We start from the raw sequence: 121,896 nt of genomic DNA on the forward strand, positions 1-121,896 counted from the left end.
GCCCAGCCCAGCCCAGCCCAGTCCACTCCACCCCACCCCATCCTATCCCAGCCCAGCCCAGCCCATCCTATCCTATTCCTCATAGAAGTTTATGAGAGACCAATCACGATCTCAATCTCTCACTACCTAATATTCCACCTAATTCTTTAGCCTGTTTTAAGTCAACTGTTCATAAAAGGCAGGGTGGGGATAAGCAATTAAAGAGAATAATTCAGGAAAAGCAACTTATCCTGCAGATGTCTGATATCAAGGAGAGATTCAACCTGGAAATAAGGAGAAATTTTCTAACAATGAGAGTTTGCATTTGGAAGTTGTGGGAGCTTCATTTATTGGAAGCTTTCAAGAAGAGACTGGACTGCCATCTGTTAGAAATGGTGTAGGGTCTGCTTGGGTGGGGGGTTGGACTGGGTGACCTAAAAAAGGTCCCTTCCAACTCTGTTAATCTGTATCTCGTCCCCATTTTCTTCTTCCTTAGTAAATTTTTCAGAATAGGTTTGCCCTTTTTTGGCTATTTTTTTTTTTTTGCTGATTTTCGGCATTGAGCATGTGTGTGTGCAGTGACAGCAGGCAGCAGGCAGCAGGCAATTCAGCAAAGCATCTTTGACTCGTTTTGAGAAGCCTCTCGTAAATCTTTACTGTTTTCTTTCAAGAACGCCTCTAAAATCTATGCCATTCTTTTTCACCGCAGTTGTGAGACTATATTTCCGAGTAAATCCTGGAAATGATATCTTCAACTCATAGAGCTACTAAATTTGGATTAATCCCTCTTACCTTAAATCTCTTCTCTTCTTATTTTTCTTCTATATCTTGGATCTAACCATTCACTGTCTAATACCTCTCAATCACTATCTGACAGGGACCAACTTTTTATTGTAACATCGGGTCCCTGAGGCACTCCTAAATCACTGTCAGCTTTACTTCCATCTGATAACCTCCTTATCCCAGGATAAACTAAGGAACCCGGCTCATTGTTCTCAGAATCAGACATGTCCTGAGGCTGACAAGGATCACTCACAACACTGTCCCTGTCCTATTGTTCTCTCCTATCAGTACCCATCTTATGTATATGCCATACCTCCCTGTGGCCAATAAGGATCCACAGGGTTGGCCTTCTCTGGGTCCCATCTACTAAACAATGTTGGGGCCACGGGGAAAGGCTTTCTCTGTGGCAGCCCCAATGCTCTGGAACCAACTTCTGCCAGAGACTCTTACTATCCCCACCCTACCGGCCTTCCAGAAAGCCATTAAAACCTGGCTTTTCCAGCAGGCCTGGGGCCTTTAAGCTGTCACCTTGATGCAGCCATGAATGACTGAGAGTATGCATGGTTTGTAGGGATATTCATGTATTTTTATAATGGCTTTATCCTTGTTTATGATTGTAACAATATTTTATATTGTCTTATTATTTTAAGCTGCCTAGAGTCCATTTGGAATTGGGTGGCATATAAATGCTACTAATAAAGTAAAGTAAAGTAAAGTAAAGTAAAGTAAAGTAAAGTAAAGTAAAGTAAAGTAAAGTAAAGTAAAGTAAAGTAAAGTAAAGTAAAAAGTAAAGTAAAGTAAAAAGTAAAGTAAAATAAAATAAAAAGTTATATTTATGTATATTACAAATACAGTGGTACCTCTATTTAAGAACTTAATTCAATCCGTGACCAGGTCCTTAAGTAGAAATGTTCGTAAGTAGAAGCAATTTTTCCCATAGGAATCAATGTAAAAACGAATAATGCGTGCAAACCCTCATTGCCCACCGCTTCTCCTCACTGCTCCTGTCTCCACTCCATTCGCCTCAGCCTGTAGGGAGGTTCCCCTTTGCCTCCCCCTTTACCTCCCCCCACCGCTGGGATTCTCTTCATGCTTGCGGGCACCACTAGGATGCCCCGCCTCAGACTTCCGGCAATCACGAAATGAAGAGAATCACAGCGGGGGAAAGCAAAGGGGTATCCCAGCAGCCGGCCCAAGCACGAAATGAAGAGAATCCCAGCAGGGGGAAGCAAAGGGGTATCCCAGCGAGGCAATGACAGGCGCTTCAGACAGCAATGGAAATCTGGAGGCGGGGCATCCCAACGGCGCTGGCTCAGGTTCGTAGTAGAAAATGGTTCGTGAGCAGAGGCAAAAAAATCTTAAACATCCGGTTTGTATCTCGGAAAGTTCGTAAGTATAGGCGTTCATAAGTAGAGGTACCACTGTATGAACTTGACCAAATAAATAAACAAATAAACAGAACACTGAGCAAGTACAAATTAGCTGCATACCTACACCATAGATAAGGTGATGCTTATACCAAAGCAAGTCCCTTTCAGTGATTGGCTTCAGCTTCCTTTCCTAGCCTCCATGCCCAATTCTAGGCATCCTGCAGCCTGGCAGGATGACGGTCTTCCCTACTATAAACTTTAAATACTCAGAATGCTTATCTGAGGCTCAGCTTTTGCCAAGGGAGTCAGCAATTCCATTACATAAATTCCGTAAATGACTTTCATTCATTTCAGCCGCCCGGGCAGGGTGGAATGGCTACTACGTCTTTGTTCATGCCACCTGTCTCAGCGGGAAGGAATAGCCAGACTGTCTGGCTAGAAAGAAAAGAGGACCGAAGGGCTTGAAGGGAAGTGAAAGGAGGAGATGGAATGCTTTAGCCTGTGCCAGCTTCTTGCTGGACTTATTGTACTGAGCTAGTTAGCTTTTGCTTTCCTGGCTTAGAATCTTTCCATGACTTCTAGCATCTAGCTGTTCCCAGCAGGAGCCTCTTGCAAAACAAAAAACAAAAGAAAAAAAGGATTCAGAAGCTGATCAGATTTTATGCTTCAGGGAAGGTGAAGAATAATTTAAAAAAAGAAGGAACGATGACAAAAAGTTATAATGCAGAAATAGGGTCAGAATGTCCCATTAAGGTGCCTTGTAGGTATTTAGAACTCAGTGAATAGAAGGCCTGTCCTTTAATACTCTTGACCAAGATGATCTATCTTGCCTTATAGTAAGTGACAGATTGCTGCCATTCAATGGACCTCTTCTGAAAATAATGCCTTTCTACTGTTGGGAGCATAGCAAACATCAGAATCTCTCTCTGTGAGCAACAGAGCACTCCATCCTGCCATTAATTCTCCTGAGGTTCCTATTCCTGTGCTTCGTAAAGCTCCCTGCTTGCTCCCCACATCAGGTTTGGTCTTACACTCTCATCTTGAAGCTTACAAGGGAATTTCTCTGTCCATTTTTTAAACGACAATGTGTCGTTTCATTTGCTTATTCCAGGTAGGAACTTATTTACCTATTTATCTATCAAACGTACATATCTCATGAAAAATGACTCAAGAATCGAAAAGAACATGACATCTCCTATATCTCCTATACATTTCTTCTATTCCTATATCTCTTCTTCTATTCTTTCATTGATATGTTGTATTTATATATCGTCTTTTCTATTATTTCTTAGATATATTTTACTATGAGTATCTCCTCTATAACCTTCATCATGTATTTTACTATGTGTATATAGATATATACCCACTAAAACTCTCATTGTGTATTGGACAAAATAAATAAATAAGAAATAAAACTAATAATAAATAAAAAAAATGTACAATATAAAATTTAACTGTTAATAGCAATAACACTTAGACTTATATACCAGTTCAAAATGCTCTAGTGTGCTCTCTAAACTACAAAAAAGACATTGAAACTCTGGAAAAAGTGCAGAAGAGAGCAACCAGAATGATAAAGGGACTAGAAACCAAAACATACAAAGAAAGATTGCAGGAACTGGGCATAGATAGTCTAGAGAAGAGGAGGTCCTGCGGGAGGGGGGACATGATAGCAGTCTACAAACACTTGAGGGGCTGCCACAGTGAGGAGGGGGTCACACTGTTTTCCAAAGCACCAGAGGGCCAGACAAGGAGCAATAGATGGAAGCTGACCAAGGAGAGATTCAACCTAGAAATAAGGAAGAACTTTTTGATGGTGAAAGCGATCAACTGGTGGAATGGCCTGCTTGCGGAAGTTGTGAACACTGGAGACCTTCAAGAAGAGACTGGACTGTCATATGTCTGGGATTTATTTATTTATTTATTAGATTTGTATGCCGCCCCTCTCCGTAGACTTGGGGCGGAATAGGGTCTCCTGCACCAGCAGGAAGTTGGATTAGAAGACCTACAGGGTCCCTTGCAACACAAACTATAAATAAAATAAAATCTTACTATATACTGTATAAGAAGTAATACTTTACATCAGGAGTAGAATTAAATCATGACACTTTCACATTGCGAATGTCTTGGGCAACCTTGCTGACATTTGTGGCTGGAAAGCAATATTTGTAAAATTAAAAACAAATTCCGTGGAAAGCTGACTTTTTCCAAGCCTATTCTTTCATAGCAAGGCTATCTGTCTCACATGTTTCATTCTTGCACACAAAATTGGTATCTCCTTGCTTCTCTCTCTCAAAGGACAGTATTGAATTTTTTTTCAATTTTATTTTTAATACCTTTTATTATTTGCTGTAGATGAAGAGCAAAATAAAAATGTACAAGAATTATAAAGAAAAAGAAAGCTCATTCTCCTCTTTTATAATATAGCAATGGAACATTATAAAGCAGCTCATTTTTTGTGCGTGAAATGTACAGTGCTTTGACAATATGTATGTTATGTGTCATGGGTAGATTAGTAAAATCAAGAAAGAAAGGGTGTCTCTGCATTACAGGATTTCCCCCCAAATATGAGACATCCAGTTATGACATAACAATGTTGTGTTCATTTAACATGCTGGTGATATATACCAGTGATGACAAACCTATTTTAGCTTGTGTGCCAAAAGGGTGTGTGCACATGCACTAGTGTGCACGCGCATGCCCACACCCATGCATTCCTCCCATGCATGCGCACAACCCCGTCAGTGTTCTGCTGGCGTGTCTCAACCGCCTATAATTAGAGGGTAATTAGTCCAGGAAGAAACACACCACATGATAAAAGGAAAACCCAAACGTTTTTATAAACAGAAAAACAGAAATAGTTCCCTTTTTAAATGTCAAAGGGATTTTCTGGTACACACAAGGCAAAGGATAAATGCAGTCCAATTGCTCACCCAATAATTGGGAAATTGAGTCCAATTCTAAAGTCCAGAGAGTCCACACACACAATCCCGAACAGCAAAAACCACGATCTTGACGAAACAATGAATCAGATAAACTGCCATGAGGCTAAAACACCAGGCTGCACTTTTATCTGTAGCACTAATTACAGCAGCCCCACCCAACCACAGGTGGCCTCATTTTCTCTTGTAATAATCCTTCAGTTGTTGTCTCCTATGCATCACTCTACGCATGCGTGGATGTGTCATTAATTCTTGTTCAGAATCCAGGGATGATATAGATGACTGATCTCCTCCTGGGCTGTCTGCCAAACTCCCCTCTTCCCTGTCACTCGCACTTCCTTGGTCAGAGGAGGCTTCGTCGGCAGATTCTACTGAGAGCAAAACAGGCCTGCAGCATGTGGATGTCTCCCCCACATCCACCTCCACATTCCTTGGGGCAGGAGCTGGGCCAGAGCTAACCACAACAGTCAGGAATTAAAAATCCCTAGGTAATATCATAATGCAGAAAGTAGGCCTCAGTTAAGAATGCTGAGTCATTCAGAGGCAGTTGAGCGTGCACTATGCTTATTCTAGTTGCGATAGGTCTATTAAATCTATTAAAGCCCTAAATGGCTCAGAGCCAGACTATTTATAGGACCGCCATCCTCATACCTCGCTGCAGCCAGTAAGGGCCCACAGAGTCAGCCTTCTCTAGGTCCCGTCCTCCAAACAATGTCGTTTGATGGGACCTTGGAAAAGAGCCTTCTCTGGGGTACCTCCGACCCTATGGAACCCTCCTTGTCTTTCGTAAACTTCTTAAAACCCACCTCTGCCATCAGGTATGGGGGAACTGAGACATCTCTCCCAGGCCTATACAGTTGTATGTGTGGTATGTTTGTGTGTATGTTTTCGTTTTAATAAGGGGTTTTTAGTGTGGTATGTTTGTGTGTATGTTTTCTTTTTAATAAGGGTTTTTTAGTGACTTTTAACTATTAGATTTGTTATATATTGTGTTATTGTTGTTGTGAGCCACCCCGAGTCTACGGAGAGGGGCAGCATACAAATCTAATAAATAATAATAATAATAATAATAATAATAATAACTGTCCAGTGGTGGGCAGCGGGCAGGATGGGGTGGAACACAGTTCCACCGGTGGAAATGAAGATGTGTGTGTAACTCCAGCTGATCGGTGGGTGTCACTTCCTGGATTACTGGTCTCGGCTTGGCTTTCTTTTCCCCCCACTGCTGCTGCTGCATCTGCACTCCTTGCTTTCTTCCTCTTTTCTCTTTCCTGGCCTCAGACGAGCTTCCCTCTCTCCTGTCTAGCTCCCCTCCAACCTCACGCGGCCACCTCCCACTTGAGGTGCAAGCAGACGGCGTGGCTGGAAGCGGCATTGGCAGCATTTATGCTTCTGGCAGAACCCATTCGCCTGCCTACCCAGCCTGAGGCGGGGGACAATCCAGGAAGGAGAGCGCGTGAAACGCGAAGCCAATTGTCACCCCAGTGAGTGACACTGATAAGGTTGTAAGTCAAGGACTTAACAATTCATTTGAATGATGATGATCGTTCAAGCCACTCTAACCTGGTCACATGGCTGGTAAGCCACTCCTACCCAGTCACATGACCATTAAGCCACACCCACAAAATAAAGCACACCCACATTGTAACAGTAAAAAATTTGGCTGCCCATTACTGCAACTGCCCCGAGAGACCCTACAGGTGTTCTGGAAAGCCGTTAAAGGACCTGGCTTTTCTGGCAGGCCTGGAATTAGGATTGACTGCAAGTATGTATGTTTTTTTATGATATTATTATTTTTTATTGCATTGTTGATTTTATTGTTATATTTTATTGTTTTTAACTGCTGTTGTATTTATTATTGCTGTTAGCTGCTCTGAGTCCATTTTGGAGTGAGCGGCATATAAATACAATAAATAAATAAAAATAAAATATTGTATCTAAAAAGTGCTATACATTTCATAATTGTTTCACAGGAGGGATGCTAACACTGAGATGTCCTCCTTTGTTGTGCAAAATGGCTTGTGCCTAATTTGTTCACAGTGTTCTCCATTATTATCATTTCTCAAATCTTCTTTAAATGATTGATTTTTAAACATGCATGCCCATATTTAACCTCTTGCTTTCTGTCCAATTCACTTTCCCTAGTAAAATGAGCTCTAAGAACCATAGCAAATTCTGATTAACTCCTCCATAGTATGTGGTATATATAGAATCCAAAACTTTGAATATGCATTGGGGGAAAGCGTGCATCTCCTGCATGAATCCAAAATAAGCATCCCCAATAGATGGAGACTCTACTTGTATCCATTCAATGATATGGAGTCAATCATTTCTCTGTGTAATTGATGTCATTGACAAACAGCTCTTAACATTTATTGAGATGCTATCTTCCCATGTCTTAATGCCATCCTCTTGTGGTTTATTTCTTCCACAACCATTGCCAGAGGCCAAAAATATGGAATAAGGAAATGGAACATTACAACATCAGAATGAGGTGTCAAGAGAGTTTATGTCTTAGTCATTTAATTTGCTCTAAGTGCTCCCAATTTCCCATCTATCTCTTAATAGGAAAAAAATAAAAGAATTCAAGCAGTGAGTCCCTGAGTATACAGATAATTTACTTTGTATGATTTTATGACACTGAGAATATGCTGCTTTGTAGCTTACAAACTGGTCTGAAGATTGACAACAAAGTAATAAAATTCACTCTGCAAGTTATTAAAACATCATTTTTCTTTAACTTGCCAGGGCAATTAAATAATTTAATTATATGTGAATGGAATGGCAATGCATAATAAACTGATACTGATCTGTATAGTTAGCAATGCAGGATATGTTGAAGCATTTTGAACATTCAGCTCTTTATTCTCACCTTTTCTATCTCAGCAAAAATTCATCCCTCTGTCCCTAAGGTCCCAGGCTGAACCTTTTATTACCCTTAGATCATTCAATAACTTGACAGTCAATAAGTGGCTTAACCTCCTGCAGCTGGCCTCCATGACACCAGAAAAATGCTGAATGCGGAGGGAGATTTTAGCAAAGCTAATGATGACCATAAAACAACAATTTGTCAGCACAGAGAGAATTTAATGAGATTTCTCTAGCATAGATTTAGGTTTGATGTTTTTTAAACAGAATAATGCAATTTAAGACTAAGTTAAAAGATAGATGATATGTGTTCAATTGCCTCTTATTATAACATCTACATTTATACAGACCGACCAGCCTTTAACTTCCAGTGTTGCTAAAGGTTACTCATGGAATCTTTCACCATACACCTTGGTGATATGGGCTGCTAAGAACTATAATTCAATCTTGCCACCAACAGTGCTGACTGGGAAGTATGGAAGTTGTAATCTAATATACTGAAAGTGCTGAAAAAGAGGTTAGTTTACAAAAAAGGTAGAGTGGAGTAAAGAGATATGTGAGGTTATTATGGTTGATGGCTGACTTGTGCCTTTTATTATAAGGCTTGTCTCTTTGCCTGTGAAATTGATACTCTGCTTGCTGGCATCCCAAGTTGGAACTTTCACATACTGAATGGTCAGATTGTTGCTGTTTTATTAAAGTTTTTTTCCTAACAAACGCCAGAGTAAGTGTTTTAGATACACAAACAAGATTCCTTTTGTTAAAAAGAACAAAAGTGGTGGGTTTTTTGGTCTCTCCTTCCAAGACACCACAGGAATGTTTCCATATTATTCAGGTATTTTAATTATAAAAATGGGATAGAAGATTTGCATGAATAGGCAGCTAGTCAGTTGAGCTATTACAAAGCTATGGGAAAAGCAAACAAAGAAGTTACTGAAACTTCTCTTGAGTACTGAAAATAAAGAACAAGGGCTAGACAATTTCTTTAATTTCATGCCGTTGATAGCTATTATTTTTCACACTGAAAATGCCTGCAGGATATTACTAAACATTTTATACCACTTTCAAAGTAACATGGGGAAGATCAGCCAGCCAACATATCTTACTTATAGCCTTCCACAGTTATGTTAAAGTCTTGGCTGGTATAAGATTGTTAAGGGTTCAATTGGTTGGCTTGCTCCATGAGCTTTTAAGATAAAGATATATATCTTTATCACACACACACATACACAATTACATACATACATACATACATACATACATACATACATACATACATACATACACACACACACACACACATACACTCAAATGTCTATACACCAATGCAAGAGTATGAGGAATAAACAGGATGATTTAAAAATTCATATGAATGAGGGATGATATGATATTGCTGCCATCACGGAAACTTTGTTGGGATGAAGAGGAGATATGATGGCAGTGTTCAAGTATTTCAGGGGCTGCCACAAAAAAGAGGGAGTCGGATTATTCTCCAAAGACCCAAAGGAAGAAGCAGTGGGTAGAAACTAAACAAGGAGAGAAGCAACTTAGAACTAAGGAGAACTTTTCTGATAGTTAGAACAATTAATCAGTGGACAGCTTGCCTCCAGAAGTTGTGAATGTGCCAACACTGGAAGTTTTAAAGAAGATGTTGGATAACCATTTGTCTGAAGTGGTGTAGGGTTTGCTGCCTAAGCAGGAGGTTGGACTAGAAGACCTCCAAGATCCCTTTCAACTCTGTTATTCTATTCTATTCTATTCTATTCTATTCTATTCTGATAAAAGATAGATAGATAGATAGATAGATAGATAGATAGATAGATAGATAGATAGATAGATAGATAGATAGACAGACAGACAGACAGACAGACAGACAGACAGACAGACAGATAGACAGATTATTGTCAATTATTTATTGATGGCTGAGGGCACCCCTTCCTCCTTATTAATCTTTTACTCTTGTACATTTTTTAACTTTGATTTCTCACTTTTAATTTATAAATTTTAACCTTATTTAAATTAAAAACTCTGTTTTAAAACCATGTTTTATATTGTTTTACTATGTTATTTGCAAACCACCAGAGTCTCTTAGACGAGAGGAGCAGTGTAGAAATTTGATACATAAATAAACAAACTCAATGGAAGCTCAGAACTCTTAGAATAGCATTGGGTACTTTGCGGAGACATTTTTCATTTCTTGACACTTCCTGGAAAAGAAGAAAGAAATCTGATAACTTGTCTTTCACAGATTTTTTTTTTAAAGGAAGAACTCTACTTCTAGCTAGTTTTTCTTCTCATGGAAGAACACACGTGAAGGATAATAATTAAAATGTATTCAAACGTATCATCTCTATGTTGGAAATGCAAAAAGAACCAGGGAACGTACTATCATTTGTGGTGGACTTGTACATACGCCCAAAACTTTTGGAGAGAAATTTAAAAAATAATGGACCAAGTCATATCGATAAAGATCACAATCAAATCAGAACTGTTCCTTTTAGGCATTTTCAGACAGAAAATACACAAAGAAGACAGATACCTTATTATTCAAATACTGACGGCCGCCAGACTAACATACGCACAACAATGGAAAAAAGAAAATACTCCGATAAACTTAACCATTATTAGTAAAATCATGGAATTATCAAAAATAACAATGGAAATACAAAATAAAAACGATTCTGAATTCTACAAGGCTTGGGAGAAGTGGTACAGATGGCTATCTAATCTTAAAAACAACAAAATAGAAACCAATTAAAACTACTTATCTTTAACCAAGAGAAAAATATACACAACAGAAATTCTGACCAAAACTAAAACACAATATCTGTCTGAGTTTAATCCAACTGATAACTATTGACAATATGTTAACAATATAACTTACAAATATCTTTTATTCACAAAACTAATAAACATAACCAAAACTAAGTTGTCACAATGTATACTCCTGCTATCTATCAGGTACTACCCCCCCTTTTCCCACCTCATCTAAAATCTTTATTATTTTACCTCTCTACTAATACATACATCAAAGCACCACCTTATTTTTAAACTACTATATTTTATAGATATAAGGCTATGTAAATACGAATACCGAATATAATACAAATATCTATAGATAAATGGTTGAAATGAATATACAACAATATATTTTATTTATTTTATTTATTTATTTATTATTTGGATTTGTATGCCGCCCCTCTCCGAAGACTATATATACAACAATATATATATGTTATTATATAAAAGGATTTCTTACCTCATACCCCTACTATTTTTCTTTTTGTATTCCCATTCCCCTTTCCCATTCTTAATAAATTAATAAAAGATATTTTTAAAAAAAATAAAAAATAAAAGAGAATTAAGGTAGATGACAATAGAATTCCTAGAAAGCTCTGTAAATAGCCAAGCCACAACAGTGGCTTGCTTCCCTTTATAATTATTTTTATAATTATTTATTTATTCAATTTTTTTATGCCACCCTTCCCCTTAGACTCAGGATGGCTTGCAACATGTTAGCAATAGCACCTTTTTAACAGAGCCAGCATATTGCCCCCACAATCCGGGTCCTAATTTTACCCACCTCGGAAGGATGGAAGGCTGAGTCAACCTTATGCCAAAGTAAATTTCTAATTCCAATTTAATCTGGCATATTTTCTGATCCAGACTGTAAGGCTGAGTGAGAATCTAAATATGCAGGCCTTCCCAAATCTGTAAAAAAAACCAAAAAACAAGTTATCAAGTTTCTTTCTTCTTTTCTAGGAAGTGTCAAGAAAGGAGAAATATCTCTGCAAAGTATTTATCAGCACAAAGCAGTATTGTAACTGCTGTAAGCTCTGTGAAATCCCCATTGAGATGTTAAGTGAATGCTCCAATCACCTTCATTCATAATCAAGTGATGAACATATGACCACAGAGGAATAGGTACTAATCACATACTGAATAGAGGAAGGAGCCTCTTCAAGATGAAATTATGCAGATGAACATATTAGCTAATGAGCTTTTACATTATTCAACAAGATTCCATTGGGAATGACAGGCAGCAAAGCATTGGAGAATTCCCCAAGTCACTTCATGTTGAGCATTCAAGAATCTGAGATCCAAATTTTTGCAATTACAAAGAGCAGACTCAGTGATCACTTCCCACCTTACAGAACAGCACATGAGGTCAGTTTAGATATCAGCAATGGGACATGCCCAAATATGCCCAGGGCAGAGGCATCCACCGGGAGCAGGGGTTAAATGATGTAAGCAATATCACACCACCATAACATAAGATCGTTCCCTTTCGTGTGTGTGTTTTGATGGTGCATGCATCTTTCAAATTGTCAGCTCTTCAAAGTAAACCCAATCTGATAACAGACACCATAAGAAACATAATATTTTATTAACAGCATAATTTTGAAGGCCCGACATTTCTCTTTACCTCTCTCCTAAACTAAAGAATCAAGATGGGCTGTCTTGTATTTCTTTTTCATACCTGCCTGGTTTTATGGGATGAATTCATATTTTCTTAATGCCTGTTGTATCTTTTCTTCAAGGTTATCTTCATACTCCTCTACAGAAAGGGGCAGAGCTTGTGTATACAAAAATAAAATTTGAATTATAATTAATTAATTAATTAAGAGTGATCAGACAGTAGAATAGCTTGGTTGTGAGAGCCACAAAACTTGAGACTTTCAAAGGGAGATTGGACTGCCATTTGTCCGAAATGGTGTAGGGACTCCTGCTTGAATGAGGGGTTGGTCTAGATGACCTATAAAGTCCCTTCCAACTCTAACAATTATCTAATCTAATCTAATAATCTAATGTTTCAATATTTTGTATGGGGCGCAACAGACTTTGACTCAACCCAAGCAAGAGTGATTGAGTGTCTTTGGGTGTTTGGGCCTTCTGGCATCAGGGATTTTCTGTCCTTGGTTCTAGCTAGGTGCCAATGCCTTAGACAGATCCAGTGAGCAATGTACTACTTCTCCTAGAGCAGAGGTAGGCAAACTTGGCTCTTCTACGACTTATGGACTTCAACTCCCAGAATTCCTGAGCCAATCATGCTAGCTCAGTAATTCTGGGAGTTGAAGTCCACATGTCATAGAAGAGCCAACTTTGACTAATCCTGTCCTAGAGTAATAGTTTCCTTTAAAAAAAAAAACAGATGGCAATGGCTAAGAGCAGACCTGGGCACCCTCCTGCCTTCACCTCTCTCACACACACCCCTGCTTTTTGAGGCAGGAAATGACTCGGCCCAATGGGTAACTGCTTCCTCCCTTCAAGTAGCCTGTCTTTTCTGGGGATTTTTTAAACATTTTTTTAAATTTTTGGTCACTTCCCATTTTCCTCCCCAAAACTAAGGTGCATCTTACACTTTGGTGCATCTTATACTCTGATGTGTCTTTTACAGTACTTGAATCTGAGCCCAGGCCAGGAACCCCAGGTGTGTGAAGAGATTGGTCTCCTGGCTATGTTAGCCACTGTCGATTCTAATGCCTTCCTCAGTTGCTATGTATTTTAATTTTTGCATTTCTGGTTGTAATTGTTTTTAATCTTATTTCAATATTGTCAGCTGCCCAGAGTCACTTACTGAAATGGATAACTATACAAATTGATTAAACAAATAAATACATTTTCAACAGTTGTATTCAACTCCTGGAAATGTTCCTAACTGAGTGAAAATTTATGAGCCAGTCACTCTACTGTTCCACACAGCAGTTTCATAGTTGTAAAATGCTCGATCAATTTATGTGTATAGGGCATAATTTGCTCTATTTTTGGAATGTCATGAAAAAGACCAAATAATTTAAGCTTTCAAAATGATAGCTTTCAGCTAAGGTTGGCATATAGAAATAGGTGATACATTAAAACTTGAATACATACTTAAAGGTCCAAGTAACACATCATTGTTCATTCTGATGGAAAGCAAGCATCTATGGGCATAGCTCTATTCTGAATTGGTTTTTTAAAAAATTCTAAACTCTTCATTTTCTTTCAAACTATTTGACTCATTGAATCAAAACAGGTATAAACATTCTCTCAGGTTGGAGGTATGGCAAGGGACCAGGAATCTACTAAAGTTTTTCAAACCGATGTTTTGCCCAATCCCTTCAATGGAATATGATACAACAGGATTCTGAAACTGAAACACCCCAGGTGACATAAATGTAGAGAAATCTAATGAAATATCCCTTGGGATGCCATCCCCAAAGTCAGAGGATTGCAGACTAAGTTACTGTACACACAGAGCAACTGAAGGTCATTCTTCTTTATGAATCTGCCAGTTGACAAGAGGGTGAAGTGCAATCAATAGTTATCTTGATAGAAACTTGTCAAGAGTTTCATAAATGAGATAAGCTAAGGTTTCCTTTATCATTTTATGATGGCAAACGTTTTATCTTAGGTACCAAGCAGGGTGGGCTACTGCCCGGATAGGGGAGAGGGACACAGTGGGGTAGCAAAAATGGAGCTCCACCCTACAGCACCCAAGTTGCACTGAAAGCATTCTTATTATTATTATTATTATTATTATTATTATTATTATTATTATTATTATTTATTAAATTTGTATGCCACCCCTCTCCGTAGACTCGGGGTGGCTCACAACAATAGTGGCAAAACAATGTAATACAAATCTAATAATTTAAACTAAAAACCCATAATAAAAACCCATGCACACAACACACCATACATAAAAAATATAGGCCTGGGGAAGTTATTTCAGTTTCCCCATGCCTGATGGCAGAGGTGGGTTTTAAGGAGTTTACGAAAGGCAAGGAGGGTGGGGGCAATTCTAATCTCAGGGGGGAGCAGGTTCCAGAGGGTTGGGACCACCACAGAGAAGGCTCTTCCCCTGGGACCCGCCAGACGACATTGTTTAGTCGATGGGACCCGGAGAAGGCCAACTCTGTGGGACCTAATCGGTTGCTGGGATTCATGCGGCAGAAGGCGGTCCCGGAGATATTCTGGTCCGATGCCATGAAGGGCTTTATAGGTCAAAACCAACACTTTGAATTGGGACCGGAAATTGATCGGCAACCAATGCAGACTGCGGAGTGTTGGTGTAACATGGGCATACTTTGGAAAGCCCATTGCAGCTGCATTCTGCACGATCTGAAGCATCCTGCATAAGCCACATCCACAGTGTGGTAGTAAACATTTTGATAGCCCTTCACCGGTACCAAGCCAAAATGGCTCCTTTTCTGAGGTATCCTTAATGGTCTCTTAATGGGTGTTTTCTTGCAGACATTTCACTATCTTAACTACATACCTTATCAGTGCTGGTAAGCAATGGGATTTATTCTCAGTTTATAAACTCCTTTTCTCTTCATGCTCTGCCAGTTTTGAAAGGCCCCGTTGATTTTACTTCTATATTATATGTTTTGTTGTAATATTACTGGGATGTTAGCCTTACTTAACCTGGTACACCTTCCAGATGTCTTTGACAAAAACTGACATAATCCCCAGATGGTATATACATACTGGCTGGGAATTATGGAGCTGTGATATCATAGATGTTGGAGTTTGGCCAGAGGCTGATTAAAGCCACCCAATACATTTTGGAGAGCTGCACAAATTCCGTTACGCCTTCAGCAGAGAAGATTCTGTGAAGGGAGTGGGTCAGCTGTAGGCAATGAGAGGACAGATGGCAATTCCCTGGGGAATAACAAATTTAATCCAGTAGATATCACACACATGAACAGCTGCATAAACCTTATGTTCTGGGGCAATGTTCTCTATTAATATGATCTTCTCTGCCTTAAGCATGGATTTTTATTTTTATTTAGAAAAAATACCCCATCATGAATGACTTAAGGTATAAATCAGAGCAACCTTTTGAACCTCTGCATTAAAAAAGAATAATAAAAAATAAAAGATAAATAAAATCTGGTCAGGTTCATTTTGATTTCCTGAATAGTAGATCCTACTAGAGGTAGGTTTCATTTATCTTTGCTACTGGTGCTGGAATAAGCACACATGTGACCCTTCTGGGCATGCGCAGAAGCTCTATGATGATGTTCTGCCAGGTGGGCGGAGCCTCCCACTGCTGCTGCTACCAGTTCAGCTGAACCAGGTTGAACCGGTAGGAATCCACCACTGGACCACTGAAGCAGTGACCTCCCAGAAGTTGTTGAAGTCCTATTCCTATTAGACCGGGGAATCATGGCTACTAGAAATTGCCCCAAATATCTGGAAGCCATTTAGCATTTCCAACCTGGCAACATACCCCTTAATTCTTGATCAATTTATGGTGTCAATCACAGCATCAAAGGGCCCTCCTTAGGGTTGGTATCATTAACTGCAAAGTGCTGTGTGCAAGCATAAAGGGGGTTACCCACCTCTAGTGTACCTCACTTCTCCCTTCCTTCCTTTCCTTGCCTTTTTGCCAGTTCTCTACATTAAAGCAGTAACAAGCAAAATTCCATGGAATAACATTCTGTCATCTGTTATCTATCTCCCTGTCTATATACCTACCTATCTACCTATCCATCCATCATCTATCTAGCATCTATCTATCTATCTATCTATCTATCTACCTACCTACCTACCTACCTACCTACCTACCCACCCATCCATCCATCCATCCATCCATCATCTATCTAGCATCTATCTATCAATCAATCTATCTATCAATCTATCTATCTATCTAGCATCTATCTGTCTGTCTGTCTGTCTGTCTGTCTATCTATTTATCATGTATCTATCGCGTCCTCGGATAGGGGTGGTACACAAATCAAACAAACAAACAAACAAACAAACAAACATCCATCCATCCATCCATCCATCCATCCATCCATCCATCCATCCATCCATATATTTCCAATGATGGGAACTAGCTAGTATTCAATATAACTAGGAATTGTGTTCTAAGGAAACAAACAATGAGTGAGAGGTCTCATCTACAGCAAAATAAAAAGTCTAGCATTTGAAAACTGAAACTCGGCCAAAAGGGTTGAGGAAATACCTAATTGTTTGATATTCAAGATACAGTATTTCAATTTGTTGATAGCTGCATTATATTATTGCTAACTTGGCACGACCTTGACAATATCTTTACCACCTCCATCTCTCTTATAATTAAAAGCAACCTATTGTTACTACTATAAATACTATAAATATAGGACAAGTTCCAGAAGTCAGGTTGCTATGTAGCTACCAAAACATAAAGCAACTTTTCTCATACAAAGGCCAGACATTGACTTAAAAATGCATCACTGGGTAAAATCAAGAATTAAATATGACATTATTGATAAGCAAATATATTTTACATCCACAAACTAATTCTAAAAGTTAACATTACTACTGCCATCTATTAAACAGGTTTCCCCTTTCATCCTATTAAAATGATAATTTGCAGGCTGCTGCTGGAAGATTTTTAAGGGCCATGAATTGTTCAAAGGCCTGAGATTGACCACCTCTAACCGAAAGCCGAAAACAACCTCTCTTATAACTGCCATGAAAAGTAATGGAGCCAGATTTTGCATGTGGCCCTTTGCCTCTTGTGAGTAAATATAATCTCCCACGTAAACCTTGTTAAAGGAAATATTTTAACAGCTCTTAACGCTAAAGAACATTCCTCTTTAACCAAGACCTAAACTTTAAAAATGCAGCCTTGTGGAAAATCTGCTTAGTATTAACAGTGGTCAAGGTTGGTGCCAACATTTCCCATGACTGAAGTCAATGAAAAAAAGTGAATTTGCTGTAGAAAAAAAGGGCATGTAAGCATTGAGACATTACACAACGCAATTAGAGCAGGAGAATAACATCGGCTGGTATCCAACTACTATATGCCCAGCCTAGGATGGATACACTCCAAATGTCTCCCCCTCCCCATTGTTTGCATCATTAACATGTTTAGAGAGGCAGAGTGAGTACTTTAAGCCTTCTGAATAAGAAGCCTATTCAGCTCTAAAAAAACTCCCTCTAAGTTAAAACTCCATTCAGTTTGCAGTGGGTTTCTGACATGTTATTTAAAGCCTGAGGCAGCTGTCTAAATGACAGGAGTTGCTAATTGACAGGAGTCTCTTTGGGGTCTATGACAATTTGCCATGGTGCATGGCCATCTCTCATCACAAGACAACCTGCTGCAGGACAAGAATTACACTAATGTCAAAGAAATGGTGGAACAGAATCGTTGAAGAAAGGGTGCAAAAGGAAGAACAGAATGAAAAGTGAATGGCATAAATTAAAAACATTTTTATTTATTTAAAATAATAAAATGGAGTTGTTAAATTGTTCCACAGTGAGTTGCTCCACAGTGAGATGGCTGAGATGAGTTTGCCAGGGCAAGTTGATCATGGCAAGTTGGCCAATGCAAGATGGCTGTGGCAAGTTGTTCCCATTCCCTCCTCTTTGTTATGATTAAGTTTTACCACTTGCTAAGTGGCTTAAAGAAAAAAACTTTGCCAAAAATAGTTTGGGCATTTCTTTTCCCAATCAGTCTCATTCAGTTTGATAAACAAGAGTTCCTTTCTGTATTTTTTTTTTTAAGGCGGAGAACATTCTAATACAGTGATACCTCGTCTTACAAACACCTTGTCATACAAACTTTTCGAGATACAAACCCAGGATTTAAGATTTTTTTGCCTCTTCTTACAAACTATTTTCACCTTACAAACCCACCGCCGCCACTGGGATACCCCACCTTCGGACTTCCGTTGCCAGCAAAGCACCCGTTTTTATGCTGCTGGGATTTCCCTGAGGCTCCCTCCATGAGAAACCCCACCTCCAGACTTCCATGTTTTTGTGATGCTGCAGGGAAATCCCAGCAGTGCAAAAACGGGTGCTTCTCTGGCAACGGAAGTCCGGAGGTGGGGTTTCCCAATGAGGGGAGCCTCAGTGAAATCGCAGCATCTCAAAAACACAGAGGTCTGGAGGTGGGGTTTCGAGGACTTCAGTGTTTTTGCAATGCTGCGATTTCACTGATGCTCCCTTCGCTGGGAAACCCCACCTCTGGACTTCCGTTGCCAGCAAAGCGCTCATTTTTGCGATGCTGGGATTCCCCTGCTGGGATTCCCCTGCAGCATCACAAAAACACAGAAGTCCGGAGGTGGGGTTTCCCATGGAGAGGAGCCTCAGGGGAATCCCAGCAGTGCAAAAATGGGCGCTTCGGCTGGCAAAAGGGGTGAATTTTGGGCTTGCACGCATTAATCGCTTTTCCATTGATTCCTATGGGAAACATTGTTTCATCTTACAAACTTTTCACCTTAAGAACCTCGTCCTGGAACCAATTAAGTTTGTAAGACAAGGTACCACTGTACAATTTTCCTGAGTAGAATGATGAGAAATACTTATACTCCTGGCTCTGTGAAGTGATTAAGGAACCTAAACATCCTGACTTTCTCATCTTCTCATCTCATTAACACTCTGCACCTCCTGGAACCCACTGTGTCCCATTAAACCCTTTAAAAAGTACCCAAAGGTGTCTTGTGAAGCTTTTTCTGGAGGGACAGCCTTAGAGGCTGCAGGATGATAGAACTTTCTCCGCCATTTTGAGCTCATAAGCTCAAAGGTACCATCAAAAGAAAATCTGTGATGCCATGGTGGAGCTGTGGTTAAAATGCAGTATTGCAAGCTAATGCTGCCAACTGCCACAGATTTTATTCTCACCAGCTCAAGGTTGACTCAGCCTTCCATCCGTCTGAGGTAGGTAAAATGAGGAGCCAGGTTGCTGGGGACAATATGCCGACTCTGTAAACCACTGAGGGTGGATTGTACAGCATTGTGAAGTGGTATACAAGTCTAAGTTCTATTACTATCTAAAGACATTTTTCAAAATCTAAAAATTAGGGGGTTTTTTTAAAAAAAGAAAAATCTAAAACATTAATCAAAGTCTTATTTACAGGGAAAGAAAAATTCTAGGAAACTGCAGGGTGGATTTTGATGTAATCTCTATTGAAACTGCTCCTGGAAAGGAAAAAAAAGCTGATTTTCCCAAGGTCCATTCTAGTCTTCTAATCACAGTTCAAAGAAAGTTAGTTACCTATTTGCAGCAGCCCTAATTTTAAAGTTTAGTCCAGTTGTAATGTAAGCTTTAGTCAACAAAGAAAAAAAATCCACATTGGACTGGGGTGGATAAATCATCCATTATGTGGACTGTAATTAAAGGAGGAACAAAAAAAGGAAGAAAAGTTAAGCCGTGTCAGTGAAACGTTAAAGATCTCAAAAAATGAAACAGATACTGTGAGAAAAGGGTGGGGAGAGGAGAAGAAATCAAAAGTTCAATTGTGGAGCTCACGCAGCTTTTTCCTACAGACAAAAATTTCATATTATCTTTGTTTAGGCTCAGCCTCTTACATGATTTATTATTGTTATTATTATTACAGATAAGGAAGGATTATGCTGGGTTAGATCAGCCCGATGGCTTTGACCTGAAAATACATTTCCATATAAACAAGACCGGAGAAAACCCCTGTGTACACAACACCAGTGTCAGTAACCGTAAGTGACAACTCATTGAGGGCATCAGGGGAAGGCTATAAACCTTTGGCCTGACAAATACAGCCTGGCTATAATATCTCTATTCTTTCCAAGTATAGAGGGGGAATCACAAAGTAAACATGTCACTGTCTGCTTAAGCAATGTCTGGAGGTCAGAATTCTGTAAGTCAAATGGTTCTTGAACTTGAATCGAGAAGAGGACATTCATGACTGTTGTGTCCAGAGGACAGTTAGGCCTTGTACCCGCCCCACATTCCTTGGGCGGGAAAACACTGCAAGGTGATTGGTTGGCTCAGCCTGGCAGCCCGGCATATATATAGCTGCCAGGCATGGCCATGTTTGTCTTGTTTTCTGTTCTGTAACCCATTACCTCTTGTTCAATAAAGAATCGTTCTTACCCATTGATTGAAGTCCTTCGTCCAGTAAGGATCTAACAATGACTCTTGGGTGCTGTTATGTATGGAAGGACCAACGACAGGAGATGCCTAGAGAGGCTCCATACAGGAAGTGTTATGAGAACAGGAAAGGGCACCGGGAGAGGGGCGGTAACCTAGCAACCGGGGAAAATAAGGGATTACCATTGGTTCGTTCCTCAGCCAGCTGGCAGTTAAATAGGGGAAACCCGAGGAGGTTTGACAGTTGATTACTGACTGTTGTATTAACGTTATGTTTATGCTGGAATAAAGCAGTTCAAGCAAAGCCGCAATTACGTGTCCGAATCTGTACCAAGCCACTTCATTTTCAACTTCATAAGAACGAGGACCCGACACTTTCACTATGGTGGCCGGAACCCAGGTTGGACCTTCCCCATAAGCTCGGGCAAAAACCCGAGATCCTACTTCCAAGTTTCTAGTAGGAGCCTCCGGCCACAGAGAATTGTTTCCGTACCATGGGTGTAACCTGTCTAAAATTATTCTTAATTTTCGACCCATTAGAAGCTCCGCTGAGGTTTTTTGAGTGGCCACACATGGAGTGGAATGCTGGGCCAATTACATCTCTGATAATTTCTTTGACCAAGACCCTTGTGGAAGTTTCTTAAGTGAATCTTTCGTTGACCGTACCATTTGCTCCGCCTTTCCATTACTAGCCGGGTGCCACGGTGACATAAGGGCATGACGGATTCCCGCAGCCGCTAAGTAATTTTCAAATAGGACCGATGTGAACTGTGGTCCGTTATCTGACACCACAATATCTGGGTATCCGTGGGTTGCAAACAATGCATTCAACGCATTGATAACTGCAAATGATTGGGTAGAATGTAAATGCACCACTTCCAACCATTTTGAATGGGCGTCCACAACTATTAAAAAATTTTGACCCAGGAAAGGCCCAGCTAGATTAATATGGAGGCGAGCCCATGGGCCTGCAGGGGGTTCCCATGCTAGTGGTGGTGCTCTAGGAGGTGAGGGCCTGTTTTCTTGACACCTTAGACATGCCTCTACACACTCTTCTATCTCGTGATCTATTCCCAGCCACCACACGTAGTCTCGGGCCAGGCCTTTCATCCTTACAATTCCGGGGTGCCCCTTGTGGAGAAGACTTAGCACTTGATGCCTAAGAGAGGGTGGAATAATTACTCTGGACCCCCTTAATAAAGAGCCCTTTTCCACTGATAATTCCGAACGGCACCTCCAATAACAGGAATATTCAGGTGCTTGCTCCTTTTTAGGCCACTCCCGGAGCACCCACTGTCTTACTATAGCCAACGTTGGGTCACGGCTTGTCTGTTTCGCTACCTCCGATGCGACTAAAACTAATGGACTCTCCTCAATGGCTAACACACAGGACACTGGCGCTGGGTCTTCCAAGATATCTGGAAGAGGACATCTACTTAACGCATCGGCATGGGCAATGTGCTTTCCCGGCCGGCACACCAACCTGTAAGTATAGTTTGCTAAGAATATAATCCATCTCGCCATGCGGGGTGACAGAACTACAGGACTTTGGCGATTTCCTGCTAAAATTCCTAGTAAAGGTTGATGATCAGTTACAAGTTCAAATTTTCTTCTGTACAAATAATCGTGAAATCTTCGCACCCCTGCCACTAAGGCCAATGCTTCTTTGTCTATTTGCCCGAAGTTTCGCTCAGCCTTAGCAAGAGTTCTAGAAAAATACGCTAATGGGGACTCCAACCCATTTGGAAGTCTATGACTTAACACAGCTCCTACTCCAAACTGGGAGGCATCACAAGTCAAAACCAATGGTAATGTTGGGGAATATTGAATCAATATAGTATTGGAGGTCAGAACATCTTTTACGGCCACAAAAGCGGCCTCTTCTCTGGGTCCCCAGTGCCAATGTGTCTTACTATCTAATAAACGATGTAACGGTTCCGCTATTGATGCTTTGTGTGGAATGAACACAGCGTAGAAATTTAGCAATCCTAAAAAAGCTTGTACAGTAATTCCACTTTAGACTGAGGAGTAGGGGCTTCCCTGATGGCTCTGGTTTTCTCAGGGGTAGGATGGATACCTTGTCCATCCACTATAAACCCTAAGAATTCTACTTTAGTAACTCCCAACACGCACTTACTCTCTTGAAATTTTGTTAAGACCGATTTAACTCTTGCTAATAATTCCGTCTCCGAGCAGGCAGATACTAGGACATCGTCGAAGTATGGCACGACCCCTTCCAATCCATAAAGAAGCCTCTCCATGAGTCCCTGGAAAATTCCCGGGGCTATTGATACCCCAAACTGTAACCTTCGGCAACGAAACACCCCTCTATGTGTGACTATAGCTTGTGCTTCTGCAGTTTCATGGTCCACTGTAAGCTGTTGGTAGGCCTGCGATAGGTCTAACTTCGCATACAAATTACCCTTCCCCAGTGAGTGCAGAAGATGCTGTACTACTGGAAGGGGATAAGAATGGTGAGCTAATGCCTTGTTTATGGTACATTTATAATCCCCACATATACGAATTCCTCCGTCCACCTTTACTACAGTTACGACAGGAGTTTCCCATACAGCTTGATCTGTTGGCTCTAAAACTCCCTGGGCTATTAGCTTATCTAATTCCTCATCTACCTTTGGTCTAAGTGCCAAAGGTACTCGGCGGGGCTTTAAGCGTAGTGCCGGCACTTTCGGATCCAAGCTGAAAGAAATAGGTGAACCGTTATAACAGCCTAGTTTCCCATAAAACACATCTGGAAATTCTTGGGCCAAGGTCATGAACGAAGAAGCCCCCCTTACCATATTTATTCCCGTTACTTCTAGGCCCAATGCTTGGAACCAATCCAACCCCAATAGATTAGAAAATGGCCCATCCACCACTATTAATGGTAATTGTCCCTTAAATTTTTTGAACTGAACAGCAAAACGTCCTTCTCCTATCCCTGGAATAGCGCGGCCTTGATAATCTCGTAGATTCAATCGGCATGGTAACAACCCGTTTTTTGACAATTTCGGAAAACACCACCACGACACCAGTGAGCAAGCCGAACCCGTGTCAACCTGCATGTTGCACGGCATGTGGCCCAGGCGAACAACCACTGTAATCTTTTCGGATGATGAGGAAGTTTCACTGACAACCGTAAACCTCTGCGATGGACACGTGTATATTACGTTGCAATCTTGACGTCGGTAATTCGAGTCCTTGTAGTTCCCTCGTCCTCCACTAAAGCTATTATACTTCTGGCTTGAGGCTGTTGAAGGTTGCTGTCGGCGGAATTGACAGGCTCTGGCTATATGGCCCCGTCCTCCGCATCTCCAACAATTAAAGTCTTTAAAGGGGCAATTTGATCTAAAGTGATCTCCTCTGCACCCTCTGCATGGAGATGGTGGTCATCTAGCTCGGTCAACTGGCTGGACTTTGTTTCTTGCAACAGCTAATTTGCAGACCTTTTCTTCTTCTAACCCCAAAGACCTTTCAATGTCTTGTGGAATTTGTTTTGTATTAACATCAAGAAGTAATGTGGTGGCATTTACAGTGCTTTCCATCTCTGCTAATGACTGCATTGAGAGCTCGAAAGCCCTAGCCTCCGCTAAAGCTGTCTTGAACGTTAAGTCTCTGATTGACAATAAACGGCGTTTTAAACGGCCATCTCTTACACCAAATACAAGTCGGTCTAGTAAATAATCTTCTAAGTTGTCAAACTCGCAGTATAATGCTGCGCATCGGAGAGCCGCTACAAAATCATTTATTGATTCTCCTTCTGTTTGATTACGATGGTAGAATTTATATCTCCTGGCACACCGGGAAGGTGCTGGGGCATAATGTTCCTGGAGGGTATTTAAGAACTGCTGCCATGGAATGTCATGTAATGGGGTGGGGGCAAATAGGGCTCTTGCTGTTTCGAACATTTCGGCTCCACAGAACCCTAGAAAATATGCACGTTTCCTGTCATCTGAGATTTCTGTGAACCCATTAGCAATAAGGAAACAGTCAAATCGGGCCACGTATGAATCCCATGTTTCACTCTTAGGGTTGAAAGGCGGAAAATTAAGTTGTGTAGACATCATTTCCTTTTATTTAACTTAATTTCTTGGATTGTATACTTGCGTGGAAATCCTCGTCGCCAATGAAGTGGCTTGGTACAGATTCGGACACGTAATTGCGGCTTTGCTTGAACTGCTTTATTCCAGCATAAACATAACGTTAATACAACAGTCAGTATTCAACTGTCAAACCTCCTCGGGTTTCCCCTATTTAACTGCCAGCTGGCTGAGGAACGAACCAATGGTAATCCCTTATTTTCCCCGGTTGCTAGGTTACCGCCCCTCTCCCGGTGCCCTTTCCTGTTCTCATAACACTTCCTGTATGGAGCCTCTCTAGGCATCTCCTGTCGTTTGTCCTTCCATACATAACAGGTGCCAACTGAGTAGAATGGAGAAAGTGGTGCTCCAATTCATTCAGATTTTTCTCAAGCATGAAATTCAAAAATTTTCCCTACTGGTGAGCGTGGCTTGGTGGGCATCACTTGGGTGTGTTAGGGAAAGGATACTGTAAAATCTCCATTCCTCTCCCACTCCTAGGGGGAAGGATATTACAAAATCTCCATCCCCATCCCATTCTGAAGTCAGCCAGAGGTGGTATTTGCCGGTTCTCTAAACTTTCTCTCAAAATTCCCACTACTGGTTCTCCAGAACCTGTCAGAACCTGCTGGATTTCACCCCTGATTTTTATACTACAATGTGATTAATTTATTTTAATATGCGTATTTCACCAATAGGAAGTTAAGATCTGATTCTAATTTTATTCTATTTTAATATGCATATTTCACCAAAAGGCTGTGATCTGATTCTAATTTCACTACTACTACTTAGGGGAATGTATTATGGTTTAAGAACAGATGCCCCCACTATTGCTAGAAAAGGTCAAAATGTAAGTTCTATAATTAAAAATCACTGTCATTATATTTCAAATTGTCACATATTCTGCATACTACTAAGTCATATCACATCTTTGATAAATCAGGTCAAGAAGCTAGTCTTCAGTTCCTACCAATAATGTGAATTTAGCAAAAGAGAGGCTATGGAATGTTTCAATAGTCTAGAAGTTAAATATGAAAGCAGAATTATCTATCTGACCACCTCTATGAAGTTTGAATAACTTTCTTTTTAATCTCTGTCATATTGCAACTATTGCTGTTCTTCCATTCTTGCCTCTTCCCTTTTGTATCATTGCTCTGTAAAACTTCCCAAATACCATAAAGGAATGAACACTAATTAAGGAATGTAAGCAAAATACTTTCTATCATGAGTTCTACTTGATAATGTTGGCATTTCCCCTCATAAGATACTGCCTTTGTTTTTGGAAGCACACCTGCAAAGTCTTACAACTGTCTCCTATCATGCTGAGATAAAGAAACTGGCCAAATGCCCTACATTTTCTGAAATGAGGCCTCAAACCTCGAGTCATTTTCGTTTTCTTTGATGATATTCTACACCATTTCCAGTGGAAACATAGAAAAATGACACCTTCAAAGTACACTGAAAGATCAAGCTCCTTTTGAAGAGTTTTTAAATGGGATTTAAGGAGAACATTCTTTTCTAATTGATTAAAATGTACAGTGGAGGCTGAATTTAAAAACAAAGATACTAAGACTGCAAGATTTGGCAGAACAAAAGAGTTCCTTTTTTGGAAACCAAGATCATTTAACATAATATTAAACAATTGTGTTTATCATTCCATGAATATCTAGAATGACAACAATTACAGACCAAGACAGAATTTCTGCTCCCCCACTTCCAGACTTATAAGTTTAAAGATTCAGGAACATTGTCCAATTTATTGTGGAAACATAAAACTCTAAACAATCACAAGTCTGCAGAAAAATGTTTTATATGTGGCTTGTTTTTTGTTTTTGTTTTTGAGATCTCATTATAGCAGCCGCGGACAACCCACCTCTTTAAATATTTTTTCTTACTTAAATCTAGATTATAATTCTGTTGCATAGGGAAATGGCATGTTTCCATTTTTTTCCAGGAAAAAAACATCAAAAACTAGTTAGTTCTAAAATGTACTCATTACTTAAAAAAAAAAAAATATTAAACCCATTCCACATGCCCAGTTTCCATTCATTAGAGTCACATATTATAGATTTTGACTCCCCAAAGCTAATACTGAAGCAGTAAACCTAAGATTATTATAGGGCACTGCATACCAGAATAACTAGACACAAGGACAGCTTTTTCCTGTATGCCATCACTCTGCTAAACAACTAATTCCCACAATGCTGTCAAATTATTTACTAAGACTGTATTACTATTATTCTTCTCATTCTTTCTAGTACCTATCTTTTCCCACTTATGAGCATAAGTTGCTTGTATCTTTAGAATTTATATTGTTTTATTTGTTTCCTAGTACAATTTTATTGCTTATGATTAACCTATGACTATCATTAAGTGTTGTATCTTATGATTCTTGATGAATGTATTTTTTATGCACACTGAGAACATATGCATCATCGACAAATTCCTTATGTGTCCAATTACACTTGGCCAATAAAGAGTTCTATTTCTATTACCCATCTCTATGTCATAAAATCATACAGCACTCCAGTAACAGTTTTGCATATGATCTTATAGTTAACTTTTTTTAAAAAAAAATGCTACCTCTGAACATTGATCTCTTTTACACTCTGCAAGGGATCATTTAAGCCTCACCATTACGATAAGCTGCTCCCAGTCAAGCTAAAACCTCCTAATCTACCTAGCCAGAGAGTTCTTAACACTTCTCCCTTTAATTCAGGTCTAGGGAAAATGGAAAAGAAAGTGCTTTGTGTTTTCTTTTTCAAAGCACAGAAACACAGAATTTAACAAAGACTGTGTCTGCTCGTAAATGCACAACAGTTCTGTTTTGCACACAAGGAAGGTTTAATGGTGAGTTTCTTGTTGAAGCAATGACGCCAGATCTTTAAATGTAGACTTCATTAGGAAAAAGAAATTCAGGAAAACCAAAGGAAGGCAACAGAGGGAATAGAATAGAATAGAATAGAATAGAATAGAATAGAATTCTTTATTGGTCAAGTGTGATTGGACACACAAGGAATTTGTTTTTCGTGCATATGTTATCAGTGTATATAAAAGAAAAATGCATTTGTCAATAATCATGAGGTACAACGTTTAATGGCTGTCATAGGTTACAAATAAGCAATCAGGAAACTATAATATTAATATACATCATAAGGATACAAGCAACAAGGTACAGTCATACAGTCATGTGAAGTATGTGCTGTCAATTTAGTTAAGCAGTTATTCATTGCCAGCTTGGATAAAATATTGGGGTTCGGCATATGCTCAATTTCCTTGCAGTGAGAATTGTTAGAAGGAATATCTGAGTCTTTTGATAATTAGGAAGGCCCTTTTTCTTCCTCAATTACTGGTATATAAAATGTACTTGAAAATTAGAAACCAGCCTCTGTGGAGAGGATGATTCTTGCTTTAGCTGGTCAAATAAAATGTTTCACCAAGAAGGTAAACAAGAAAATCATCCAGCAGCTGAACCCTGTGATTGATAAAACAAAATATTAATTCTGTCAGTTTTGGCCTTTCAGCATGATTTATTTTGTTGTTGGAATAAGTCTCACAGCTTTTTTCCCCAGTAATCTGGTGAAATCAAATCCCGTCAACCAGAACTGAGTGTTTCTGCATTTAGTTCTGGTCACCATGATATAAAAAAGGTGTGGAGGGAGACATGATAGCAGTTTCCCAGTATCTAAAGGACTGGCATAGAAGAGGAGGCCAACCTATGCTCCAAAGCACCTGAAAGAAGAACAAGAATCAATGGATGAAAATTAATGAAGGAGAGAAGCAAACTGGAACTAAGGAGAGATTTCCTGACAGTGAGAACAACTAGTGCAATGGCATGCCTTTAAAAGTTGTGGTGCTCTATCACTCCATTACTATAAAAAAGAGGTTGAGACTCTAAAAAGAATACAGAGAAGAGCAGCCAAAAGGATTAGAGGATTGGGGGCTAAACTATACAATGAATGGTTGCAGGAACTGGGCATGACTAGTCAAGTGAAGAGAAGGACCAGGGAAGACATAATAGCAGTGTTCCAATACTTGAGGGTCTGCCACAGAGAGGAGGGGGTCACACTGTTTTCCAAAGCCAGAAGGCCAGACAAGGAATAATGGATGGAAACTGAAAAAGGAGAGGTTCAACCTGGAAATAAGGAGGAGCTTTCTGACAGTGAGAACTATCAACCAATAGAATAGCTTGCCTTTGGAAGTTATGGGAACTTCATCACTGGAAGCTTTCAACAAGAGACTGGACTGCCATCTGTCAAAAATGGTGTAGACACTACTTGCGGCAGGGGATTGAACTAGATGACCTACAAGGTCCCGTCCAACTATGTTAATCTCTAAAGGAGGTTTTTAAAAGAGATTGGATAACCATTTCTCTGAAATGGTATAGGGCCACGATGGTGAACTTATGGCACGCAGAGCCATATTGAAGGGCATGTGAGACATTGCCCGATGTCAGCTCCAGCGTGCGTGCATATGCTGGCCAGCTGGTTTTTGGCCTTTGGAAAGGCCATTTTGCTTTCCGGATGCTTCAGGGAAGCTCTCCTGAAGCTCCGGAGTGCAAAAAACATCACAAGGAGCAAATTGAATGTACATTTTCTGAACTTCTAGTTTGCCCATTTGGCTGTTTTTTTCACGTCCCAAGCTTCAGTGAGGCCTGTGTGCATGCATAGTGATGGGAGGATTGAGCGCATGTGCGGGAGCAGCACGTGGTGGGGGTGCGCATGAATGGGAGGAGATGGAAGGCTAGCACACCCACACGCACCCTTTTTGGCATGCAAACCAAAAAAAGGTTTGCTATCACTGGAATAGGGCTTCCTGATTAAGCAGGCGGTTGAGCTAGATAACCTCCAACTCTGTTATTCTGTCTATGTGTGATCAGGAGTGAAATTCAAAATTTTTCCCTACCGGTTCTTTGAGTGTGGCTTGGCTTGGGGAAAGATACTGCAAAATCCCCATTCCCTCCCCACTCCTGGCGAAAAGATATTGTAAAATATTGTAAAATAAGTGCACCAGTGTGCCTTCCGTTCCCTGTCCAATTGCCTTTCCTTGTCTCATTTATCTTTTCTTCCTTTCAAATTTGTTCACCTATACTTTTATATCTTTTCTTCTATTCTTTTCTTTATTTATATTACTACATATCTATTTTCTTCAATGTGCATTATGTATTGAACTAACTAACTAACTAACTAACTAACTAACTAACTAACTAAATAAATAAATAAATAAATAAATAAATATCCATTCCCACCCCACTCTGGGACCAGCAACGGGTAGTATTTGCCAGTTTTCTGAACTATACAAAATTTCCGCTACTAGTTCTCCAGAACCTGTCAGAACCTGCTGAATTTCACGCCTGTGTGTGAGCCAATGGCCATTAGTAGGCTATTCTTGTTCAGGTCTTTCAGAACAGCTTACAGATCATTCCAGAGGCATCTACACTCTTAAATGGGACAATAGAAAAAAATACGAAGTAATAAAGAGCTGAGTTGTTTAAAACATCCAAAAGGGGCCTTTCTTTCATCTATAAGACTCACTAAGAAATAATTTAAATCTTGCCCAGATTTCAGTTTATTAATTTCAAATGTAAGAAGTATTGATGAGCCACTGTGTAACAAGAAGGACAATTGGTGAGCCACTGTGTGACACAGAATGCTGGACTTGTTGGGCTTTGGCCTGATTCAGCATGGCTCTTCTTATGTTCTTATAAGCAATTGCAGCAAATAACTATTTCTGGAGTTGATGCAAAATGTATTATACTGCAAAAAAAAAATTTAAAGACTGGATAGCACTGGAATAATATTGCACAAGGATAAGCCTATTAACTTGCTAACTTGTTACATTAAAGAGATAAATGTACACATATTTAACTTGGAAACAGTTGAAACAGAGCTTTCTAAATTCTGTACTATGGATCCAGATTAGCAGATTGAAAGAGTAAATATAGTTAGCTATTAAATGAAGTAAACATGCAAACAAAATTTTATTATATGTGGCATAACATCACAGGCAACGCAGCAAAGCCTCAAAACAGTATGTTATTTTATTGCTAACAGGTTTGCAGCAAGTATGCTTAACTATTCAGTCTGTCTTTGGGTAACAATTAGCTTGGGAACTTAATTTCAAGGTATGGTTTGGCCAACATTCCCCAACTGATAACTGTTCAAGTTTATTCCACCAGGCAGCTTTTTAAAACTGCAAACCAGGGGTGACAAACTCAAAGTCTGGCCTGCAGGGTGCTTAGATCTGGCCTGTGGGGCCACCCTGGAAACAGCAAAGGACTGACCCATGGTGCAGCCCTCCCAAGCTCCATTTTCACTGGCAGAGGGTTGCAGGATGCTGTCCCAGCCAAAAATAGAAATTGAAAGGGCCGCACATGGGCCTCCCTGATCTCTGTTTTCGCTGGCAGAGGATTGCAGAAGACCACCACAGCCAAAAACTGAACTTGGGAGGCCATTTTTAATGGCAGAACACTCGAGACATCACAGGTACACACCGTCATGACATGAGTGATGTCATGCTGGCCACACCCACCCTGGCCCTTTGAGGTCAAACACAACCATGATGAAGCCCTCAATGAAATCAAATTTGACACTCCCGCTGAACACTCTGAGTATAATATCCAGAAGAGGCAGAAGTAGCCAGAAGAATGCCTTCAAGATGGGAGCCCTTCATCAATTTCCCTTCCAAATTAAGGATGTTTCCCCACCCCCACCCCAAATTCCCAGATCACTTTCTGCACAGCTCGCCCAGCAGCTTTGCTAGCCTCTCATCCACTATTGGGTTGCTATCGGTATGGATAAGGATGCCGCACCAGTAGTAAAAGTTGAGCTGGGCATGCAGCTTTGGGTCTTTGGTGCGTGCACACATTCCAGCATGTTTTTGCTTCTCTGCATGCTCAGGAAACAAAATTTCATGAGGCATGCATGAGATTTTGGTGGGGGGTTTTTTTGCTTCGGCGCATGTGCTGAAGCAAAAATATTGCCAAAATCTCACATGCATGTGCGTCCCTTCACAAGATTTCATTTCTGTGCATGCACAGAAGCAAAACCACACTGGGATATGCATGCACGCACGCCCAAGACCCAAAGCTGTGTGCTTAGTGCACCAGTAGCAACATTAAGTGCAATCCACACCTGCTCTCATCTAATGGTTTCTGGAGTGCAACGGGATGATGGTGACAGTAATTCCTACCCTTTTTACTTTGTTTACTCCGTTTATTTCTCTGTTTACTAATTTTCTTCTCCATTCTCTTTCTCTTTTTTCTCACTCCTTCCCATAGCCTTCTCTTTTCTCTCTTCCAGAGCTGATTTTCAGTCTTTAGTCCTTCCCCCAAATTTTCTGTCCTTCACCCTCCTAAATGTAAAACTCTGGGAACATACACTTGTTTGTTACATTAAGGAAACTGTATGTAGAACTTCTTTTTCCGTTTTTTTCCTCAAAAGAAAGGGGAGGGCAGCAGGCAGGACGAGGTGGAACGCAGTTCCACTGGCGAAAATGAAGTTGCCTACATAGCTCCAGCTGACCGGTGGCAGTCACTTCCTGGATTTTTTCCCCTCCTCTTTTTCCCCTTGTGAAGCCCTCACTCCGCCCGCAACTGAGATGAAAAGGCATTGTGTGGCAACAATAACCTTGTTTTCGATATTTTTAAATCCCCCCCTCCTGTCTTCCTCCCCCTCCTCGGAAAGCGGCAGGGAGACCAGCACCGGCAGGAGTTGAGGGAGGATCCTTTTCCTCCCCCAACTTTTCTCAACAGCTGATTGGCACCTGTTTGCCTAGCTACCCAGCCTGAGGCAGGGGGCGACCCAGGAAATAGAGGGTGGGAAACATGAAGCAAATTGTCACCCCAGCGAGCGACACTGGTGAGGTTGTAAGTCGAGGACTTAACAGTTCACTTGAACGACTATGATAATTCAAGCCACTCCCACCTGGTCACATGGCTGGCAAGCCACTCCTACCAAGTCACATGACCACCAAGCCACACCCACAAAATAAACTACACACACAATATGGCAGTAAAAATTTGGCTGCCCATTACTGGGTAAGATCATGGGTTGGGAGAAAGGAGATTGGCACAAAATAATCGTTCAGGGCCGAGAGAACATGGGTTACCCTGGGGGAAAGATCAAAAGCAACATGAGAAAATATTATTTTACTGAAAGAGTAGTAGATCCTTGGAACAAACTTCCAGCAGACGTGGTAGATAAATCCACAGTAACTGAATTTAAACATGCCTGGGATAAACACATATCCATCCTACGATAAAATACACAAAATAGTATAAGGGCAGACTAGATGGACCAGGAGGTCTTTTTCTGCTGTCAGACTTCTATGTTTCTATGTTTCTAATATGCTAACTAATAAACTACTCAGCCATATAAGTAATTTCCCTGAAGTCCAAACACTAATTTCTTGTCCTAAATATTCAAGGGAAATCTAGCAACATTAGGCCAATCCTAGGACACTTGCGCAGGTGGGCAATCCAGGCCAGCAACTCTCAGGAGATTGGGAAATGATTCATCTGAAGGGCCAAACATCATGGGATTCAATGAATAATTTGAATTCCTCACTGAAGGCCTTTTATTTTAGATGTGAGAAGTGATACATTTGGAAAACACACACAAACAAAGCCCAATTGTAACCAGAATACATTTGTTATGACTTTTCCTTCTACCTTCCTGAAACTATGTTTACTTCTCTCTCTTGAAAGAATCTGTCATAAAGTCTAGCAGTGGTGGCAGCAATAGCCACATTCAGTGGGACTGACATGGGAGTAGCCTGGAACATTAGCCATGTCACCAAGGATTTTAGAATTTAGAATTTTAGAATCCTTGGTAACATGGCAACCATGGGGTTGTCACCAAGGATTTCAGAAGGCAGCTGAAACTGAATTCCATTCATGTTTTTCATAATGGAGCTTTCATTCACCTCCTACACAACCTGCGGTGAATTCCAAAGCTATATTTGAAATATATTGGATAGAAGCTGTAACCCGCATATCTTGCCTGAGTTTTGCCTCACATTTCAATGCAACCAAGCCCACTCAATCTTAAAGAAGCCCTCATTGTTATTTTTGCCAACTTTATTCAATATTGCCATCTTGTGGATTAAGCTAGGCACTACCAAATAACTCAGAGCAAACATTCAAGCTTCTATATTTAACAAACAGTAGGAAGCTTCCATTGGAGGTTTTCTCAAAAGAACATAATTATTCATATTTGCACAGAGGGTTCATCATGAAATAGGCAAGGATTAAAACAAAATGACTAATTCTAGATTATTTCCTGATAATTCTAAATGTAAAATAAACTCAATAGTAATTGCTTAAAATTTCACAAGCGTTTACTTTTATATTATTATAAAAGTAACTTCCTCATTTGTTAAAAACCTACTCTCAAAGTCTTCACATGTTGTAATATAATAACCAGAGATGAAATGTTCAGGTTGGTGGTGATTTTTAACCAGACTTGCTGCTTGCAAGAATATTCTCTTTTCCATGCTAAATCTTTTGATCATTGTGTCATAAAACCCCATCTCAAAACAGGAGGAAGTTGTACTAGTTTTGCAATATCTTTGATGAATCATATTACATTATTATCATGGGTAAATTGCTCCCAGTTCACTCGTGACTGTCGGTCGTCTGAGAACCATGAGGCTCCGCCCATCCACCTGGACACCGCCATTTGGGTTCTTTTACCCTCTGTGCATGCACAGAATGCTTTGAACATGCAAGGGTTTTAAACTGTAGATCAGAGGTGTTGTGACTTTCATTTACCTCTGTGATCCTTCTCATAGTCAATGTTAGTGGGAAAAAGTTGATTACTGTCTGTACTGTTAATTAATCTAAACCAGGAATGTCAAACTCAAGGCCCAGGGCCGAGATCTGGCCCATGGGGTGCTTAAATCTGGCACACAGGGCCATCCTGGAAAACAGCAAAGGACCAGCCCAGGGTGTCTCTGTCAGCAAAAATAGAGCTCAGTAGGGCTGTCCTTGGCCCTCTTGAGCTCTGTTTTCACTGGCAGAGGATTGCAGGAGGCTATCACAGATGAAAATGGAGTTTGGTAGCCTGTTTTCACTGGCAGAGCACTGGGGCTGCCACAGGCGCCCCTGACACAAGTGACACAGAGTTGGTGACACCAGGCTGGTGTTGCCCATCCTGGCCACTTTCACCCCAGCCCCCTGAGGTCAAATACAACCCTGATGCGGCCCTCAATGAAATCGGGTTTGATATCCCTGATCTAAACTGTGTTGTGTTAGTACTATGTACATAACAGTTGGGTTTCGCAATATATAAACAAGCTAACAATGAATGCTTATATGTATTGAAATGCTATGGCTTTAGGAGTTAGTGTTGGGAATTGCCATTAGAGGGAGCCAAAAGCATGATTCTTTCTCTCTGGGTTTTTCTACTTATTTTGTGCTGATTCATTGAGACTGCTGTAGTAAGAACTGTGTGTTCAATGAAGGTTTATTTATTTGTAAGCTGTACAAGTAAGGCTTGTAGTATTGTCAATGTATTGAGAGATATTGACTGATTTGACTATGTATGACTGTTTAGTTAACTAGACTATGATATTTGCTAAAGTAAATTCCATTGTCATACAATGCCTGGTTTGTATGACTGAATCATTATTCATACTGATTATCTGCTGGATGTCTGCTAGAATTCCACATTTCCTTTGCATATGTGTATCTTTGGGGTCACTCTTCACATTCCTTAACAGCCAGGACCAGAAGCACATTGAAACAAATGGAAAAATTAGCCGAGGTTGGGGGGGGGGAGGAGATGGCTTTAAAGGAAGACAAAGCTAAGTAGGCATCTTCACACGTTCTGGACTTCTTGAACTGCTGAGAGGGGTGGGGGTGGACAGAGATAGCTCCTGTCACTCATCTCGCCTCTCAGCAGCCTGAGAAGCCCAAAATATAAGAAAGGATTCCAGGCATCTTCACACATTCCAGACTTCTGGAACTGCTGAGCTTCTGGGAAGCTTCTCTGAAGTATTTGGAGGGTGAAAAAGTTTTTCCCAAGGCCTAAAATTAGCTGTCCAGTGCGCACATATGTGCTGGAGCCGACATAGACTCGCATGCTCTGCGATATGGCTCCGCATGCCACCTGTGGCACATGTGCCATAGGTTCACCATCATGACCCTAGTCCCATGTGAGTTTGTTTCCTTTGCTACATTGTTTCTTTTGAGCTTTATGTGTTATATTTTTTTTTAACATTCAGTAAACCACACAGAGTGGCTGTGAGTCAGGTGCATATAAATTTGATTATTTATTTATTTAACAAATATGTATGGCTGCCCAAATCATACCCCATGACTTCTGGTACCTTCAGCATTAAAATTTAGCAATAAAACCCTCCACCACACCCACTCACTTCCAGCAGATGCAAACACACAATCACACCAGCCAGTTCATCAGTTCCATATCATACCAATCTCCATATAAAATGATCCAGGTTCGTTGATAGAACCACAACTTCTGGTCCTTCCATAAAAATAGGAGGTGGGCCCATTCTTATCTCTGATAGAATATTACAGTATTAAGAAGAGAGGGAGCCATTACAAAAAGGCCCTTTTCCTTGTCCCACTACATGTACTTCCCAAAAGACCGTCCCTATAGCACGCTTGTCTTTCTGCTCTGTTGGGTTGAGTAGATGTAAAAGGGGAGAGGTGATCCTTTAAATAATCTGTTTCCCAAAACTATGTAGGGCTTTAAAGCTGATAACCAGCACCTTGAATTGTACCTGGAAGCAAATCAATAACCAATGTAGCTCTATGCAAGCTGCTGCATTTTGAACCAAATGAAGCTTTATTATTATATTACAAACAATTATTACCATCACATTATAATCAACTGATTGTTATTATTACTAGAAGTAGATGACAAGCATATGACCAACTAGTCACCAGAAATTAAACCTGACTTAATTGCACATACTTATTGCGTAGAATTAGCAGAATAAGATAAGGGCCTGCGGAGAGGGGTAGCATACAAATCTAAATAATAAATAAATAAAAATAAAAATAAATAATAAATATTTGTACAGAAGGTGTTCAGAAGCAAATTCATGGAAGATCAAATAAAGTCTGGTTATGGACACAAACTTATAATAGCATTAAATTTCCCCATGAGTCTACTCTAAACTACTTGAGTATTGTTCCAGTTTTCACCAGCATTCTGAACTCAGGAGTATTTTGGCACACCTATGGGATTAATAGCACTTGCTTTCTATCTGAATGAAGTCAAGGGTTAATTGATTTTTGTAAACATGACTCCCAAGCGTTTTTACTAACCACTGTTTTGGAATATGCAAAGATTGTTTCCAAGAATCTAAATGAGGCTTTGTGCTGAGAGTGGCACCTGCAATATCATAGGTCTGAAGAAAACTAGCCTGTGTTCCTTTTACAGGATTTTATTTTTTTCCTGCAGACAATAACCCTGAGCTGTATAACATGGGTGAATAAATACATACATTTTTTCAAAAGACAAGGGCCATGCCAAGGATAATTATAAATTATAATCTCAGCACACCCACAAATGCTGTATTTGCTACTAGTTGAACGGTGTGTTTTTCATTTTTAACAAATTCTAGGTAGTTTCAAGACCGATTCTGGTTTGCAAAGAGGAACATAATCATCCTGCCCTTCATACTATATCTCCTTGGTCTCATCCCCAGAATGAAACCTTATCCCAGATAAAATCACCTTATCTTTTGTATAATCTCCATAGGTCCCACTGAATATGAGTGAATTTGAAAGGATTTATTATTAGTGAAATATTGCCCTCAAATCTCCTAACGGTCTGTGGGAAGATCTTACTGACTCTAGCTAACCAACAGGAAGAATCATCTTACACAATCTCTTTTGTCATTTTATTTGCTCAATTATCCCCCTAGAATTGGCAAATGGCATTTGAGGACAATCTCATCAAGCACTTTAGTGTCTAGAAATATCATGGTCCTCAATTTTATCAGGCCCACAATGGGACTACCCCCCAGAGCTTGGAAATTCACATAGAATAGATCCATAAGGTTTAATGAGTCTTCTTACTCTACAGGGCTTTGAAAACAGGCACTAGCCTCAGGTGAATTGGGGAGTGATCTGACCATGGCAAAGAATTTCTTCATTTTGAGATTGCAAACCAATTGCAGATGAGATAAACTATAAACCTGTTGTGAAATGAATTGCAGATTACCTGCAATAAGCTCATGATTGCAAAGAAGGCCATGAATACTAAGATTTCCTGAAGCAGCACTTCAAGGCATGGAAATTTAAGTCTGCTAGCATTATAAATTGCCAAATGTAGCCTTGTCATGAATTCCAAGAGCTCAAGATTCTGTCCCACAGCAAAGGAGGCAATATACAAAGTGTATCCCTAACTCAGTATTATATATACCGTATTTTTCGGTGTATAAGATGCACCTTTTTCCTCCCTAAAAGAGGCTGATAATTTGAGTGCGTCTTATATTCTGAATGTAGCTTTCCGCGCGCGCCCCCCCCCAGCCCTAACTAGTTGCTAACAATCTTCCCAGCTCTTACTTTGAAAGCTCTTTCATTGTTAATCTCTGTGAAGAATGTTTTCCAAGCCTTAAGTCTTTGCAGAGTTTGTTTCATTACTCTAACTTACTCTGAGTTTCTTTCCAGCCCTAAACAGATGCTAACAATGTTCCCAGCTCTTACAGGCTTGCAAGCTCTTTCATTGTTACTCTCTGCAAAGAAGAATGTTTTCCAAGCTCTAAGTCTTTGCAGGGTTTTTTCCATTGCTCTACTTGCTCAGACTGTTTCTTTCCAGGTGCTAATGGTGTTCCCAGCTTTTACTGGCTTGCAAGTTTGTTGCTTAGAAACATAGAAACATAGAAGTCTGACGGCAGAAAAAGACCTCATGGTCCATCTAGTCTTCCCTTATACTATTTTCTGTATTTTATCTTAGGATGGATATATGTTTATTCCAGGCATGTTTAAATTCAGTTACTATGGATTTATCTACCACGTCTGCTGGAAGTTTGTTCCAAGGATCTACTACTCTTTCAGTAAAATAATATTTTCTCATGTTGCTTTTGATCTTTCCCCCAACTAACTTCAGATTGTGTCCCCTTGTTCTTGTGTTCACTTTCCGATTAATAACACTTCCCTCCTGGACCTTATTTAACCCTTTAACATATTTAAATGTTTCGATCATGTCCCCCCCATTTCCATCTGTCCACCAGACTATACAGATTGAGTTCATTAAGTCTTTCCTGATAAGTTTTATGCTTAAGACCTTCCACCATTCTTGTAGCCCGTCTTTGGACCCGTTCAATTTTGTCAATATCTTTTTGTAGGTGAGGTCTCCAGAACTGAACACAGTATTCCAAATGTGGTTGGAATTGTTACTTGTTATTTTCTCAGAATAAAAAACAATAAGCCCTTAATCAGGGGATAAAATAATGAGTTGAAGCTGACCAGACTAAGGACGCTAACCAGATGAATACCTGGTATGTAGATTCTTTTCCCTGTTTTCCTCCCCAAAACCTAAGGTGCGTCTTATATTCCGGTGCATCTTATACTCCAAAAAAAATACAGTAACCATTAAGAAACCCATGATACCATAATAGGACTCCAAATCACCACTGATCTGTCTGGGGACTATAGTTCCAATTTCTGAATAGTTAATACTTATGTGCTATAACTAATTTTAAGTGCATGGTAATAATCTTACCAATCCTTCTTGCTTATGTTGCCAGAAATTTATGCCAAACCTTTTGATATTTATTCTCTCTGCCTGCAAAATTATCACTATCTATATTTATATACAACCCCATGTGTCTCTCATATGTTCTATCTGGAACTTCCTTAAAGATAGGAGTTACTACCCCAGGGTCACTCAATTTGAGTTTTATAGCCAAAGAGTAATTGAAACTCGTTTCCCGTTTGACATTAACACAGTTATTATTCTACAATTGACTCTAGTGACTATTCTAAACTAATATTAAGATGTATTGTTTTCAACTAAAAGTAACTGACAGCTTATATATCAACACATTTTCAATATGATGTATTGATATCTATGATAGCTTATGATATCTAGGCCTAACAGAATCTGTGGCATCAAAATTCAGAATAGGATTTTATTACGGTAGTCAATTCTCTAATTCAATCAACACACGGACTGAAATTTTTTTAAAAAACTTGAGAATAGCCTTTTTTTTCCTCTGTGGGTATGAGAAAATTTAGCTTTACCTTATTTACTGGAAATTTTGGATGATTCCTCATCCTACAGATACAATGAACACAAAGTCATTTGCTTTGATTGCTGCATTCTCAGGCAATTTATAAATATAAATTCTCCCATTTTAAAAAAAAAGGTTTGTGGGTGTGGATTAGGGGGTAATAATGTAACTTTCAGATAAATTCTCTTTCAAAATCATTTTAATGTGAATGTAGTTAATTTCTCTAGATCAGTACAATGCCCATAAATGATACCGGAGAGATAACCGATAAACATTCATTGTGGATGCATTTTCTAGATGCATTTTTGCCTCTTGATGAGAACTGAGATACCGTCAGACATGTTGTTGCATCAACTGCCTTACATAATATATATATATAGCCAACAAGCACAGCACTAGCCCTTGGCTAAAATGTTGAGAAAAATTCAGGAAGATGTGCATCAAATTTTTGCTGATTTTTCAAAGGTTCATTGAATCCTAATCAAATAAGACAGCTCTGGTCTCTGAGATGGGAATCCATGATCTGTTCTGCTACATTGTACAAATAGCAACAGCTTAATTTATCCCCACAGGGCAATTCAGTAGGGAACTACTGCACTAGGATTGCCTTCTACCAGTTACCATTTTACTCTAGGAAGCAGCAAGTCCAAATCCTGGGTTTTAACAGCATGGAGAGGAGTTTCTTGTAGCCGCAGCAGGCAAAACAGGGCTAAATGAAAAGCATGAAGAGGTAATGCTGGGATTTGCTTTGAGAAATCTATTATGATAAATCATTGGCAGGTGACACAAATTCCCAGGACTTGAGGTGCAGCAAAAGTTGCAACCTTAAAACAATAAGAAAACTTTTCCTGACATACAGGAACCACAGTTGGGACTGTTAGGTGGAGTGGTTACTAAATGAAACCACAGCTGTGCTTAGGATCTGACTTCAACTTTCCTCTGCTTTACAGACCTGTGAACATGTAAATTTTATTTTTCTTTGCCATAACTAACAGTTTTGTGCTGACTGGGGAATTCTGGGTCTTAAAGTCACCAAGGTTGGGCAAGTACATGGAACACAAAGGAACTAATTTATTTTCTGTGAAGAGGATGGGAAGAAGGCCACTTAAAAATACCAGGAATGATGGAGCAAATTTTTGAATAGGTGCTTATGTCACGATTTAGACTAAAGAGACCTTTCTTATGTCAGAATTAATGCTGTCATTGACTCCACTCAAGTCCCAGGCTGGGGAATAGTGCCAAAATACTCCTTCCCCATTTCTCTACTCGAAGAGTGATATTAGATAGAACAGTTGAAAGAAAGTCCACAGAAAACACATACATTGTAAGACACCATTCTTCCCTGCAAAGTTGAAAGCCTATCCTTCCTACATATTATTTGGTATTCCTGATGCATTTCAGTAATATCCTCCAAAAAGTATGAACCATCCCATTTGCTGGCAAAAATCTTCACCCGCCCTAGCAATCCCTTGTGTTTCTTTCATTTACTTCTCCAGCTACTTCTCCACCTCTGTGAAGATTTACGGTAATACTATTCCAGGCAGTGTTGCATTAAAAAAAATATCAGGTTTTAAGGTTACTCACTACAGTATATCTTTCTTGGGAAAGCCACTAGTATTTAGTGACCAAAAGGTAGTGTGTTTGTTAAGTATTATTGCACCAGAATGCTACAGCTTTCCACTTCAGGCTGTATATTATGGCAGATAAACAAGCATTTATAATTTTTATAAATAACTCAAGGGGGCAAAATTCTAATACTCCTTCCTCCTCCTGTTTTCCTCATCACAACCAACCTTGTGAGGTAAGTTGGAGTGAGAGAAAGCAACTGACAACTGAGAGAAAGTCACCCTGCTGACTTTTATGCCTGAGGGGACTAGAAGACTAGACTCACAATCTCCTAGCTTTTAGCTTGGTGCCTTAATCAGCAGCCCAAACTGGTTCTTCATTATTAGACAAAAATACTTAGCCAGTGACAATCATCAAGCTGTGCACATTTGTTGTGAGCAAAGCAAGCAGTGCCATCTAGGGTTCAGGCAAGGGATCTATAAAGGGGAAGTGAAAAGGGGAAATTCCTAAAGTACAGTACTAGTTACAAAGCAAATAGGAAGGTTTGGAGAATAAGCTCTCATGGAAAGTTTAACCTGATCATCCCAAAAGCCTGATTGCATGCTCATGCTAAAACTCTAAACCATTCTGTCATTATCCTCGTATCATTGCATCCCAATATACTAATATAAAATAATTATTAACTACTACCAGGGGTGGGCTGCTGCCCGGATTGGGGGGGGGGGGGCGAACGCAGTGGGGTAGCGAAAATGGAGCTCCACCCCAGAGCACCCAATTTGCACTGAAAGATGTTGAAAGAAAATACAGGGCATCCTGCATAAGCCACGCCCACAGTGTGGTAGTAAAAAGTTTGGTAGCCCTTCACTAACTACTACCCAGTTTTGACTCCCTATTAATGTGAGGATTGTAAGAAGTCTGATGAAGGCTACTCACACTGGCCCCCTTCACTACTTGATCCCCTTATATACTTGCCTTTCAGTACAAAATCCATGTACAAGTAGCAGGGCTGTAGATGCATCAGTAGTAGTTTCTGCAAAAAAGGAGGTGCTGTATTCAATTCTAGGCACCATGTTTTAAGGCAAGTTGAAGGAAAGTGGAACATTGATGTACTAAGAAGGCAACGAGAATGACCAGGAGACAACAAACTAAAATTTACAATGATAAACTAAGAAAGTTAAGTAAATTTGATGCTGTATTGTGAAAGTGCCCAGGGTTTAAAATGTTCTGAACTCAAGGAAGCTTGTTTTCAGTATAGTATCAGTTGTATTGTATCAGTTACATATCCAGCTATCTATCCCATTAGAGCATATACGATGGACATGTTCTAATGTTCCTTCCCTTAAACATTGACATCTTGTAGGTCCTTGGCAGTGTGCCTTTTCCATTGCAGCCTCTACCCTATGGGACACCCTCCCTCCTGCTAACTGGCAGGCCCTGACCCATCTATCCTTTCAGAGATAAATTAAAGACTCACTCTTTCCCTAGGAGTTGAGATAGAGAGAGTCCAGGGTGGCATAGGACTGTGGAGTAAGAAAAACTGTGGGAATGGCGCCAGGTTTTTCTGGTTTTAGTTTTATTGTTATTGGTTTTATACTATTTTATTGGTTGCAAGCTGCCCAGAGTTGTTGTAAAACAGGTAATTATGTGTTTTTTTAAAAAAAATAAAATTATAAAACCTCATTTACTTTCAATACACAAGCAGAAAAATACTTAGTCTACTACATCATATAGCTTTTTTCCTTTAATATTCCTCTTATAACTGGCTTTATTATTTTGCTTTCTTTTAGCAGGTAGATTTTAATTTGAGGTGGGAATACGTTAGATATTGCTTACATTTATCAGTTGCACAGTAGTATACATGTGTATATGTGAGATACACATACACCCACGAGAATATATCTGTATTTTAAATATATTCTGTTAGAAAAAGCAGTAAGAAAATGGAACCCATTGGGGAGGGTAGAAGGTAGTTGTCCTTTGCTGGGTGGATATAAGTATATAGCCAAAAATAACACATACCTCTTTAAAATAGTGACCAATCACTTACACCAACAGTTCCACATTATTGATCTGAGCCCAACCCTGAGTTAATATTCCAACTCTTGTGTTGTACTGTATCTTCAAAATCAAGGCAAAAGTAACCAGCACTGATTAAACATTGTCTGAAGTATCCAGAATTTGTGAAACACCTTTATTTATTATTGATTATAGTACCTACCTTGTTTTAGGAATCAAATGTTATTTAACACAACCAACCAGTGAGGCAGTAGGATTCAGATTCAAGCTTTTTTATTTTATAGACCTTATAAATAACTAGTATCAATTTAATTTGCTTCCCATAGAAATAGTTACTGGTTTGAGAGCCACAATTGCTCTGATCCATGAGTTACCAAACGTTAATGGAAAAAAATTATGCTGATCAAGGTGAGGTTTGTTTTTGAGAGGACTTTGAGTCCCATCAGGCCATGTTCAATAAGCCATCTGTTCCATTGGCTTGCCTATAATAATACATCTTATTATAGCAACAGCTGTTGTCTGGCCAAGGCCTCCCGTTGAAACTCACCACAGCTCATTCTAGTCACCTAAATCCAGTGTAGACAAAATGGTTAATTTCACTAATTAACCATTTTCTGGCATACCTAGAAAAACATACAGTCAGAACAGATTTTTATGCCTTTTCAGCAATTCTCCTTTGGTTAGCCGGTGTCACCTATTAATGTATATGCAGTTAGCAATTGCACAAATGTATTTCACTGTACACTTAAGTACATTATTGAAGTAATACTTTGAATATGTTCTTGCGGAAGTCTTTACTAATCACTTATCTTCAACCATAAGCAAGTTGAATTCATTAGCAGATGCTGACATCTGTCTTGAGGCCAAATATAGCTTTGAACAATTTAAAGGAACCAATCCCCACATAAATTGTTATAGATGTGCAAAGCTCACCAATCCGGAATCATTCCATTCCCATCTGGATTATGTTATCTTCCTCCATTGCCCAACCATCCATGCCATTCTAGGAATAGTTGGGCCGTTTTTGATAGTAAATTCTAATTCCTCTGAATTAGAAGTGATTTGACATTTCTAACTGAAAACCAGGCTTATTTCATTCAGGATTCCCTGAACTGTTTCTGAGGATTTCTGGAACAGTTTGATTCAAAAAGGGAACCAAACATCTCCAGAACATTCTGTGGCTATTTTCTATTTAAATATAAATCAACTTTGATGACATTTATGGTTTTTTTCCAGATGTTTTTAAATTATGAATTTCAACTAACAGCAGAGTAGCATTTACCCAAGCAATCAAAAATATTGATGACTATGCACTACATTGAACTGTAATAAGTACGAAGACTATTAATAGATACACATATACAAAATAAATGAACTGATTTATTTAAAAAAATGTACATAGGGAACACAGGTATTAACTAAACAAGAAAATCCACTGATTTGATGATACTGAATTGCCTCAAGAGGGAGAAAAGGAGTCTTATTTGCCAAATAAACATAAACTTTTGGAATACATAATCAGGATTGGAAATTCTCCTGTAAAATATTGGATAGTCCTAATATTTAAAGTGAGTGAGAGTTAATGTCTTGGAAGTCCAAAACCCACAGTGAAGGAGCGACCTGCAGTATCAGCCAACCCGCAGTGGAGGAGCAACCAATACAACTCCATCTCCTCTGACAAACAGCATAGGAATATTCCTCTTGGTAGACTGTGGAAAGAAAAATCAACAAGGCTTAGACTACATTCAAGAATACCAAACAACCATTATCATCCTCCTTCTCTTCTCTCCTCACCACTCCATTCCATTCCTATTAAATAGAACTATTTCTTTTTAAGATGGTCTAGTGATTAAGACACCAAGCAAGTAGCCTGATAGTAACAGACTGAGTTCTAGTCCACCTTGGGCCTGAGAGCTGAATAGTTCAGTCACTATCAGCCCGACTCACCTCAAAGGATTGTTGTTGTGAGAAAAATAGGAGGAAGGAATATTGTGTGCCTTTCTCACCTTATTTTTGGGATGGGTGGGTGGGAAATAAAGGTGGGACATAACTAAATACAATTCATAATCTTGGAAACAAAATTATTCAATTAAAATTTATTTGCACAATGAATACGAGATATATTTAATTTTTCATCCAACATTGTTTTGAATTGAATTATACAATGATCTGATTAGTAATGTGTAAGATAGTACTTAATTTTATGCACCTTGTCCTTCTAATATTTAATCATTATTATCAGTGATATTAGAAATTCTCACCTTATAAATCTCTTCATAAGTTTCTTCATCAATTTCTATTGTGGTCACAGTCTCTTCAACATCACCCAAAATCATATTTAAATGCTGGTCATATGCCTTTGAAAGTGAAATAAATTCATAAATATTGTTCCGGTGGCATCATTTATGTAGCACAAATAGAAAAAGTTAAAAATTTCAACTTTAACATGTAGTAATTCATTTTAATTATCCAGTCCATTGAACTTAATTCCTTTATCGGGTAAATTGATTTCTATAGTTACATTACATGCATAATTGTTGGAAGTGCTATAATCAGGCTAGACGATTCTTATATATATTGATAGCAATAGTGTAAAACTCAGCAATCTGGAAAATTATTCATTATAGAATGAAATAAATATTAAAAGCTGTTTTTTCTTTCTGACCAGCTGTTTTTCTGTTCAATATATTTTATCAAAACTTTGATTTCTAAATTTATTCTAAGGTAGCTCTTGCATGATAATAGCTGTCAGAACTCTTTGTCCTTTTATTGAAAATTGTCCATAATTCCCATTACCAAGTCAAACTTAATTTCATATTTAAAAACATGTTTAGCACATAATTTTAATTTCAACTTGGAAACCTATTTTGGATTATAATTCTGCATATGGACCCGTAATGCATCCAAAATTTGAGTAGCTCTTAGCATGAGGATTTAATATACCGGTAATAGCTTCTGATTGAATTGTTAAATAAGCACTTGAATTCTTACTTTTGACAGATCCTTTTACTAATAGATTATTTTGAATCTAATCATTTATAACTAATTATACTTGGCACTTTAGTTAATTATGGAATATGGAACTAATGGTTTTCAGATTTTAAATTCAAAAGAGTCTTTAATAGGCAGTGCTGATATAATGATATCTCAAAATTTTAATGTTCACTTTGTAACAGTCTTTGTTATTTTTTGTTTTTCTTATTTTTATACTATATTTCTCCTTGGTGTCATTAAATATATATTGAAATAAATGTTCTGTGCGAACAACACACATAGCTAAACTTTAATGAAAAGTTCACAAGCAGGAAACAAGTGAACAGCATCCTTCTGTTTAACCACTAGACAGTTCCGAACAATATTCACTGACCAGTTGCTAATACTATAGCAATGAATAGAAAACTTAATTCTATAAATTATATATAATCTATAATTTTATGCATTCATAAAGATTGATCTTGACATTGTCTGGTTGACGGGACCTGAAGAAGGCCAACTCTGTGGGACCTAACTGGTCGCTGAGATTCATATGTTCATTCATTCATATTCATTCTATGTCATATATAATAAAAGAAACTTTAAACTTGAGCATCAAGTATTATATTTTGCTTTTACAACCATTTAAGTTTTAAAAACATTTTTAAAACTCCTGATGCAATTTATTTATTTATTTATTTAATTATGTTTTTATGTCACCCAACTCCCTAGGGACTCAAGGCGGCTCACAACATAACCATTTGTAAATGGGCTCAGGAATACCTATAATCGGGGTGTGATTTTCAAAAGCCTTTTGCAGTCCAAATACATAAATGAATGAATGAATGTATAACTCTATTTTAAAATTTCAGTCCCCCTCCCCACTTCTATGTAATCTTACTTACATGTAACCTGCCTCGAAGTTCTCGGTCATTCCTCATTTTTACATAAATCCGTTCATCAAGACTAAGCCTGATGAGATCCAAAGGCTCTTCTACAGTATTGGTGGTTTGTTGCTATAAAATATTAAAAAAATAGAGATATACTTTAGCAAAGAAACATGATATGATTTGGCCTAGTAGTTAAGGCATCAAGCTAAAAATGAGAAGAGAACCAGAAGTCTCACTTTAGGCACCAAAGCCAGCTGCATGACTTAGGGCTGTGCACTCTCTCTCAACCCAATCCACCTCATATGATTATTGTTATGGGGAAAATAGGAGGGAGTATTAGATTTGTTTGTTACCTTGAATTATTTATAATTATTTATAAAAATAATAAAAGCAGGTTGTATACAAATAAATAGTAAATGTTGGCTATTGATATTCCTATTGATACTCTTTTCTTCCCAGAGTCCGGAAGGAGTTGGGCAGCATATAAATCTTATAAATAAATAAAAAATCCTAATCTGGTAACAACTAATATTTACTGAAATCAAGTGGGAAGCAATTAAGTTATAGTTTGTAATATAATGTGGTGAATTTTTATCAGCTGTCAGAGGGACAAGAATTCACTTATGATACAATACTTATATCTGGGATCGACAAACCCAGGCGCCTGGTCGCCAGTGGCACCTAGAAAATGTTGTCTGGCGCCTAGAAAATGTTGCCTGCTGTACTGTATGTATACAGTATATTTTTCCCGCCTTGTGTTTACGCCCAGAAATGGTACATCTTGGCTTCTGTAGCTCCGCCCATCAACCTCGGAGCGAGCTGCTTTCCCAGCGTCCCCTGCGCTTGCGTGCGTCTCTCCCTCCCCCCCTTGCCTCCATTCCGCCTCCTACTCGAACCCCTTCACTCCCCCCCACCGCACACAGACGCTCCGATCTTGGCCGCTCACCCGCCTTCGGAGAGAAGCGGAAGCCCCTCCCCTCCCGGCGTGAGGTTTTGTTCATTCCTCCTCCGGCCGCGTGCGCGGTGAGTTCCGACCAGTAACCCCTCCTCCCCCCTCCCCCCCTCACCCGCGTCCCCAGCCCGGTCTCCCTTTCCTTCTTCTCTGTTTCGGTTTCTGACTAACGGTCTCCCCTCGGATCCCGACGGGAGTACAGCAGAGCCGGCTCGGCGGAGCCAGGCCTGCGCCGGGGGGGAGGGGGTGAAAGCGATGTCAGGTGGAGACTCGGCAGCTGCCGCGGCCTCCCCTCAGCCGTTGCCCTTCTCGCTGCCCAAGCCTCCCCCCCTGATGCAACTGAACCCCGGCGAAGGCGTGCGTCCTGTGGGACCTCCCGGGCCGGAACAGTCGCCGAAAAGCGCTCGCATGGGTGGCCGGCCGGACTGGCCTGCCGGGAAACCCGTCAGTCTTCTGGCGCCTCTCCTTCCGCCGCGCGGGGAACCCGAACCGCTCCTTCCCTTCGGGCCAGTAATCTCAACCACACCGGACTACGGTGTGGTTGAGATTACTGCATTGGCTCATCATTTTCGTAAACAGCTATCTCCACCTGAAAGTGATGACCAATGCATTCACTCACTCCTCAATGAGTGGTATGAGTTTAAGGTCCTTGGAAAAGGAAAGAAACTGTGTGAGCTTCTGGATTTGGCACTCTCCAACACCGAGAGATTTCCAGTTCTGGGAAACCTGTTGTCGATTGTAGCGGTGCTCCCTGTCTCAACCTCATGTTGTGAAAGAGGATTTAGTTTGATGAACATGGTCAAAAATAAATTCAGATCAAGGATGCAAGAAGAAAGTTTAAGTGACTTGTTTATGATCACCATGAATGGGCCATCTGTGAAGGCGTTTGATCCTGCCAAGGCTGTGGACCACTGGTACTTCAGCTCTAAAATCACAAGGCATGTTCATGGCCACAAAACGCAAAGTGAAAAACACTAGAATGTTGCCTAAAATCTAAAATATCAAAATATAATATTTATTATCTTTAAAAGTAAAATGTTGTTTATAACGTTTGTAATGTTTTTTTTGTTAAATTAAAAACCAAGTTTGCTTAAAAAAAATTCTGGCTCCTAAATTTTTTGGCTGGCTCCTAGATTCTGAACAACTTTGTCGACCCCTGACTTATATCAACAGGAAAATGTAAGTAAAATTAGAGAAAATGTATACTGCTTCCCTCAACCTAGACCACATTAGTAATTGTTTTGATGCATTCATATTTGCTTTTGAAAAATCTTTTAAAAGACCACCTCTTTTTCAAATAAAAGACTGGATGTACAGTTCACTAGAAAGGACTTAGTCTATCTTGTCAAAGATTATAATAATGTATGTATTTTGCTGACACTTTGAATCAATGTTATTCAAATAAAAGTATTACATATGGTTTTTCCTTATAATTTTTCCTTATCAATCCCAAACAAAAAGACTATATGCCATATATTATTTTTCTGTTTTATATTCCAAGTTCATAATCTTATTTTCCAATATTGAAAAAGGTTGCTAATCGCAAATAAAGGTATAAAATAATTAAAAGTTTCATATAAAGAAATGGACGTACTATTAAGATTTTATAGCCTAAGCCAGTGATGGCAAACCTATGGCACGGTTGCCACAGGTGGCACACAGAGCCATATCTGCTGGCACACGGGCCATTGCCGTAGCTCAACTCCAATGTGCATGTGTGCAGGTCAGCTGATTTTTGGCTCATACAGAGGCTCTGGGAGGGCATTTTGGCTTCCAGAGAGCCTCCAAGAGGATGGGGAGGGTGTTTTTACCTTCTCCTAGCTCCAGGAAGGTTTTGGAGCATGGGGAGGGCCAAATACAAGCCTACTGGGCCCACCAGAACTCAGGAAGCAGGCCATTTCCGGTCTCCAGAGGATCTCCAGGGGGGGGGGAAAGCTGTTTTCACTCTCCCTAGGCATTGAATTATGGGTGTTGGCACTCATGCATGCGCGATAGTGTACTCCCATGAACTTTCGGCACCCAAGGAAAAAAAAAGGTTCGTCATCACTGGCCTAAGCTTTCCTACTTATAGACAGCATATCTGTATCAACTTGCTACCTCTTTCAACAAGTATAAATAAATTAGAACCTATTATTTTCCCATACAAATGGCATTAACAGCCACACAAATATGTACTCTACACCCAGATCATAGCAACACACCAGAATTGGGCGGCATATAAATTAAATTAAATAAATAGTAGCACACCTACTTTGAAAAAAAAAGGTGCTTTTGGGCTTAATCCAGGGTTCGCTCAAGGTTTAAGGATCAATATAGCAATGGAGAAGTATTTAAGGCAGCATTTCCTTAAACGTTTTCCCCTCAGGATCTCTTGCCACTATAGTGGACCCTAAAAATAGTTTGCTTGTAGGATATAGTTATCAATACAGTATTCGCATCAAAAAGTAAAACTGACACCAGGGATAAGGAGCAAAACGTTTCGAACCAAAAAGAAAATTAGTCCAGTTGCCCTGACTCAACTTCCAGACTGGATGGACTGAGAATCCTTTATCGGCTTCTCGCTATAGTCTGGTAAGATTTTAATACAGTACTGCATTATTTTTCAACACCAGACAGGCGAATCCGTCCATTCGATTTTGCGGGACCTCCGGGACGCCGCATTTTGAGGCCGATTTAAGGCATTTGGATCAGAAACCACGAAACATTTAATCCACAGCAAAACCTTCATATTTTCTTATGTTTGCATCAGTTACGGCTTTGCCAAAGGAAACCAAAAGCAACGTATAGAGGAGGAGTCGGGTCTGTATATTTGAGACGAGCGCCCATATAAATAGATTATATAGGCAGGTCGCTGAATGAGACGAACGCCCACCAGAAGTCGTTTACTGGGATTTTGCGAAATTCAAAGCGAGTGCTAGAAACTGAAGCTAGTTAATGCCGAATCTGCTACACTTTCCGCCGCAACAGAGTCAAATCCCTAGAACAGGGGTCTCCAACCTTGGCAACTTTAAGCCTGGCAGACTTCAACTCCCAGAATTCCCCAGCCAGCAAAGCTTCTTAGTTCTTACCAGCAGAGCTGGCTGGGGAATTCTGGGAGTTGAAGTCCGCCAGGCTTAAAGTTGCCAAGGATGGAGACTCCTGCCCTAGAAGATTCAGCGGCTGCCAAACCGGCCGTTTCACCTACCTGATCCACCTCGTCCGCCATTTTTTCAAAGGCAGGCCGCTTTCTTCTCGCGAGATTTTAAATCCAAGCCTGATACGGCGCCACCGAACGTTTAGCGGAGTTACATAAAGCTGTGAAAATAGATGCTTCATGTCAACGTCCAACTTCCGGGTTAATTCATCGAGATCGCCGTTCTTTTTGTCTTTCCACTATACAGTACTGCCATTTCGTTTGAACTCTGGACTGGAGCAATTTTTCAACGGGGCGATTTTAAGATGTATGGATTTCAATTCCTAGTAGTCCATTTCAATGTTGTCCAGGTTGAGAAACGCTAGGTTAGATTATCCCAAAGGTGCTTTTTCAAGAGGCGACTGAACAAAAATCTTTGGGGAAAGCGTCTAAGGGGCGTGCGTAAGTGCACCAGCGTGCTTTCCGTCCCCTGTCCTAATGTTTCTCTTATAGTATCATGTATATAAACATTGTTATATCTTTGTATACCTCCAATATGTAGTTCGACAAAACAAATAAATAAAATAAGTTGGACAACCACCTTCCTTTGGTATAATATTGATGATGATAATGATAATGATAACAACAAAAACAACAACAACAATGATGAATTGGATGACTGAGAAGCTTCATAGACGTTGGGTTAGATGAACAGGCTGAATTTACACATAAACAAGATTAGTTTTCTGCGGGTTTTTCTCAGCTCGTTCTTTAAAGCAGGGGTTTCCAACCTTGGCAACTTTAAGACTTGTGGACTTCAACTCCCAGAATTTCTTAGCTAGTTTTTGCTGCTAAGAAGAAACTTTTGCTGGCTGAGGAATTCTGGGAGTTGAAGTCCACAAAGTCTTAAAGTTGCCAAGGTTGGAGACTCCTGCTTTAAAGCGTCTCCCCTTGAGCCGTGTGACTGAATATCCGTAGATCGGGCGTGAAGCTTGAGCGCTTTTATGCTGCTCGAGAGAGCCGAAAAATGAGTGACGGGCGCTTGTTCCGATGCAAAGGAGAGAGATACACCAACGCTGGAGACTTTAAAGAGATTGGGCGACCATTTTGTTTGAAATGATATTGTAGGGACTCCTGCTTGGGGGGGCGGCCCTGGGGGTTTGACTCGATCGGGGGTAGGCATAGTTGGCTCTTCTATGGCATATGGACTTCAACTCCCAGAATTCCTGAGCTAGCAGGATTGGCTCAGGAATTCTGGGAGTTGAAGTCCACAAATCATAGAAGAGCCAACTTTGCCTGCCCCTGGATTAGATTACTTCCAAGGTCCCTTCCAACTCTAGTAGTAATGCGAAGCGCAATCAGTCAGCTCGATCCAGAGCAATCCAGCGATTCACAACGACAAGGCCAGAACCCCTCCGCTCTTCTGCGGCGCAACTTCTCCGGAGCCGCCGCACGGAAGGGACGTCAAAGGGAGGAGGCGCCACGGAAAGCCGGGAGCTCACGGCGTGTCTCCTGCGAGAAGCGGAGAATAATAACTGAGGGCGGCTTGTAAGGCGCGGCCACCCACCCTTAACGCCCCTGACCTAAGCCCCGAAAGAAACGCTTGGCTCTTCTTTGGCGCTGCCAGGCTTCTGCCTCCCTGGTTGCAGTTCTCTTCTTCAGGGCTGTTTTCTTAAGCGGGATAACGGCCGGGATGGTCGGGAAGCGTAAAGGGGGCTCGCAGGTGCAGCGATCCTGCAAGAAAGTCAAGGGAGAAAATCCAGCCGCTGCCGCTTCTTCCTCCTCCTGTTTCGCGGGTCTGAAAACTTGTGAGCAGCGATACGGTAAAAAAAAAAAAAGACAGCCAGATCTGGAGCCAGGAGCATCGGGGTGATGGTTGGGGAGCTGGGGAACCGCTTGAGAGCCGGAAAGGACTAATTGCAATCAAAGCAGGGTTTTCTCGGTCCTGGTAAATTTTTCTTAGGGTATAATTTATTTCTTTAAATAATTTTTATTTATAAACTTTAAAAAATACCTAAAAGAAGAAAAAAACCAAATAAGACATTTTACAATACGAACCAAAACATATATATACATACATTGATACCCTTAAGGTTATATATATATATATTTACTAGTATTATGTATATGAATATTATTATATCTTTGCATACCACCAATATGACAAAACAAATAAATAAAATATATCGACTAGTTGCCTTTCCTGAGCGACGGGAAAGTTAGCAACTTGGATCGCTTCGGGCGGAATTCTCTTATGCAACGCTTATGTAAAAATGGTTAGAGAAAGTTCCTCACTGCTCTTGCTCAGCCCTTTTAATATTTCCCCCTTTGAAAGAAGGGCCACATTTAAAAGACACTTTTCTGTGGGGTACGCGCAATAAACGCCGAGACTAAACTTTATAACTTTAGCGTGCTGAATGAAGTTGTGAATGAACCTCGCGTTGTTGTGCCACGTGATTAAAGCACACTTTGAATGGCGCTCTCCTTTTTTTTTGTAGGAGTTACATTTGTGGTTACGTAAGTACGCAGTTGTTTGTCCACAGTTTATGCTTAGAAATTACTAAATGTTTCATGGAAAGGACCTTGTGTAATTCCCTTTTTTTCTTTGCCTCAGGCATAATAATAATAATGATAATGATAATAATAATAACAATAACAATTTATTAGATTTGTATGCCGCCCCTCTCCGAGGACTTGGAGTGGCTCACAACAATAATACAACATGTACAAATCTAATGATACAAAACAATTTAAAACCCATTATTATTAAAAAAAAAATCACACAACCTAACAAACCATACATAAAACCGTGGTAGCTGGAGGTATATTAATTTCCCCATGCCTGGCGACATAGGTGGGTCTTCAGGAGCTTTCGAAAAGCAAGGAGGGTGGGGGCAATCCTGATCTCCGGGGGGGGGAGTTGAAAAGCAAGGAGGGCTGGGGCTGCCACAGAGAAGGCTCTTCCTCTGGGTCCCGCCAGACAGCATTGTTTAGTCGACGGGACCCGGAGAAGGCCAACTCTGTGGGACCTTATCGGTCGCTGGGATTCGTGCGGCAGAAGGCAGTCCCCTGACCTGCAACCAAAGTCATTGGGTAAAGAAAGCAAAGATTAAGTACACTTTGAGGAAAGTAACAAACCATAAATGGTTGCATAAAAGAATCTGATTAAAAAAAGCAATTCATTAATATTATAATAGCAACATTTAACATTTTAAATCCAAATTTTTATATTGAGGGTGGGGGTGGAAAGAAGAGGAGGAAAATAAGGTTTACAGTAGACATAAATTTCACGTGTACAGTTCAAAAAACACTTGGACACACAAGGATTTTGTCTTGGTGCATATGCTCTCAGTGTATATAAAAGAAAAGATACATTTGTCAAGAATCATGATGTACAACACTTAATGATTATAGGGGCCAAATAAGCAATGAGGAAACAATCAATATTAATAAAAATCTTAAGGATACAAGCAACAATTTACAGTCATACAGTCATTAGTGGGAGGAAATGGGTGATAGGAATGCTAAGAAAAAACTAGTAGTACAGTAATAGGAGTGCAGATTTAGTAAAAGGTATGACAGTATTGGGGGAATTATTGGTTTAGTAGAGTGATGGTGTTCAGGGGAAAACGGTTCTTGTGTCCAGTTGTCTTGGTGTGCAGTGCTCTGTAGCGACGTTTTGAGGGTAGGAGTTGAAACAATTTATGTCCAGGATGTGAGGGATCAGTAAATATTTTCCCCGCCCTCTATTTGACTCATGCAGTATACAGGTCCTCAATGGAAGGCAGGTTGACAGCAATTGTTTTTTCTGCAGTTCTGATTCTCCTCTGAAGTCTGTGTCGGTCTTGTTGGGTTGCAGAACTGAACCAAACAGTTATAGAGGTGCAGATGACAGACTCAATGATTCCTCTGTAGAACTGTATCAGCAGCTCCTTGGGCAGTTTGAGGTTCCTGAGCTGGTGCACAAAGAACATTCTTCATTGTGCTTTTTGATAACGTTATTTGTTATTTATTTATTAATTGGACTTGTATGCCACCCCTCTCTGTGGACTTGGGGCGGCTCACAACGAGTCTTCGGAGAGGGGCGGCATACAAATCTAAATAATAAATAAATAAATAAATAAATATCAAAGAACAATATACAATAAAACATCTGAAATCCAATTAATATAAATAACTAATCTAAAGCCATTCTAAGAAAGCTGGACATTAAAAATCATTCATTCAGATTCAGATTCACCACATACTCATTGGCAGAGGCTAGGGTCTAGTGCAGTGTTTCCCAACCTCGGCAACTTGAAGATATTTGGACTTCAACTCCCAGAATTCCCCAGCCAGCATTCGCTGGCTAGGGAATTCTGGGAGTTGAAGTCCAAATATCTTCAAGTTGCCAAGGTTGGGAAACACTGGTCTAGTGACCCCAAGCCTGGTGGCATAAATAGGTTTTCAGATTGTTGCGGAAGGTGGGGAGGGTGGGGGCAGGATGGATCTCTGGGGGGAGCTGATTCCAGAGGGACGGGGTCCCCACAAAGAAGGTTCTTCCCCTAGGCCACGCCAAGCAACTTTGTCTAGTTGACGGGACCTGGAGAAGGCTGACTCTGTGGGACCTAACCGGACGCTGGGATTCATGCGGCAGGAGGCAGTCTCACAAGCAATGTGGTCCGATGCCATGTAGGGCTATTGATGTTAGGTGACCATTTTAGAAATTTGAAGGTCTTTGTTGAAACTGTTGATACTGTGTTTTCTATTATTGTGAGAGGTGGTAGGATGGGAGGGTTTTTTTTCTGAAGAATGAAAACAAAGTCTGACTTAAGTACAGTGGAACCCCGACATACGAGCAGCTCTACTTACGAGCTACTCGAGATACGAGCTGGGAGAGTAGAGAAATTTTTGTTCGACTCACGAGCTTCCATTCGGGATACGAGCCGAGAAGAGCCGGCCTGGCTTGCTTTGCTTCCGAGCTGATGCAGAGCCGAATAAAGCGTCACGCCCCTCTGACGCTTTCGGCGGCTTCTGAAGCGATGCTGGGCTCTTTTGCCGCCAAAAGCGTCAGGGGGGCGTGACGCTTTATTCGGCTCTGCATCAGCTCGGAAGCAAAGCAAGCCAGGCCGGCTCTTCTCAGTATCCAGCTCTTGGTGAGTCCTTGGCTTCTGCTGGGGGTGCAGAAGCGGGCGGGGGGGGGGGGCGGCAAAAAAAAACGCCCGGACAAGCACTTGCTGCGAGGCGGGCGGGGGGGGGGGCAAAAAAAACGCCCGGACAAGCATTTGCTGCGAGGCGGGCGGGGGGGGGGGTGGCAAAAAAAACGCCCGGACAAGCACTTGCTGCGAGGCGGGCGGGGGGGAGGGGGCAAAAAAAACGCCCGGACAAGCACTTGCTGCGAGGCGGGCGGGGGGGAGGGGGCAAAAAAAACGCCCGGACAAGCACTTGCTGCGAGGCGGGGGGAGGGGGCAAAAAAAACGCCCGGACAAGCACTTGCTGCGAGGCGGGCGGGGGGGGGGGCAAAAAAAACGCCCGGACAAGCACTTGCTGCGAGGCGGGCGGGGGGGGGGGGGCGGCAAAAAAACCGGGGCACTTTCGCTGCGAGTGGCGGGAAAAAATAAGCAAGAAAAAATAAGCGGCTTTTCCGCTGCCTCCTAAAGCGGGGAAGTTCGCCAGGAGGCAGCAGAAAAGCCGCGCGTGTCTTTTAAAACATCGGAGCCGGCATGGGGAGGCTCTCAATCAACCCCCGAGTCCGGGTTCGGGGCTCGGGGGCTGATTAAAAGCCTCCCCATGCCGGCTCCGATGTTTTAAAACACACGCGCGGCTTTTCCGCTGCCTCCTAAAGCGGGGAAGTTCGCCAGGAGGCAGCAGAAAAGCCGCGCGTGTGTTTTAAAACATCGGAGCCGGCATGGGGAGGCTCTCAATCAACCCCCGAGTCCGGGTTCGGGGATCGGGGGCTGATTAAAAGCCTCCCCATGCCGGCTCCGATGTTTTAAAACACACGCGCGGCTTTTCCGCTGCCTCCTAAAGCGGGGAAGTTCACCAGGAGGCAGCAGAAAAGCCGCGCGTGTCTTTTAAAACATCGGAGCCGGCATGGGGAGGCTCTCAATCAACCCCCGAGTCCGGGTTTGGGGCTCGGAGGCTGATTAAAAGCCTCCCCATGCCGGCTCCGATGTTTTAAAACACACACGCGGCTTTTCCGCTGCCTCCTAAAGCGGGGAAGTTCGCCAGGAGGCAGCAGAAAAGCCGCGCGTGTCTTTTAAAACATCGGAGCCGGCATGGGGAGGCTCTCAATCAACCCCCGAGTCCGGGTTTGGGGCTCAGAGGCTGATTAAAAGCCTCCCCATGCCGGCTCCGATGTTTTAAAACACATGCGCGGCTTTTCCGCTGCCTCCTAAAGCGGGGAAGTTCGCCAGGAGGCAGCAGAAAAGCCGCGCGTGTCTTTTAAAACATCGGAGCCGGCATGGGGAGGCTCTCAATCAACCCCCGAGTCCGGGTTCGGGGCTCGGAGGCTGATTAAAAGCCTCCCCATGCCGGCTCCGATGTTTTAAAACACACGCGCGGCTTTTCTGCTGCCTCCTGGCGAACTTCCCCGCTTCAGCCGACGTCTTTTCCCCTCAGCCCTCGGGCTTGCACGCATTAATCGCTTTTACATTGTTTCCTATGGGAAACAATGTTTCGACATACGAGCTGTTCGACGTGCGAGCCTCCTTCCGGAACCAATTAAACTCGTAAGTCGGGGTTCCACTGTACTTCATCTCTATCCGATTTTCTGCTGATTAGATGAATGCACTATGGATATACACTAAACTTTAAGGAAAATCAAAAACAGGATTAATATAAGGTTTTAGAGTTCATTTATAATGCTGATTGTATTGAATTGAATTAAAAAATGCATCTGCTTGCCTACACATTTAAGCAGAAGCATCTTAATTACTTTACCAATCCTTGCATCTTATAATTAAGTGAGCTTTTGTGGAAGTGGAAATTTTGCTTAAAAACTGTAATCTACTTTTCTCTCGTGATTTTTTTTAATTTTTTGCAATTTTCTCCATGTTTGATACAGCTGATGTTGAAGATGAAAAGCCTGAAAAGAAAACTAAAAAAAAAAACCCAAAAAGAAAATTGTCACCTGGAAAAAAGCAAGGAGAAGAACATGTCCCACAGTCATTTTGTAAAAATTCCAATGAAAAAAGACCAAAATCCAAAGCAAAGGAGGAAATGAATAGAAGTGCAGAAAGTCAAGGATTCCTTCCAAAAGCGAGAAAATGCAGGTGAGCAGCTTTAAAGTCTTTTGTAGACATTTTCAAAATATAAATACCAATTGTTAGAATTGAAGGCTACCTAATGCAGAAATGGGCCAACTTGCTAAGGCCAACTTCCTGCAGAACAGTGTAACTATTCTATTTAATTATTTAAAATACTTTTAAAAATACTTTAATTTTTACCATACACATTTCATTCTATCCCTCTTTTTGCATCCTTTCTTTAATGATTCTACCTCTACTTAGTGTGGGAATTAACAACAACAATAATAATAATAATAATAATAATAATAATAATAATAATAATAATAATTTATTAGATTTGTATGCCGCCCCTCTGGTTTAGCTTCTGCTAGAATACAGAAAACAGGAGCCTAGCAAGTGGGTTTTTACTGTTGTTAAACTGCTCGTGTGTGTGTGTGTGTAAAAGTTGCCTAAAAAGTAAGCAGAATCTCATTTTTTCCAGAATTACAGACCACTGTAAAGATAGATAATAGTACAGAGAGGTGTGGCATCTCTTCGCATACTTGGAAAGTGCCGTTACATCCAGTCTCAGTTGACATTTTTCAGGACCAGGCATCCTCAAACTATTTATTTATTTATTCATTTATTTATTCGATTTTTATGCTGCCCTTCTCCTTAGACTCGGGGCAGCTTACAACACGTTAGCAATAGCACTTTTTAACAGAGCCAGCCTATTGCCCCCACAATCCGGGCCCTCATTTTACCCACCTCGGAAGGATGGAAGTCTGAGTCAACCTTGAGCCGGTGATGAGGTTTGAACCACTGACCTACACATCTACAGTAAGCTTCAGTGGCCTGCAGTACAGCATTCTACCTGCTGCGCCACTCTGGCTCTATGGCCTGCAGAACAGATAATATTAACTGATTAATATTGCTGCCAATGTGAATCATATCAGGGAAAGCAAAACAGAGTACATGAGACAAGGGAAAAAATCATGGTATTTCTTTTTGAATTCAATAGTGGTTTGCAGAGAACTCCTTTAAAGAAAAAAACGGATGCAAAAAAAGAATTAATTGTTACAAAGAGAGAAGAAGATGAGGATGAGGAAAGTGAGGAAGAATGGGAAGAAGTAGAAGGTAACACATTCTTCATTTTCTTCTATATGAACCATTTGTCTCATTTTCTGATGGCTATTTTGGCTTCTCGTGGTTTATGCTTATTTTCATATAGAAGTCGCTCAAGATTATCACTGATTTATTGAATATTCTGCTTCTTTTATGCCTATCTGAGCCTGACTGACTTTTTTAAAAAAATAAAAGCTTACTCCCAGGTATTGCAGAGTAACTAATTCAATAAGTAAATTATAGAGAACTATATTGTTTCTTCAGTTGCAAATAAGATGAAGGAATTATCTGGGACTTGATGTGGTTGAAACTTTCATTTAGCATGTCAACCTTCTCACAAAGAACATCCTTAGATATAAATAATGAAAACATAGCACTGTTTTAAATAATAATTTTAAATCAAGTTTATTTAGAATTCTGAGGGAGATGGGCAGTTAAAAATGTAAAAACTAAATAAAAATAAATTAGATCCCACTTTTTATTTAGGAGCTCAAGACAATCTACATAGTGATCCCACTACCCATTTCCTCCCCTTACAACAACCACTTTGTCATTTGTTTCCACTAGTTGTAGTTTATCTGAGCTAAGGTGGTATAATAAATTGATTAATTCAGAATGAAAAAAAGATGGTCAAAGGTGAAGGAAGCATAAAAAATGCATCCAAGTAGTCCTTGATTTATGATCACAATTGGAAACAAGATTTCCATTGGTAGGCAAGGTGATTGTTAAGTGAGACATATCTGATTTTATGACCTTTTTGCCATGGTTAAGTGACTCGTGTTAAGCAAATTTGGCTTCCCCTGTTGACTTATCAGAAACCAGCTATTGGTTGTCGCAAGAGTCACATGACCTGGGGAGAATGCAACTATTGCAAATACAGTGATCTCTCGATTATCGCGAGGGTTCCGTTCCAAGACCACTCGCGATAATCGATTTTTCGCGATATAGCGGTGCGGAAGTAAAAACACCATCTGCGCATGCGCGCCCTTTTTTTTCCATGGCCGCGCATGCGCAGATGGTGGAGCCGGGGAGCGACAAAAGTTCGGAAGCCGACAGGTTGCTTTCAATGTCGGCTGCCCCCGTCCCCCCAGCACCCGCTCGCCCGCCTGCCCGGCTGGCTGCTTACTCACTCGCCGCTCTCCCGTTCGCTCGGCCGGCCGCTGCCCGGCTGGGGAGGTGGATTCGCCGCCCCCACCAGCCCGATCTCTCTCCGGTGGCTGGGGAGGTGGATTCGCCGCCCCCACCAGCCCGATCTCTCTCCGGTGGCTGGGGAGGTGGATTCGCCGCCCCCACCAGCCCGATCTCCCTCCGGTGGCTGCCGCCCCCACCAGCCCGATCTGGGGAGGTGGATTCGCCGCTCCTTGCCGCCTTCGCCTCGCTTCGCCTCAGCTGCTGCCCGCTGCCTTCATCTTCTCCCCAAACTCCTCCTTCCCTGCCAAAGCAGCCACCGCAGTCGAGCGCGTGAGTGATGCAGGGCAGCCCAATGCCGCCGGGAGGGGAATCCAAGCCGGTGGCTGGGGACGCGGATCCACTGCCCTCGCAGCCCGATCTCCCTCTGTGTGGTGGGGGGCGACGAACCGACGATCGGGGGCTGTCCGTCCTTGTTGGGTGGTGCAGGGCAGGCACAGGGAGGGAGGGAGAGAAAGGAAAGAGAGAGAAAGGGAGGGAGAGAAAATTGAATGAAGAAGGGAGAGAAAGAAAGAGTAAGAGGTACCGTAGAAAGGATAGAGAAAAAGGAAGAGAAAGGGAGAGAGAAGTGACTCTTGGTGATGACGTATGACGTCATCAGATGGGGAAAACCGTGGAGTATTTTTTAATTATTATTTTTTGAAAAATCGCGATATAGCGTTTCACGAAGATCGAGATCGCAAAAACCGAGGGATCACTGTAAATGCAATTTGCCAAGCAAACCAATTTTGATCACATGACCAAAGGGATGCTGCAACAGTCATATGTGCCTGTAGGAACTGTTCGTAAGTCACTATTTTCATACTGTTGTAACTTTGAATAGACACCAAACAAATGGTTGTGAATCAAGGATTACATAGTAAGTTCATTCTGATCTGTCCTTTAGTTTCTCCTCATAAAAATCCTTAGAAAACTAGAAATAAGTGAAAAATGAACCCATATTTTACGTTCAACATTTCTGTAATCATTATTTTCTACGCTGAACAAGGTTGCTTAATAAAAGAATTGCCTCATTTAATAATGTACACTGGAAGCATATGCACCAAGATAAATTCCTTGTGTGTCCAATCATGCTTGGCCAATATTCTATTCTATTCTGTTCTGTTCTAATGATTCTTTATGGGCTGGACATACTGTTGGGTTGATGTGAGAACAGAAGGAAATAGCAATAGCACTTAGACTTATATATCGTTCCACGGTGTTTTATAGTCTTCTCTAAGCGGTTTACAGGGTCAGCTTATTGCCCCAAACAACCTGGGTCCTCATTTTACTGACTTCGGAAGGATGGAAGGCTAAGTCAACCTTGAGCTGGTGAGAATCGAACTGCTGGCAGTCAACAGTCAGCAGAATCAGTCTGCAATATTGCATTTTAAACATTGCACCACCTTGGCTCATATATTGCATTAAATACTAGATTTCCAATGTAACGTGGATTATGTGCTATAACAGACATTTATAAATGTCCAATCTAATGTCTTACAGGTCTGTTGGAAATATAGCTTCCTAAAACACAAACCAGCAAAGCCAGTAGTGTCCATTAGAGCACCCAGTTGGGGAAGATTGACTCATAAAATAATGTGATATTTGCCTGATTGATAGGCGAAATATTTGTTAGATTGATAGGCACATGCTAATTAGCTTGCTGCCAAAACATGTGATTCAGAAATACTCATAAATTGTTGTATCTTATGCCTTCATGTATCTTAATTTTCTGACATTGAAACCATAAGGGAAGGAGCCCTGGAACTGTTCAATTCTGCTTGAAACACGTTGCTTAGATTTAAACCTTTGTTTCCAGAACTTTGTGAACCTGACATCGAGATGCTGAAAGAAGCAAAGTCACCGAAGCTGCCCAACACAACTGTTGAGATAGAAATTGAAACACCTGAACTAGCAAAGAAAAGAGAGAGAAGGTAGGCAGACATCCATGTAGGGTGGAATCCCAATGGAGTTGGGTGGCCAATAAATTTAAATAATAATCAATAACATAATATTTGTTGCTTTGACAATTGATTTGGCTTTTAGAGAGAAAAAGTCTATATAAAAAATATTCTGAGATTTTGCTATGGTCTCTTTTTCCAATTTGGTCCCCAGGTTTTATAAATATCTTTGCTATTTCTAATTATGAATCTTATATGTTACATAGTTTTAAGATTAAGAAAAATTAAAAAATTAATTAATTAAAAATTATTTCTAATTATTAATCTTATATGTTACATAGTTTTAATATTAAGAAAAATTGGTTCTTCTTGCTTAGGATTTTGGTAACCTTTTGTTTGTGCTGTCCTTATTTTTGGCTATTACAACCATGCCTTGTTTTATTTTGCTTTGTATTGTCTTGACATTTAACTAGAATTAGGATCAGAATTTTGGCTGCTTAGCGATGCGTTTGTTAAGCAAGTCATCATTTGGTAAGACCAAATTTTACAACCATTTCTACTTCGACTATTAAGCAAATTTGGCTTCCCCAATTAGTTTTTATTGTCAGAAGCCAGCTGGGAAGGTCACAAATTGTGATCATATGGATGCAAGATGACACAGCTATTATAAATGCGAGATGGTTGCCGGGCACCCAAATGGTGATTACGTGATAATGAGAGTGATGTGATTGTTGTAATTTCGAGGAGAGGTCATAAGTCGCTTTTTCCAAAGCTGTTGTAACATACACTTGTAAAACTAGGACTACCTGTAATTGACCCCATGTCATTAGGAAGCAATTTAAATATTACCAAATAAAAGAAAGGAATTCATTACAACCAGTAGTCACATATACTGTAGAGCTTCTGACAAATTGTAATATGTTAAGTGATCCTTGCTGGTTTCTTGCTATAAGTGACTGCTCAAAATCTAGTTTAGGGTTGGAGACTGTACACTTTTAAGAGGGTGATATGAAATGGAGAACTGCTTTATGCTCTTAATCAGAACTGTGATTCCCCCTACCCTTGGGGTTTTGCTGTTCTTTTCATGTACAGTAATACCTCGTCTTACGAACTTAATTGGTTCCAGGACGAGGTTCGTAAGGTGAAAAGTTCGTAAGATGAAACAATGTTTCCCATAGGAATCAATGGAAAAGCCAATAATGCGTGCAAGCCCATTAGGAAAATCTAAAACATTAAGGCTTAAAAAAAAAAAAAGCTGCCGGCATACTAAGCTGAGGCGAAGGAGTGGTGGGAGTGACAGCAAGAGGTGGCAGTCCCAACGAAGCAAGCCGAAAAGAGCCTCTCTTGAGCTCAATTGGGTCTTTCCATCCTGTTTTGCCCACCCCGTTCTGCTCATTTTCCCCACACCTTTGTCCCCCCTACTCTGCCCGTTTTTTCGATCCTGGGATTCCCCTCCTGGGATTTCCCTACAGCATCGCGTTTTTGCGGAAGTCAGGAAGTGGGGTTTCCCATGGAGAGGAGCCTCAGGGGATCCCAGGATCACAAAAACTGGGGCTTGGCTTGCAACAAGAGTCTGGAGGCGGGGCATCTCAGCGGAGGCGGCAGGTTCGTAAGGTGAAAAAAGTTCGTAAGAAGAGGCAAAAAAATTCCGAACCCTGGGTTCGTATCTCAAAAAGTTCGTATCACGAGGGGTTCGTATCACGAGGTACCACTGTATTTCTGGTGGATAAGATTCCCAGTAGCCATTTTTGGAAAGAGCCTTCAGGGATAACAAAAATGGGACTTATTTAGAAAGAGAGATCCTAAAGTCATTATAGCATAGAGTCAGTTTGATCTCGTGGTCAAGTCACTAAGCTAGAAACTCACAGGATTGTCGTTATGGGAAAAATAGGAGGAGGAAGGAGTTTTAGGTATGTTTGACATCTTGAGTTATTTCTAAAGATAATAAAGGCATGATATAAATAAAATAATTATATAGAACTCATTGATTTGGTTTACATAAAATCTTGCAGAGAGAAACGACAAGCTGAGTTTGAGATATATCTCCGTCGAATGCTGAAGCGCTTCAGCAAAGAAGTCCGCGAAGATACCCATAAGGTTTGTCAGAACGTTGGGAGATTTCTAGGGGAAAAGTTCATTATTTGCATTATTACGTTTATCAATTTACTCTGGCAATTAAACTAATTAAATTTGAAGGTACTTGGAGAGTTAGGACCATCTAATGTTGGCGCCATGGTGGGACAGTGGTTAGAGTACAGTACTGCAGGCTATTTCTGCTGATTACCGGCTGCCTGAAATTTGGCAGTTTGAATCTCACTAGGTTCAAGATTGACTCAGCCTTCCATCCATCTGAGGGGGATAAAATGAGGACCCCAATTGTTGGGGGCAATATGGTGACTCTTATCAACCCCTTAGAGAGGGTTGTAAAAGCACTATGAAGACTAAATGCTATTGATATTGCTATCTAATCAAGCCCCTGCTCTGCAACACTTACAATGCAGTATGCTATTAAAATATTCCTGATCAGTAATCTTCCAAGCTCAGCATAATAAAATTTCTGAGCTTATTGCTGTATGAATGTTTTACAACTGTTGAGCAGTTTTTAATGAGGAACATATGGAGGGACATAGTTTGGTCTACTGGTTAAGGCACTAGGCTAGAATGCCAGGACTGTGTGATTACAAGTCTCACTTAATCATGAAAGGCAGCTGCGTGACTTTGAGACTGTCATTCTTTCTCAGCCCATCCCAACCCCATAGGGTTTTCGTGGGGAAAATAGAAGGAGGAAGGTGCATTGGATATGTTTGCCTCGGTCAGTTATTTCTAAAAATAATAAAGAGGATATACAAACAAACAAACAAATAAATAAATACACACGTACTGTAGATACATTAGTAATTTCCAAAAAAGTAATTCAATATATTCTTATTAGGAAAACAACATCTTGAATTTTGGAAGGAGTTTAAAAATGTATATAACAGTATTTTAAGTTAGCACTCAATAAACATAACTTAAGGGATGGATTATTTTTGTACATTTTGTAATAAAATAGAACTTTATTTGAAAAACCTGTTCAGTGCAGCTGCTTTGCTCAGAGTGGCATATGATCTGTAAATGCAAATTTCAAACCACATTTTAAATTCAATTGCCACATGCATCTTAAAAATAAACTGAGCAGTTAAAACACTAGCTAGATGTAAATACAGCCTCAAAAAGAAACCAACTGTCAAACTGATACTCAGTTAAAATTCAACTCTGTGACACTGGAAACATCATAAGATTTGAGGCAGAAAATATTAACTTCCTGTAGTCTCTCACAATACATCATGATATAATTAGAACAATGCAGGAAACCCCCTTTTGGTCTCAGCACATATTTTAACACCACAAACTTAACAGGTGGGTTCGGCCTAGAATATGTATTAGCTAAGGGCTGAAGATTAAATTACCATCTACCATGCATACTAGAAGTTTATAAAATGCATATAAAAATATGAATTTATATAATCCAAGGAAAACAGGACATTCACCCCAGTTGGTCATGAAAGAACTGTAACTCTACAAATGGATTTTTAAGTATTTTTATTTCCTTTTTTCCCTTCCCTCTTCTTGTTCTCGCTCCTTCAGATGCTGCCATCCAATTCTAATATTTAATATAACGGAGATGAGAAGAAATTGTTAAATTTATGAGGAGTAATGATTCTACTTAGGATAATTAATTCATTATATATAAAATTGAGATGCACATCTATAGTTTGCCTTGCCCCTGCCTATTTTGGGAGAGGTAGGCCCCAGCATACCACTGAAAGCCCAAATGGGGGTTTTGTTCCACAAAATAATGGTGGAAGCCTAGAGTAAAGAATGGAACAAGATGCTTTTTAAACAGGAATTAACAATGACATGGATGATTGGAATGCATAAAATCTATGATTCTTGTGGCTTCTCTGTCTTCTGTCAACCAGTGAGGTGTTGTGGGAGGAACAGAGCTGGGTCCATCTGAATGGATCTGGCCCATATTGGGCCTGTCCCCTGAATTGTAAAAAGCACACCAGTATCTCTGATGTATCCTAAGGCTGCTTGTTTCCTTAGAATCCATGTCCTTTTCCTCACAGGTTCACGTATTGTGCCTATTGGCCAACGGTTTCCACAGGAACAAAATCTGTCTTCATCCCGATCTTCAAGCGATTGGCCTTTCTATCATTCCAATTCGCTTCACCAAAGACTCCGTAGATCGCATCAACCGTCTGTTTCTGTCAAATCTTGTGAACTGGTAAGGGTTTTTTTCCCCCTGTTTCTTATTTAATTAAACTCGGGGTCCAACAGTAGAAAATCTGGCTTTGGGGGACTATGATTAATCCACGAATAAGGAAGCAAATGTGAGGTAATCATCTTTTTAGTTTAACTGTAAGACTGAGATAGCTTCCCTATCGTCTATTCCAGCTCCCATGGGAGAGTTAAATGACTGGGCAAATAAATAAATTGTGGTTCTCTTGTTTTTAAAATAAAGGTTTTCTGCAACTTTCACTATTAACGATCAGCTTTCCGACAATGAAGATTGGCTGGTTACTCTAGAGAGGCGCTTTGCTGTCTATGCTGCACGAGATGAGGCAGAACTGGTGCAGGTAAGCGATAGAAGGCTTTGCAAGGCCTGCTGGATCCCTACTATGTTGTAAACATAGTAAGGATAATGTGAGGTAGATAGAGGCAAGAAGCTTATATTTTTCACATACAAAAAGAAAGACGAACCTTCAGATAATTCTAAACACGTCTTGTTCCTTTATCTATTGATGTTATTGTTGAAAATTCTGTTTTTATGTTGAGCATAGCATACAAGGAATTTATTGGATATACATATGTGAATGTCAGTACATAGCAATAGCATTTAGACTTCTATACCATTCCATAGTGCTTTACAGTCCTCTCTAAGCAGATTACAGAATCAGCATGTTGCCCCCAACAATCTGGGTCCTCATTTTACCCACCTCGGAAAGATGGAAGGCTGAGTCAACCTTGAGCCGGTGGTGAGATTTGAACTGCTGAACTACAGCTAGCAGTTAGCTGAAGTAGCCTGCGGTGCTGCAATCTAACCACTGAGCCACCCCGGCTTTGTACATGTCTGCTTACACACATACATACAAAGATGTAGGGCAGTTTTAGCATTTATGGTACTAAGGAAAAAGATAAAGGCTTCAATTGTCATAATTGTAGAGGAGGGGAACCTGCTTTACATATTATATATAAATTAAATATTTGTTTGATTTCAAAATATTTGCAGCAATTGTCCTGGGGGTAAACAGTGTTAACACTGAATGGGGGAAGGAGAGGTGCAAAAATCAGATTCCAACCCTTTTTTTTCCCTAATAGATGTTTTTGCTTATTCTTCGAGCATTGCATCTAATGTGCCGGCTTGTATTGTCTTTACAACCCATTCCTCTCAAAGAGCCATCGGTGAAGGTAAGTTTGGCAAAATTGTTGCTATCTGTTTTTTTCCAGGAGTAGATCCTTCTCAAACAACCTGAGACTTACTTTGTGGTAAATCTGTTTGGTGTCTATTTTGAATATTTTTGCTCATGTTTATGAGTGGCCTTTGGTTTGTTTTCGTTAATTTCTTCATGTCTTTATTAATTCCTTATTCTTCCAGAAAGAAAAGAAAGGAAAAGAGTGTGTGCAGAGTTACTAGGCAAGATGTATTTTTAAGGATTAATTTTATTATTGAACAACTACAGTGCTCTTGGTCAGTCCAAAACGTTAGTAAACCTCAAACCTGAATATTGTATTTATTTGTTTGTTTATTTGTTCGATTTCTAGGCCGCCCTTCTCCTGAGACTCAGGGCAGCTTACAACATATTAATACATAACAATGGAAGAAATCGAAATTAAATAAAACAACACTATAAATATCACTATAAAACCCCCTTAACTTAAAACATCTCACAGACAGCCCACCTCATACAACTCTGTCATATCTCCAACATAGCTAGCTGACTGAGGCATCGCATTCCTGAGCTCCCCCCTCCCTCCTGAATGGCAATCAAGAAATGAAGCAGAAATAAGCATAGTTGCAACTGAAGTCATTTTGCAGGTTAACATAAAAACCATGCATGTTTTTAAAGGGAAGCAGTCTGTAACGATAAATGTGTTTCTAGTCCTTATGATAAACAGAAAAAGAAATAAAAGGTGTCCACATTTGTAGTCCTTCATCGTTATAAAGGCCACAAAAGATGAAAAATGGTGGGGGTGGAATTTTGTTACACAGACTCCCTGTGCCAGTGAAAAAAACAGCACAATCCACAGATCCAGCATCTCTACCAATGCACAGTAATTCAAGGTGGGGTGTAAGAAGTGAGCAGCCAATGTAATCTAAGAGCAGGTCATTTTCTAAACTCAGCAATGTGAAATTTAATTCAGTGGAACTATCCATTTCTTTTTGCTTGTTTGTTCTACTTTTGCCTCTCAAAACCTTCATCTCTCCTTCATATTTGTTTCAGGGAAAAGCCTCCAAGAAAAGCTCTGCTTCTGGGACATTGCCTAATTCTGCCAAAAACTCAAGACAATGCACAAGAGCAGATACTGCTAAGAAGCCAAGGGCCAAAAGTCTAAGAAAGAAATCTCCAACACGGGAAGATACTCAGAAAGATACAAAATCTGAGAATGATGAGAAGAGCTTGAGGGCGGAACAAGGGTTGGGAAGGCCTAAAAATGATCGACGACGGCAAGTGGCATCCAAAGTGTCCTATAAAGAAGAGAGTGGAGACAGCGAGGGTAATGATTCGGAATTCTGTCCTACAGAGGAAAATGATGATGGCAGCATATCTGATGAGGACTTTGAAATTCCCAGAAAAAAATTGAAGTCACCACTAGGAACCTCTAAAACAATGCCAGGAGCTATCAAAAAAAAAGCAACTGTTAACAGGCAACAATCCATGCCTTCTGTATCGAAAAGACCCAAGGACTCAGGAATAATTGGAAGTTCGGTAGACAAAACAGACAGTCCGTGTTCTTCAAATTCATCCAAGAAGAAAAACAAAATAATTTCTAGCGATGAAGAAGAAGAGCAGAGGTCAGTTGTACCGAGGGGCACTGATCATTGGGTAGAGGTTTTTCTTGAACGAGAAGACCGGTGGATATGTGTGGACTGTATTCATGGCGATGTTGGACACCCTTTGGAATGTTTCAAGTACGCCTCAAAGCCAGTGTGCTACATCATTGGAATTGACAACAATGGGTTTGTAAAAGATGTAACACAGAGATACGACCCAGCATGGATGACTTCAACAAGGAAGTGTCGTGTGGATCCCCAGTGGTGGGAAGATACCTTGGAGCCCTACAAAAGTTCTTTTATGGAACGAGTTGCAAAAGAAGAAAGAGAGGTAAATAAAATGGAATGGGAGGATATTTTTCCAATAATCAAAATTACATCCAAAAGGACTTGAATATTCTTTTATCATTTTCTAATAGGTTTAGATCCTTAGGTTGCAAAAACATGGCTCTCTCTCCTTTTATCTTGGTCTTCTTTTCATTCAAGATCTCAACTAATCTGTTCCTCTTGGTTTACCCACTGACTCAGATGTGTGCTTTTATTCTGTTTCTGTTCAAGTCAGTTCTTGGCTGAATGACACCAGAGCTTGTGAAGGGTCCTCTTTAAATGTCCCCCAGTATGGCTGGCTATTTAGCTTATACAGTATAACCATTAAGAGGCAAGAGACAGTGTCAAGTTTATTGGTTTTTCAGTTTGGATGTCACCCAACATGTATGTTCTATCTTCAGCAATACTCTAGTGGACTGATACTTTAATTCAATTAAACTACCTCTGATTGAATGAAATTTATTTTCCACCTTTCAGTTTGCATAAGCACTGTGGAAGCTGAAATTAACTGGAATAAACCTAAAACGTGTACAAAATATGATATTAGAATAAGTCCAATTAAATTAATTAACTAGCTTGGGAGAAGAGATGAATTTTTACATTCTCCTAAATTCTGGAAAGTGGTAGTCAAATGCACATCTTTAAGGAGACCAATTCATGGTCTGGAACCACGTAGAAGAAGGCCTCTAGTATATCCATGCTTGGACAAGTTCATACCAGGAATAGTTTTAGCTGACTTGGTCTCTCATATTTCTTTAAATCAAAACTCCTTACTATACTTTCCAGCATAATCAACACAGTGAAAATCACTTCTGGGAAAAGTAATGCTGCCAATGATGCTTAGATAATGTCTATAACATTAGTAGTTATTTAAATACGAAGCTTTGCACAAAGGGAGGGTTAATATAGCAGGACAATATTGTCTTTTATCTCATATTCAAAAAGTTGAATGATATATTTGTAATCGGTTTCCTCTATGTTTTACTGATAACAAACATGATTCCCAGTTTGTAGCTAAACTTCATGATCAGCCTTTGCCAAAATCTGTCGGTGAATACAAGAATCATCCACTTTATGCCTTGAAGAGGCATCTCCTTAAGTATGAGGCCATATATCCTGAGACAGCTTCAATTCTAGGGTATTGTCGAGGGGAGGCTGTCTACTCCAGGTGAGATATTTCTCAGGTGTGTATGCCATCAAACACAACTCCATTTGGTACAGTGATCTCAGATCATCACATTGTCAAATTAGCAATACCTTAGTACTACTTATTTTGAACATTTTAAGGAGGATCCATGTTTGCATCCCCACAATGAATGTTACTCATTTATCAGGGTACAGAGAGTTGCCTTCTCTAACTTTGCAAGGAATGGTTATTCCCAAACTTGACTTAACTTCAAGTCTGCAGTTCAGCACAAGAGAAATCTACTCAACTTAATTGAAAAAAATGAATCTTGAGTTGGCTGTTTGAGACCCAAGAGACCCTTGGCAATCAATCTCTAGAAGCCATAGCTTGTTTATACAAGTAACAATATATAATACAAATTCAATAATTAGAAAGCTAAAAACCCATAATGTTTTAAAAAACATTCACACAACATACCATACATAAACAGTATAGGCCTGGGGAAGATATTTCAGTTCCCGCATGCCTGACGACAGAGGTGGGTTTTAAGGAGTTTGCGGAAGGCAAGGAGGGTGGGGGCAGTTCTAATCTCAGGGGGGAGCTGGTTCCAGAGGGTCGGGGCCGCCACAGAGAAGGCTCTTCCCCTGGGACCCGCCAAACGAAAATGAAATGAATCTGGTTTTTCTTCCCCCCCCCCTGTAACAAGATTTCAGTTGAATGCTGGGGGTAGATGAGGCTACTCAGAGTGCATCCATAAAAACTATTTTTCTGCTTGAAAAGTCCACCTATGCTTATTTTTCTCCAGTCTTTCCCAACCCTACATTAAACAGTTTGGGGATTTCTTGCATTCAGAGGAAAGTGACCTTGAATTCGCTTTCTTCCAAAATGTTTCCAGTTGGTATGAATTTAGAATATTAAATGTCAAAAAGATACTTGTAAATATATTCACTATAAATGAATTCCTTAACCTACCTGCAGTTTTACATAATACGATATGGCCGTGATGGCAAACCTATGGCATGTGTGTCACAGGTGACACGTGGAGCCATATCTGAGGGCACGTGAGGTGTTGCCCTATGTCAGCTTCAGCCGGCTGATTTTTGGCTTTCTGGAGGGGGGGGGTTGTTTCCGCTCTCCTCAAATTTCAGGAAAGCGTCTGGAGCCTGTGGAGGGTGAAAAATGGAACCTACAGGCCTACTGGAAGTTCACTTCTGAACTTCCTGTTGGGCTGTTTTTTGCCTTCCCCAGGCTTCAGACTTTCCTTAAGCCTACAAATGGCAAAAAATGGCCCAACTGACCTACCAGAAATCCGGAGGCTTCAGTGAAGCCTGCACACAGGCATGGGGGGAGGGTCAGCGTGAGGAGGGGTGCGCACATTTTTAATGAGTAGGGCATTGCATTATGGGTATGGGCACACGCACCCTTTTGACACCTGAGCAAAAAAAGATTTGTCATCACTATGATATGGTATAGTATTCAGATTTTTTTTTACTAAGTCTATATCAGAAGAATAATGTTTGCTTGTAAAAACCCTAAAATATTCAAAATATATCCACATTATCATGGGAAGAGGATGTAAGGGGGTTAAAGGACAAGAATGAAATTTCCCCCATAGCACAAATATTATACATCACAAAGTAAATATTGAGTTTGTTCTAGTAGCATACCTCTTTACTGTGTATTGTGCATAATTCAATATAGAATATTACTTATATGAAGCTATATTATTTACTAAGAATGTTATTTGGATAATTTCAGAGACTGTATCCATACCTTGCACTCCAAGGACACTTGGTTGAAACAAGCTCGTGTGGTGAGGATTGGGGAAGTGCCTTATAAGGTAGAGTGATATCAACAATATTTTCAGGCTAATATTGAAATTTGTGGCAGGAAATATATATAAAACCTTTGAAGTGGAATAACTTTATATATATATATATATATACATACATACATACATACATACATACATACATACATACATATAGATGGCGGGCACTTAAACACTGAGCACATTGTTATATGTTGTGTGTATGTTCTGATATTATAAAAATTAATAAAAAATATTTTTTAAAAATTATTTTTTAAAAATTATTTTTTGGAGCCAGATTAAAGGATTTTTTTTTTGCCAGTCATCTGTGTTTTGCTTTTTTTGTGGCTAACTACAGTAGATACTGCTCAATTCCAAAAGGTGGGGTGGAAGAGTGATAGCTTTATCTTGCTGTTGTTGCCATTAGAGGCATGATTGTCAAAGCAAAAGGTAATAAGAAGGGTTTTACAGATTTGTACTAGTATTGACAGACTCAACACTATCTAATCTGGTTTAATGGACTTTAATGGCCAAATACTGTGAGGGGGATATTGGAAGTTTAAGTACTTCTTATTCTTAAGGAGATGGACAAACTCCTAATGGACCCAGCCAAGTAATTACATGTTTCTCCATGAGAATCAGGGAGAATCCCTGGGATCATTGCTTTGAGAATTATGAGCAAGAAAGAATGATGACAGCCACTCTAAACTCTTGGTCTTTGCACAGATGGTGAAAGGTTATTCCAACCAAGCAAGAAAAGCACGAATGGCCGAACCTGCAAATCGGGACAAAATGGATTTGCCATTGTTTGGTCTCTGGCAGACCGAGAAATACCAGCCACCTCTGGCTGTTGATGGAAGGGTAAGCTGGCAGTTAGGTAGACTGGGTAGGTTTTAATACTCTATTCTCCCACAGAGTTTATTTCAGTGTAAATTGTTTCATGCCCCCCTCCCCATTGTACTTCTCTTTTAGGTTCCTCGGAATGAGTTTGGAAACGTCTACCTCTTCCAACCCTGCATGTTACCAATAGGTTGTGTGCAGCTAAACCTTCCTAGCCTTAATAGAGTGGCTCGTAAACTGGATATTGACTGTGTTCCAGCTGTTACGGGATTTGATTTCCATGGTGGTTATTCTCATCCTGTGTAAGTCATAAACTTATGATCTGTTTTTGCTACAGTGGTCTTATGTGCTACTTAGTAATATTGTTGGGTTGGATTTTCTTAGCAGACATGGTTAGTGATAGTATCACAGAAAAGCTGAATTAACAGCTAAAGTTGCTTAGTCCGAAATAGTAAGAGCTCAGCACTTGCTCACTTCCTTACCATCCACTTTCACAAAAGTGGATTAAGCTGGTATGTATGTATGCATGTTTTTCTTTGTTTACGGAATTTATACTGCTGCCCATGTCAACTTAAGGCGGCTTACAGAATGTAAAACCACATTTAAAACAATAAAACTAATAAGAGGAATCAAATAATGAAATCATTCCCTGCCCCGGTGACAGCAGATCACACATCCCATTTAATGGACTCAATCTGTATAGTCTGGAGGACAGAAGGAAAAGGGGGGGACATGATCGAAACATTTAAATATGTCAAAGGGTTAAATAAGGTCCAGGAGGGAAGTGTTTTTAATAGGAAAGTGAACACAAGAACAAGGGGACACAATCTGAAGTTAGTTGGGGGAAAGATCAAAAGCAACATGAGAAAATATTATTTTACTGAAAGAGTAGTAGATCCTTGGAACAAACTTCCAGCAGATGTGGTTGGTAAATCCACAATAACTGAATTTAAACATGCCTGGGAGAAACATATATCCATTGTAAGATAAAATACAGGAAATAGTATAAGGACAGACTAGATGGACCATGAGGTCTTTTTCTGCCGTCAGTATTCTATGTTTCTATGGGCTCCATCCCACTCTGGGTTCTCCAGGCTCTCTGGAAGTACCAGGCCTTCAGCGCTTTCCAGAAGAGTAGAGTGGGGGCCATTCTAATCTCTGGAGAAAGGATGTCCCAGAGAGGGAGCCACCATGGAGAAGACCCTTCTTCTGGGTCCCACCAGGTGTGTCCCCTTCGGGGATGGGACCCACAACATTCCCTGCCTTGCTGCTCTAATGGGTTGGGTAGATGTGACTGGCAAGTGATGGTCCCTTAGGTAACCTGGTCCCAAGCCATGAAGGACTTTAGAGATGACAGCCAGCACCTTGAATTGCACCCGGAAGCATGGTTTTTATTAGCTGTGATTTTGCTAATTGTATATATTACCTACGAAATGTTACTGTCTGTCTATATCAATTGATTATGGCCTGTTGTTATGCCCTTTGCTAAAAGGGCATTATAAATATTAAATCTGCAGCCAATGCAGTTGCCATAGGAGAGGTGATACATGTGCACACCAGGGTCAGCACAAAAACCATGTGGGCCACTGCATTTTGCATCAACTAGAGCTTCCGGATCCTTTTCAAGGGCAGCCCCATGTAGAAACATAGAAACATAGAAGTCTGACGGCGGAAAAAGACCTCATGGTCCATCTAGTCTGCCCTTATACTATTTTCTGTATTTTATCTTAGGATGGATATATGTTTATCCCAGGCATGTTTAAATTCAGTTACTGTGGATTTATCTACCACGTCTGCTGGAAGTTTGTTCCAAGGATCTACTACTCTTTCAGTAAAATAATATTTTCTCATGTTGCTTTTGATCTTTCCCCCAACTAACTTCAGATTGTGTCCCCTTGTTCTTGTGTTCACTTTCCTATTAAAAACACTTCCCTCCTGGACCTTATTTAACCCTTTAATATATTTAAATGTTTCGATCATGTCCCCCCTTTTCCTTCTGTCCTCCAGACTATACAGATTGAGTTCATTAAGTCTTTCCTGATACGTTTTATGCTTAAGACCTTCCACCATTCTTGTAGCCCGTCTTTGGACCCGTTCAATTTTGTCAATATCTTTTTGTAGGTGAGGTCTCCAGAACTGAACACAGTATTCCAAATGTGGTCTCACCAGCATTCTATATAGCGGGATCATAATCTCCCTCTTCCTGCTTGTTATTTATTTATTTTATTTTATTTATTTTAATTATTTATTACTTAGATTTGTATGCCGCCAAGCATCCTACTTGCTTTCCCTACCACCTGCCTGCACTGTTCACCCATTTTGAGACTGTCAGAAATCACTACCCCTAAATCCTTTTCTTCTGAAGTATTTGCTAACACAGAACTGCCAATACAATACTCAGATTGAGGATTCCTTTTCCCCAAGTGCATTATTTTACATTTGGAAACATTAAACTGCAGTTTCCATTGCTTTGACCATTTATCTAGTAAAGCTAAATCATTTACCATATTACAGACGCCTCCAGGAATATCAGCCCTATTGCACACTTTAGAGTCATCGGCAAATAGGCAAACCTTCCCTACCAAACCTTCCCCTATGTCACTCACAAACATATTAAAAAGAATGTAAAAGAGGAACATGTAGAACATGTTCCTCTTTTACCTCTCCTTATTTAATATTTGTATAGCCATATCATTCAGGTGGAGGATGCTAAAGCAATTAACATTCCTTCCTAGCTTTGTTAGCTACTCATGAATAGAGTTATATCCCTTCACAAGTACCTGGATACTTTCTATCTAGTTTTCCAAATGTTGAATGGACTAACATTTAATCTATTGGACAGATGGGAAATTTGGAGCTATCAGCTGTTGAAATGTAAGTCTCAGCATCTTTCACTGTCCAATGATAAATTGGAATCCAGCAACATCTGGAAGGTCAAAAGTTGTTTCCCAGCCCATATAAACACAAGTCCCTGAATTGTGTTTTGTTCCAAATGGAATCCTCGATCCTTTTCACAGCACAGAAGGCTACGTAGTATGTGAAGAATATAAAGAAGTGCTTGTTGCAGCCTGGGAGAACGAAGAGTCAGAAAGGGAAAAGAAGGAAAAGGAGGTGAGAATCATTTTGAAGTCTTTATTAGGGGGAGGAGAGGGGGTGAACTGCCATCGGTCAGCAGTATCACCAGACTAAATGAATGGTGAATTTCATTACAGATCTAGTAGACAGTCAATACATTTGCAGCTTTTGATAGCATTTTCTAGTCTGGTGTCCTCCAAATGTATAAGGAGTACAATGATTTAGAACTAAGGGAGTTGTTTCAGCTCAACTGGAGAGCATAATAAACTTATATTTCAACTTTGAAGGCTACCCATTCTTACAAGACTCTTACAAGGCTGTCCTCAAAGACTGAGTCCTTGCAACATTTCTCTGTTTGCCACATCCTACTCTATGCATCAGTAGTGGGTTCTAAAACCCATTGCCACCAGTTCGCATATGTGCGACACTTGTGCAGAATTGTCCTGGGCAGGTAAGCATTGCCTCCTGCCGTTACCGTTACCAGTTCGCAGAACCGGACCGAATTGGGAGCAATCCACCACTGCTATGCATGTAGAATTCTTCCCTCATTTAGGCTCAGATTATTTTTTGAACTTTTGATCTAATTTTTGACTCCCATAGATGCTATAGAGCACTGTACACCAGAACAACTAGACACAAGAAGTTTTTTCCTGAACGCCATCACTCTGCTAAACAAACTATTTACTAAGTCTGCACTACTATTAATCTTATCATCGTTCCCATCACCCACAAATGACTATATGACTGTAACTTTGTTGTTTATATCCTTACAATTTATATTGACTGGTTCCTAATATGATTTGATTACTTATTTGTAATTGGACTATAATTAAGTGTTGCACCTTATGATTCTTGATGAACTTTTCTTTTATGTCATCGACTAAACAATGTCGTCTGGCGGGCCCCAGGGTAAGAGCCTTCTCTGTGGCGGCCCCAGCCCTCTGGAATCCCCCCAGAGATTAGAACTGCCCCTACCCTCCTTGTCTTTCGTAAATTGCTTAAGACCCACTTATATCGTCAGGCATGGGGGAATTGAGACATCTCCCCCAGGCTTATATAGTTTTATGTATGGTATGCTTCTGTTGCATGGTTTTTAAATGTTGGGTTTTTAATGTGTTTTCTTTTAAACATTAGATTTGTCACACTGTACATTGTTTTATTATTGTTGTGAGCCGCCCCCCGAGTCTGCAGAGAGGGGCGGCATACAAATCTAATAAATCGTTAATTATTATTATGTACACTGAGAGCATATGCACCAAGATAAATTCCTTGTGTGTCCAATCACACTTGGCCAATAAAAAATTCTATTCTATTCTATTGTTTCAGGCTGCCACAGATACTGTAAGGTTACGTTGTTGGTTTGAGTTCTGAGCTTGGCGATTTGGTTGCAAACGTTTCATCCCCATTCGAGAGACATCTTAAGTGTGCTTTGTATTGTGCTTGCTTGAGCCCTGGCCTTTAAATACCTTTCTGTGTCCTGATCGGATTTCAGGTTGTGATTGTCTGGCTGTAGTTGCTAAGTCATAGACTTTGGTTTTAAGCACCGTCTGTGTGATGTAAATTAGTGCTGGTGTTGTTCGGATATCTTCTGATTCATTCAGATGTCTTCTGATGATGGCATGACAGATGGTACTTAAAACCAAGGACTATGAAGATGTCTCCTTGAATAGAGACAAAACGTTTGCAACCGACAAGTTCGGAACTCAAACCAACAACGTAACTACCAATCCGAGCTACTACATTTCAATACTGTAATATGTAGAGATGTAACTTTGCCAATTGCACTGTTAATGAATATGTGCCCTTTGGTTTTGATTCTGGGTAAACTTTAAAAACAGAAGCGGGAGAAGAGAGTGCTGGGAAATTGGAAACTGCTGGTGAAGGGACTTCTGATCAAAGAGAGATTAAAGCAGCGCTATTCTACCAAGGTAACAAAACATTGGTGTAATATATGGATCACAAACCCGTAGGTATTCAAGGCCATCTGGACAGTGGAGTTTGTGTCCAGATTGGAGAAAGAACAAAATGTTAATACAGATTTCCTAATACTGAAGATATAATCTGAAGTAAAATACTTTTTTAGAAATATATGTAAACATACTTTGCATTTGAACAAGTACTTCCTGCATAGAAATAATATATTTGTATTACTTTTGAAATGACAAGTGATGGCATTATTTCTTGATGCAAAAATATTAAATTGAATATTTTGGTTGTCGATATGAAGTTATCTGAAAGGAAGGGATAATTGGGCTTTTAGAGTACACTTGAATAGGACTGCAGGTATGCTTATCAGTGGGTTCAATAATAAATTCTGTCAACAGTATGAATATTAACAGCACAGTAGTACCTCTAGATACGAGTGTAATTCGTTCCAGAATGGAGCTCGTATGTCGATCAGCTTGTATCTGGAACAAATGGCTTTAGACTTTGTTTTTCCCCATGGAGATAACCAGAAACAAGGATTCTTGCGCCACCTAGTGGAAGCTCGGCTTGTATCCCGAATTTGAGCTCGGGTCTGGAACAGAAATTTCGCTCCCATCGTGGCTCGTATCTTGGAATACTCGCATGTGGAGCAGCTTGTATCTAGAGGTACTATTGTAAAGTACTATCTTATGACATTGTTTAGTAGCTTTTCACAGTCAAGCATAGTTATTTATTGAAAAAGTATAGCCATCCATTTCAGTGAGTTCTTTGGGGCCAAAATAATGCAAAGTATTTTGATAATGTTTGCATTCTGCTGGGTTCTTGTTTTTCCTCCGATGCAGTAGAATTGTTGAAATCTGAAAACATAAATTCTGTACATTTGGACTTTTGTAGTGTCAATTACTAGTTTTTGTTGCAATGCCCTCAGTTGAAAGAATTGCTCAACTCTCTCTTCCAGAATGAGACAAAAATCTTGATGGAAGGGGAGTCCGGTTTCTCATCCGATGATGAAGAAAGACCAAATTCAGAAACACCTGCTGAAGATGTAACTGTTTCTTGGCCCCAAAATCGACAAGCTGAGGAGCAGAGTGGGAAAGGAAAATCAACCAAAAAGAACAAGAGAGAAAAGAAAGGAGAAGCAAAACATTTGTTCCCTTTTGAGAAATTGTGACAAGGAGTTTTGGGGCTGGCTTCAATTCTTTAGATTCCTGTCTTAGCATAAACAAGCACTTTTATGTTACTGAACCTTTACTGACACTAAAACAACTCAGGAAACTTCCAACCAGTTTTTCTAAAATTGCATTCCTAGATGTATGCAGGACCTGAAGCAGGAAAATTGGTCTGGATTCATTGCTGGATGCCTACTATACCTTTATATTGGCCAGTGGCACTTACTTTTCCTAGATTGTTGATAGATTTCCTAGATTTCTTTAAGGTGCTGCCGATAAAGCAAGAACACTGATGTTGGAGCAAAATATCTTCCAATGCCAGATCTTAATGCTTGCAAATATATTCCTTTTCTTGGAAATTTTGCATTATTTTGTTGCAAAGTTGTTAACAAGTTTCCAGGAAGAGTTATAAAAGGAGCAAGTATGCGTACTCACAACATATATGTTGCAATAGTAAAGATGGGCTTAAGTTGTATTATATATGTTTTAAAAAAAGTATGATGGGAATGTGAGGGAATTGATAGGAAATGTCTATACCTTTTAACAGCTTCTATTCAGCTTTACAAAGGAAACCAGTATGAATGGTTGGCTGGTATAATTAATGGGTATAAGTAATAAATTTGAGCAGAAGATACCTAGTTTTTAGCCGAGCTAGATTTATTCTTTTCCTCTTGTATATCGTCAAGAAAACTCTTGAGTCTTATCGCTTAGTGTATTGATCATGTGACAGATTCCAAGTTTAGACATTGTGAACTGTAGTTTGAGTGGGGCTTATTATAAAAATGGCTTGCAGTCTGCCACATGTTCAGTCATAGTGCAATTACTTAATTGCCTAATGTGCTATTTTGAATGTTTTACTAATGCACATTTTTTTGTGCAAAAGAAATAGCAATAGCAGTTGTCTTACTCAAAAGATTTTTTTACAAGTACATTGTTTGGTTTGTATTCTGTCATGATAACCAAGTCTATTTGACTTGACCAGAATTAATTTGGGCACTTTAAATCTATTCAGATAAAATAATACTGAATCTTGGGTAAAAAAAATAAAAACTTAAATCCTGAGCACCAGTCCTTTTCTTAAGATTGTCATTTGCAAACTCAACGTTATTAGATTCTCATCTCATAGGAACAACGCAGATCTTCTCTTGGAAAAGGAATATACAGTGGTACCTCTAGTTACGAACTTAATTCATTCCATGACCAGGTTCTTGAGTAGAAAAGTTTGTAAACAGAAGCAATTTTCCCCATAGGAATCAACGTAAAAGCAAATAATATGTACGAGGAGATTCCTAGAGAGGCCCCATGGAGGCTTCTCCCCACCTTTTCCAGCCTTGTTTCCTCCCAGATTCCTAGAGAGGCCCCACGGAAGCTTCTCCCTGCCTTTTCCGGTTACAGTTTTGGAGGCTCGGGTTTGTAAGTGGAAAATGGTTCTTAAGAGGCAAAAAATTCTTGAACACTTAGTTCTTATCTAGAAAAGTTCGTAAGAGGTGTTCTTAGGTAGAGGCACCACTATACTAGCCTTCCAACCTCCCTATAAGCCAGTGTCTCCCTGAAAAAAACCTGATTTAAAGCTCTTTCAGAATATAAGGGTGGTCAGGCCAGGTACATGCACCCGTTGTTCATGTGAATGGAGCTACAAGTGCCAGTGTAAGCGGCCACTGTTTGTGCAAGTAAAGCTATGTGTGTCAGTGCAAACATCCACCGCTTGTGTGACCCAGTTCCGACCCCAGTGCGGCCTAGTAGTGGGCTAGGGACCCCTGACCTAAATGGCACCTTCCAATTCTTAATTCTCTTATTTATTTATTTATTTATTTTATTTATTTAGATTTGTATGCCGCCCCTCTCCGCAGACTCGGGGCAGCTCACAACAAAGTGAAAAAAAACAATTTACAACAAATCTAAATTTCTACTAAAAACATTTAAAAAACCCATTTTCTAAACACACGTACATACACACATACCATTCATAAATTGTATATGCCCGGGGGAGATGTCTCAGTTCCCCCATGCCTGACGACACAGGTGGGTCTTAAGGAGCTTACGAAAGGCAAGGAGAGTAGGGGCAGTTCTAATCTCCGGGGGGAGTTGGTTCCAGAGGGTCGGGGCCGCCACAGAGAAGGCTCTTCCCCTGGGGCCCGCCAACCGACATTGTTTAATTGACGGGACCCAGAGAAGGCCTACTCTGTGGGACCTAATCGGTCGCTGGGATTCGTGCGGCAGCAGGTGGTCTCGGAGATATTCTGGTCCAGTGCCATGAAGGGCTTTAAAGGTCATAACCAACACTTTGAATTGTGACCGGAAATTGATCGGCAACCAATGCAGACTGCGGAGTGTTGGTGAAACATGAGCATACCTAGGTAGGCCCATGACTGCTCTCGCAGCTGCATTTTGCACGATCTGAAATTTCCGAACACTTTTCAAAGGTAGCCCCATGTAGAGAACATTACAGTAGTCGAACCTCGAGGTGATGAGGGCATGAGTGACTGTGAGCAGTGAGTCCCGGTCCAGGTAGGGTCGCAACTGGTGCACCAGGTGAACCTGGGCAAACGCCCCCCTCGCCACAGCTGAAAGATGGTTCTCTAATGTGAGCTGTGGATCGAGGACGCCGCCCAAGTTGCGGACCCTCTCCGAGGGGGTCAATAATTCCCCCCCCCCAGGGTAATGGAATTGTCCTTGGGAGGCAAAACCCACAGCCACTCCGTCTTATCCGGGTTGAGTTTGAGTCTGTTGACACCCATCCAGGCCCCAACAGCCTCCAGACACCGGCACATCACTTCCACTGCTTCGTTGACTGGACATGGGGTGGAGATGTAAAGCTGGGTATCATCAGCGTACTGATGATACCTCACCCCATGCCCTTGGATGATCTCACCCAGCGGTTTCATGTAGATATTAAATAGCAGGGGGGAGAGGACCGACCCCGAGGCACCCCACAAGGGAGAGACCTCGGAGTCGACCTCTGACCCCCCACTAACACCGACTGCGACCGACCGGAGAGGTAGGAGGAGAACCACTGGAGAACAGTGCCCCCCCACCCCCAACCCCTCCAGCCGGTGCAGAAGGATACCATGGTCGATGGTATCGAAAGCCGCTGAGAGGTCAAGAAGCACCAGGACAGAGGATAAACCCCTGTCCCGGGCCCGCCAGAGATCATCCATCAACGCGACCAAAGCAGTTTCCATGCTGTAACCGGGCCTGAAACCCGACTGCTGGGGACCTAGATAATCGGCTTCTTCCAAGGATCGCTGGAGCTGGAGTGCCACCACCTTCTCGACAACCTTCCCCATAAAGGGAAGGTTGGAGACTGGCCGGTAGTTATTAAGTACGGCTGGGTCTAGGGAAGGCTTCTTGAGGAGGGGGCGCACGAGCGCCTCTTTATAGGATGATGGGAAGGATCCCCTCCCCAAGGAAGCGTTGATAATCTCCTGGACCCAGCTCCGTGTCACCTCTGCTGGCCGAAACCAGCCAGGAGGGACACGGATCCAGTAAACAGGTGGCGGAACTCACAGCTCCAATGGCCTTGTCCACTTCATCAGGTGTCACCAGGTCAAACTCTTCCCAGACAGATGGACAAGTACGTGCCCCAGTCACCTCAACTGACTCGTTGTCAGCCAACTCTGTTTTCCAATTGGAGTCGAGGTCCGCCCGGATCTGAGTGATTTTATCAGCGAAAAACGTGTTAAAATCCTCGGCACTACTCTGTAAGGGCTCCCCAACTCCCCTCTGATTAAGAAGGGAGCGGGTCACCCTAAACAGAGCGGCCGGGCGGGATTCCGCTGATGCAATCAAGGCGGCATGATACGCGCATCTTGCCGCCTTGAGCGCTACTTTGTAAGTCTTAATAAAAGCTCTTACAAGTGTTCGATCAGATTCAGACTTACTCTTCCTCCATCTTTAATAGTGAACTGTGATTTCAAAATACACATAACAAATCATATATTTTTGTTGAAATTTTATTCATAAAATAGAAAACAGGCATTTCCATCCATAGAAACGTTTACAAATGATATTCTGAAAGTAAATGTTATTTGGCAGCAGCTGCCATTCTGCACCAGCGATACAACTGACATCTGAACAAAATGATATATAACTCCATCGCAAATTGTAGTCGGGCTTTAGTGAAATGACATTAGAAAGCACCAGACCAATTAATCCAAATTTAAGTTTAGAATCCTAAATTCAAGAAAAGGGAAGATCCAGAATGATGCTTTTATTTACTTCTAGAGCTTGTTTCTCTTAGACTAATTTGATGTACCTCTAATAATGAGCTGAGAATAATGCTGACTGACAATTATTTTAGGTAAAGAGTACCAGAGCCTATCTCCATTACCTTGGTAGATGGCATCCATATAAAAGATTTTATTTCAATCAATGTTTTTGGATCATCTCAGGCTGAAATTCAGCAGGTTCTGACCGGTTCTGGAGAACCAGAAATTTTGAGTAATCCGGAAAACTGGCAAATACCACCTCTGGCTAGCCCCAGAGTGGGTGGGAATGGAGATTTTGCAACATCTTTCCCCCAGGGGTGGGGAGGGAATGGGGATTTTGCAGTATCCTTCCTCTGTCACACCCACTAAGCCACGCCCACAGAACCTGTAGGGAAAAATTTTGAATTTCACCCCTAGATCATCTCATTGCTGGCAATAATGCAATGATGTATACACTGGCTTTTTGACTGCTTTAGAGTTTTTATAAAGTAGTCCAATTGAAGGTTGTATGGACAATTTTCAGTTCTGAACCCAGAAAAAGCAGTGATTGAAGCTATAAGGGGGGGGGGGATCTCTTCTGGGTATGAATAGTTAGCATATTCTTTCAGTGCTAAATTTAAGGGAATTCATTTGCTTTTATAATTTGTAAATTAACCATTTTAGCTTAACATTATATACAAAGCAGGTAATGTCTGGAACAAATCAACAAAGTTACAAACTCTTGTACAGATTTAAAGAACCCAATTCTAAAGTGATGCACCCTTTCATTTTTTCCTGAAATTGGGCAGGTTTCAAGTAAAAAAGTTATCAGACTACCATTAGTACATTGAGTACCCAATCTTAGTCTACATAATTTTTCAATAAAAACAAATACATTAATTTGCCCATGGAACAAGTTATCTTATCCTGCTGGATATATCTTTGGTTTTGTCTTTAAAAGACCATAATTCTTCATGAAACCATCAGTAAATTACTGAGTTGGTTCAGAAAACAATTATCAAGTCACATAAAAAAATTCAACCCGAGATAATAAATTATTTTACTTATTGAAAAAAAAATGAAGCATGGGATAAGATACAATAATGCCTAATATAGTAATGTGAAAATAAACAGCATCACAGCAATACCAGAGTGGTGTAGGATACTTTGATCCACATATAACTCAAGGTGTTACAGATAAAGTAAGTTACCTACGTGAGAACTGAGATAGGATAGTAAGAATAACAAAAATGAAGATAAGTGAAATATGACACTTCAATTACATGCAGTAAAGCTATAATACATGAAGTTATAAAGAATAGATTGACAATGATTTACCCACTCTCTTCAAAGTCATACCTTTCCTGTTCAGTCCATTTTACATAAGTTGCGTAGAAAGACTAATTTGCTTAGCCTTTTTACATTTCATTCAACTTTCTATTTCCAAAAATTTGGGCAGTTTAGCACATTTTAATTTGTTTTCACTTGGTGTGAAACCAGTCAATATTTAGATCAAGCCTGCACAGCATCTGACCAATCACGCAGCCTCTGGCCGCATTCCAGCATTTTTTAAAAAGTCAATGAAGTCACTGCTATTCCGAGCACCTGCAGGTCACACTGCCACTTCCAATATTGTCACCGAAAAACTAACTGGCACATCAAAGATTCCTTTGAGTCGTTGTGGCACAGTGGCTAGAATACAGTATTGTGGGACAGGGGTCCCCAATCCCTGGTCTAGCATGCCACTAATCAGGTTGTGCCAATAAGCCAAGCCCATCTGCAGGCTTAGTCTATGGAAAATGTTTCTCCATGGAACTGGTCCCTGGTGCCCAAAAGGGAGTCACTGTTGCGGGCTAACTGCCCACAGTCAAAGAGTTCGATTCTGACGCGCTCAAGATTTACTCATCCATCTTTCCTAGATCAGTAAAATGAGGATCTAGACTTTTGAACATAAGAACATAAGAGCCATGCTGAATCAGGCCAAAGCCCATTGAGTCCAGCATTTTGTGTCACACAGTGGCCCACCAATTGTCCTTGGGGATCTTGAGCAGAAAAAGAAGAAAAAAACCCTCCCTTTCCCTTGACCCCCAACAAATGGTACCCAAGGGAATCCTGCCTGCCTCAATCAACATACAGGTAGCACTTGGACATCTGTTTCAATTACCACTGATACACTTGGCATCCATGAATCTGTCTAATCCTGCCTTGAAACTATCCAGGCTGACAGCTGTCATGACCTCTTCTGGAAGTGAATTTCATAAACCAGCGACTCTCTGGGTGAAGAAATATTTCCCTTTATTTGTCCTCACTTTCTTACCTATGAGCTTTAGGAAGTGCCCCCTCGTCCTAGTATAGTGTGATAGAGAAAATAATTTTTCTCTATCCACCTTTTCTATCCCATTCATGATTTTATACATTTTGACCAAGCCACCACTTAAACGCCGTCTTTCAAGGCTGAAGGGACCAAGGCGTTGCAACCTGGTTTCATAAGGGAGGTGTTCCATTTCCTTGATCATTCTTCTTGCCCTTTTTTGCACCTTTTCCAGTTCCATTATATCCTTGAGGTGCGGTGACCAGAACTGTACACAGTACTCCAGATGTGGTCTCATCATTTTGGCAATATGTCAACTCTGTAAACCACCCAGAGATGCTGTAAAACACTATGGAGCGGTATATAAGTCTAAGTGCTATTGCTAGTTGTGCAGTTATTTTAAATTTATCCATGTGATCTTTTCTACCAGCTAGGCAGGCCTGGTCTAAATATAATATGGATCATAATACCCCTGACCATGGTATCGTGCTCCAGGGAGCTATAATTCAGAAATGCTTGATTTCTTGCCCCTGGATTGCACAATGAAAGTACCGTATCTAAAACAACTATAGGACATGCTGATGTTGCATTTTCTGTATTGCAATATGAAGAAGTGTTCATTTTGAGCAAAAATATCCATGGTGGTATTCTCTTCAAATATGATAAAAGCATTGAATGTATGAAGTTTCTAAAGAAGTGTGGGTACAAAGAAAGCGCTTCCTCCATGATGTCACTGCTGTTTCTTTGGTGGAACCTGAGATCTTGCAATCAGAATGGGAACTGCAGCCAACAAAGCAGTCAACAGTGCCCAGAAGGGGCGATAGAAGAGCCAGCCCACTGAAATGGTCAGCAATGAGAGAGAAGTGGCTAAACAAAAGGCAAATGCTTTCAAACCAATGTTAACCAGGTCCCGGACAACTGGAAACCAATCCACTGGAATAAGGAAAAATAAAAATTAATTTAATGCATAAATAAAACTTATTGGCCAAGTTTATAAAAACAAACTACCGTATATACTCGAGTATAAGTCGCTCCGACTATAAGTCGAGGCGCCTACTTTTGCCACAAAAACTGGGAAAATTTATAAACCCCTGTATAAGTCGAGGGTGGAAATTGCAGCGGCTACTGGTAACTTATAAAAATGGAAACCAATAAAATTACATCAATTGAGGCATCAGTAGATTAAATATTTTAGAATATTTATTTCAAAGAAAGCCAGTAAACTAGCTCTGTAAGTTTAAAAGAGGGTAAACAGGTATATATCCCCCAAGGCAGGTATAGGCAAAAAAATTGCAAGTACCTAGGTACTTACCATACCTTAATCCCCTGCTCCTGCTGGTTTGGGTTAGGGTTAGGATACTTGACCTCTCCTTGCCTCAAAGAGATACAATTTCCCTCTATATTTACAATTACTGAACATCCAAAATATACTTAATTCTATGTATATATGCCATATGTGTAAATAAATATTACACACAGGCACACAAAAATATACTGTACATTATCTACTATATAAACTGTATGTGTATATACAGAGAGAGAAAGAGAGAGAGCTCTTGTAAAATTATATATGGTACATTCAACCTCACTGTAATAGGAAAACAAACCCAGAGTCCACTTTCTGCCACACAGTTAACCATAACTAGAACATTACACATGTCTTCAGATGTACCGGTACTTCCCTAGCTTGCACATCACTGTTAGAGCTAGGAAATGTCATGGATTGAGTAAAATGTGGTGATTTTCACTTAACAATGCTTTTGCTTAACAACAAATTTTGAGCTCAATTGTGGTCATAGGTCTCTGTCTGTCTGTCTGTCTGTCTGTCTGTCTTCCTTTCCTGTCTGTCTGCGCCCCCCTCCTGTCCCCTCCCCGGGTAAATTACAGAGTCAATACTGTATTGTTTTTTTATTTAAGGTTACAAAGCAAATGAAGAATCATTTTGAGTATTCTTTAAAATTTCTTCAGTGAGATCCATAGCTAATCTGGCAAAAAAAAATTCACCTGGCAAAAAATTTTATTGTTGACACTAGGCACAGCCAGAGAGATGTCTTAAAAGGCAAACAAACTGTCAAAAAAGTATGTTTTTTAAAAATATAATATTTTGGTTGTTGAATTTAATTCTGCCTTGGCGCGGGGCAGCCCCCGCAGATGGGTGGCTGGCAAGGACCACGCATTCCCATCTTTGTGTCCGCTGGGGTTAAAGGAAAGTTTAGGGACCCCCGCCCCTTGGAGAAATGCCTCGTTGGTGACATTCTGAGCGTTTTTGCCTCCCCACTCCGAAAACCCCACTTCTCGGCAGCTTGCCGAGGCTGAGAGGAGAGTGATTTTAAAAGGCACTCTCAGCTTGGGGTTTTCTCCCCGCTGAAATGTTGCTCGGCCGCCGCCCTCAACACCCGCTTTGTCCTCGACCCGGCAGAAGAAAACCGCGTCCTTTCCTGTTGCTCTCTTCCCGAGAGGTGGGGTGAGGGGGTGTTGAGAAGACAAGCAAGAATCCACCCCCCCACACACACCTCATCGGCTTTTCCCCCCTCTAGCGCGGCATTGGAGTGTTTGGCTGGCTCCTTTTCTTGCGGGGAGAGGGGGGAAAAGCTGGGGGGGGGGATTCTTGCTTCTATCTTCTCGCCACCCCCCCCCCACACCTCACCGGCTTAGGAATGTCGTTGCCTCCCACAGCCACTTCCCCACGCGCTTCGGATGTGCCTGCCTTTCCTACAGCGAAGACAGGCGGCACCTTCCCGAAGGGCTCAGCTAAGCGGGTGGGGGAAGGGCTGGCCATTTGCCGCCTCTCTCCGCTGTAGGAGAGGCAGGCGCAAGCAAAGCAACGTTCCAAAGCGGTCTCCGGGAAGCGACCGAGGGAAAGGCAATCGTCTGCCTTTCCTTCAGCTCAAAAGAGAAGGCAAATGCCCTGCCTTCCCCCAGCCGGTTAACCGAGCGCTTCAAGTTAACCGGCTGGGGGAAGGCGGGGCATTTGCCTCCTCTTTCGGGCTGAAGGAAAGGCAGACGATTGCCTTTCCCTCGGTCGCTTCCCGGAGACCGCTTTGGGACATCGCTTTGGGAGAGGCGGCAACTGCTCCCGGTTTAAGAAGCAAGAATCCCCCCCCCCCAGCGAAACGGCTTTTTTCTTGTTTAGCGTGGCGTTCGAGTGGTTGGCAGGTTCCTTTGCTTGCACGCAAGAGCCAACCACTCGAACGCAGCGCTAAACAAGAAAAAAAGCCGTTTGGCTGGGGGGGGGGGAAATTCTTGCTTCTTAACTGGGAGGAGTTGCCGCCTCTCCCAAAGCGATGTCCCAAAGCGGTCTCCGGGAAGCGACCGAGGGAAAGGCAATCGTCTGCCTTTCCTTCAGCCCGAAAGAGGAGGCAAATGCCCCGCCTTCCCCCAGCCGGTTAACTTGAAGCGCTCGGTTAACCGGCTGGGGGAAGGCAGGGCATTTGCCTTCTCTTTTGAGCTGAAGGAAAGGCAGACGATTGCCTTTCCCTCGGTCGCTTCCCGGAGACCGCTTTGGGACATCGCTTTGGGAGAGGGGGCAACTGCTCCCGGTTTAAGAAACAAGAATTCCCCCCCCCCCAGCGAAACGGCTTTTTTCTTGTTTAGCGTGGCGTTCGAGTGGTTGGCAGGTTCCTTTGCTTGCACGCAAGAGCCAACCACTCGAACGCCGCGCTAAACAAGAAAAAAGCCGTTTGGCTGGGGGGGGGAAATTCTTGCTTCTTAACCGGGCAGTTGCCCCCTCTCCCAGAGCGATATCTTTAGCGGTCTCCAGGAAGCGGCTTAGGGAAAGACAGCCGTCTGCCTTTGCTTCAGCTCCAAAGAAGTTCTGGGAGAGGGGGCAACTGCCCGGTTAAGAAGCAAGAATCTACCCCCTAGCCAAACGGCTTTTTTCTTGTTTAGCGTGGCGTTCGAGTGGTTGGCTCTTGCGTGCAAGCAAAGGAACCTGCCAACCACTTGAACGCCGCGCTAAACAAGAAAAAAGCCGTTTGGCTAGGTGGATTCTTGCTTCTTGACCGGGCAGTTGCCGCTTCTTTCTAGCTGAAGCAAAGGCAGACGGCTGTCTTTCCCTCAGCCGCTTGCGCCCTCTTGTGGTGACATGTCAGTCACCCGATTATAAGTCGAGGTCGGGTTTTTCAGCCCATTTTTGGGCTAAAAAAACCCGACTTATACTCGAGTATATACGGTAAATCTGCTTTAAATCTAATCCAATGCCTACTGATTTCATTGAAATTTTGTCTCTACAGACTATGGGCCATTACAGGAAGAAATAAAAATGAGTTTTACCTAAATATGCTTTGAGCACTCAACAATAAAGAATAGGATTATTATTCAATTATCACCTTAACCACAAGCTTTAATTAGTATTTGGCTTTCATAGCTTATAGAAACACTTTTTTTTACTGTAACACGGTGCTGAAATAACTATAATTGCTTTCCCTCGCATTCCTATGAGTTATCTCATCTAGAGAATTGAGACTATTGAAATACCCTCTTTGATTCTATCCCTTGAACTATTCATTTAACACAAGCATGAGAAAGGAAAATCTTTATTTCCAGTCAACATCTGAGCCTAGAAACAATATTCACAGCAAATATTAATATCGTTTATCATGTTAGATGATTATGTTTCTTAGACCTGAAAAGTCTAATTTTTAATTAATGCTTTCTTTATAAATTAAACTAGGGGGATAGTGGCAACACTTACCTAGGGTATAAATAATTCTGGTCATAAGGCTGATGCCTAAAAACATAGACAACCATCCAGCTGCACGTAGACCCCAGGTTTTCATGTTGTTACTCTCATGTTCTTTCTCAAATACTTCCTAAAAATATTTGATATTTAGTTAGCACTTCCAGTCATATACTTGGTATTTTATCATCATCCAATTATGCTATCTTGATCAGCAGTATACACAATACAACGGACACAATGACAAGGTTTCATCTAATATTATTATCCCCTCTGTAATCTCCTGTCATGTTCTAAGAGGAATGCTGGTTTCAAGTTCATTTGCACAACCTAGGCTACAATTTGAAATTGTTTTGATAAACCATGTTTAAAACTAACTAATTTGATTAGTTGAAAACAAAAGAAATATTGTCAATTTTGTTCTCATAGCATCATCAGAGCACTTATGATGATTCTTCAACTGCAGCTGAATTTCAGATCAATATTTTTAAGACAGGATAAAATGGATGGAAGAATGAGGTACAGGAAAAATTTATGAGTGGGTAGAATTTTAAGAAAAACAGATTTTACTTTTGCCCAGGTTCGCCTGGTGCGCCAGTTGCGGCCCTACTTGGACCGGGAGTCATTGCTCACAGTTACTCATGCCCTCATCACCTCGAGGCTCGACTACTGTAACGCTCTCTACATGTGGCTACCTTTGAAAAGTGTTTGGAAACTTTAGATCGTGCAGAATGCAGCTGCGAGAGCAATTATGGGCTTCTCTAAGTATGCCCATATCACTCCAACACTCCGCAGTCTGCATTGGTTGCCGATCAGTTTCCGGTCACAATTCAAAGTGTTGGTTATGACCTATAAAGCCCTTCATGGCACTGGACCAGAATATCTCCGGGACCGCCTTCTGCCGCACGAATCCCAGCGACCGGTTCGGTCCCACAGAGTTGGCCTTCTCCGTCTAAACAATGTCGTCTGGCGGGACCCAGGGGAAGAGCCTTCTCTGTGGCGGCTCCGACCCTCTGGAACCAGCTCCCCCCTGAGATTAGGATTGCCCCCACCCTCCTTGCCTTTCGCAAACTCCTTAAAACCCACCTCTGCCGTCAGGCATGGGGGAACTGAAACATCTCCCCCTTGCCCATGTTGTTTTGGTGTTAGATTGATTGTGTGCTTGTTTTTTAATATTCTGGGGTTGTCTTTTATGAATTTTTTAGCTTAAAATTGTAATTGGATTGGTGGGTATTGGATTTGTTATTATGTATTGTTTTTACCTTGTTGTGAGCCGCCCCGAGTTTGCGGAGAGGGGCGGCATATAAATTCAATAAATCTAATCTAATCTAACATACTAATTGTCTTCTTGTTCCGCCCTGCAAGCCATCCCTGATAAGCTCTGCAAGGTCCATTTGCCATTCTTGACATGCACAATATTATACACTCATGTATTTTTATTGTCTATACACATTACATTTTTCCGGGAGAAACTGAAAACACTTGTTAATCCATCAAAATTATCTACGTTGCCTAAATGAGAAAGCAAGGCTATGCATTCATTTTTGTGAACTGGAGAAATGTCTACTAATGAAACACAGATCAGAACCAAATTCCAACAGTAGAACTGGAGAAACATTAGCTTTATAGGAAGTTAACCCACACTGATCCACTTACTTAAACTCTCTTTTGTCACTAGAGTTGGCAATTTAAGTTAACCAATTAGGTTTTCAGATTAGAGTCTCACCATCAAGAGCTACATCAGCCAGAAACGGAAAGAGTTGCCTTATTTTTGCAGTTTTACCTCTGAGCTATAGCCCTTCCATGAAGCAATAATTCAAGAGAATGTGTATTGGGGGGGGGTGTTCTCCTTTATTTAAGCAAACAGAACATGTATAACTCTTCCTTACTTTTCTCCATCTACTGATTTGTAACCCTTACCTCAGCTGTGAGCTCTCCAAAATAGAGAAAACTTAAGACATCCCCTGATTTGGTTTGGTATGGAACTAAGTGATCCTCTTGCTGACGAGCAACTATGGTCACCTGAAAAGAATTCGAAGTGAAAAATTAAAGAAATTTGGACATCGACATTGGAGAACTTTATCTAATTACATGAGAAGGTCTTGAAGAGATATGGAACATTTACCACATCTGGTAGGGCAGTGCGTGAGAAGTCATCACTCAAACCTGCATAGAAGAATGAAACACGAAGATCCCCAACCTGAAAAAAAGAGGAAAAAACACAAAACAGTTGGACGACTAAAGATTCCCAATGAAGATTTTAGATGTACCGTGTTTCCCCGAAAATAAGACCCTGTCTTATATTTTTTGAACCCTGAAATAAGCACTTGGCCTTATTGCCATGCACTCAAAAGCCTGATTGGGCTTATTATCAGGGGATGTCTTATTTGGGGAGGAAACAGGGTAAGATTATGATATTCATTGGGCTGAGCAGAGCCCAATCAGAGGAATTGGGGCAGGGGGGAACAATTGTTTATTGTTTATTTTCCCCTTCCATTTCTTACTTCTGGACGTCGTGGATTCTCACTGTGAAAGAAGTAATCTCCTGAGCGGATCACATCTGCGTGAGGGTCTTCCAATTTTGACAGGCTCATCTGCTTGAAATTATCAATCTTCTCAATGAGGCCTAAAAGTAGAAGTGGGAATAAGGAATCATTTTTGCCTGAGACTTATGGAGTGATTTGGGAAATTTCAATGAAGCCATGCTCTTTCAGGAGGTAGGATCATGGCATAAAATGAGCAGGGCCAGAGCTCGGAATGAATGGGGCCATCCTTCATGGTGTCATATAAGAAATCTTATTTTATTCCACCTAACAAACTTTCAAAGTTCTTCCTATGAAGAAAATGGGCAGCAAGGAAGAATATCATAGCACTCCAAGCACCCAAATGAATGTCATGTAGAAGAAGGTTAAGAACTATTTTGTGTAGTCCCACAGCTTCAAATATGAAATAACTATCTTAAAATTACAAAACAACAGATTCTTGGTTAATGTTAGAAAAATGTTCCTCATAGTAAACGTAATTCAACTGCAGAAACAACCACCCAGAAATATAGTGAAATATATCCCTTCATGGAATATGTTCTTGCACAGCCCCAAAAGTCCACTTGTCAGAGATGCTTGATGCTGGATTCTTGCACTACACAGAAGTTCAACTCAACGGTTTTTAATTCTACGATTCCTTAACTCTCCTGTCTCACCATGCAAAACTAAAAAGAAAAAAGAAAGCATGGTGGTGGGGAACAGCAAACCTCACCATAAGAACTTACACGCAGACTTAGCTAGCATCCAGATAGGAAGGCAAACTATCCCATGCATAGAAGAACTACTATAATTTAGAACATGGTACTTATTCTGAAAGCTCATGAGACATTTTGATACTGTCCTGTGATCTGCTCCATAACATTTAAACCATGTGACTTAGAAACTGTGATTTAAATTAAAATTTATTTAACTACTCTTCTAAATGTTACAAAGTTGAAAGGATTTTCCCCTTATCCGCCTTGTTAATTATATCTTAATATGCATATATTTAGACATTACTCCGATCCAAATTTCATACCCCTGGAAAGGAAGAACTTGCCAACTTGAACATCAGAAGCAATTGCAGTGAAAGATTCAACAGCCATGGCACTGCAACAAACAAAAAGAATTACCAGATGAATTTTAGCATGGTGGACACCAAGTCACAAAAGAATTAGCAAATCTTCTAGCTATTAACCCCCACAAAGATGTACTTCAGTGTTTCCAAACATAACAACTAGCATAAAAGTATACACACCCACCCACAAAACCGTATCTATAGCATTTATTATCCTGCTAGTTTGTTTAACTTTCAGAATACAGTCTTGTGAATCAGTTAGAAAACTTTCTCAGATTCTTAGTTAGAAATCCTAAGGACAGTATTGGAAAAGCCACAGTATAGAATACTATGAAGTTTACCTAGGGTTCTTATGTCCAATTTCTCGATCAAAATTTCTGCTATTCACAACTTCTGATTTCCATTCCGTATCTAAAAGAGGAATACAGAAATAAGAATATAAAGAATACTATCCTGATTCCTTGAAAACATTCCAGGAGTCACAGATAATGGATATTTCCCACTGTCCCTATAATTTTTCATTCTCTTATATGGGAATGGGTACAAGTGAACATCACAGGCAGAATTATTCTGTAAGCACATACTAATTATGTTTTCCCCCTCCTCAGATTCTACTATTCAGAAACAGACACAAATACAGGATGATATTTTGAGATTTATTAACAGAAGCATAGACCCGATAATGAAAAATAATATTCCCATACTATATTTCCCAATATTGACTCTGGTTCTGGACACCTCTGTCTAAAAAGAACAATAACAAAGTAGAGTGAAGATGGGGAAAGGATTGGAAATGGAATCCAGTGAGGAACAGTTAAAGGGACTAAGTAAATGTAGCCTTAGGTGAGAAGACAGAGAAAAAGTAAAATAGTATATAACTTCTACAGCAAGTTTTCAAACTTGGCAACTTTAGGACTTGAACTTTAGGACTTGAAGTCCACAAGTCTTAAAGTTCCCAAGTTTGGGGATCCCTGTGCTACATGAAGGCAGCATCTCTTCTCTAGACCATCATCTTCTAAAGTTATTCTCACATTCCTTTATAGTTGGAGATTTTCAAATAGAGATAATCACTGTTTGAACCAGGTCCTTCCCAAAGGAGAAGCTTGGGCTAGACGACTATCAAGCTATTTTTCAGCTCTATTACGAATAAAATCCAATGAAATCTTGCTTTGTGAAGTCTACAAGCACTGAAGTTCTTATAACCTCATCATAAGATAAACATCAGTAATGCGTGGATGCAACATCCTAGCTAAAAGAAAAATATACATTTGTTTCCTTTAGCATTTTGTAATCAACTAAAAAGATTAACCTCATTTAATTTTGAGAATGCAAATGCAATAAAACAATAATGTTCCAAATTCATGCCATACTGCAGTGTCCTGAACCAGAATCAATATTAGGAAATATAGAGTGGGAATATTATTTTACATGATCTGAAGTCTACTGTTATAGATACAATGGGTAACTTTTTCTCTTTCAGTGGTTCTCCCTTATAACAACTATGACAGTAGAAATTCAACAGATGACTTTCACCAAGACTTGGGGACTTCAACTCCTGGCTGGAGAATTCTAGGAGTTAAAGTTCAAGCCTTAAAGTTGCCAAATTTGAGGAACCCTGCCATACCCAGTGATTGTTTTATGAGACAACATTTTCTACTAGCAAACGTACTGTAAGTATATCTTGTTTCTTTCTTTATTTCACCATCTTCTTCATATTCTCTACAAGAAGGAGGGAAAACATCATCAGATGGACATGAAGTATTGAAAAGTCCATGTTTACACAATTTTACTTTAAATAATAACTTTTAGCTAATATTAACCAAACTTTTAACTAATTCATGTGAATGTGAATGCCCTCATATAGTGCCCCCCATTACTATCATTTTAAAATATTTTGTAGAACTTTAGTAAAACATTTCAAAGATGTATCAAATGGATCAATGTTTTGAACTTTATATTTCACCGTTCACGTAAAAACCCAAGCCTTCTTTGCAGAGAAGAAACTTTATAATTAGTTCATTGTTTGATGGTTTTTTATGTACCTCTCTCTGTTTTTGTATCTTGCTACGGAACAATCTCTCTTGTCTAAAGCTTAAATAACAACATTTTCCAAATAAGAGAACTAATCTGAATGCATGGGGAAATACTGGGTTTTGAAATGAATGAAACTAGACAAAGGAGATGTATTTATCTATAAGGCAAGTTAAATTTCTTTTGCCTCTTTTCTTTCTGGGATTTGCTAGTTCAAACCTTCACTGCAATTTTCCCTCCTCCAGATAGGCTATCTACTAAATACATCTATCCTTGCTAAGCCTAAGAAATTTGAAGGAGAGCTAAAAGTCCATGTTTCGTAATATATGTTGTTTCGCTGTAGCACAGTTTGGCATCACACGCCCAAATTGAGATGTGGAGGCTGCTGTGGGCATGACAACTGCTGGTTATTTTCCTATCACATCTCAGCTGTTCATTTTTTCCAGCCCAGAAGCCAGCTAGAAACAAATGACTCATGGTTCTTGGCAATGCCCCATAGATTCTCTATGGGGTTCAGGTCAGGTGAGTTTGCTGGCCAATCAAGCACAGTAATTCCACAGTCATAGAACCAGGTTTTGGTGCTTTTGGCAGTGTGGGCAGGTGCCAAGCCCTGCTTGAAAATTGAAGTCAGCATCCCCATAAAGCTTGTCTGTGGACGGAAGCATGATGTGGTCCAAAATCTCCTGATAAGACAGCTGCATTGACCCTGGAGTCAATGAAGCATAGTGGACCAACACCAGCAGATGACATAGCTCCCTAAATCAACAAAGACTGTGGAAACTTCACACTGGACTTCAAGCATCTTGCAGTGTGTGCCTCTCCATTCTTCCTCCATATTCTGGGTCCTTGGTTTCCAAATGAGATTCAAAGGTTTCCACAGTCTGTGTTGATTTGGGGAGCCAGTGGTTTCAGTCCACTGTGTTTATTGGCATTGCCAAGAGAAAGATGAGAGATATGAGACCAAACAATATAGAAGAGCTGAAGGCCACTATTGAAACATCCTGGTCTTACATAACAGCAGTGCCACAGGCTGATAGCTTCCATGCCATGCCGCATTGAGGCAGTAATTGCTGCAGAACTAAGTTCTGAGTACATATGCATTCTTATAATTTTCAGAGGCCCTATATCTTTCTATGTACAATCCTTGTTTTATCGATCGCATGTAATTTCTAATTTTCGGAGATGGTGGATTTGGGGTTTTCATGAGCTGTACCCCATAATCATCACAATTATAACAAATCATGGCTTGAACTATCTTGCCTTGCATGTAACGAGTCTCTCTCGTATATTATGTTTCACCTTTTAAGTTGCATTAATGAAATAAATGAACCTTTGCACAATATTCCAATTTTTTGAGTTTCACCTATATTCACTCTTTATAGCTATGAATCACTACCATAGTTGTTATAGGTGGGGAAGAAATATATACCAGGGGGCTGGATCAAACCATTATTGTATTTCCCACAGATAGAAAGGAAAGGTCACTTAGTAAAAATAAGAATAAATGTGCCAATATTTTTCTTAATCCTAAACTGAATTATATAAAACTCAAAAATGAATACAAACCTCTTCCACTGTCACCATCACTAGAAACATGCAAACAGTTTAAGGCAGAGAAAACATGAATACTGTAAGCATCTTACTTGGAATCTTCAGACTCAACCCACTGGTACATCTCCACCTGACGTTTGAGCTTGACTGCCCGGATAGAAAGCCCATAGCCGGGATCATATAGAGGCTAGCAAATGCAAATAAACACCAGTTGTTAAGAGAACTATTATCTACCAGAACCTCCTTAAATATTAAGCATGCACAGTAAGGGTGGTGATGGGGAACCATTTAATTTTCCCCACTAGTCATTTAACCTAATAAGGCAGAGGATTGCTCGATTATGTGTCAAGTTGTTTTTGATTCCAAGCAACTATATAGATAGATGGCAGTGCAATGCATTTTTTAAAAGAATTTTAATGTGGAAAGGTGAAGCCCATTTTGGACTAAGGACATTTACCTTTGATGTTCTAAGGATACCAGATAAGTGCACAAGTTTCTTGTCATTCTCATGGGATATAATCTGGATGCTGTCAAGCGGGACAACGAGAGAAAGTCCCTCAGCCAAAGAGGAGGCTGTTTTCAAAGCTCGCCCCTAGGAATGATGAAATGAAAAATGAAGTGGGTCAAGTAGAGCAGTGTTTCCCAACCTTGGCAACCTGAAGATATCTGGACTCCAACTCCCAGAATTCCCCAGCCAGCATTCGCTGGCTGGGGAATTCTGGGAGTTGAAGTCCAAATATCTTCAAATGGCCAAGGTTGGGAAACACTGAAGTAGAGTCTTGAAGCAAGGGCTCCTCATGCTGAAATCACCATGCAGAAGAGATTTTCTTGTAATGAAAATTCATTTATGCAAGAAAAAAAAACATAAAGTACTTTGGTTTCAGGAACATAACGATCAATCTTTTCTTCTTTAAATAATCTAACCCTTTAGTAATTTCTATGAAGACGGGAAGATAGTATACAGGCTTTACATACTGTTTGTGCAAAACAGATTACAAAACCTGCTTTGTAACTATGGGCAAAAGGAATCATTGAATGAAAATTCTGAGTTTGATGTCAAATATCAAAATGCAAAGCATCCTGTATGTTCAGGATTGTACAGATTTCCTTGAAACTGCAATTTTTTTAAAAAGTCAGAACTATTCATCCTAAAGGTGTTTTTCAAAAGGCAGCTGGATTTTCTATCATTTTTTCCTTGAAGATATTTACTTCTCATTCAAGAAGCTTCTTCAGTTCTGAGAACTGAAAAAGTTCAGGGGAGAAACCCAGCAGGTTCTAACAGGTTCTAGAGAACCAATAGTAGAAATTTAGTAAAAGAAAATAGGATTTCACTACTGAAAAAAGCTCCTTGAATGAAGAGCATCTTCAAGGGAAAACAAAGAAAGCCCAACTGGCTTTTGAAAAAAGCACCTTGAAAATAACCATGATCTGGATGACTGAGTTTCCATACGCAGAACTATTCACTGGTTCTTCCATAAAACAGTTCATTCATAAAAAGCATTTTGAAGGAGAAGTGTTTTTAAACTTGAAACAGCTGAAATCTGACATTTTGACCCATTCTCTCTCACCTCGTTGGTAAAAAGAATGTAGAAAGAAAAGGCAAAGGTGGCAAGGCCAATAAGCATCCCTCCGGAAGTCTCACTCAGGCGCTCCAGAAACCCGGGCTTGTGCTCAGTTGTGACTTTCACGTGCTCATTCTTTCCACCCATTTCAGAGAATGACTGAAGAGAGAAAAAAAGGAAAAGAGCCATTGAACTGCACATCTGTTACCACCTATTGTTACAACTGATGGACATGTAGTGCTCAGCTTACGACCATTTGTTTAGCAACTGTTTGAACTGTTTGGAGTTACAACAGCAGTGAAAAAAGTGACTTATGACTAGTATTCAAGACCATTGCAACATCTGTACAACCACACAATCAAAATCTGGGCACTTGGCAACAGGTGTGTATTTATGACAGTTGGACTGATCTAGGGTCATGTGATCCGCCTCGAGTCTACAGAGAGGGGCGGCATACAAATTTAATTAATAATAATAATAATAATAATAATAATAATAATAATAATTTGTAAACTTGCCAGCGGGTTGTTGACAAGCAAAGATATTGGGGAAGCCGGATTTGCTTAATGATTACATTATTCCAGGAGTGGGACCTTCCTGGTTCACTTGAACCGGTCGTGACGTGCTGGTGATTTCAGGATGACGTCACTCAACCGGATCGGTCGGTGCCGGTCCATGGACACTGCCATTTTTTTCCCCAAAAACCTTTTTATTATTTTTTTTAAAAAAATTGTTCCTTCTGAGCATTTTTACCCTCCCCCAGCTCTAGGGAAGCCTTTGGACTCTGGGGAGGGCGAAATATGAGCCTACTGGGTCCACCAGAAATTGGGAAGCAGGCTGTTTCTGGCCTCCAGAGGGGTGTGGGCACTCACGCATGCACAATAGCATACGTGCACAATTTTTCAGCACCCAAGGAAAAAAGATTCACCATCACTGGTTTAGTGCATGCGCAAAGATATCATCAATAAACCAGGAAAAAAACACAAATTTAGCTAATCCCAGATACCATATGCTTTCACATACCATTCCAAGCCAAAACCCAATAAATTGCATAATGCTTATTGTAATGCATAACTTTTTAATATAAAGCCATCATATTTATAGAAGCTTCTTCTCTAAAATTAGTAGTTTATAGGTTTACGCAGTACAATTTTAAATTTGCATTAAGGAACCAGTAAGAAGGCTATATTAATATAATAATAATAATAATAATTATTATTATTATTATTATTATTATTATAATTATTATTTATTTATTTATTAGATTTGTATGCCGCCCCTCTCTGGAGACTCAGAGCGGAATAAATATACATTACTGCTACCTATAAATAATTTCCGGTAAATAAGGCATGCTGTGATCATGAAGAATCAGACACAACTTAGCAACTGAAGCACAACAAAAGCAATAACAAATTTCCTATCATCCAATTTAAAAATACTTGTAGGTGTGTCTATACCATAATATTTTGTAATAGTTGCTTAGAGCAGTGTTTCCCAACCGGTGTGCCGGAGACATGGTCAGGTGTGCCGCGAAGAAATAAGCTCAGCTTCTGGTCTCGCAACTTTTTGCGAAGAGAAAAAAGTTGTGAGACCGGAAGCTGAGCTTGCTTCTTTGCGCCTTCCAAGTTTTCCAGCAGCTGCGGCGCCCCGCCCGGCTGGAGCTTCCCTGTCAGCAGGTGAGCTTTGGGGCTTGGTGGGAGGGCAGCGGCAGCGGGAGGGCGGCGCACAGCGGGAGGGTGATGGCGGCGGCAGCGGGCAGGAGCCATGCCGTGGGGCGGTGGCAGGGTGGTCCCTCTCTCTCTCCCCCTCTCTTGCTTTCTCTTTCTCTCCCCCCCTCTCCCTCTCTCTTTCTCCCAGTAGCCGTGGGGCGACGTCAGGGTGATCAGCTGTGAGGCGGAGCTACGGAACAGAGGAACAGAGGCACCGACGGCGGCGGCTGGAAATGCTGGAATTGCGTGGCTGGCACTTGCCTGCTGGCTGGACCAGGACGGAGGCTCAAGCCCCACGTCCATGCCCAGCGCAACGCCAGAAATGTACGGCGTCTAGCCACCGCCGTCTGTGCCTCCGTTTTGGAGCTCCGCTTCACAGCTGATCACCCTGCCGTCGCCCCACGGCTACTGGGAGAAAGATAGAGGGAGAGAGGGGGGAGAGAAAGAGAAAGCAAGAGAGGGAGAGAGAGAAAGAGAGAGGAAGAGAGGGGGGGAGAGAAAGAGAGAGAAAGATATAGCAAGAGAGAGAGAAAGAGAAAGAGAGGGAGAGAGGGGGGAGAGAAAGAGAGAGAAAGAGATAGCAAGAGAGGTAGAGAGAGGAGGGATAGAAAGAGAGAGAAAGAGATAGCAAGAGAGGGAGAGAGAGAGAGGGAGAGAGAGAAAGAGAGAGGGAGAGAGGGGGGAGAGAAAGGAGAGAGAGGGGGTAGAGAAAGAGAGAAAGCAAAAGAGAGAGAGAGAAAGAGAGATAGCAAGAGAGAGGGAGAGAGAGGGGGGAGAGAAAGAGAGAAAGCAAGAGAGAGAGAGAGAGAGAGAGATAGCAAGAGAGAGAGAGAGGGGAAGAGAGAAAGAGAGAAAGACAGCAAGAGAGAGAAAGCAAGAGAGAGAGAGAAAGAGGGGGGAAGGAGGGTGAGGGAAAGACAGAGAGAGGGAAGGAGGGCAAAAAAGAGAGGAAGGAAGGGAGAAAGAAAGAGAGATGGAGAGAGAGGGGAAAGAAAGAGGAGGGAAGGGAGAGAGAGAAAGAGGGAGAGAGAGAGAAAAATAGAGCAAAAGGGAGGAAGAGAGATATTTTTTGTCCAAACTTTTTTTTACACACACACACACACATAAAAGTAATCGGTGCACAGAAAGTCTGTACAAACTCTGGATTCAGTTTAAAAGTTTCAGAATTTTCAAAAGTGAAATTCAACTACAACTCCGAAAAAAATACATATTTCTTCCTAAGAATATCTTGGTTGCCATGAAAGTCTCTTTACCGCAATCACAGAATGCTTGAAAAAGGCATGAGTGTTTTAATGAGTTGTAGAACTCAGGTGTTGCTCCCATGGTTTCTGAAGCCCTTCTTTCAAGATTAATCAGAAGTAATGGTGTTATTCTAGCAATCAATGTATATACATCCGAAGCCATGGCTAATAAAACAGTATCAAGGCTAAATATCAGAACACAAGCAGATGAAATAAGTGCAGTTTTCTGCAGGAAGCATCTTTTTCTTCTTTCTTTCTTTTATTCTCAGATTACTGTAAATAAGCTAGCTGCTTGTTCTTTATTAGCTAGTTCCTTACCAAGGTTGCACAGTGGTTAGAGTGCAGTACTTCAGGTTCATATCTCACCAGGCTCAAGGTTGATTCAGCCTTCCATCCTTCCCGGGTCCGTAAAATGAGTACCCAGGTTAGGGACAATATGCTAATTCTGTAAACCGCTTAGAGAGGGCTCTAAACCACTATGAAGCAGCATACAAATCTAAAGTGCTAGTGCTACTAGCACAAAAACTTTTTAATAGCTTAATGAGAAAACTACTGCAGATTTTTGATAAATTATTATACTAATCTTCACTTTTAATATTCTCAAGCATGACTTTTTAAAGAAAAAATAATTGTATGCATGCCTTCTTAGAAATAAGTCTCATTCAGTTCAAGAAGTTACTTTCCGTTAAATGCAGTAATACAACGCTGTAATACAGCTGCTGTCCACACAGTGTCAATCATGTCCTTTGTTTATACAGGGGTGGACTCTATTATGGTGAGCAGAAAGAGAAAAGTGAGACATGTCAAAACTGAAGGTACTAGAAACTACTAAACACAATTGGAAAAGTTTGTGCCAGAATGCAAACATCGGAATGCATTAGGCCCGTTTTAAACATTGCAAGTGACAACACTCCAGAACAATTTACAAGACAACGCCCTTTTCCATGGGAATGTATGTGCAGATTGAAAGCAGCATGAAATCAAGCAGAAACTCTTACACGCCAGTTCATTCTGTCAAATCGTTCAGTGGCAACCACCTTATTTTTTAATGCAGAATTTGGATCCAAAGGTAGCTATTGACTTCACATGTTTGCCAACCCCCAAAATAGCGAGATCCTAGCACCACTCCTTGGATAAAGCAAATGTGTTTCTCCTAAACATAAAAAAGCCTTGCCTGACAAATCAGTCAACTCTTTCCTCTAAAATCAGGTGTGATGGATCGCAGTCTTGGTTGTCAAAACTCATGAAGGGCTTACCTGTTTCTTACTGGTTGTATGCATTTATTTATTAGTATTTCTATGCTGCAAGAATAACAGAATATAACAATGGGAAGGAACCTTAGAGGTCTTTTAGTCCAATCCCCCCTGTTCAGGCAGGGAACCCTATATACTATTCCAATTTTAAAAACTTCCAATGTTGGAGCATTCACAACTTCTGGTGGCAAGTCGTTCCACTTGATCACTTGTTCTCACTGTCGGGAAATATCTCCTTAGGTTTAGTGTTGATTCTCTCCTTGGTTAGTTTCCATTCCATTGCTTCTTGTCCTGCTTTCAGGGGCTTTGCAGAAGAGGCTGACCTCCTCTTCTTCCCATTGCAAAGTACAGTACTTTTTTTCCCCTTAATTAAAAAAAAAAGGTTGGAAAAAGTCCATACTTACATATATCCGCGTACTTTGAGCTTTTATTTTTTAATAAATACACCAATCCCCGAGCTATTCTTAAAAAGTGGAAGGAAGAGATCTGATGCCTGAAGCAGATGTAACGCCCAAAACACTCCTACAGATCAGACGCAGATCTCGCTCCTCTTTCTAGCACTCGCGGCAAACTCCGCCCTCCTTCAGACCAGGGTGGCCAGTGTGCGCGTATGCGCATGCGCGCATATAAAGGTATGGGGGGGGGGTACAACTTCGAGCCTAGAGGGAAATCAGGTCCCTGACCCCGCCTATCCTTCGCAAAGCATTGCTGGGAATATCATTGAACTTTCCAGGCGGGAAGGAGAGGCGAAACTGAGAATGGGTCGCAAAGCCTTTCGGGAAAAGGGCGGAGAAGCCGGCTCTTTTCGCACAGCCTCTTGGAACATGTAGTCCGTTATGAATAACGGCTATTGTATACAGTTTTTCCCCTCGTTCGTTTCTCCCCCCCACACCCCTTTTCTACTTCGGGAGGGGGGGGGGAAGCGCGCTCTAAACTAATGACGGAGGCCTCCCGAATCGCGGACGTGAACAGCCGGGTGGCGGTGAGGGAAGAGAAGCGATCAGGCGGCTTCCAAGGCTTCTACTTTGGGGTCCTTCTCCTCAGGGTTGAGAGGTTGCCGCGAGGGGGTCCTGCGAGCGCGTGTGGGGAGAAGTGCGCGCTTCGCTAGGTTGCAGCCGGGCACCCGCAAGGGATTAAGCCGGCCGTTGAGTGGGTCACTCGGAGTCGCTCCTTGCTCGGCCCAGACATGTCCTACTGCAGGCAAGAAGGTACCGGGGACGCGGGTGGCTAACGGTCGGGATGGCCGAAGGGAAGAGAGAGGAGAACCGGCAAACGAGTCTGTGTCCCAACTGGGTCTTTTGGGAGTCCAATAGAAACACTGGACCGGCGAAAGGAGCATTGGAGGCTGGCAATGATAGCCGCCTGAGGGACTTTGGGCCGGTCATTCTTTCTCAGTCCAAATCCACCTCAGAGGGTCGTTAACGGGGGGGGGGGGATAACGAGGAGGTAGTCCTCGATTTATCATTATTCGTTTAGTGACAAAGCTAAAACAAAGCTTTTTAGATAATTTTAAAATTAATTATTTCTATTAATTGGATTAGAAGTGTTCTATATATTGTATTTTTATTGAAATGTTGTAAGCCGCCCCGAGCTCACGAGAGGGGCAGCTCATAAGTCCAATAAATAAATAAGTAGGTAGGTAGGTAGGTAGATAAATAGTTAAATAAATAAATAAATCAGTCCTGCAAAAAAAGGTGACCGTTTTTTCGTAGTGAACGACCCTTTCCAGTGTCCTCATGCTCCTGCAATCAGAATTCAGAGGCTTGGCAACTGGTTCATATTTTAATTATCTATCTATCTATCTATCTATCTATCTATCTATCTATCTATCTATCTATCTATCTATCTATATCTATCTATCTATCTATCTAATCTATCTGATTTCTATGCCGCCTTTCTCCAAGCAACTCAGTCAATTGGTAATTAATTATATTTAAATTGTTCTTTTAAATATTGTTTTTATTGCTTGTAAGCCACCCAGAGTCCTTGAGGAGTTGAGGGAGGTATATAAATTAGATTAATTAATAAATCAATAAATTCATGACAGGGCAGCTGATTCATATTTATGACCATTGCCGTCTCCCGATTCTCTTTTGCGACATTCTGACCAGCAAAGTCGGTGGAGAAAGCCAGATTCACTTAACAGCTGGGTTACTAATTTAACAACTGTAGTGATTCATTTAACACAGTGATCGAAAGAAAGATGGTAAAATGGGGCAAAACTCACTTAACAAATGTCTCACTTAATAATGTTGGCCTCAATTGTGGTCATAAGTAGTCTTTTACTGATTTCTGTTATTAAGTGAAAGGGAGCCTCAGTGGTGCAGTGGTTAGAGTGCAGTACTGCAAGCAACTTATGCTGATCACTGGCTGCCAGCAGTTTGGCATATTGAGTCTCAGTAGTCTCAAGGTTGACTCAGCCTTCCATCCTTCCAAGGTCGGTAAAATGAGGACCCAGATTGTTGGGGGCAATATGCTTACTCTCTGTAAACCGCTTAGAGAGGGCTGTAAAGCACTGTGAAGCGGTATATACAGGATGTCCAGCAAACCTGGAAAACGGAATTATCAGGGAAATTGGCGGTTCGGGAAATATTTATTTATTTATTTATTTTATTTGACTTCTATGCCGCCCAATCCCGAAGGACTCAAGGAATTATCAGGGAATTTGTAAAAAAAACCCGGAATAAATCGGGGAGGGGGAAACAAACTTATTAAAATGTTTAAAAGTCAGGGGAAATTGTGTAAAAAAAACCCCAACAGATCATGCTGCCTGGCAGAGTCAAGCAAAAATGAGCATAACTGTGGCAACAACTTGCTTCCTCAGCTACCTATATTATTCCACGGCTTAGCCGTTTGGTATGACATCATCTACGACCGCACCTTAGCTAGATCACAAGTGTCAGGGAAATATCAGGGAATTTCAAAATGCTTTCCCCCTGGGCACCCTGTATAAGTCTAAATGCTATTGCTATTACTAAATATTTGTTAAGTGAATTTTGCCCCATTTTATGACCTTTCTTGACAGAGTTGTTAAATGAATCACTGCAGTTAAATTAGTAACACTATTGTTAACTGAATCTGGGTTCCTCTTTGACTTTGCTTATCAGGTCATAAAAGCTGGTCACATGAACCTTGCAATCATCATAAATATGAACCAGTTGCCATGTGTCTAAATTTTGATCACATGACCATAGGGAGGCTGCAATCCTCGTGAGGAAAGCAGTCATAAGTCCCTTTTTTCAGTGCCGTTGTAACTTTGAACAGTCACTAAGTGAACTGTTGTAAGTCTATTATTACCGCCTAGAATTGCCCCAGATAGATAAGATGTAGGTAGTCCTCGACTTACAACAGTTCATTTAGTGACCATTCAAAGTTAAAAACAACACTGAAAATTTTGATTTATGACCGTTTTTCAGTTACGATTTTGGCAACATCCCCATGATCACATGATCAAAAATTCGTATACTTGGCAACTGACATATTTATGATGGTTGCAATGTCCCAAGGTCATGGGATCACCTTTTGCGACCTTCTGACGAGCAAAGTCAATGGGGAAGCCAGATTCATTTAACAGTCATGTTACTAACTTAGCAACTGCAACGATTCACTTAACTGTGGTAAGAAAGGTCATAAAATGGGGCAAAACTCACTTCACAAATGTCTCACTTAGCAATAGAAATTTTGAGCTCAGTTGTGGTTGTACATCGAGGACTACCTGTAATATTAATAAGCAGTCTACACCCTGCAACAATACCCTTTTACACTATCAGAGAAAGAACATCCACCTATCCCAGGTCTTTGAGAATAATTCTATAGGTGGATAAAAGTAACCATTCCGCTGTGGAGCTGTGTTGGTGCAGTGGTTAGAATGCAGTCCTGCGGGGTGTTTCTGCCGACTACCAGTTGCCTACAGTTTGGCAGTTCAAATCACACCAGGCTCAAGGTTGACTCAGCCTTCCATCCTTCTGAGGTGGGTAAAATGAGGACTGAGATTGTTGGAGGCAATATCCTGACTCTATAAACCGCTTAGAGAGAACTATAACACACTGAAGCGGTATATTAAGTTTTAAGTGCTATTGCTATTCCAATTGGAGTGACTGTGATTAGCATAATATCAACTTTCTGGTCAGAAGAAATAAATGAATATAGGTGTTTCATTAGGATCTTCCTGCAGCAGCAAGACTGAGAAGTTGGATCTGAATCATCATCTAGAAATCTTCTGGCTCTACAGGTTCTGGCATTCTCTTTCTGCCTACTTTTGGTGGTGGCACCATCTATTTTCCAGGGCGATGCTTCTTTCTTCCACCAACCCTAGTGTGTGTGAAAAAGATGGAATCTGTGCACCTTACCTGTAAACAACAAAAAAATCTAAATGACAATTGGGAAATAAATTCTATAGTGCAATTTCCTGCCTCAAGATGTACTACTAGGGAAATTGGCAACAACACATCCTCTTTGAGGTGGATCTTTCTCACAAACTATAAAGATAATTCTTGAGCACAACCTCTCAGTTAGCAACTGTTCAAAGTTACAGTGGTGTTTTGAGCAAGTGGTAGTATGACCAGTCCCAGAAGTTTAAACTGCCACAGCACCTTTGCAGTCTGGGTTCTTGGCAATTACTGGTAGGTCTCACGTATACTATTTGCAGCTATATGACTGACATTTGTGGCCTTCCCTGCCAGTTTACACAAAATCAATGGGGAGGCTGACAGTCACAAATCATTCTCATAATTGCACCTGCAACTGCTGTGAGCCGCCCCGAGTCTACAGAGAGGGGCGGCATACAAATTAAATAAATAGTAAACTTATGTTCCCCTTGTAGAGCTCTACCATGGAGTATGACAACCCCACTTGCCTGCACCAGCCTGTCTGTGCTTCCTAGCATCACTCTGCCATCTCCTGCAGCCCTTACCAGCCCATCTATGTTCCTAGACCAGCGTTTCCCAACCGGTGTGCCGCGGCACACTAGTGTGCCACGAGACACAGGCAGGTGTGCCGCCAAGCTCCCCGCCCAATCTGCCCCCTCTCCTCCGCCGCCGCCCCCTGCCTTGGGGCGCGACTTCTCTCGCGGCGGCTGCGGCTGCAGCTTCAGCTCCTCGGGACGAAAGCGCTCCCAGCCCTCTCTCGCAGCCCCCTGGCTGGGAGCACTTTCGCTGCGAGAGAGGGCTTTCTCCATCCGTTTTGGGAATGCACGCCCCGCCCCTCTCTCGCGCGCGCTGCTCCCCTTTCTCTCATCCCTCCCTGGCTTCGCTTCTCAATCCCTCCCTCCTTCCATCTTTCCTTCCTCTCAGCCATTCTGTCTGGGGGTCTCCCGCTCTTCCCTTCCCCGCCTCCCAGGCTTTGCCTTTGCCACCCCCACCCTTTTTTGGTTGACAAGGAGTCCTGTGCCGCGTCCCGCAGTTCGCACTCAGCTCGAGGTCGCTTTCCCTGGCTGCGCTCGGAACCGACAGGGCGCTGCTCTTTCTCTCTCTCACTCTCTCCCGTGAGGCGGGGGAAGGAAAAAAAAAAGCAAAAAAACCCTTCTTGCAGCGTGCCCGCGCTCGTCCCTTCAGCAGCGAGGGAGGGAAGTCAGAGGGCGAGGGAGCGAGTGAGCGCTCTTGTCCTCGGTGCCCTCTGCAGCCTGCCTTCCTTCTTCTTTGCCCCCGCTGAGAGACGGAGAGAAAGATAGAAAGGAAAGAGGGAGGGAGAGATAGAAAGGAAAGAGGGAGGGAGAGATAGAAAGGAAAGAGGGAGGGAGGAAAGAGTGAGGGAGAGATAGAAAGGAAAGAGGGAGGGAGAGATAGAAAGGAAAGAGGGAGGGAGAGATAGAAAGGAAAGAGGGAGGGAGGAAAGAGTGAGGGAGAGATAGAAAGGAAAGAGGGAGGGAGAGATAGAAAGGAAAGAGGGAGGGAGACAGAGAGAGAGAGAAAGAGGGACATAGCAAGAGAGAGAGAAAAAAGAAAGAAAGAGATAGCAAGAGAGAGAGAAAGATAGCAAGAGAGAGAGACAAAGAGATAGCAAGAGACAGAAAGAGAGAGAGAGAGAGAGAAAGAGACATAGCAAGAGAGACAGAAAGAGCAAAAGAGAGAGAATGAAAGAGAGATAGCAAGAGGGGCAGAGAGAGAGCAAGGGAGAGAGAAAGACATAGAGGGAAGAAAGGAGGGAGAGAGAAAGAGAGCAAAAAAGAGAGGAAGAAAGAAAGAAAGAGGGATGGAGAGAGAGAAAGAAGGGAAGGAAGGAAGAGAGAGAAAGAGGGAGGGAGAAATAGAGTGAAATTGAGGAAGAGATATTTTTTTTGTCCAAACTTTTCTTTAGCCCCCCCCCCCGCCCCCCCGTTCAGTGTTCCCCAGGATTTTGAAAATATGAATAATGTGCCGCGGCTCAAAAAAGGTTGGGAAACACTGTCCTAGACGATAGCTCCTGCTAGCCTGCCTGTATTCCTAGAGCTCACCCACACACCCCACTGGCCCATGCTTGCTTGTGGCACCACCACTTGCCCTGACACCTGCATACCCCATGTGATCCTTGTTGGGACTCCTTCTTCCCTCTGAAATGCCTGCACAGTTCTGAGGATATAATGGCAACTGAGGTTGCTGGAATTGTCATTAAATGATATGGTCATATAACACTACTGTTTTTATTGCATTGCTTAGTGACAGTAATCTCAATGCCAAAGTGCTGTTATAACCTGAAGACTACCTATAAATATGTTCTTTTAGTTAAAAAAATAAGAAAAGTAATAAAAGTTCATTTTAGCTTGTCATATTTCCTTATATTTATATAGTCGTGTAAGGTACTTGATGGCAAAAAAGATAACATGTAGAACTATTCAAGTAAAGGGTGAAATTTAAAAAGTTTCCAATAGAACCTTACATAGGAAAGGATACTAAGCCTTGGTCATACTCAACTCAGATCCAAGTCTGGTAGGAAGTGGTACCATCTTACATAAAGGCTGAGTGTATATACTGACAATTTTCTGCCAAGGTAAACATGCAGGAAAGAAAATTAAACTTAGCATGATTCTTTGCCAACTTTCTCTTTTTTCCCCCCTCTGGTGAGTTTGGCAAACTAAATTAATAATATAATCAATAAACGAAACTGAACTATAGGTTAATCTGAGCCAGTATTATTACCTGACATTACATTTAATGTGAAGATATACATGGCATACATTGAAGCATCTCCAGGGTCCAGTGTTATCTGTTCTTCTAATATCTTCTCTTCTAATATTGTGTATGCTTTCTCTCTCTAATTTTTAGGAAAGGACAAAATAATATTTGTGACCAAAGAAGACCATGAAAGTCCAAGTAATGCTGAATTGGTGGCAGATGATCCAAATGATCCTTATGATGATCACGGTTAGTGGAATGTAAATAACATGTTTTGTCTCTTATTGAATAATGTTGAGATTTACACTTGATTGCATTGCTTAGTGATGATAATCTAGACAGTCCTGGTAGTGAAAACAATGAGGTCAAGCAGAAAGGGTGCAGGGTGCATGCCTCTTATGTTTTCTTAAGAAAGCATAATTTGCAATAAAATGATTTGCAGCCTGTTGAGGTATAACAGTAGCCTATGTTCCCACTTCTTGAGAACAAATTTTCACTTACATATTGTAGCCCTGTGTGCTAAGACTATTACCATTTCTTCCAATGTATTCACATTTTATTCAAAAAAGGAGTTCTGAAATAAGATAGAAGTAGGCATTTATAATGTATGGAGAATATTCCTCATGGCAAAATTGGAGCGCCTTTATTTAGCAGTACAGTGATCCCCCGCTCGTTGCGAGGGTTCCGTTCCAGGACCCCCCGCAACGAGCGGGTTTTCGCGAAGTAGCGCTGCGGAAGTAAAAACACCATCTGCGCATGTGCAGATGGTGTTTTTACTCCCACAGCGCTAGCGAGGAGCCGAAGATTGGGGGCGGCGCGGCTGTTTGCCGCCGGCATGGGGGGCTTCCTAGCAGCCCCCCAAACCCGGGTTGGGGGTCCGGGGGGTGCTGGCAAGCCCACCATGCCGGCGGCGACATTTTAAAATAGCCGCGCCGCCCCCAATCTTCGGCTCCTCCGCGCTGGCTCTCGGCGCTTTCGAGCTGAGTCCTGGAGCGAATTCGCTCCAGGACTCAGCTCAAAAGCGCCGATAGCCAGCGCCAGCGAACGGCTTGTCCACGCTGGCTATCGCCGCTTTTGAACTGAGTCCGGAAGCGAATTCGCTCTCGGACTCAGCTCGAAAGCGCCGATAGCCAGCGCCAGCGAACGGCTTGTCCACGCTGGCTCTCGGCGCTTTCGAGCTGAGTCCGGGAGCGAATTCGCTCCCGGACTCAGCTCAAAAGCGCCGATAGCCAGCGCCAGCGAACGGCTTGTCCACGCTGGCTCTCGGCGCTTTCGAGCTGAGTCCGGGATACGAATTCGCTTCCGGATTCAGCTCAAAAGCGCCGATAGCCAGCGCCAGCAACGGCTTGTCCACGCTGGCTCTCGGCGCTTTCGAGCTGAGTCCGGGAGCGAATTCTCTTCCGGACTCAGCTCAAAAGCGCCGATAGCCAGCGCCAGCGAACGGCTTGTCCACGCTGGCTCTCGGCGCTTTCGAGCTGAGTCCGGGAGCGAATTCTCTTCCGGACTCAGCTCAAAAGCGCCGATAGCCAGCGCCAGCGAACGGCTTGTCCACGCTGGCTCTCGGCGCTTTCGAGCTGAGTCCGGGAGCGAATTCTCTTCCGGACTCAGCTCAAAAGCGCCGATAGCCAGCGCCAGCGAACGGCTTGTCCACGCTGGCTCTCGGCGCTTTCGAGCTGAGTCCGGGAGCGAATTCGCTTCCGGACTCAGCTCAAAAGCGCCGATAGCCAGCGCCAGCGAACGGCTTGTCCCCGCTGGCTCTCGGCGCTTTTGAGCTGAGTCCTGGAGCGAATTCGCTTCAGGACTCAGCTCGAAAGCGGCGAGAATGAACGGCGTGGGCTGGCGAAGGGCGGGCGGCAGCGAGGAGTTTGCGTGGGCGGTGGGGAAACTCCTTGCTGATGCCCGCTGCTCGCCCTCCCGCCAGCAAGAGGGGGAAGACCCAGGGAAGCCGCCCAGCAGCTGATCTGCCGGGCCCCATCTACGCATGCGTGCCCATAGAAAAAAGGGCACGCATGCGTAGATGGTGTTTTGACTTCCGGGTTCAAAAATCGCAAATTACCCTGTTCGCAATGGTTGGGGACGCAATAACCGGGGGATCACTGTATTAGAGAAAACATGCAGATTGTCATTTTCAGAGGAAAACAAAAACAGATTGTTGTATCAGTTAAGTGAGAAATATACTTAAGTGGTATTTTTAGGTATATTTAGTGCTCCTATAAGCTTGACATATTTCCTATAATCAAACTCACAAAAGTCATTTTTAATGGAGTCAGTCAGAGTCAGATGGAGCACAGGTAATTTATTTGAAAATTTTACTGAGAAATCTGTATTTCAGTTTTATCTCTAGAGGGCAACATTTGCTCACTCTGATAGCTCAAACATAGCTATGGTATGTTGTCTGTATTCTAGATTCAGTAAGATCCTGTTTGAGCCTTATTTTTCCCAGCATTTACCTCAGTCACATGGATTTGGCTAATAATGGACACCATTAATCTTATGTATTTTCTGGAGCAAAGCAGCTTATATATTAAACTTGTAATTTGGTATAATGAAGGGTGTGCTTTATTGGAAGGGATGATATAACATTCTTTGCTTTTGTAAATAGAATCAAGACCCCGAATTAAATTAGATATTTCAAATTTTAAAAGCCCAGAAAGTATTTCATAGAAAAACATTAGATTCATTTGAATTAATACTGAACACCAGTTTTTCCTTGACTATATCTCTGGGGCTATGTCTGTTTTAGTAGCTTTGAGTTTTGCAAAAGCACAAAAAAAACACCCTGAATTGAAAACTATGATTTCTCCTGTCCAGTCATGTCTGACTCTAGGGGGCAGTGCACATCTCTTGTTTCTTAGCGTAGACGGGAGGGAGGGAGGAAGAGAGAGTGAGTTGTCTAAATCACACAGAATGATATTACCTATCCAACTTTATCTACTTGCATTTGCATGCTTTCAAACTGCTAGATGGGCAGAAATTGGAGCAAGTAATGGGAGCTTATCCCAATGCAGGCCTTGAACCTTGGCTGTCAGTGTCTTTGACTGCTGAAAACAGCCTAAAAACATGCAAAAACAGGTAAGAATACCAGTTAAAAGGCTTAAGAAGAGAAGGGATTTCACAAGTCATCTCTCAGAGAGCCCTCTTATGGAACCTCCAGTGATAGTTTAAAGCATTGCAAATGGTTCTGTCTTAATGACTCCTATGCCTTTTGTGGGAAGTGGCTAATCTAAGTTTTATAAAAACTATATTAGGATAGTGAAAAAAAATCCTTTTTTCTGATGCTATTGGAATAACAAGGTATTTATTCCATTTCATGGTCAGCACCTTGGCAGGCATAAAAAATGAGAGGTCGTAAGAGAGATGAACAAAACATTTTGAGCCCCAAATGGCCATTTAGAATGGAAAAAGATATGCACCATTAGTTTCATTTTGAGGTTGAAACAAAGCACTGCTTTATTTTGATCTTGAGCAAAGATTTGGGTGATTGTGTTTTGAGAGTTCTGCAGCTAAAAAAACAAACTTAAAATGGGATATTCCACTGTCAGTGTTTGAGTGTTTCAGGGTTGAAATAAAGCATAGTTATGTTCCAAGAATTTTGCTTTAATGTGAGAACAAAACATTTCAAATTTTGTTTTGACAGAAGACAGTGGAGTCTGCTCAGACAGACAATATTTAAAGTGGGGCTGTTTTGTTTGGAATTCCTATTTTGTGCATGTGTATCTGTGGCATATTTTGGAGCAGAAAATAAAACTTTTCAATAATTGTATTTATTATATTACACAATTTTATTTCCTGTGTCTGTAAATTTGTTTCATGCTTTATTTTTTTTTGTTATTTCTCATCCTGAGCTCTGTTTCGGATTGATCAAAATAGTGTCACATGAAACAATACATTTAAGTGCTGCCTCCTAAATGAGGTTACAGTATTGCAAGGGCTGCTATATCAGGAAGATAAATCAAAATGATATAAAGTATTAGGGAATATGTTAGTCAGAAACGTAATTTCAGTTATATAATTAGAAGCAGCCATTCTTATAGCATGCTAGCCAATATACTTCTTAGTAAGACTTTCAGCCTTGACGTGATTGAAGTTAACCTTGCACCCTTCTTGAGATGAAAAGAAATCGCTACTCTCTTTTCCCCCAGCTCTTAGACCTTAAGTGCCATCTGTATATTATAGCCAAAGGATGTGCAGAAATCCATCTTTCAGCTTTTCTGATTTCAGACAGGCTGCACTGCTGGCCAAGAGCCAGGACTGAGCATTTAGAATAGATAGAAATGATTTCTGCTTTGTGACTCCTGCCACAGCTTCTAAAGATGTGAAGCAAAATTGCTTATTGGCCATGAATACACACATAAACACAAAGAATGAATTAAACTTCCCTCCCCACCCTTCTATTTGCCTTAGTGAAAAGCAGGTCTGTCTAGAGGAAAATCAACATAAAAAGCTGAATGCAATTTTTTTTTTTAAAGAAGCAATTCCTTGTTTCCAAATAGAAGTGACAATTTACTTTATAGAAATGGAAACCAAATCCTATAAATCTACTTGCAGCTGTGTGTCACAAATGACTGTAAGAACCATTTTTTTGCCTTTCCTGGGGCATCATTGCTCTTATGAACCATCTGGGGGTTTCCCCCCTGTGGAGTTAGTACATTAGAGAATCAAGTAGAGTTTATGTTTGTTACTATCTGACTTTTTGCAAAATTCCTTTTTGAGGAATTTTTTGGATTGTACTCTTATGAAAAACTAACTTTACATACCAATGTGCAGCCCACTCAACAAACCAAAACTAGTGATCATTTTTCCTATAGCTGTGATATGCTTCTTCAATGGTTATACCTATAAAACATGCCAATTAAAAAAAATCTACAAAAAATAGAGATCAGGAAAAATAGGTTTTACAATGAACTGGATGTTCATGTAAATTTTATGATTATCATATAAGAACAAACTAAAACTTTTAAAACAAACTAAAATATGAACAAAACTGCTTACTGAAAGAAAGAAATATTTTTCCTTGGAATATGTTAATATGCAAATATTATTTTGAAAATGTTACTATTACCGTCACATCTTCTTAATATTTAATATAGAAAATTGTTTATTTAAGTTAACAGAAATTTGAAAGTACAATGAAAACAGCAGAAAAAGAAATAAAGGAGCAAAACGAAAAGTAATTTACAAGTTGTATAAAATTGAATAACGTTTTTGAAGTAATGTTAGGTTAGTATGGCAAGTCAAAGTCTCCCTCTGTATAATACTTCAAAATCATTATTAAAATCAAAGATTATTCAATAATTAACAAATGTAACCCACATAATAATCAGTCTTAGTGAATGATTAATAATATCTAATCTGAGATAGTACCTTTTTGATAACAAATTAGGTAAGATCTGTGTCATAGGCAAGTTGTTTATAGGAATTGTTTTGTAGCCAAACAAAAGAACCTATAACAAAACTGCAAAAAATGCTTTTTGCATATCATGTGCAAAGATCTGCCTTCCATTCTGCATATGCCATAAAGAACACAAAACGCTTGCCAATAACAGATATACACTGTTCAAAAAAAATAAAGGGAATACCTAAACAACACAATATAACTCCAAGTAAACCAAACTTCTGTGAAATCAAACTGTCCACATAGGAAGCAACACTGATTGACAATCAATTTCACATGCTGTTGTACACATTCAACTTTGTACAGAACAAAGTATTCAATGAGAATATTTCATCCATTCAGAACTAGGATGTGTTATTTTTCTGAGCAATATACTAAACAAATAATGAGGTTTGGTTTATATTTTTTTCAAGCACTATACCAAAAAAAGAGGGGGAGGGGGATATAATGAGGGCCACATGTCTGTTTCTGTACTTTGTATGTGATATATTGGCAGCCTGGGGGAAAAATGAACCAACTCTCCTCCAGGTTATATAGTTTCCCTGATATAACCAATCAGGGTTTTTTTCTATTTTGCCATTAAACCAAGAGAGTGACTAAACAGAAGAGTTGCATTTTCTGAATGAACTTCATGTTTGTTTATGCTCCTGTTCCCCCTTTTGGCACTGCCACAAGAAGGAAATAAAAAGCTTTTGCTGTACCTGAGCATATTGATGATGATGATGATGTATGACATCATATATTGTTATTCTGAAAATAAGCCAATTGCAAATTATGGTTTACAATGCTAGCTGTATATTATAAATATTATTAATCTCCCAAAGGTGCTTTTCCAAAAGGCATCTGGACTTTCCTTTCCTTGAAAATGTTTTGCTTCTCATCCAAGAAGCTTCTTCAGTTCTGATGGAATGGAAAGATTTATATTAATTTACAGTCATCTGGCTGTTAGCTCTCTGCCACTTGGGGCTTTATCTCTATCCCCAGAGTCACCTGAATTACAATGAAAATAGGTGTGGAATCTTCTTGGGACTAGCAGTCCCAAAAAGGTTCCACATCTGTTTTTTTTTTTATTATTAATTAATTAATTTATTTATTTATTAGATTTGTATGCCGCCTCTCTCTGTAGACTCGGGGCGGCTCACAGCATACAATAAGACAATTCATAACAAATCTAATAAATTTAAAAAACATTTAAAAAGCCATTATTAAACCAGACATACACACAGACATACCATACATAAATTATATAGGCCCTTTTAATCTTTTCCTTCCTCTGCAATGAGTTAGAACAGAAGAAACCTCTTTGATGAGAATCAAAATGTTTTCGCTGGGGAAGCACCTTTGGGACAACTATGACATGGATGATTGAGAATCTACATAGATATATTATTAACCAGTTCCAGATTCAAATAAACAATCAGGATAGATTTTTATGAAACAATGTTTTTACATAACCAATATAACAAAATGGATAATTTAAAAAAACCTTCTAATATCTTCTTTGCAGCATACAGGGTATGAGGCAATAAAAGGTCTGAGTTTATGCATAAGATGCAGAATTATTATTTTGTGTTACATCCAAATCAGCAAAGGAGACAGGTTTGCATAAGTTATGTAAAAATGAAATGTGCAAACATTTTTATGAATTACAAATAATGTCATCAGTTTCTTTTCTCCTTTAGGATCAGTTATGCACATAACAGGATAGCAACTTTTGATATAAAATGATCCAGGAAATCCAAATTATCCTCTCTCTCTCTTTTTGACACTCTAATTATCTTTCTTTTAGCTTTTATGTATCTTATAAGAAGTCTTTTTCTGTTTACAGACATTTATTTATTTATTGATTTGATTTGATTTGTACTTGTTGCATATTCGTTCACAGTCAAGATTTAAAACCATTGATATCCAGTTCCATCCAAGTTCATGTCAGATGGGCAACAGCAGACTTTAGTGGGCTGCATCTGCTTTTAATGAAATAAAGGAAAGCTGACTCCAGAAAACTGATAACATATATATTTTGAGTGCTTACAAAAGATCTGAACAATCAGGGAAAATTTTTGAAAGTTCTCATTTGTAAAACAAAACACTATTCTTCTTGCCCTGAACAAAAGCTTTTTTTCATTGGCTTAATATTTTCCATCCTAAATTGGACTTTTTCTTTTCTTTTTTTGCTATAAACTTTAAAAACAAAGTTACTCTTATCTTTTGTTTTCCTATGTCACCACTAAGGTTTTTAGGAAGATCAAAAATATATTAATCACCAAATATGTTCTTACTGCAAAGTACAGAAGTTATCACTTAGGTTCCTGCAGGCTATGAAGCTTAATGACTTGGATCAAACATAATGCTCAGTAAAACATAATGTGTTTGGTTCAGGGTATGATAAGCATGTCTGCAGAATGTAGCAGCTTATAAAAACTGAGATTAATAAACATTTCAGCTTAGCCACTGTAATTAATTTTTGGCTTGCCTTGTCTGTACATTGGCTAAACTTTGACTCTGAATATAGTTAAGAATTGTATGTTGTGCTGTGTGTGAACTCAGCCACTATGTAAGTCCCGATATAAAATAGCTTTGTAATTTATTACCTTCCCCCCCCCCCTCTCTTTTCTTAAGGTTTGATATTGCCTAATGGAGATATCAACTGGAATTGCCCATGCCTTGGTGGAATGGCTAGTGGTCCTTGTGGGGAACAATTCAAGTCAGCATTTTCCTGTTTTCATTATAGCAAGGAAGAAATTAAGGGATCAGATTGTGTGGACCAGTTTCGTGCAATGCAAGAATGTATGCAGAAATATCCAGATCTTTATCCTCAAGAAAAAGATGATGATGATGATGAAGATGAAGAAGATAATCGAAGCAAAGATTTAGAAACTACTCCTTCAGCGGGCAAAGAAAAGGATGGGTCTAGCTAATGAACGAGCACGGAGGCTGTGGTCTCCTTTCCATATTCAGAGACATTTAGACAGGGCAGAGTATCTTCTCTCCTTTCTTTCCATCCCGTTGATCCCGCAAGTAATGCACTTCTGTACACTGTATCATGTGAACTCACTGTGAAGAAGCAGCTTCAGCCCTATGGTTGCAGTAGAGTCAGTATAGAGGAAATATAGAGACCACCAGTGCTTTATCACTTTTCTTCTCCCGTTAGGTTCAGTCTACAGGTTGGCTTGAAGAACAGCGACAGTTAATGCTCTTTTAGGAAAGCAAGAATACCGGATCAGCAAAATGTTGGTTGTTAGCTATCTTCAAGATTTTATATGATGAAAATTAATGCAGATCTCTCAAAACAACCTAAAGATTCAGAAATCTGCATAAAATTTTCAGTCAGCCAGCCTTACGTGTTTGATGGTACAGAAGGTTTGCATGTATAATTTCTAATAATAGAAAACAATTGTTAGTTATATTGATTTTCCATTTTAAAATAAATATTGATCAGGATATCTATAACTGAGCAGTCAAGCGAAAAATATTGGTCACTGTGTTCCTTAATGTTCCTAACAATCCCTGTTTTGAGGGGTTTCCTTTATTCTGACCCTAATAGGACAATTTCAATGTTACCTGAGGTAACAAACCTCTGCATAGGTATTGTGATTGGACTGTATATTAAAACTAAATTCCTTTTACCTTGCACAAGTCTCTTGTGTCTCTTATTAATGTTAATGGCCTTTCCCTGTGACAGGCTACATTGATTGGTTCAAATGGGCAAACAGGCAATCCTCACTTAAAGACCATTCAGTGACCATCTATAGTTATGACTTGTGTTTACAATTGAGCCCACAGCCCCTCCATCCCATGGTCACATGACCAAAATGTGGGTGTTTGGCAACTGGCCCACATTTATGGCCAGACTATCTGTTTCAACTCCCCCCCCCCCCATTCCCACCCTTTTGGCCACCCTGTATTTAGCTGTCTGTTCCCACTACCACCTCAAAATGATGTTTGCGGTCTTCTTCCCTGGAGAAGGTGACAACTGAGCAAACTATCCGCACTGCTCCCTTGCCTCTTATGGTCTCTGTCTCCAGCTCTATCCTCCTGCTTCCTCCCCATCCACGTCTGGCATATTCCCTTCAGCATGTGCACATCCCATGTCTGCCCACACCCACCGCATGGATCCCAGGCGAGCAGAAGATAGATGGCAAAGGTCAGCTAGGGGCAGCAAAGTACAAGGCATCCCAAAAAAAAAGGCGGAGATGGAGAGGGAGATTTATTATTTATTTAATTTATTAAATTTGCACAGAGCAAAAGTGGTATGGTCTTTGTCTAATGACTGCAACACGGATTACCGGAACGGCCATTGTTAAACGGTATGGTTATGTGATATTCCGCCTAACAACCATTTCCGCCTAACAACCAGCAGTGAAAAGTCCATTCTTAATTAGGGTCTTTGAACAAGGGCTTTCTGGAGTCTTGTCATCTGAGGCGAATTCTGGGACAGTGACTCTGGAATCATCAAGTGATACCGGTTGATGGTCTTGGTGTTAAGCCAACCTATCCTATAATTTATCTTGACCCTCAAGTTTTCAATGTACATGCCATAGTGATTGTCATATTTAAAGTAGATTTTCTACAAAATATTTCAGGAGTGTAATAAACATGTAAATCTTTGAGATTGTAGCCTTCCGTGCAAACAAAGGCTTAATCAACTATATATGATGTGGATGGGAAGGGATGATTTCACTGATTTTCTTAGGTCTAATGCCCTGCACCTGCCAAAATGTGGGTACTTGAACCTAAGGGACATTTAATAAATGTAAGGTCAACAGTGTTGTTGTTGTTTTTTTTAAAAAAAAATCAAATTTGTTTTCTCATGGATGCCTCTATTGAACCAAATAATCATTGAACAACATAGAACACCATACACCCCATCAATCTGCTGACTTCAATTAACTCATGTTCTGTTTTTATGTCTTGACAGGGTCAGAATATTTATGTGACATATTTTCAATGTTTCTTAAATACATGCATACCCTTTAAGAAAAAAAGAGGTCCATAAAACAGCTATCTACTGAGA

At 40.7% G+C, this 121,896-nt stretch overlaps 5 protein-coding genes across 5 annotated transcripts in view; 2 read left to right on the plus strand and 3 right to left on the minus strand.

The window, feature by feature from the left end:
• Positions 1 to 9,366, minus strand: part of SLC6A6 (solute carrier family 6 member 6) — a 337,516-nt gene extending 328,150 nt beyond the window's left edge. Inside the window, exon 1 of the mRNA XM_070738334.1 lies at positions 9,361 to 9,366. The gene's annotated coding sequence lies outside the window, so the exon portion shown is untranslated. The remainder of the gene's footprint in view (positions 1 to 9,360) is intronic.
• Positions 9,367 to 44,988: 35,622 nt separating this feature from the next.
• Positions 44,989 to 51,738, minus strand: LSM3 (LSM3 homolog, U6 small nuclear RNA and mRNA degradation associated). The gene is made up of 4 exons (XM_070735755.1): positions 51,636 to 51,738; positions 47,515 to 47,625; positions 45,898 to 45,993; positions 44,989 to 45,345 (listed from the first exon to the last, which is right to left on the minus strand). Exons 1-4 carry the CDS (start codon positions 51,654 to 51,656, stop codon positions 45,265 to 45,267), a joined length of 309 nt encoding a protein of 102 aa, XP_070591856.1. The 5' UTR covers positions 51,657 to 51,738; the 3' UTR covers positions 44,989 to 45,264.
• Positions 51,739 to 53,021: 1,283 nt separating this feature from the next.
• On the plus strand, positions 53,022 to 81,344 carry XPC (XPC complex subunit, DNA damage recognition and repair factor). Its single transcript, XM_070738341.1, has 16 exons — positions 53,022 to 53,386; positions 58,609 to 58,816; positions 59,793 to 59,908; positions 62,883 to 62,997; positions 64,977 to 65,061; positions 67,077 to 67,234; positions 67,472 to 67,586; positions 68,329 to 68,418; positions 69,453 to 70,334; positions 71,338 to 71,498; positions 73,215 to 73,296; positions 73,993 to 74,127; positions 74,239 to 74,408; positions 77,124 to 77,217; positions 79,020 to 79,109; positions 80,066 to 81,344. Exons 1-16 carry the CDS (start codon positions 53,257 to 53,259, stop codon positions 80,276 to 80,278), a joined length of 2,844 nt encoding a protein of 947 aa, XP_070594442.1. The 5' UTR covers positions 53,022 to 53,256; the 3' UTR covers positions 80,279 to 81,344.
• Positions 81,345 to 84,213: 2,869 nt separating this feature from the next.
• Positions 84,214 to 104,989, minus strand: TMEM43 (transmembrane protein 43). Its single transcript, XM_070738343.1, has 12 exons — positions 104,804 to 104,989; positions 100,203 to 100,355; positions 99,092 to 99,226; positions 98,727 to 98,821; positions 96,722 to 96,771; positions 95,394 to 95,463; positions 95,014 to 95,084; positions 93,957 to 94,078; positions 93,578 to 93,652; positions 93,373 to 93,474; positions 91,468 to 91,585; positions 84,214 to 87,707 (listed from the first exon to the last, which is right to left on the minus strand). Exons 2-12 carry the CDS (start codon positions 100,341 to 100,343, stop codon positions 87,505 to 87,507), a joined length of 1,182 nt encoding a protein of 393 aa, XP_070594444.1. The 5' UTR covers positions 100,344 to 100,355; positions 104,804 to 104,989; the 3' UTR covers positions 84,214 to 87,504.
• A 150-nt stretch (positions 104,990 to 105,139) lies between these two features.
• Positions 105,140 to 120,513, plus strand: CHCHD4 (coiled-coil-helix-coiled-coil-helix domain containing 4). Its single transcript, XM_070738344.1, has 3 exons — positions 105,140 to 105,607; positions 111,638 to 111,736; positions 119,502 to 120,513. The coding sequence occupies exons 1-3, from the start codon at positions 105,586 to 105,588 to the stop codon at positions 119,798 to 119,800; spliced, it is 420 nt and encodes a 139-aa protein (XP_070594445.1). The 5' UTR covers positions 105,140 to 105,585; the 3' UTR covers positions 119,801 to 120,513.
• The last annotated feature ends 1,383 nt before the right edge of the window (positions 120,514 to 121,896 follow it).

This window comes from Erythrolamprus reginae, chromosome 2, assembly GCF_031021105.1.
Source record: "Erythrolamprus reginae isolate rEryReg1 chromosome 2, rEryReg1.hap1, whole genome shotgun sequence".
Lineage (NCBI taxonomy): Eukaryota > Metazoa > Chordata > Lepidosauria > Squamata > Dipsadidae > Erythrolamprus > Erythrolamprus reginae.

What these genes read in the sequence shown, in the direction of transcription:
- CHCHD4 (XM_070738344.1), top strand. Translation starts at nt 105,586, where the DNA reads ATGTCCTACTGCAGGCAAGAAG. An exon ending in GTCCTACTGCAGGCAAGAAG is followed by an intron (nt 105,608 to 111,637) that starts GTACCGGGGACG and finishes TCTAATTTTTAG; the next exon opens with GAAAGGACAAAATAATATTT. An exon ending in TGATCCTTATGATGATCACG is followed by an intron (nt 111,737 to 119,501) that starts GTTAGTGGAATG and finishes TCTTTTCTTAAG; the next exon opens with GTTTGATATTGCCTAATGGA.
- LSM3 (XM_070735755.1), bottom strand. Translation starts at nt 51,656, where the DNA reads ATGGCGGACGAGGTGGATCAG. An exon ending in TGGCGGACGAGGTGGATCAG is followed by an intron (nt 47,626 to 51,635) that starts GTAGGTGAAACG and finishes AATATTTTATAG; the next exon opens with CAACAAACCACCAATACTGT. An exon ending in CTTATGAAGAGATTTATAAG is followed by an intron (nt 45,346 to 45,897) that starts GTGAGAATTTCT and finishes TTCTTTCCACAG; the next exon opens with TCTACCAAGAGGAATATTCC.
- TMEM43 (XM_070738343.1), bottom strand. Translation starts at nt 100,343, where the DNA reads ATGGGTGGAAAGAATGAGCACGTGAAAGTCACAACTGAGCACAAGCCC. An exon ending in ACATTCTTTTTACCAACGAG is followed by an intron (nt 99,227 to 100,202) that starts GTGAGAGAGAAT and finishes CATCATTCCTAG; the next exon opens with GGGCGAGCTTTGAAAACAGC. An exon ending in AGAATCCACGACGTCCAGAA is followed by an intron (nt 93,653 to 93,956) that starts GTAAGAAATGGA and finishes TCTTTTTTTCAG; the next exon opens with GTTGGGGATCTTCGTGTTTC.
- XPC (XM_070738341.1), top strand. Translation starts at nt 53,257, where the DNA reads ATGGTCGGGAAGCGTAAAGGGGGCTCGCAGGTGCAGCGATCCTGCAAG. An exon ending in TTGCAAAAGAAGAAAGAGAG is followed by an intron (nt 70,335 to 71,337) that starts GTAAATAAAATG and finishes CATGATTCCCAG; the next exon opens with TTTGTAGCTAAACTTCATGA. An exon ending in GGTGGTTATTCTCATCCTGT is followed by an intron (nt 74,409 to 77,123) that starts GTAAGTCATAAA and finishes TCCTTTTCACAG; the next exon opens with CACAGAAGGCTACGTAGTAT.